This window comes from Callospermophilus lateralis, unplaced genomic scaffold, assembly GCF_048772815.1.
Source record: "Callospermophilus lateralis isolate mCalLat2 unplaced genomic scaffold, mCalLat2.hap1 Scaffold_79, whole genome shotgun sequence".
NCBI classification, from domain to species: Eukaryota; Metazoa; Chordata; class Mammalia; order Rodentia; family Sciuridae; genus Callospermophilus; species Callospermophilus lateralis.
The window spans coordinates 6,330,899-6,475,077 of record NW_027515935.1 but is presented as its reverse complement, the minus strand read 5'-3'; the positions used below and the strand labels follow the sequence as shown (position 1 = coordinate 6,475,077).

At 32.5% G+C, this 144,179-nt stretch overlaps 1 protein-coding gene across 1 annotated transcript; it reads left to right on the top strand.

Annotated features, from left to right (window-relative positions):
• Window positions 1-38,614: 38,614 nt before the first annotated feature.
• LOC143640953 (cadherin-12-like) lies at window positions 38,615-118,634 on the top strand. Its single transcript, XM_077108454.1, has 8 exons — window positions 38,615-38,756; window positions 57,194-57,381; window positions 68,857-69,110; window positions 89,938-90,074; window positions 106,952-107,073; window positions 110,541-110,658; window positions 115,108-115,359; window positions 118,252-118,634. The coding sequence occupies exons 1-8, from the start codon at window positions 38,615-38,617 to the stop codon at window positions 118,632-118,634; spliced, it is 1,596 nt and encodes a 531-aa protein (XP_076964569.1).
• Window positions 118,635-144,179: the final 25,545 nt, after the last annotated feature.

The following is a 144,179-nucleotide window of genomic DNA, read 5'->3' as shown; positions in this document are numbered from 1 at the left end:
CAAAATAACAGGTCCCATCCTGACTTGTTTATGTACCTTAACATTTCCCCCTTTTGTTTAATTTAAATAAGGACCATAGTGTTTTTTACAGAAACACCATAAATAACCTGTTAGAAACAGAAAGGGAAGATACAAAATGCTACAATACCAAGCCAATTGATGGCTCCATGCAAGAAGCCCTTGGAAAAATTATACCAGCAATGACACCATTAGCAAAGATATCGAGTTATAATTTGTTGTAGATTAACGTACACAAGTTATTCATCACCCCCCCCCCCCATTTATTTTGCTGCAGCCGGACTGCGGCAGATATTGCCATAATCTGACTATTTATTTCTCTTCAAAATTCATATGTTGAAACCAATCCTCTCCCCGAGGTGATGTAGGTCCTATTAGGAGATGATTAGGGAATTATGGTGAATACTTCATGAAAGGGATTACTACCATTATTTAAAAGCCTAAGGAAGGTCATCCTTATTTGTCCCTTTCACCATGGGGAAGCACAGCAATATTTAGGAATACAAGGAAGACAATATTTAGGAACCAGAAATTGTACCCTCAGTCGAACAAATCTTCCAGATCTCTTAGGAATAAATTTTGGTTGCTTACAAGCTACCTGGTTTGTGATGGGTTTTTATGGTAATGCAGAATAGGACAAACATTACAATCCATTTTGGTTGATTTGTGTAAGGTCATGCCTATTCCCATCCTCATTATCTGACAGACTCATTGACTTGATCTACCTCCTCCTGGTAAGAAGCATTCATATGTCTGCTCCATGTTCAAAAGACAAAGAGAACCAGTATTAGAACATAAGAATGTGTTACATTGAGACTTCTGGAAAATATCCAGTCAAGAAGATACCACAGGATCCATAGGAAAAAATATCTAACATATCGACCGTCGAGTGCTAATAATTAAATTTGATGTGTTTATGTTTTTCTTATGTAAAGAAAAAGAAAAGAAACAAAAGAACTTTCTGGTGAAAATTTTATTGCCAGATTGAACCTGTTGCCAATTTCAAGTGTTATGTGCCAAAAAATGGATAACTTACTGAAATGAAGAGTTGTTGAGTAATTGCTGAACTGTGTAGAACACATGCTTATGAAGCTGAGCTAGAAAAGAAGAGCAACATATATTAAAAAGACTTGTGAAGTTTTTCTAATTTTCATTGGCGGGTACATATTTTCTTCTTACCCTATTACTGTTTGTTGTCTCTAACAATATCTTAAGGAATCACAACACAAATACACACACACACATACATACACACATACACACTTTTTGCTCTTATTTTTTGGAAATTTACATTTGACTAACTTTTCTTTTCAGAAATTTGTAGCAATTTGTAAAATATTAAACAATTTAAGATATTTTAGGACAAACTTGGTTCTAGTGTTTATAGATATTTCTCATACAATTCATGTGTTTGACCCAATTAGATAAGTCATTTATTTACTAGGTAAAACTCAGATGAACTTTAGGTAGTTCTCAGCATTTACACATGTGAAATACAAACAAAAGGTAATAAAATAAAAATGATAATTAGTTACCAGCAATGATTATGTTAGACAGAAAGCTTCCAGACAAGAAATTTATCCAGGCCATGTAAATCATAAAAATGGATATAAATGAAAGTAGTATGGTTTCAGTTAATATGATTTAAGAAAAAATGTGGCAACATAAAAAAAAAAAGATTTCCAAGAAAATTATATATAAGCCTGATTTTCTAATTTAAATAACCAGGTTTTTTCAGCACAAATGCATGTATTCATAGGCATGTACTCATTATCTTAGAAGATTTGATTAGAGAAATCTAGTAATTTTCAACTTGAAGATATTTGAATGATAGGTGATTGTATTTAATGAAGTTGAAAGCAGTATTTTTTTTTAAAAAATATTACCTTCTGTAGATCCCACTGTCAACATATCCTGTCTTGTCCTCTCCTGTGTCTTTGCTGTTGAGTGGTGTGCATTAATAAATTCTCTTTTAACTGATCTGTTACTAGGTCTTTCTTCTTCCTCTTCTTTTTCCCCTCAAATAAACCCCTGCTCTAAAATCTGCTCCAGGAAAACTATAGGTCTTTTAGGGAACCGGTGAATCAATGCAAGCAATATAACTCTACACAAACTTTTAAATAATGAAGTTTCATTTAATATTTCAAACTTTAAAATCATACCAGTAAAGCTATTATTGTCTGAAAATTTCATAACTGAGAGGAGACCATTATAAATGTTTTATTATTTTATATTACAATAGGACTTTATATAATAAAAAGAGTGACAAGCCCTAGTTTGTCAGCATGTCGTAAATCAGGGAGTTGTGGTAAAACCCAGATGAGCTTTAGGGTTACTGAAGCTCAGAATATGTGTGACTGATTGTGCTAATGTGCAGGGTTTTTTTGAACATGCATGGTGACCATAAAGAAAATAAGTGCATTCTGTAACAATAATATTGAACTAAGGCATGCAAATGATAAAGTTGTAAGGCATGCCACTAAATACAGTGAACCAGACAGTAGAATTTCATTCTAAATAAAGTTTGAAAGAATACCCATTCAGCTATTTGTTTGCTCCTGTGGGTAATTAGTCTTCAGTATGCGATAGCAAGGTCTTCATGAATGGATCCTCCAATAAAATGCAGCTATGTTACTCCAACCACAGAATGGTTTTCTGGAGAGAAACAGAAAATGTTCATGTGTCACTTAATAAGACATCTGACTAATAATAAGTGCTCAATAAACATCATCTGTTTTTATTATATGCAAAAGCAATGAAGTAAGTATGAACATAAAAAGTGGTAGTGTCGTTTTTCCTTTCCAAATGGGGCCAATGTCTAGTCCCATTCCAGAATATTTTTGCAAGATTATATGATCTACTTCCATCAACCATAATTTAGGCAACCTTAAACACTGAGGGTTATTTGTACATGACTTTAGTTGTTCTAATTAGACATGATTATGTAGGAGCCAAAATAATGTTTTCTAAAGGATATCCATCCTACATTTTAAAGGGGAAAACTATAAAATGAATATACAAATACGATTTTAAACTTGAATTGTCCGTATGTTTTATATATCAGATCTCATACATGGTGTATAAATATGAGAGTGAACTGTAATAATACATTTCATTTATATCTAAACTGTAGTTTTTATGAATACTGGAAAATTTATATATCTGAATCTAGGCAAAACCTTATCCTGAAATGAAAATACTGATGTAAAGTGGATTTCAGACACCATCCCAGAATTTATTTTGAAAGATATCCACACTGAACTATCGGTTAAATTCAAGTAAGCATACTTAAGCCCTAACTATTTAGTCACTGCTATTGCACTTTATTTTTAATTCAAAATATTTCAGTTTTGCCTATGTGCTTTTTATTTATTATTAACTGTGCTTATTGCATTGCTATGAATTAATAGCATATCATGATATAAATATATATTTGATGTTTAGACTTGTCAAGTTTAAAGGACAGAATAAAATCAGGAGAATATATATATATATATATATATATATATATATATATATATATATATATATATATATATATTGTTTTGTTTTGTTTTGTTGTTTTATGAGAGATAAACCAAGTATCTTTCTCTTTTGTATATTCGTTGGCAAATAATTTGTGAATCCATCTTGGGATGATATTTCTCCAATGACCTTGATGGGACATTTCAATTTTAGTTGGTGAATGAAACTTCAAATGTGCATCAGTATATGACACTTCCATTTTCTAGTTTATGTGGAGATCTGAGGAGCTATGAGAAAATATTATCATTTTGTGACATTCTTGCACTTTAGGAACACCTACAAAATTACTCTTCGAAAGCTGAGACTTACATAATGAGCTCCTCTTTATGACCAGGTTCAATCTTCGTTCCTCCTGGAACAGGTAAAGGAAAAAGAGAAATTTCTCAAGATGCAAATTATGTGGACTCTCATGACCCAGGTGAACTAGATCTTACAAAGTGCCTGTCAGGGAGATGTAAATTTCTCAGAAACTGCAAGATCACTCGGACTCATAGGAAGCTATTGATTTTCCTGTAGCGTCTTCAATACAAAAATGAAAGACTTAGCAAGTTTCTTGATATAGCTGTTTTCTGATTTTTCTTTGGTAAAATCATGTCTTTTTTTTAACCTATTAATACTATAGTTTATGTAACAGAGACATATTGGAAAATGCATGCTTTCTTTCCTCTATTTAAAAAAGAAAGTGAGTGGAGATGATATAAAAAGCTATTCAGTAGTCACACTGGAGAAAATTCCAACATCCTAGCATCACCATCTATACTTTAATCAATACACATTAACACAGGCTGCATTCTGCATATGTAAAAACACGCTTGCCATCTCAGTGAAAAATGGCAAGCAATTAAAGTGTCAAGAAGTTTAAGGAGACAATATGAGAGTAAGTGCAGATAAAATTTGATTTTAAAACTTCTCTGTTCTCCCACACTCATTGCAGTATTCTATTTTAATGATTGAAAATTTTAAAACTTTTACAACCCCAGAAAGCTACTTGGTATCTTATATAAAAGCTATGTGCTTTACAATCACCTTCATTCATTAAATAAATTAAATGTTTCATGTGGTTTTTAAAAACTGTTTTTTTCAGTGATTGATAGATTTTATTAATTTTTCATCCTTAAGCATATGTTGATGGGATTCCATAATGTAAAGTATTAATGTGAGGGCTCTCTAAAATTTACCTTAGCATTTTTTCATTAAGTTAAGCCTCATAGGCAATTATAGTTTGTTATTAAAAATGATGCCTTCAAAATTGTATTTGAAAAGGTTTTTTAATTCTCTTGTCATTTTTTTTTCACTTAGGTGAAAATTAAGTGCACATTTTTGTCATTAGTTGGGCTTTGAAGCTAACTTGTATGACTGCATTCTCTGAGGAAGCTCAAGTTGTATTGTAACAAAGAGGTAGCACATTTGTCTACTGAACATGACTAGAAACTGACTTCTCATGAGACATGGAGGACAAAGAACGTGCTCATGCACAATTCTCAAACAATTCCACATAGTCTATGCTTTCATCATTCTTAGTGAATGCACAAATATAAACAGGGATAGAATATTTAATGTTACTGCTCGCACTTTCTCTCTCTCTCTCTCTCTCTCTCTCTCTCTCTCTCTCTCTCTCTCTTTATTGTCAGTAAGTAAACATGCAAACCTGCATGACTCTACCTCAGGAAGCCCCAAAGGGTACATTGTGCAGGGACTTAGCCATGCACATCAAGTGCTACGGAAGCAGAGTAATAAGACCCTGACATGCTACTGGCTGACACATAGGTTTTATTAGATTAAAAGCTCTGAATGCCCATGAGGCAGAATAAGACATTGCATATTCTCTGCTTCTAAAAGGTATGGAATTATTCGAGCACATAAAACACATGCACACATTTCATGTCTGTAAATCTTTTTAAAATGATCACTGCTTTGCTTCCTCCTATTGTTTAGGAGGATATTTCCTTAAGCATAATAATAATGTGATACAATATTTCCCACTAAATATTTTTGTCCTTGCTTCTATAAAATAATTCACTTTATTTTAAAGAGATTTTAAGTACTTGAAACCATATTATGCTCAATGAACTGTTCCAAAACCCAAAGCCTGTACAGAATAAACCATTAAAATAAAGTTATAATTTGCTTTGCTGAAATATAGAATATTCTTAATTATTATTCTTTTATCCAATGTTACAGTTAAATGACACCATGATTAGAAGATTCTTATATCAGCTCAAAACACTGAATTTCTAACTATATGCTTTCTTCAATCAAATGAAAATTCCACTTTTTGCTTATGCTATTGAGTGTCTCCAGTTATATACAGGCTTTACTTAAGTGTTCATATACATTAGCCCTCAAGCTTTCCCTCAGCTCTTGTAAATACTCTGGGTAATTATGCCATTGTGCCCCTGTCATAGCTTTCATACCATGATTTGGTCATGTGACATGGTACAGTTGATCTTAGAAAAGGTCATCATTTGATCATATGAGACTTTATAAAAGTGAAGTTTTCTCTCATTGGAAGCAGAAGGGCAGCCAGAGAGATTCGAGTTGTGATAGGAATTCAATCAAGGAAGGTATCTTATTGCTGTGATGGAGGCACAGCATGAGGCAGCCTCCTACATCTGTGATGAATCACAAATGACTATGGAAAGAAAACAGGGACTTCAGTCCAGCAACCAGAAAAGAAATGTGCACTGGCCATCTGAGAAGAGTCAGAAGTAGACCTTTCCTAAATCAGGACTCAATAGGAGAATACAATTGGATATTATTTTGATCTGAGTCACATGAGGTCTTAGTTAAAAAGTCAGACTCCTTCCTGACCAAGAGAAATGGTATAATAATAAATTTGCTTTAAGTACCTACATTCTTGAGAATGCTTTATAAAAAAAATGACAAAAAATGCAATGCCTTGTGAACTAAGGAAGTTCAGAAGGAGATCCTGCTGCTTTAGTTTTGTAAACCATTTTAAATTTATTTTTGTTTATTTATTTTCTAAATGTTGGCTCAGGCTGAGTTTCTCCAGCTTAATTCAGGCATAATTCACAAAAATAGAGTACATTTATGATGTAAAATGCAATCTTTTGATGTACGTATACATTGTGAAATAATTATCATACTCAAGCATTTCCATAACCTCATATCTATTTACTTATTTTGCTTATTAGAACATTTCAAATTTACTCTCTAAGCAAATTTGAAGTATAAAATACAGTATATTTACTAGAATCTCCATGTTGTACATTAATTCTCCAGAAATGTTCATTCTGTGTATTTGAAACTTTGCACCCTTTGTCTATCATCTCCCTATTTTCCTTGGAAATGACTACCCTACTCTTTGTTTCTATAAAATTTATTGCTTTTAGTTTCCTTATTTAAGAAAATAAATAATTTGTCTTCTATGCTTGAATTATTTCACTTTGCATATTTTTCTGAAGAGTTTCATAAATGAAGTTAATTTTCTTCCTTTTCCAAGGTTCTCTCTCTCTATTTCTCTCTCTTTCTCTCTTTCTGTGTGTATCACATTATATATATATATATATATATATATATATATATATATATATATATATATATATTTGATGGACACAAATAGATTCTATATCTTCATTAATGAATAATATTGCAGTACATTTTCCAATTAAAAATATTCATTAGCATAGGTTAAGTACTTATCATGTTTATTAAAGTAAGTTCTTATTTATATATATTTTCTCATTTGTTCTTTATACATATATTGTAATATTATATTACTCTTACTCCTACTGAACTTGGAGAAACTGAAGGCTAAAGACTTTTGAATAATCCCCTTTAGGTAAAAATGGTAACTAAATGTCAAATTCAGAATATAAAACCAAAAAGTCTCCCCTCAGGGTTTCATACAACCTCAGAGCTCAGGGAATCTGATTACATGCTCTAATAGGAAAACAAGTAATGTGGTGAAGATCCCAGCTTCTCCAAGAGAAATTTTTGAGAAATTCAACATTGCAAGTGCAACACCAGACCCAAATTAGCTGCTGCATTTTATCAATAACTTGAGGGGATTTGTCTGCATATTAGTTTTTTAAATTTGTGAAGGCATTTGGTACAGTAAGAGTAGCAAACACTGTTGAAAGAGCTACTATATCCAAGTGAATTAAATTACCACTTTTAAAGAAAAATCTACATTCATATGTTGATAGCAGTATTACCCTCAACAGCTAAGATGTAGAAACAACTAATGTGTTTGTCAATGGATGGATGGATGGTTAGATGGATAAGAAATTATGGTATAGATGTGCAATGGAATATCATTCAGCCTTAGAAAAGGAGATCCTGCCATTTGTAATAACATGGATGAATTTAGATGACATTATGCTAAATTAAATAAGACAGAAACAAAAGAAAAAATACTGCATGGTATCATTTATATACAGAATCTAGCAAAATTTGAGCCAGGTGCAAGTGGCACATGTCTGTTATCCCAGTGACTTGGAAGAATTGCAAGTTTGAGACCAACCTCATCAATTTATCCAGGCTGTAAGCAACTTACTGAGATCCTGTCTTTAAAAAAACAAAAAAATTACAAATGGGTCTGGATGTAGTCAGTGGAAAACACTCTTGGGTTCAATTCCAAGTACTAAAATAAATGAGAAAAAGTTTTAATACATAGTCATTGTCCTAAGAATTTTTTTTTAAAAGTTGAATAAAAATCTGTAATTTCTCAGTAGCCAAATAAGTGTACACCAGCATTTTGATGATTTCATAGGTTTATAAAACAGAGACATGATACTAATTTAAAACCTAATTATGCTATAATGTCTAACACATAATCTGCCATGTAATAATTCATAAATTATAGCTATCTTTTTTTAATGATGAAAGTAAACAAAATTGGGTGATACTAAGAACTTCTTAGGAATTTCATCTCTATGAAGTTTGCCTGGCTTTGTAGATCACATTTCTACCTTGGTGATCCAGCATCATAATAGTGTTGTGAGGCCAGATGAGACTTCTAGAATGGGATACAATAGGCTTGCCAGCTCCACAGCCCCATAAGCTAACCTCCAACTATTGAAAATACCAAGTTGTATTTAGCTCTGTGATTTCCTTTCTTCCAAGGATAGCAAAACACTGATAAGATGGAATCATTTTTCCAGATATGTGGGAGCAGTCTTTGCCACTCCCAAAACCTTCCTTGTGCCATCACTGTCTGTTCACAAAGTTGAGATTATCAGATCTGATTGTATGTGAAGAGGACATATGTCATATTTCAAATCTTTTTTTGTGAGTAAAATAAAAAATAAAATCCTAGTAATTAAATATACTGACAGAAATTGTTTTCAATCACATTTCTTTAAAAAATCATTTTCTGTTTCTTTAAATAAACTGAGTTATACCTTCTATGCATATTTAATTTTCACTCTTAGAATTGCTTCTGAGGGAAAAATTACTTCTAAAATAATTTTCTCTGCAATTAGGTAAATGAGGACCCTATAGGCCTAAAATGCTCTTAAATTGGGAATTACTTATTTTGCTACTTAGAGACCAAGATAATTGGCAGTGGAAAAATTTCTGGCAAAACAAAAGGATGACCTTTTTCTGATTTAATCTCTGAAGAAAGAATTTTAGTCTGGTACAAACACTGATAAGATCTTTATCTACAACTCACAAGATGTTTTCTGAACTATGTATGGTGCTTTCCTTTATAAAAATAAATCCTATCATAAGTCTGTGATGTGATAAGCTGCTATTTCTCAAAGTGAATTTATTGACTTATTAAGGCCTCTTACTTAATTCTTATTAAGCATTTTTTTGTAATTCCAGGATTCAACATTTATTTATTCTAATTTCTTCATCAGTTCAGAGGCAGTAACAATGAAATGCAAATAAACACAGTTTGAGAATCAGGTTATACATATTTGATTACTGAATCTACAACTTAAGAGTTTTGTGTGCTTGAGTATATTTGACTTCTCTGTGCCTTGTTTTCCATATGAGTAAATAGGTGTGTATGCACTTATATGTAGGTATAAATATTTATATAAGACATTGACACCAGTAAGGGCATAATACATATTAAGATTTTATGTAAGGGCCTAAAATCTTATTTCCTTACTTTAAAACTATTTTATCCTCTAAATAAAAACAGGGACCACCTTGTATAGTTGTGCTGTGTGTAGACTGCACAATGCTACCTTGCAGAATTTTTCTTAGAGGCTAAAACTCTATCTTCACTTCCATTGATCTGCTAATGCTCACAGGCTTGAGAATTCTCAGAGCCAGTTAGCCCTTCTGATGTGTCCAACTAAAGAAGTACATTTTTTTGCTAGTCAAGGTACTAGTAAAGTCTACCAATTAAAAGACCAATAACGTTCTGCTTTGTGTGTCCCAATGCTTATAATTAAATTTTGCTCTATATAATGAATAGGAAATACTGATATAATTTATCTTGGACATTCCAAATGTAGAAAAGATTTCATTTTTTTAAGTTCCTATAAAGCATAATTTTTTCTTACGACTAAATGCTGAATATAGGTATCACAGACATGCTTCTCTCTCTTCTCTGTCTCTGTCTCTCTCTCCATGTGTGTGTGTGTGTGTGTGTGTGTAAATTATTATTGGTATACATACTATAGTTACTTACAGTTATTGAGTATTGAATGCATACAAGAGTAGGATGGATATTCATAAAGTTATTGCATTATGTACTTGTCTTTAAAGGGCTTCTGTTTTATTTAGTAGGCAAGAAAAGTAAATAGAAACTAGTAGAACAAAGGAATATTAAATATGTGTAAATATTAACTAACTTTGTAGATAATTTGGTAATTATCAGATTAAAAGTGATAACAGATAAGGAGGCTATGCATATCACAAAAGAGTGGGAGAGCAGAAACAAAAATTACTCAAATAGAATATTCATACTTGAGTAGACAAAGACAGAGTTAGAGGTATTTCCAAGATTTAAAGACAAGTATCAGTAGTACCATGTGCTAATGTGGGCAAATTTGTGATTGAGTGAATCTAAATGTAATGTTTTTTGAGCAAATTACTTCATAAATTAAATATTCTAGGGCTGGGGATGTGGCTCAAGTGGTGGCGCGCTCGCCTGGCATGTGTGCGGCCCAGGTTCCATCCTCTGCACCACATACAAACAAAGATGTTGTGTCCACCAATAACTAAAAAATAAATATTAAAATTCTCTCTCTCTATCTCTCTCTCTCTCTCTCTCTCCCCTCTCTCTTAAAAAAATTAAATATTCTAAATACAAATCAAGGACTTTCTATTTATTAACAGTCTGAAGTCTATTGAGATTCTGGATTATCAAATCATACATGTAATAGTTACAAAGGCTCTAATAGGGCTCAGGAGGAGTAGCTTTCTTGTGGTTCCAGAGGCAGGAGGAACACAGTAGGACTAAGCAGGGAAGGCATTATTTATTTTGGATTGTCGGAGTCATTATGTAGTATTAAAGATTTTCTCCTTCAAATTCTTGCCAAGAATGGCTTCAAATTGGGTCTAAAAAACATACAGAACAATGCAATTGGAATGGATGTGGAGAAGGAGGGTGGTGGAATCCACACCATGCAGACCTGTAGCAGGGAGGTAGCACTAAGAAGGGCCATATGCTATGGACCTCAAGCTCTGCAGCTGAGCCCATGTTTTGGAGTTAGATGTTTCAGTAGGTCAAGTTCAAAAGAAGTGTTCACCTTCCAATCCCTATAACACTCAGAAAGTGGATTTATCTAGAAATAGGGTCTTTGATGGAGTCATCTTGATGAGTTCCCACTGGAAGAGATGGTTTCTAAAGTCAATGGTTCATGCTCTTATGAAAGAAAGGAAAGGCAGAATAGATTATAGAGTCCCAGAGGACACACAGGAGTAAGAAAGCCACACTACTGACAATTAATAAAGGGTGTGGCTAACCAAGGCACACCCATAGCTGGCGGTCACCCACAGCTAAGTTCATGCTATTACCCACAGCCAAGAAACATGCATGACTCAGACCTTCCCTATCTATGAGCCTCCAGAAAGACACTCCACTGACTCCTTGATCCTGGGCTTCTCGCTTCTGTACATGGAAAGTAAATTTATGTTCAAATGCCAGTTTGTGGTCTTTTTCCATGACAAACCTCAGAAACTGATAGAGGCACATTTAAAGGCATTCCTGTCTCTACTGCATGGTATTGGCCAATTTACTTCTCACTTCTCCAAATCTTCATTGGCAATGTAATAAACTGAAAAAATAAACTTAAATCCATGATAATTTCAGGGGGAAATATGGACAAGGACCACATTCAATCCACAACTGAAAAGACTATGAAAATAAAGTGAGACAACAGAAGTAAGGTACTTGGAGCAATTTCTGAAATGCAGCAGATGCTTAATAGATGGTAACTTCCAGCTATAGAGGTGGCAGCAGGAACAAGTATACAAGGCTCATACATAGACATTTGGCATAAGGAAGTATAAGCAAGCATCAGAATTCTGGTGACAAGAATGAGTTTTTAAGTACTTAATAGCATGTAAATGGCAATGAGGAAAGGAACATGGTATATAGAGATATTCCTGAAGTAACTTGTCACAACATCAGGTAGGAGCACACACACACACACATAGACACACACACAAAAAAAAAAACAGAGCAAAATAGCATGGTTTATGCACTTAAGTTCAGAAATGAAGGGTGTGTGTGAGTAAGCATGGAAGTCCAGAACCAGCTGCCTCTGATGTTGTACCTAGCTAACCTGCCATGGCCAGATGGGTCTGATGGATGGTATTTTCCAAAAACATCACTTGTGGTCTGAGGATGTAGCTTAGTGGTAGAGCCTTTGCCTTGTATGCACAAAGCCCTGGGTTCAATCTGCAGCACTTAAAAACAAAAATGACCTGCTATTAATAAACTATGTCAGTTACTGATAATTAATATTTTATTTTTTAATTTCAATTCTCTTGTGTTCCTGAGAAGACAGTTGTGGCTTAAAAGTTTAAGGTTTAATAGTTTAATTTTAATGTTGGGGAGCAAGTCAAGAAAAGAACGAACAGTACAACTAAAAGAGAATCTGAAAGTATTTATTACAAATTAAGTGAAAGCTTAGTGACAAATGCCTCACTGTCCCTTGGAATGAAACATCAAATAGTAATCATTCCTTAAGTGGCATTAGTTCCTTAAGAAAATGGCACTGGATAGGCTGAAAGGACTTTTAAGTAAGTAAAATAAGTGACAGACTAGGAATAAAAAGCAAAAAAAGAGTAGGATGCTAAGATTTCACTTAATGGTAACAATAAATAAATTTCAGAAAAGCTAAGAACAGATGTACAATTTAAGTTTCCATAAGAACACATTTAATTAATATCACAAAGATGTAACTTTAAATACATTTATGATAAATATCTATTTGCAATAAACATCTTTTCTGGAACTTTCTGAAGGTTATAGCTAAGCTGTCCTCTATTTCTTACAGTCTTGGCTAGTTTTTGTGGATGTGGAAATAGATAATTCACAGCTTTCTGGTAGACTATTTCTTTAATATGATACAAAGTAAAGTTGAGATAACCTTTCAAGGAGAAACTATCACAGCACTGTGATAAAAAAAAAACACCTGTTGTATCAAGATTGATATGTAACTATTTTTCTCCATATATCTTAAGAAATATAGAAGTAATGATTTTTTTTGCCTTTTCAATATATCAAATTTTAAATTAATGAAAACATATTTTATTACAAAGTCAAAACCAAATCAGAGTCCTACACATGATTAGTTCCTAGTTACAAGTATCTGGTACACTTAATATATTTGGTAGCCAAAGATCTATAATTATAGGGAAATAAATAACATAATGGAACGGGGCCATGGAACACAGACATAAGAACATTTAGATTACCAAATTATTGTTTGTATCTCTTCTGTCTTTAAATTATAGAAAATATTTCCTAATTTCTATTAAAAACCTTTTTTAAGCCTTTCATTGTACCTGTTGTAAAAGTATATGAAAAATTGAAAATATAATACTGATTGACATAAAGAATATCATAGTAATAACTACAGGAAAAAAATGCTTTTATGGTTCTCTCAGTAGATCAACATTTTAAGGACATGTTAGAGCAGCTTCTCTTTGACTGCTTCATGTAATGTTCTTCAGATTATTTTATCTAACTTAATGCATTGTTTAAAATTTAGATTTAACACAAGTGGGAGAATTCTTATCATTGTGGCCACAAAAAGTATTTAAAAGTTGTTATGAACTGTCACATATTTCATTAAGTACTGTTGATCAGAATTCTTGAGTTATAAATACAGCTTGGTTTGCAGGTTATTGCAATCAAGAGCTTATAATCACTATATTCATAGTTAGGTAATGTGTTTACTGCATAACCTAGGTACATTGCCATGCTTGAAAGTGTATAAATTCTATGAATTAGTTTTGTATGAGAGAAAGAATCAGCAATCACTGTGCATCTTTTGCAAGGCACTGAACTTGAATATATTCAGAATGAATTTCTGAGCTATGTTATGGTTAACAAATATCCATATTCTCAAATTTTAGATCTCTTTTTTCAGAACAATCATTCATTCCTTTATTAATGCATTGTCTCACTATGTTAGTATGTTAGTGTATATATATATATATATATATATATATATATACACACAGATATATGTGCACATATGTATATGTATATGTCTATTTTATTTTAATGAAAATTTTATTTAATTTGTCCCTAAGTGTGAATGCCTTCAAACTACATTGATTCAACAAGTGCTTTCTGCTAGTCTATACCATTTTCAAAGAAAATACTTTGTAGTCCCATGTATGTTTTGCCATTTCCCACAATTGGACTTCTTCCCTTCTATTTATTCCAATTTTTGTTTAAATGAAATAAGAGATGAATATGCAGGTATTCTTGTTCTTTGGAACATATATAGATGGAACAGTAACCCATAGCAAAATATCATGGACAAGAACATCACACTGGCAAAAACTGATTTGAAGTTTAAGTTGTTAGGAGTCAATGTGAATTTGTCTAGTACCAGAAAGGATCCACGTGGCAACTTCTCTTGCCATCACTTTCACAGTACTTCAGTAAATAGTTAATAACCTCTTACTTCAAGAACAAGCTGACAAATGCAATGGAAAGAACAGAGATCTCATAAGAAGGGGGTTGGTCCCATATCCCTACACAACTAGTTGTATAGCCATAAAAACCTTAAAAATTTAAGGTCATATAGTATATGTAAAAATACAAATGTACACAATTAATTTTACATAATTGTTTATGATTTTATTAATTAAAAACGGCAGTGGACATTTTCTCAAAAAATATAATTTTCTTGATATGGGTTTACAAAAACCCTGATTGATGTCACCTTTTTTCCAGAATCCTCTATCTTTTATGACAGGTAATTTAAATGCTGAGAGTTTTGACATCTTACTTTGTAAAATAGCAAAGGAAGCTGCTACATCAACTCTAGGATGCTTTCCCTCTTTTGATAATATAAACATAGTCTCTCAAGGTGGAAATACAGCTAAACTCTATAAAATTATAATAATCTGGTTTAATTTGAAAACTATATAATATATAATACATATAGTTCAATAAAATAATAATGAAACATTACCAAAAAATATATATATATTCATGGAACACAAAAATATTTTCTATTAACTATTGATCATGCCTGTGTAATACAAGATTTAAAATTGTTTCCATTTGAATTAGAATAAGAAATAATTGTCTGTTTTTAATTTTATGTTCCAGATAGAAAAATAAAAAAGTTCCAAAATTTCAGCTTCAAATGTGGAAAGATTGCCTTTCCTTGAATTGAAAGATAGAAGGATCATAATCACAAAACAGGACAATCAAGAGGGAAGGGTGAAAGAAAGTCAGAGAGGGATAGAAGAAAGAGAGAAGAGAGGGCTGGGGATGTGGCTCAAGCAGTAGTGCGCTTGCCTGGCATTCGCGCGGTGCTGGGTTAGATCCTCAGCACCACATACAAATAAAGATGTTATGTCCACCGAAAACTAAAAAAAAAAAAAAAAAAAAAAAAAAAAAAGGATTAAAAAAATTCTCTCTCTTTCTCTCTGTCTCTCTCTCTTTAAAAAAAAGAGAGAAGAGAAAGTGTGATAGTAAATATTGATGAAAAGCTATGTAAAGCTGGGTCTGTAGCTCAGTGGCAGAGAGCTTGCCTAATATGTGTGAAGCACTTGTTTGGTTGCTTAGCACCACATAAAAATAAACAAATAAAATAAAGGTATGCATTCCATCTACAACTACAATTTTATATATAAAAATAAAAAGCTATGTAGAAACAAAAAGCAAGAGAAATAAGTGGCAGAGTTTCACTTAAGAGTCCAAACAGACAGATTAAGTAGTTGAGAAAGGGTTTCCCTGGCTGAAGGAAGATATCCCAAAGTCTTGCTGTGAGAAGGGATGAGTTTGAACTGTTAAAGCAAAAGGGAGAGGGTCAGCAACTGGGGAGTGCCAGCCAAAGGAGAAAGTAACTCAGTTCAGACACAAGTATGAGCTGATCACAATGAAGTCACAATAAAGATCTGTATTTTTTTTCAGTGTGTGATAGGTTGTCAATGGATAATGGTAAGCAGGAGAGGATATAACCTGATTTACCTTTTAAAATAATTACTGGGTGCAGCAGGAAGAAATAATTATAAGGAGCAAAGCAGAAGATACTTTAAAAGACCACTGTAGAAATCCAGGTGGGAGAGATGGTGGCAGCTGGCCTTAAAGGTAGAATGTCAGGTGGGCTGAGTGGTCATATATGTCTTTGAGAAAAGTCAGCAGAGTTTGCAGATGGGTGCTTTATTGGATTAGGAATAATATTTTAATAATATTTTATTATTCCTAATAATAAAATTTTAATAAATTTTAAAAATATATAGAAAAAAATCTCATAATTCTTTAAAAGCTTTTGGGAATAAGTTAGAATAAAGAGGCAAAATGATAATGAAGGAGAAAGTGGATAATTGAAGAAGAAATGAAAACCTTGTATTCCTGTATCACTTTTGAAACTTAATGGATATTATATGAGAAAATAACCTTTATAAATTATTAATATATTAGTTTTTAAAACTTATTCTCCCAAGGATCTAGATAAAATGTTAAATTCTACATATAAAAAATATATGTTTAAGATTATCCTTCTGGAAATGATCCCCATTCTATCTGGAATGTGCATTTTTTACCAAGACGTTCTTTCCCTTAAGAGAGTCCACACTGCATTCCCCCTTGAATGTGTATCTGCTTTCCTAAGTAAATCTCCATCTCTGAAAAAAATCTGTTTACTTAAATTAATTTCAAAAATATTTCAAAAATGAAATAATTTATATTAAAAATCAATCATTCATTGATCAATGTGTTCAAATGGTTGAAAATAGCTCAGAATCAACTCTCACTTCACATAAGATTGAGGTACTGTTTTGGATGTCAATATGTTAAAAAGGGATATATTTTTAGAAAGGAATTTAAAATCTTGTGTGTTTGCACTGTCAAATGATTTCATATCCCTACTGTCAAGTAAATATAATTCAATTTAAATGACATTTAAGATATTTATCTACATTTGCCATAAAAAGTACCTGATACTTATTCCTAAATTTATATATCTAACTATGAATATTTGATTTTGGTTGTGTTGCAATCAAAACTTGGCATAAGACTATGCCAAAATTTTTATCTTATCACAAGGTGAAAAATTGGGAAGAAATGTTTATATAATTCTCATTAAACTAAATGTCATTACCAAGAAGATGTTTCTTTGCAAATAAAACACACTTCACTTTTCCAGCCCAATTTTCTACTTTACCTTTAGAGAAAAATATATTTGTGTTTATGTATTTGGTGGTGCCTGGGATTGAAGCCAGGACCTCACATACACCTGGCAGATGGCCTACTATTGAGTAATGCCTCCAGCCTATGTTATAAAATCTTAGTTGATTTTTTTATCATAGTACATTTACCATGATGGAAACAATAATCAAAAGAGTTTCTTCCTGTGCATCTTCATTGTGTCTATATGGAAAATTGAAGCTAATGCTGCTGTAACTAATAATATACTGATTCAAATTGTTATAATCTGGCAGTGATATAAAGCAATGTCCTTTTTCAAGTAGTAATTGGATGAAATTAAAATTAACTAACATCTACTTATTTTTAGAGATATATTAAATATATTAGATTAAACATAGATATGATTTTTCAAGATTTATTCTTTTTTTACAGAATAGAAATTAATTATATTTCTGAACTACACATTGGAAGGTTTTTGAAAAAAGAACATTTTATATTTCTAGAGAAAATAATTTATTATTTTCTAAAATTTATACTTAATAGAGTAGTAAAAGGACTGACTTTCATAGACCACATCTCAGATTTATACATGGGTAAAATTGTTCTGAAACACGGATAAAATATATCGATGTCAGCACACAGTCTAAGGAATAATCAGGAATTCAATACTCATTCTGAGAACCTACACTCTGCTGGTTGCATTCTCTTTGACAGAAATCTCTTGTAACAACATAATCCCACCATATTTCTCTTAGTACTCGGAAAACTCCTTTTTAGAGTCCTATGACAGTTCCCTTTTTCTAGTCAACGTGGGCTTTCTTTTCTCCTACTGGCTATTGAAGGATTGAAGACCTCATTTATTCCTTGGTTTTAGTTTTCACATACACTTCATTAAGTCCCCAAATGATGTTTTCTGCTCACATTCAACTGTAGAATACCAGACTCACCATTTTCACTAGCATGTCTAGAGGCACTTCAATTTCTAGATGTCCAAAATTCAAGTCATTCTTTAATGCTGGTTTGTACCCTTTCCAGTGAACTCTGCTTCCATTTATGGCAGCACTATCTTCTTGACTTCTCATTATATAAGACTAGGAGCAACTTCAAGTGAAAGTTTCTGGAGCCAAACCACAAAAAACTGAATGACAGCTGTCCTACCTAATGTTATTCCTATCTCTGCCCTTCACTTTCCTCATCCATGATGTGTGTAATATTAGTACCCGCTTCATGTGGTTATTGCAAAGTTAAAATGTGAAACACTTAAATAATGATTGGTACTGTACATGCACTATGTGGATGCTTTTCTTCTTATTTTTTTACCTTTATCTTCCTCAATGCAGACCCTCCAGACTCAGTCAGTCACTAAGTTCCTCCAGTTCTAAATCCAAAATATTTCTGAATCCTGTTCTCTTTGCTTTCCAGAAGTTGGGCAAATCTAACAAGGTAATTTGTTGCACATTTACTTATATAATTTCCTTTCTTAATACTGCTTTGTTGTTTCCCAGCTTTCTCAGGGGATGAGGAATGCAAATGACTAATATTATATGTAAGTGGCTCATGTGCCTGATCTTTGACTCCCTCTCCTTCCAGGCAGGTATGAATCCACTGAAGATCTCTAATCATTTTACTCCACATACTTCCCATTTCCCCAGGTAGCAAAGGACTCCCATCTCTACTTGATGAAGCACTGTTTACTAAGCCCCTCAATACAAAGATGGCTTCTCCTGGGGCATTTCTCTATCCACACACCTCTCAAACCAGACTAACCTACTCTGAGCACTCACTTGACTACCACACTCCCCGTCATAAACATGACCAGTACTATAGCTAAGCAACTCGGTAGGAACTTTATTGTTCACCTCTATCTCAGTGGCAAGGACAGTGAGAGAGAATGTCAGGGCATCTCAATACAGCACTCTTTCCTTAGCATCCAGCATATTAATTCACCTTTCCAGTGGAGAAATAAATATCCAGCACTGTATCCTGCTCTTATGGAGATCAGAGTTTAATAAGAAAATGAGAGTCGGCAAAAGCAAGTGGGAGAAGTATCATGAGGGAAATACACAGTGTCTTTTTACTTCATGGGGACAAGCCTTAGCTTGATTCAGGCTAAGATTGCAGGAGAGCTGGAGTAGCTAGGTGAAGGATATGGACTGGCTGAGGAAGAACTCCTTTGCACACTCTCTGAGGCCAAGAAGGATACATTCTGTGGAAAGGGGAGGCAAGTGGCTTGTTCAGTGGATAGTGTGAGTTTGCACAGAGGATCCCATGAGACCCATATCTTGTAAGCCCAAGGGGCTCTCTCAAAACAATCTTCTCTAATCAAGACTTCTGGGACTTTCTGATTCCTCTGAGATGGAGAGAATTTAGTTGATATGATGTCAGGTTGAGGACTCAAAATCTGTTTCAATTTTCTTAAGGACAATAACTATAATAAAAATATGCTGACTTTTGCTATGAATTTGTAGATCAAAATTCTTAGTTTATACATACACACAAATATATTAACCCCAATACACAGAGAGAAAGTTCTGAAAAATACATACAAAATTATAGGTTGGCTGCATGTGATGGAAAATCTTCATACAGTCTGTTTATACTTTATATATTTTTTACTTTATACATATCTCTTGTTTGCTTATCAATCTCACATACCTTTTGACATTAATTGTGTAATTATAACTTTAAAAAGATTAGTAAATATCAGGTAGAATATGTATTTCACTTAGAATATAGTTTGATAGGTATGCTTGACTTTAGTTTGAAAAATGTGTTGTAATCTAAGAAACCATCATACTTCTCTGTGCCTTGGAGAAGGCACATGTGGAAGGAGCACAGGATGCTAGAATGGTAATGAGCTAATATTTGTATAATCTTAATCACTAACATTTAAGACTTGATTTCTATTCTGATGCATATGCGGGATTTCTCTGCTTCAAGCCATCTCAATTAGCTATGCAAAGGGGTGAAAGTTCCAAGGATTTGTTTGGCAACACATTTCTGAAAGGCCTTTTGGTGCAGCTGCCTTACATTTGTTTCATCAAGAGACTAAGCAAAACTAAAGTAGTTCTTCATGATGAACTGGCAGGAAAGTGCCAAGATAGTTTTATTGCTTATCAACTTGGCAGTAGGAAATGTTAAAATATTACAATCTCTCATATCTATGAACGAAGACAGGCTTTCAGCGGATGGCTCTCCAGCTCAAGCATGATTAAGATGCAGCCACATGGCACTGGCTTATATTTTGAGCCGATAAAAACAAGATAGAAAAGTTGGATACTTTTAAATGTATTAATAGTCATTTATCAGGAAAACTCTATGGATTTGAGGCAAATCCTAATGTAAGGAATTAAACTGTCTCCATTTTGATGTTGAAAAGTGCTGGAACTTGCATCGATCAGTGGAATTGCTGCTGCATTTGGGAAAGAGGATTACATCTACTGAGAAATTATGTGCCAAGAAGCATCCTGAGATAAACAACTACATTGAAAAGAAACTGACAATTTACCATACATTTCCAGAATTTAAAGGGTTGATGTGGAATGTTTTCTTTTCATGCAAATTGTGGAATGGATGAAAGTGACAGCATGGTGACACCAGCTAAATAGAAACATGCTGTAGACAGTCATTGCAGATGTTTCCTCACAGGCCTGCCAACTCACAGGGCACTGCAAACCACCCTCGATTTAAACACTTGGGCTGGACCTAAAGAATGATGCTACTTTTGCCAATGAAGCAGTGGTTTTCTGCTGTGAAACCTCACTTACAAAGTTTTATATATTAAACAACATGAAGGGTTCTTTTTTCTTGCTTGGTTTAATATGAAGGCCACTTTGATCAATATATTGAATCATTGCAATTGAAATAGCAAATCACAGGGTTTTCAATCCTCCACAATTACTATAATTGATTTTAATTGTCAAAACATTTGATCATAACAGTTTTAGCAAATATTCAAATTATTGAAGAATCTAAAAGAATATCTTCTCTGTTGTGTCTACCAGATTTCAGTTTATGACTGATGTTAAAGGTGACTGATAATTGTCATTAGACAAGATTTTCATTTCCATATAACATATCTATATACATAAATTCATCCTACATATTTATAAATAATCAATAAGATTTGCCATGTAAAAATTTGGAGAAGAGTCAATTTGCTATGGGAGAAGAAGGGGTCTCTGCAGAAGAGTCCATGGACTAGCCAGAGAGAAGAGGGAGTTGTCATCTAGGGTTCTTGGCTTATATGATGGGAAAAAAATTTAGTACAGGCCAGTCAGAGGCATCGAGTCTGATTTAAGAAAACGTATACACGATGAAGAGAGAATGAGGGCAATATCAAGACAGAAATGCCTTTTGGTGTAAACTACAAGATATATACATTCAAGGGAGAATATGGGCGATCTTGAGAGTGGGATATGTAGTTTGGGGGGAGTCCCAGTTCATCTCTTAAAGAAAACATGGTGAGGGGTGTATATGGAAATGTATGCAGGGATGATATCAGTTTGGTGCTCTCAAGATGGGTTCTGGTGCTCTTGGCAAATCTCCAAATTCTTAGGCTGACATTGTCTTCATTATCTGATCAATAAAGAGCATTGAAAAGTCCCCAAAATTATAATTTCCTCAAGATATTACATCTCTCTTTTATCTATTTATTGGGAGTTATTTTATAGTGCACAGGGAGATTTACAGAATAACTAGGAATTTGTATGTAATAGGCAGGAAAGAGAGACTGAATTGGGGAGTGACAGCTCTGAAAAATTTAAGAAAATTCTGAATTAAAGTCTTTCCCCTCTTCTTCCTTTATGTCTCCTTTGTACCTATTCTTTTATCAATTCTATCCAACCTCAAATGACAATGAAACAAATGTTGTAAGATCTTATATGTCTGACTCAAAATATCCTAGATTTTATTCATATTCAGACATGCACTTGAGGTGTAAAAAGTAAACATAATTTTAAAAAGAATTCCATAAAATTCAAAGACAAATAATTTAGAGTCTTCTTTCTAACTATGAAAGGAAGACAAGTATATTCATTATGAATTTATTTTCTCATAATTAATATGTTTTAAAGCATAAATATTAATACACATTTTGTAAGTAATCTTTGAGAAAGAAAAGCAACTAAAATTTTCACTAACAGAAAAAACAAATGTACCTATTTATTTTTTCAGAGTTAGTTTCTATTATTTTAATTCCATTTTATATTATAAATTTAAATATAATTAGGATTTCAGACTTCCTAATTCTAAACCTTTCACATTATATATAAGGTAACTGGTCATTTTATAAATTAGCAACCTTTGGACCTACATCTTTATAATTCTTCAGTCAAGCTAAAATACTAGATTATATTGTTTGAATTGTTCATGAAAACAATAAAAGACCATGAGTGCCATTTTTAATTTTCAAAGACAGGATAGGTTATGTGAAGTATAAGTAGAAAATAAAAGTAAATGAATTATCCAATCAATAATTGGGCAAAGTAACTAAATAGATACTTCTCAAAGTAAGAAACACAGATGGTCAACAAGTATATAACAAAATGTCCAACAATTCTAGCAATTAGAGAAATGAAAATTAAAATTATGATGAGATTTTATCTCAATCTAGTCAGAATGGCAATTATCAAAAATACAAGTAAAAATAAATTGTGGCAATGATAACGAGAAAAGACTGCCCTCAAACATTGTAGCCGGAACTACAAATTAGTGCAACTACTCTGGAAAACAGTATGGAGATTCCTCCAAAAACTAGGAAGAGAACTACCATTTGACCCAGTTATCCCTCTCCTTGGTATATATCCAAAGAATTTTAAAAATCAACATATTACAGTGATGTAGACACATCAATGTTTCTAGCAGCACAATTCATAAAAGCTTAGCTATGGAGCAAACCTAGGTGCCCTTCAACAGAAAAATGAATAAAAAAATATGATATAATACACAATGGAATATTAATCATCCATAAAGAAGACTGACTTTATGATATTTGTCATTGAATGGGATGGATCTGAAGATTATCATGTTAAGTGAAATAAGGCAATCCATTAAAACCAGAGATTGAATGTTTTCTTTGATGTGTGGAAGCTAACACAGAATAAGTCAGGGTGAAGGATCAGGAGTTTAGTGGAGTAAACAAAGGTAAACGAAGGGAATCGAGGGGAGAAGGGAAAAGGAAAGACAATGGAATGAATCTGATATAACTTTCTTACCACATATATGAATATACAACAGTGAATCTCACCATTGTGTGTATCCACAAGAAATTAATTTAAAAAATAAATATTTAGCAAACTGACAAAATAACTGAATTAGAACAAGATATATTTCATGCTTGCATAATTATGTCAAAATAAATTCTATTATCATGTATAACAAAAAGAACAAATTAAAGAAAAATTGTCAAAATGGGAAATTTGGAAGCAAGTTTTTAAAATGTGAAATATCTCTATACTGGAAACCTCATTGATTCTATATTAATACTTTCTTTTTTTTAACACAGTCATTTATTTTCTCTTTTCAATTTAGAACAACAAATTATGCCTCTATGACCATGTTTCACTTATGCTTTGTTTAAGCAAATTGCTGGTGTCTTTCAGAACTCGTTTTATATAATGAACACTAGTTTGTACAGAGAGATGGTAGAACTTATCCAGAGAAATTTCAGACACTTCTCAATGCTTGTCTTTTTTTTTTTTTTGAGCTATAATGTGGTACATATACACAATGGAATATTACCCAGCCCTTAAGAAGAATGAAATTATGACTTTTGCAGGTTAATGGATGAAGCTGGAAAATATCATGCTAAGTGAAATAAGCCAAAACAAACAAAAAAAACCTCAGAGGCCAAAAGTTTTCTCTGATAAGCAGATGCTGGTCTATAACGTGGGGGATATGGAAAAATGAAGGCATATTGGATTGGGCAGAAGAGAGTGAGGGAAGAAGACGGGGTGTGTACATGGGAAGGATGGTAGAAAGAAACAGACATGATCACCCTATGTACATGCATGATTATATGACTGGTGTGACTCTGCACCATGTACAGCCAGAAGAATGAGAAATTGTGCTTCATTTGTATACAATGTGTCAAAATGCATTTTACTGTGATGTATGACTAATTAGAACAAATTTTTAAAAATAGATTTAAAATAAATAAATTATACTATTTGACTTTGGGAAATTGGTGGGATGGATTGAGAGGACTGCACATCCATGATGGCAAAGGTCGTTTTCCACAATTAAAATCAGACATGTTAAATGGGAACACAAAACAGTGTTTCGTGTTCTGTGAACACACAAAAAAGCTACTGAATGTTGTCAATAATAATCACTGAGAAACATACAGTACTGTATTTAGTAAATATTCTAAAACAACACCAAGACAGAGAATATCACTCCCAAAAGCCTCAAAAACTTGTGAAGAGATTCAGTAATGTCAATATTACATGTATATCATAATTACAGAACACTGGGAAAGCCTATTTCAAAATAATTTGCATGCACAGTCACATACTTAGGAATATGGAGAATGTATTACTCAAAATTGAATGTCAATTAACATACAAAAAAGCATAAAATTCAAAATAAGTCTTTACACTCAAGTGTGTTTCTTAGAAAAGTTACACAGTTTTGAGTTGTAACAGGATTTTACATGTGGAAACTGCCTTGCAGATCATACTGAGAAGTCAAGTTAAAGAGCTTTGCATCATGATATTCACATTTGAGACTAGCAAAAGCATAGTTTTTTAATGACTCATACATTACTCCCCTCCTTTTTTTTTTTAACAGTGCTAGGGATTGAGTCTAGGTGAGCTCTACCACTGAGTTACATTCCCAGATGTTTTTATTTTTATGCTGACACATGTTCTCATAAAATTTCTAAGACTGAATTTCGACTTGTGATCCTCCTGCCTCAGCCTCCCATAGCACTGGAATTACAGACATGAGCTACTCTGGTCATAATCTGTAATTTTTTTCCTTTTGTTATATTAGCTCACATTTGGTGATTTGCTATTGATCATTTCATGTCATCTTCGATACAATTTCAGAATTATTTCTTTTTGTGCAGGTAAGATTTTATGTACTAACCAACATATTCTATATTATAAAAGTAGATTTTCTTTTGTTTTAATCTACCACTGAGGAAACCCTCAGCCCTATTTTCCCTGATATATGACATGAGATCTCTGTTCTTCTAAGCAGTCTGTTTTTGAACACTAAATACATTGCTATGGAGAGTCATGCACTCTAACCAGTGAATGAAGAAGGTATTCCATGTCAAATCAGAGTTAAAGCAGGAACTCCAGGTGATAGCCATTCTATCCCCTCTTATATAGTGCAATTAAATAAAATTGCAAAATAAATTGGGCACTATTATTTATGTTAGCTTAAGATAATGGGAATTGTCAACATATACTAAAATAAACTATCTTTAAAATTTGCAGATCAATTACTCTTGATGAAAAATATTAAATTTATAAATTTTAAGACACATTATATCTATATATATATATATATATATATATATATATATATATATTTGTATACAATTTATTGATATAATCCAAATATATTTCCTAAAAGAGGTATGTGCTGAAATCTGGTATGCCAATCAGATATGTTATTAATAATTAGACATCTACTAATGTTGCCTAGAAACAAAGCATATTGTTTTTCTACTAAATTGGAAACAAATGCAGGACATACAGAACTTACCATCAATGCTCACTTCTTTCCCTTGTGATGAAGTCAATGGGGAAAACAGAAATTTTGAAGCTGAGAGTAAGATAGTGAATTTCTTCTTTGTCTAGACCCCAAAAAAGAGTTGAGAGTAAAGAGAACACATCTTTCCTTTAAGAATTCCTTTGAGAAGTGTTATAGTTTGGATATGAGGTATTGCTACAAAACTCCTCTGTTAATGAAGCAATGTCCAGAGGTACAGTAATTGGATTGGGAGATCTGAAACCTAAAGTTCATCTTAGTTTGAAAGAACTAGATAGTAACTGTAAGCTGGTTGGGCATGGCTGGAGGAGACATATGACTGGGAATGTGCCCTGCAAGGGTACATCTTCCTTTCCCCACCTTCTGCCTCCTTAGTGCAAGAAGAGCAGGATTCTTTTACCATACCCTTCCCCCCATGATATGCTGCCTCACCTTGGGCCCAGAGCAAGGAATTGGCCATCTATGGACTGAGACCTCTGAAACTGTGAACCTCAAATAAATTTTCCTTTTTTTAAGGTGTTCTTGTTGAGTATTTGTGGGACAGAGATAAAAGGCTAACTAAAACAAGAAGCAATTATAAGGGGAAGAGAATCCAGAAGGTGAAAACCTCCTCTGGTTTAGACAGAGTATTGTAGATTAAAACTCAGACCATGAAATGCTACCAGTGAGTGTGTAATGGGGAAGTAACCTTTAGAAGGTATTTTACAGTAAACATGGCAGTGAATGTAGGAAGATGTATGTCAATAACATTATTAAACAAGATTTTTGATTATTGTTAACTATGGGAAAATTATTTATTTTAGAAGAACGCGGAAAATTGAAGAAGAAAAAAGTTGAGGATGCTGTTCAATGAAGTTTATGTTGACACAAAGTTTCCAAGAAATTACAGAGTTTTGGAAAATGGGCAGAATATATAAAGGATTGATGAAGGGACATCATCTAAAATGTATCCTTTCATTAGATTGGGTCATTAGTTTCTCTTCATATATACATATAAATGTGATTTTCTTAGTTGTAGGTGGACAAAATACCTATATTTAATTATTTTTTTAATGTGGTGATAAGGCTCAAACCCAGCGCCTCACATGTACTATGTGAGTACTCTACCACTGAGCTGCAACCCCAGCCCCTGGACTATTTTTTTCTTAAAGAGTTTTAAATCATATCCAAATTTACTTTTATTGAAAATCTGATAAGAAATGAAAATATGAATTACTTCAGTCTCTGAGGAGCACTCCTGAGAGACAAAAGAAAGAAAAAAAAGTATATAGCAACTTGTGAAGAAAGAGGGTCAGTTTTAGAATACTTTCATGGGTTTGCAATTATGTACTTTATAGACTGTGTTTATATCCTAAGCAGAGTGGCCAATAAAAGATGAATGACTTCATGCTGTTAAGAAAAACTGTAGGTGATGTGGATATAATTAAAACCTAACTGAAAATAAGAAAAAAAATATACAGAGATAAACTAAATACTTGTGTTAAGAATATACTAGCTATAGTCAAATTAATGCCATACAGATATCAAGTATGTGAGTCAAGACAAATGCTCTCCTTTTGAGTCTACTTGGGCAGTGTTAACTTTAAATAAATTCTAATTCATTTCAAAAGTATTACACTACACCATAATATATGAATACACATTATGACTTCATAATTTCATGTTTATATTTTTGTATAATGCTTATTATATAGAACTAAATGTGAAACAATTCTGGCACAAAGTACATAATAGATTTTTGAAGCATTGATTTTCACTGGAGACAGAAGTCTTCATAGTAGCCATGTCTCAGACCACTAGACAGAAAAAGAGTGGATGATGAGCCACTTCATTAAGAGAATGAAAACTAGTTCTTCATGCACAAAAACCATTAAGAAGACTTTTTGTCAAATTTATCACCTTGTGATAGATAAGAATAAATCAAAAATCAAGGATAATTGCAATTTCTCAGAAATACTTTCTATTTGTTCCAGCCATATACCTTCTTTTTATGATTCCTCTTTCTGTTATTAAATAAAATGCATGAAAAGCCAATATTATCTAAAATTTTCCACATTTGAGTGTAGAGAACAGTTTAAAACAATTCTTAAAGGAAGAGTCTCATCAAAACTTCTGGTGCATAAATACTTAGGAAGAGATAAATATTTCTATATTTTATTTATTAGACATGAGAAAATAAAATTGATGTTTGTACTGATATTTCACTTTGATAAGCCTTCCTAACATTTCTGAGTAGATATGGCAAAATTTTTTTTCTAAATATAAACACATGACCTTAGTATAAATTAATTTATTGAATGAAATAAATCAAGAAATGGTACTTTTTAAAATTTATTTATTTGATAATTTTTTGTCTTAACCAAGAAATACTTTGCTATAGGCATGTTCATATATATGCCTTAAGTTATAAATCAATAATATTCTTAAAAATCCAAATGTAAGTGCATCTATAAAACATGCATTATTTTATTATATTTAATATTTATAAGACATTGAATTATTTATTATATCATATAATGATATATTATTATATCAAAAGCTTTTATCAGCTAATTATATAAATCATAATGCTTAATTACACTTAATGTTTAAAGAGCAATGAAAAGCCTTTATAAGTTATAAAATATTTTTTAAAAAGCAAAATAATGTAGTATTTTATCTAATGCATGGCATCAGAATACTGCTGAACATAGTAACCTTAATAATAGAGATATTCAAGTTAGAACAAAAAATATTACTCTTAATAACTGAATCTAATGCATTAAGTAATGTTTAAAATTTTTTAATGCATTTAGTTTTTTTCCAAATGATTCCAAGTAACTAGTCTGCATTAATTAACTAGTGATTTCCACATTGTATATCTACATTGAGTATCATATGGTGATGATATTTTGTACTTTTCTAAAATATCTGAGCCCTACTTGAGGAAGCTTACTGATATCAATTTCAATATATTTGTTATTCCATAAACTTTAATTTTGTCTGTATACAAGATATAAAAAAATCAACATTTTAACTTTTTAAATGCAAATTTTAGCAGTATTATGTATATTTACATTGTTATGCAACCAACAATGGACAGATATATTGTATAAATAACAAGGTATAGATATAAAACTAGTATTCTATATCCAGAAATTTTTGGCCAATTTGTTTACATTAAATTTGAAACATGTGTCCTTTCTAAATTCTTTTAGAATTTGTGTATGTATACATTATTTATATAATTTATACCAAAACAGTTAAGGGAAAATGCAGTTGCATGAGCTACTTTGTTTTTTTTTTTGTTGTTGTTGTTGTTGTTCTGATATTCCAGGCTGTGTGACCCTCCTTAGTTCAGTGACCTTACCAAGATTTTTGTTCTTGAGTCTATCATCGTTCATTCAGATATAATAATCTTCAAGTCTATATCCTATGTGTTCTTATGTTTTGACTTTTTTTTTTAGGTTTTAAAGTGTTTTGGTATTCTAAACTTCATACTAATATTGCAGCATGGACCATACCATATGTTTTGAACCAATACTTTATAAGACCATGCAAATGCCTGTGATATCTTGTGTCTTGAAAATTATTTTCATATTAATTCATAATATAATTTTGTCGAACTTAAATTTCTAATATCTCCATCCTTCAAGGATAAGAGTGCTCACACAAAGTAGCCATTCTTTCAATATGTGTTGGCCAGAGTGAATGAATTGCCAGGAAACATTAAAACAAGGACTCATTATGGACACACCAAGGGCAAGAAAATCAATAGATGCAGTACATATTAAGAAGAAAAATGTGTCAAGGAAACACACCTTATTAAGATAACAAAGCACACATGTTTAGCTATTCTGCAATGTTTTGCATATGTGTAGCAATATTAGCTGGCCATGAATGCATCATAGAAAAAGATCCCCTTGTATTGGGCATTGTCCCTCTTTAAGAGAAGTGTAATTGAGTTCCACTAGCCTTGATTTAGAATAAGCAGAAAGATATAAGAATGTTTGACCTTGAAAAGACAATACTCCAGAGGGATGTAAAATATGCCGGTAGGAATTAGTTTCATTCTGTGTTGCTTTCGAGGAGAAGCTCTCTCAATGGCTCTCTAATCTAAATACACTGTTTGTGTGTGTAAAAAGGGGATGTGTCATAATCTTATGAGCTTGACATCACTGGATTTGGTATCATAGATCAATACCATAATCGGTAATGTGTTTAATTAAATTTTTTTTAATGTACATTTATTTATAACCTATGGTCTGGCAGGTTCTTGGCCACAGTGATACTGAGATGAATCAAGTAGATTCCCATCTACTGGGTGGAGCCCATCAAGTCCTCAGAAGGTTATATTTGAATTTTGTAAGACACAATTTTCTATGATGAATAATGCTACTAATGGACACTACAGATATAGACTGATTAGAGGGGTGAAACTTCTTGAGGAACATCTCCTGGGGAAAATGACTCCTAAGTCCTATGGAACTGTTAAGGCCTATTATAGTGGGAGTTCCCTGTTAAAAATAACTTGTTAATTCTTCTTATTATCTAAATACATTGTTGACAACATTTACATCTGCATCCATCACTGCATACATGAAGTTCATATAAACTTCATCTATGCAGTGATGGATGCAGAATTTTTACTAATATCTATAATGGCATGGGTATGAGGTGTTTCCTGAAAATTCCTGTTTATGCAGGAATATTTAGAGGTAAACTTATTTGGCCACGAGACCTATAAACTTATCTGTCCATCTTAGTTTAAATCACTGGGTAATAACTACAGGCAGGTGGGATGTGGCTGGAGGAGATAGATCACTAAAGGATGTGGCCTGAAAGTGTATCTTCCCTGTGGCCTTTCCTCGCCACATGCTTTCTCTTTCTCTACTTCCTCACCCAGCCACAGGGGAGAAGCTTTCCTTCACCGAACATGTTCCCCCATAATGTGTTGCATCATCTTGGGCCCAGGGCAATGGAGTCAGTCTGCAATGGACTAGACCTCTGAAATTGTGAGACGCTAATAAACAGTTCTTCTTCTTATTTGTTCTTGTTGATAATTTCTGTCAGAGAGATAAAATCAAAACAATATGGTTAAAAAATGCATCATTTTTGGCCAATTAAGTCTAAAAGGAAATGAAACTCAGTAACTTTTCAAATCAACTGATAACAAAAAACAGATCTTTTATATAGTGTTTTTAATTACTTAGCTGTGAAATTGAAAATGGAAATATATATTATGCTGCTAAAGTTCTTAGTTCTTACACTATTATTATTGTTCCTATCCTGCCATCTATCTTTAACAGGCTTATATGTAAAATATATTTTATACTGCTTTCTCCACATTATTACTTGTGTAAAGGTTGATTATTACTTGGTCAATCCTGGAGCCTATGATTTACTTAAAGAGATCACTCTCTGGTCAAAAATAATGCTTATTCAAGATGTTTCTCATGATAGAGCAATTATAATACAGCTAAGTCCAAACTAAATCCTTCATCCCATTCAAAATTATATCAGAAATTCTTTTCTGCAAATAGTGACCAGATTTTTTAAAAACACATTAAATAATAATCTCTCTTGAAAAAAAAATGTATGTATGCTTTTTTTCCATATGGTAAATTAACTGTTACTTTATTAAAATCTACTTTTTAAAATATTATTTATTAAGTGGCTACTGTATCCTTGAAATTATTCTAAGTAAGTATTCTCCAAAAATACAGAGAAAAAAGCTTGCTTTCAGCAACAGATATTTTGTTGGGGACCACAAACCAAAGAGAATAATTAAGAAAAATAAACAGGGTTTTGAATAGCAATAAGAACTAAAGAGAAAATGACAAAGGTCATGAAATGCTGAGGAGTAGTATCTCTCATAGAATAATGACCCAACCCGAGTATTAAAAGTTGTTAATTGCTTGAACTTGCAGATGTGTTATACTATATGCAAAGAAGAGCTAAGTAGCAGGTATAATTTATCCATCAGATAATCTGCTATGGAGATGGGGATCATCCTGTTTCCTTTCAGTGGACCCAAGTAATCCCAAGGGTCTTTCTTAATGAATCAGAGGAGTCAATAAAGAATTAAAGAAGCTGCTTCTGTTGCTGCCTCAGAAGATGGTGAATGGTGATGAGGATACAGGCAGTTAGGCATCCTCCAGAAGATGAAAATGTTTAGAAATGAACACAGCACTGCTGACAGCTGGACTTGAGGCTAACAAGACCCTCTAGAATTGATATGGTATCAAGCCATTATATTTATGGTAATTGGTGACAGAAGCAATAGGAAACAAATTTAGCATGAGAGTTTGGATCAAATGACCAAGAATGTTTTAAAAGATAACTTTGAGAAAAAAAAATCTGAAGGAAGTTGAGAAAATTTTCATGAACCTACAATGGGATAACGTTTGCAGGAGGCAAGAAGAGAAGGTAGATTCCTCCAGTGAGTCAGGAAGGGTGTTAAGGGGAGACAATCAGAGAGCTCAGTGGGAAGGTGGGGATTTTGTGAAAACTTTGAGAGTCCTGCAGTTTCTGAAGACTTCAGAGAGAAGATCATTGGAAACTCACCATTATAGCTGCTCTAATGAGAACACATTGGTGGCCTTGGGGACTTCTTGGGGCTAGATTACTCAGTGAATGGAGAATGATGGGATTCATTTGTTGTTCATCTCCCAAACCCAAACTATAATGCTATTCTAAATTTCTAGGACTTGGAGGGAAAAAAATAACCTGATTCCCTTCTGTCTTTGAAAATATTTTCTTCTTCCATGACACGATAAAGATTGATTAAAATATAGCATAGACATTTCTGTCTCAGAATTAAGCTTTAAAGTGACATGAAGATGAATTGGGAAGAATGTAAAAGGCTTTTGCAATGAACCTTATTCTATGTATTTATTTGATATTTATTGCAAAATAAATAGATACACAGGGAAAAGACCATAGTGAATCGCTAAATCAGGGCATTGATATGGGGGATATTGTGTATCTTCCCTGAATAAAAGGAAAGAAAAAAACATGCTTGTATTTTCTGATTTGCAGGCAACAAAACATAAAGGAAAGTGGTTTCAAAATAATGAGTATCAAGTACACTAAAAATATTGCATATTATTTTACCTCTATTACGTGAAGGTAAATAATTTTACCTTTATTACATATAGGAAAAATATAGAGAGTTGTATTAATAAAGGTGAAACATTAAAATAGATATACAAACATAAAAATTATTAAGAATCTTTTCAGTCTTCTGGCAGCCTTCTGTCTATTGAGGGAAGATAAGAAAAAAAGAGCAAGTGTGTACCATGAATAACGGGCATCTGTGCCTGAATCCTGTTGGATATAGTCACATATGAGTCAGAGATGGAGCTGGTCATTGAGGCAGAAATGACTTCTTAGGAAAAACACACTAACATAGGAACAAGAAAGATGAGCAGCCTGCCATCTGTGGAACAGAGACAATAAGAGTGAGATGTCTGGAAAAGTACAGGGGCAAAGGTAGCCTGGCAAGGCTGGGATAGCAGAGGTGGAGTGCTCCAAGGTGTGAACCTCAAATGCCACCCTCTCGGAATCTATGACTGGTGGTGGTGTGTGACTGCAGTGAAGGCATTTCTCCTGAGAGTTTCTCTATCCCAGCTATGTTTATAGGGAATATAACAATTCTGGAATTTGCATTGCTCAAATGAATCCCAACCACCTTGTCCTTTCTTTAAATCACCATCATTTTGAATATATGTGTAATATCATGATTGGTCCAAGACTAAAAGTTAGGTTATCAATGCTACTATACCATGGTCACCCACAAATTAGAAATGTCAGTCTCCCCCTGATTGACACAGTCACTACACTGCTGAAAAAGAAAGACAGCAGGATGAATCTGTCAATCTGTCTCAGATAATAATAATAACAACTGTAATGGTAACAACAACAACAATAATAATAAATCTATATTAAATCCAGTAGGATCTGTAATAACTTGGGGATTGTGCATAATAGTCCCCCAAATTGTGTTTTTATTCTGGACTGTCACCAAATAGATGTCAGAAGACTTTTTGTGATACTGAAAAGTGATCACATAATTTTCAAGATGCTTTCTCAAAAGGCTTATTTGTCTTTGAATAACACTCTTGTCTGCCTGTTTTGCCCCTCTGGAGTCTTGTTTCATGTCATGTTCTCTCATCTGCTGCGCCTGAGGGCTCTTCCAGTGGGCTTTGAAGTAGGGACGCTCTGCTGTCTCCTCTCCTTAGAATGCGCCACCATGTTTTTTTCCAGACCTGCCTCCTCTTCTCTGAGATTTCATCTCCACAGTCTTTCCTCAGAGGAGATTATTCTGACACCCCCATGTCCAAGGCACTTGCTCTTATAGTCTTCACAACACTCATCACCATATGAAATTGCCTAAATCACTGTGTACTTCCTTATGATCTGCTTTTTACTCCCACAAACACAAAACCATTAAATATAAATTTTGAAAGGAACTGTACAGAGAGTGTATGAATTATCATCCCATATGTCTCATATGCCACTATGGGACAGTTTGAGATTAGTTTAATTAAACTACAATTGGCTAAAGCACATGCACACTTTAGAGAATAACTAAGGCATACATAGTACCTGGAGAAGGAATAACAAGAGGGTGCTGTTAGCTTACTAAGACTGAAGGAGAGAGAGGGTCTAGGGACACAGGCATTATCTAGTGAGGGCCCCTGGGATAGAAGAAATGGAATGTGGGCTACTATGGGAATAAAAGCCCAGGCCAATTTCTGTTTTACTTGACAATACACTGCCAATAGACCTAAGGCTTCCTGGAGCCAAGGAGCAAAGTCTAGAAAAGTATTAAAGTAGATCTGTGGGGCGGGGGAGGGGTGGGAAAGGAGAGGGGAGGCAGCAATTGATTGTGTCTATTATATCCTCAATTCTTTTTTAAATTATATTTATTTTTTTATTAGTTACACATGACAGTAAAATGATCTTGACAATTCATACATTTGAATCAAATGGGGTGTAATTTCTCATTTTTCTGATTGTACAGGTTGCAGAATCATATTGGTCATACAGTCACGTATATACAGATAGCAATAATAATGTAATAATAATAATATAATGTCTATTTTATTCTGCTGCCCTTCCTACCTCCCTTCCTCTCCCCACTCCCCTCCCATCACATCTCTCTACCCAATCTAATGTGACACACTTCTTCTTTTTTTTCTCCTCACAACATTATATGTGTATTCTGTATAATGATGAGGGTCTCCTTTCATCTTCCATGCAATTCCCCTTCTCCCTCCTTTTCCCACCCATCTCTCTTCCCTATTTAAAGACCTAAAAAGAGCATAGTAGAGGGACACAGCCACATCAATGTTTATAGCAGCACAATTCACAATAGCTACACTGTGGAACCAACCTAGATGCCCTTCAATAGATGAATTGTTAAAAAAAAAAGTGGCATTTATACACAATGGAGTATTACTCAGCACTAAAAAATAACAAGATCATGGCATTTGCAGGGAAATGGATGGCATTAGAGCAGATTATGCTAAGTGAAGTTAGCCAATCCCTAAAAAACAAATGCCAAATGTCTTCTCTGATATAAGGGGTGTGACTCAAAATGGGATAGGGAGGAAGAGCAGGAGAAGAAGATTATATCCTCAATTCTGATAACAAAAGGTGAATGAAATGTTTACTTTAGTACAAGGCCTGCCTGATCTGTGGTCCCATGTCTTAGTACTGAACTTTACCTCTTCATTCAAAAATTAGTTTTTGTAAAATTATATACTAGATGATCACAGATGCTTTTTATGATATTTTTTCCTATATAATATTGTGTTATTTTTTATCTCAAAATGGCATTCTTGGAACATTTACTGTATTTTATAAAATAATCAGGCATTCATCAAGATTGAGGGACTATTGCCAAAGAAAATAAACTCTCTGAAGACTATTTTTCTTTGTTATATTATTTTAAATGTGTAAAACTATCTCAATCATATATGTCCATTTATATTGGCAGAAACTATGTAACAATATTCTTCCCATTCTAGTTGTCTTGATTAATACATTAGAAATATCCTCAGTTGGAAGATATTAAAATCATCCCAGGATTAATTATCTCTGTCTCCTTTTATCCAATAAATATGATTTATTTTAGAATTCTATGGGATGAATTAAAGTAAGTGGCATCATTTTTGTGAAATATTTATACTGTTCTATAAAATTCATTGGTTTGTTTTCAACTGCTCTCCTATAAGTCAGCCACTGTATCTATATACAAATACCAAAAGGAAGGTAGATAGGATGGACACTAATACTAACATGAAAACTTAGTTGGCTTGAAGCATTTTCTTCTGCTTCCTGCTGTCTGGTATGGAAGTACTGCAGCTCAGTTCTTTGCAAAGTCCTCCTACATCAAAACCATGTAATCTATTCTTGCTTGTTTGATTGGTTTTTATATTTTAATTGATTGATACACAAGTGGCCATAAGAGGAATAATTTCCTGAAAGAGAAATTTTCAGCATTTTAAAAAGTGATGTAATGAAAAATTCTCTTTTCATGTTCAATATTATAGTCTTCCCGATTCCCCAGATTTGTACAAGTTACAAAAATGTGCAAATGTTGCATTTTATTTTTGTGGAACCATGGTTTCTTGAATGTAAGTGATGGCGGTAAGAGCATCATTCTCATCATCACATATATTCTTGCTCTTCCAAAATTTTAATGTACTACCTTATAGTTAGTTAGGCAGCATGGTACCAAAAGAGGGCAAGGAACAGAAGGCAGGTCACCTATCATACCCAGGGCAGATGAAGAGGGCAGGGTGGCAGATGCCATGGGGACAACTTGACAAAATTAAAAATCACAGGGGGAAAAAAGATCACAGGAAAAAACAGATATTCTGAAAGTGAGTTATATGTATCTACCCCCTTTGCAATTGTATCTTAATGTTTTGATCTAACTTCATTTAAGTACATAGCTTTTTTATACACTTCACTAAGCAGAAAGAAACAAGTCCAAAATTCTCTCTCCCTTTCTCTCTTTCCTGCCTTCTCTCTCTTTTCTTTCTCTCTAATTTGATATTGAGGATTTTCAAACACAAACAAATTAAACAAATAAAAATATTTTATATATATTTGTAATTATTATATTTAAAATAAATTGTGCAAAGCTAGGCCTTAGTGAATAAAAGAACAAGTCAGTAAGCATATGAACATATGAATCAAACTCAGGGATTTATCTAAAATTTGCAGAAAGCATAACTCAGAAAGAAGTCACACAGATTAAGGTAGGCAGGACAGAGACATTAAAAACTAGAGATGAAAAATCTTAGTTGTAAGATTTAGTTGGAAATAAGGCATCAGGAGCTTAAGTTGGAGACAAACAGATTGAATCAAAATGGTGTCAGTACCAATTCTTGAATAAAACATCAGTAGCAAAATGAAGGCTGTCATTTTATAATTATTTCTTCCAAGTGTCAAAAGAAATTTCAGATTGCAGTTAAATCTGAATTGGCTTCAAAATGGCATTTGGTAGTTGGATAGTAAGTAGAAAGTAAAGATAAAATGAGGATGTATATTTGGTTTGTGATTTCAATGCTATGTGCTCCTGTTGCCACTCTTTGTCATACATACTTGTTCCCTTACAAAACACCACTATTAGTGCCACACAGGTTGAAGGCAAAGGCTGTCCCATCTTACCTTAAAACCATTGACTGAAAATAGGAATTAGGTTAATGCCTTCAGTTTTTTTTTTTTTTTTAAAGAATGCTGGAAGCTTTTACTTACTTCCTTTTGAATAAGTGTAAATATAAATTAGTTCTAAATTTGGACACAAAAGTAGAAACTGAACATCATGTATAAATATGCATATGAATCATTAAATTTATGACTAAAAATGTAATTATGGATAAATTCACTCGAACAATCATTTATTTGGTCAACCAGCTGTTGAGTTCCTTCCAAATATTGGGCATTGTCCTAGGTGCTGGAGGACCTGGTGACAAAGGAGACAGAAGTCCCAGCAATTATAAAGCTTAATGATACCTAAATGAAAAATCTATTGCTAAAGTAACTGAGGGAGTTGGTGAAAGACAAAATATAATGTGCAAAGGAGATTATTCATGAATTTAAAAAAACTAAGTGGCATATTTATCCTAGAAAATGAAAGTGAAGAAGAAAATGGTAATCATTAGAAAGTGAACACTCAACACAAATTGACCATGTACATTTTTTCACATGATTATGTTTACCAATTTTTTAAAAAAATTCTTATTTGAAATAGACACATTTGTATAAATAAAATTTAACCTAATGTTCTTAGTTATATTTTAGAACTAATATGGTAGTTTTTAATAATTCCTCACTGCTGCTCTATATCTCATTGTAGGGTTGTTTCCAAAATTAAATTATATCTTAAGTATTGAGCATTTAAGGTGTTTTTAAATAACACATGTTTTCTCACGGCCATAACTTTGCTAGTGAATCTACATAGAATCATTTTATTGTGGTTGCAATCTATTTTATTATGGAAAGTACAGGATTTGTGATGTTTGTATTCTGTTACTATTTCCCCCTCAAGGTATTATTAGAACAGCTTTGCCAAACATGGGTAGAGAAGTCAAAGAACAATACCAAGTTCTCATTCAAGCCAAAGATATGGGAGGACAACTAGGAGGACTGGCTGGAACAACAGTAGTCAACATCACCCTCAGTGACGTCAACGACAATCCAATTCGCTTCCCCAAAAGTTTGTAATTTACCCTAACTCAAAATTTGCAGAGCCATATGAAATTATTGAATTACAATGTTATATAATGCATTAGCAATTAAAATCATTTCCCAGACATTTTTTTTGGTTTCAGGGAGCATAAGTCAACAGACAAAAATTGCATGACATCAGAATTTATAATTTCAATGTATTTCACATCCCATATTATTTTAATAGAAAATAGAGTTAATAATTGAACAATCAGACTTATTAAATCAATGTTAACTAAAACAAAATATTTATAGTTATTTGGGTGGGATCTTACCCTGATACATTATTAACTTAAGACGTAACACAAATATACATAATCTGATATAAGGCATCATATTTATAATACATGTACCATCAGATTTTTTATTATATATTTAACATAATAATTCTGTGACTCCATTTTTGTAAATATACACATGGAACTATATTCATATACTTTTGTGAATAAAATGATATTGATGATATTTTATTATTTTAGTTCTGACTAGTTATTTCATTTTAGTTTTGCAATAGGTGAAAATTGCTACAGTTTCTTTTGATAATAGAATGGTTCACACCTGTATCCTCTCTATAACTCTGTGTTTCCCTTTGAAAATGAGTATTTCTCACTTGTATTTCATCTAGTTTTCTGTTACAGTATTACATTTAACACCAATCAGAACCTATTCACTTCCCAGTGCATTTTGGGGAATTATTTCTCTGTTCCTCAGAGTTAGAATATTGATGCTGAATGGTTTTAGTCGTAGTTTTATAAGAAATTTGATTAAGTCACCAGGTAGTTTTTTTGTCTAGAGAGTTTAAAAACCAATATGATTTTTTCTTTTTCCACTTCAGAAGGACAATTAGGGAGTTCATCTACTAAAATCTGTAGCACTAAGAATATTTAAATAATTGTATGTTTTATTGCTTTGGCTACATGTTTTCATATTTGAATGCTTTGTCACTTTTTTCTATATAGTTTCAACCTGTATTTTCTTCATTGGTATATATTTTTATTTAGTAATCAGAAAGTCTAATTGCCAAATGTTTGGAATGGCATTTAGAAATCATTATACTTTAATGCATATGTTGATTAGTCAATTGAACCATTCTACCAGGACACATATTAAAAAATGCCATGTGATTCATGCTAAACATACATAGTTTCTGTCAATTTAAAAAATTTATGAATATGTTTCAAAGATAACACCAAACTTTAGAACATGGAAAGTATATAACAAAGTTTACTAGATAACGTTATGAGCAATAACACAAAATTCCTTAAAGCAATATTTTTTCTTACTTTTTTATTGAGGGAAACAGAAAAAACATTAAAAGGAGAAACAAATAATTAATTTGATTACCTATCATATGATCTCATTAAAGAATATGGTTCAAATTCTAAAAGCTATTCATGTTTTTCTTTTTTTTTCTGTAGTTCTTTCTTATTCCTTTCTTTCTGTTTTATTTATTTTTTTAATTTTTTTAATGTCTGCTTTAAATTCGGCAAGCTGTGATAGATTATTGAGCAGTATGGATTGAGAGATTATTCTGTTTGCATGTAAAATGTGGGATATTAAACATGGGTTCAGATTCAGGTTTTGTGTATATAAAGCCTGTGGAATCTATAGTGTAGCAAATATGTTCTGGGAAATGTGATATTCTTATTTATATGGGTGATAGTGGTGTTTCCAGGTCAGAAATTCAAAACCACTACCATTGGAAAGATGTCCTATTAGTGGGTATGTGTCAGGGTTTTAGCCCCTGGTTTCCTCCTGACCTGCGGGAGACATGGGGAAAGCATGCCCTGACCAGGATGAGCCAAGAAAAGCAAAGGTTGACTGGCCTTCGGCACCCAGGCGCCCACACCCTGCCCTCCCTCGCTGAAAGACAATCAGACACGCTAGGAAGACCTTCAAAGCAGGATCTTGTTTATTGAGGAAGTACACACAGCTAATATAATGCTCAGGAGCCAATCAGAATAAAGGTCAGAGGGGTGGGGTGAGTTCACTTGTACACCCTTCCCATGTTCTGTAAGGGAAGGCATGAGCTGTCCACGAGGGTGGAAGAGTACTGGACCTATCCTGGAGGTGGTCTGTTTTTTCTGTCACCACCACACTACCTACTGGCTGATTGCCAGGCGCCATCCCAGCCACATGTGCGGCCCCAAGACCGGGAAGCAGGCAGCAAGTCATGTCCTACAGGTATGGGTGAAGAGTATTTTGTAGAAGTTTGGGCAGGGATAATAGACCTGGAAAATACACAATGAAAGTCTTGATTCAAGAGAAGCTACATATAGTTAGGAGACACAAATTCCTGCTTAGATCCCACTGAAACAGAAAGATAACTTTAGATCGTATGTAGGGGGTAAAAGAATATGGATAGGTCCATAGGCTTGTTGGGTATTTATTCAAGTTTCAATTTGTGTTTTTAAGGGTGATTAAACAAGAAAGTATGTGAGAGAAGAGAGCATTGAAACTGTTAGAGCATTTATAAGCTATTCCATGAACTTTATGATTACTGTCTTATCTTCTTTTTTACAATAACATTATTAGATTAATATTTATCACTTTGCCTATAAAGAAGATGGACCCTTAGAGAGATAAATACTCAGTTATCAACAATGAATTGAAGTTACAAGTTTTTTAACTCTGAAGTTCACAATTCTTCTAATTTAACATGATATTAAAAATAAAAACTATGGTTTTCTTTATATGCCACTCTAAAACAATATTATTTTAAATGCACCTCTAAAACAATCATAACATATATTAAACTGCCTATACTCATAAAGAGAAAAATGAGAGGGCAATAGAAAATTACTTAGCAGATCACTGTGATCAAATTATTTTATGATTGTATTACATGCACATTTGAACCACTGTCTAGCATTATAATAAGTGGGAGATATTGTTGAATTATTTGAAGGAAGAAGGTTTTCATGTTTTGCATGAATAAAAAATTAGTCAAACTGCCTGAAGTTTTACATGTCTTTGTGTCAAAACTTTTTTAGTGTAACATCATTTTGAATTACATTCGTCAGAGGAAAAGACAGAATACATTTATACACAGTAAAACCATTTCTTTCGAGGCCAGTGCTCATTTAGCAGAAACATTTCTCATATGGAGCAATTAAACAGCAAATGTGACATAAAATTATGAACTGAAATGATATCTATTTGAATGTTAATGTCAAGAAAACATGTATTTCCTACATAAATAACTTAAAGGAGAATTCCCCAGACTAGCTATATTTGCTCATGACTCTTAAACAGTTATGATAAAAAATCTTGCTTCAGATGAATTTGAAATACTTTTTCCATTGCTTAAACATGCACAACATAATTTCTTAGAATTTACTTATCACAGTGCTTTATGGCAATGTGTATTCATATGCATGTATGACTTATTAAGCCCCCATTTGCATCCATTTTCTTCTATAAAAGGAGATGGGAAACCATAAATGGCAAATGTATTTGTATAAAACTTATGAAAATAGTTTATCATTTTACTGTTGATTTAAAATTTATTGCCCCATGATTTTATAACTTTTCTCAGTCTGATAATGATGATGATGACTATGGTATTGACTAATAAATTACTATGTTTTACACAACATAGAAATTGTTGTGTGACAATGATTTGGATGTTCCTTCTCACTTAACTCTTATAATGACTCAGTTTCAGAAATAAAATTGCAATGCTATTTTGTTTAAAAAGTAAAAGAGATTCATCCAGGAACTTCATTTTTAAATTAACTCTCTCTCTAGAGTGGAAATTTATTTTTGATGCCTATGTTTACCCAAAAAGTTCCTCCAAGTAACCCAGAAAAGTGTCCACAAATGAAACCAACAATACTGGATCAGAAGTGGAAATAACCTGATACCTACAAAAAGAACTCTATCTAAAATCATATGAAGAGAAAGTATTTTCTTTAAAAAATGTTTTGCGTGAGAGTTATATGGCTCCTATCTATTACAATCAGGGATATCTCTAGAGGATCTTTATTTGTAAGTAAGCTACAAAAATATTAATGATTTCTATTACATGAATTTGAAGTGGCTAAACCATCTAACAAGCTGATCTAAAGTATATATTATGAAATCAAATTACTTAAGTAATGGGGTCGATTCAAGAGTATAAACATATATGCACATAGATATTTATGTGGTTATATATACACAAACATACACACAGTCTCAGAATATGTGTTATATGTGTTAAAATAGAATATCTCCTGGCCTTTGAGTTCAGAGAAGGCCTTGTACTACTCATCTGGATATGGTGAGGATCACTCAGTTCCTTTCACAAGCTTCCTTGTTACTCCCAAGTGCATTTTTTACACCTCACTTCCTATCTTGCCTGGAAATTCTGGCTAAGGGCAGGCGACCTGTTTATTCTCCAAACACAAAAAAATAAACAAACAAAACCTAATAACACTCCCATAATATGGCTAATCAAAGCCTTTGAGCCTGGTGTAAGTTGGATACAAATGTTACAAAGTTGTAATATGTATACACTATGTATTTATGTTACATTATTGCAGAAGGGCAATAATGTAACATAAATTACATTAAGGGCAATAATGTAACATAAAACAAAATGCCATGTATTGCTTTTTAGATAAAAGAGCTTTGATATGTGATAAGGACTGAAGTATACAGTAGTGTAGAGAAAGCCCACAGAAACAGTAAGTGAAGCAGAGCCTGGAGATATCTCAATAACAGAGTGGAAAGGACACGGGGATCTTCTGGACTCAAAAAGGAAGTTAAGTAAGAGGAAGACCAATGAAGAAATGACTTCAGCAAGAAGATGGCTTTTGTGTTAATATGATGAGCTTGATGGAGGGGAGAAAGCAAAAGGCCATTGAAAAAGGCTTTAAAATCCTTAAAAAGTGTTTTCAAAATCGAAGCCACAAAGAAATATTTCTAAGATATATAAGCAAAGAAGTGATACATGAACTCTCACACAAAGAGAAAAAATAACTGAATTAAAGAAATCATGCTCTGTTTATCATTCGAGTATGAAAAATCTTGAAAAGAAAATGAAGTTATGAGAAGATCAAAAAAAGCAGATCAAGTCTTTAATACTTAAATTTCTGACATTAGTGACGGTCTTTAACCATAGTTGTGAAAGAATCCTAAAGCTACCTTTAACTCCATATGGTTCACATTTCTGTACTTTATTTTTGCTTTATTATTGGTCTTAGGAGCTATATAGAGAAAGAAACTGGATTTTGAAACTGTTTTGTTAATAAGAGCAACACAGAACCAAGTGTAATAGTAAAAACCTTGGAAACAAAATTCTGATATGTAAGAAATATATCTTATTAACAAATATTTGATGTAATAAAATATATCATTCAATAGAAAAATAATTAAAACTGCAGTTTTATTGAAGTAATGAATTGAAGTAATTGAATAATGTAAAAATAATATAATTTTTTATTTGAACCTGCATAAAGAGAATAAATTTTTAAATTTCTTCCCTCAAGCACCAAGTATAGATTTTTTAAGTAACTGACAATCACACAACTTGGAATAAAAACAGTGATAAACTTATGAACACAATATATATAAATGTACTGGATGGGAATCCATATCATTACAGAACAATGGAAATGTTGGAAGAAATGATATCTACATTGATTACTGAAATAATATTATTATAATAGTGTTAGTGAAAAACCAAAGCTATACTGAAATACTTACAGCACTGCAAAACATGACATCCTATTTAAAGGTTTGTATATATAGAACTATGAAAAAGTAGAAGTGAAAAGACAGAAAGGGAAGGAAGGAAAGAAGGAAGAAGAAAGAGAAGGGGGAGAGAGAAAAAAAATCAAAGAGAGCATTGAAACCATTCCTGAAAAAATAAATGATAGTCAGATATTTATACATGAAGAGATTTGTAGTGATAGCTAGTGAAACATTAAGGCACGGGCAACTAAACAGGGAAAGTCCAACAGTCAAATACAGGCAATAGAAAAAAAGAAAAGCCAGTGCATTTGCACATGATTCATGATGGTATGATGGCCATTAAGAAATCAAATTAAGAGACAGCTAGTTGGACTGTCAGTTAACGAATTGGTTTTGGCTAAAAGAAACTAAACTCTGACATGAGAGAGAATATTACAAAACTTCATCTCTTCCAGATTACCTTATTAAAGTCTCAAAAGGAAATTCATGAGTAACCAATCCTTTGAATAAATAGATGAGGTCAGCTGAATTTGAAAGTCTAAATATTTATTTGTTTTAAGTATATCTATATCTATCTATATCTATATTGATCTTTATTTTTATTTGTTTTTATGTGGTGCTGAGGATCAAACCCAATGCCTCACAGGTTCAAGGCAAGTGCTCTACTACTGAGCCACAATCCCAGTCTTGAAAGTCTAAATATTTATTAAAATTTTGTTAGTTTACTTATTTTTGGTACCAGGAATTGAACCCAATGGCAAATAACCACTGAGCTACATCCTTGGCCATTTTTATTTATTTATTTTTATATTGAGACAGAGTCTTGCTAAATTTCTTAGGGCCTCCTAAATTTGCTGAGCGTGACTTTGAACTTGTGATGCTCCTACCTCAGCTTCCTGAACTGCTGGGATTACAGGCATCTGCCACCATGCCCAGATAGGCTCTTAGTTTAAAGGTGCTCAATTTTTTTCTAAATCATAAGAAAATTTGTATTATTTTTGTGGAATATTTTGATAAGGTTATTTGACAATTTATGTTAGAATTCTTAATGTGCTATATCTTATTTGATTAATCAGAAATTATAGGGATAAAGTCAACTGAAAGAACTGTTTACATATTTAAAAAAGGATTTAAGGGAATATTAAATGCACTCTGTTAAGATGAATGAACAATGGAAAGTTATTGATGCACTTGAAAGGATGTGAACTCTTGCCAAGATCTACATCATGTTTATTACCATGTAACAGGAATAGTGAGTATATAATTCATATGTATTGAATAAATATATATATATATATATATATATATATATATATATATTATAGAATGTGAAAGAGATTTTTATTCTGATAATAATTAAGTAATATAAATGGGCTGTTGAAATTCCAATGCAATTTTTTGAAAAAAATATAAAGGACAATTAGATTTGTAGGGAAATATAGATATGTTTATTGAAACTGTAGTTACTATAACTGCAGTATTAGATGTAAAACTTATACTTGCATAGAGGTACTTTGTAAAAAGGAAAGGAGAATCAGAAGTCCAGAAAAAAATGTAGTCAGTTTTCCTTTTTTTTTTTTGCACTACAGGCATAGAAAGAGTGTAGAAATAAATTAATTTTATCTTTAAAGCCTCATCCCCTTTTGAATATTTTTAAATCTCCTGATAATCTTTTTCTCCATATTTTCACTGACTGTGCTCTTTAAACTTTGAAAATAGAAACCCTCCTGTTTATGCCTAACCCACTAAGTCACACATTATTGAAATGTACATGCTTCAATATGGCTGAAAGTATTAATTTTGAGTTATTTGTATTTTAAAAGCTTGCTTACTAACAAAATATTGCCTCAGTTTAATTGATTTCAGGTAGTAAAATGAGACCAAGTGGACAAACCAAATAAAGTAATCATTCTGTGGGTCAGAGATGCCACTTGACTGGTCCTTCTCATAACCTAGAACACCTGAAACAGGTGTTGAACAGATTATCTGAGCTTATAGGGCACATCTCCCAGGACTGTGTTCAATGATGACACATAGTTGACTTGAAATTGTCTGTGGTGGGAGTTCTTATGCCATAGAAGTTGACAAACACTAAAACTCAGGGCTTATACCTGCATTCCCTCCCTACTCAATATGTATGTTCACAGTCATACCCTACCAGGGTATGAATGGGAATTATGATAACAGTATAGACATCATAGTTCTAATGTGATGATAAAAATATTTATTGATGGGAAAGATTTTAGATACATGCTACAAAATGTAAAGCAGTTTAGAAATGATTCCTAAAAATATTTATTCTTCTTAAAGGGTAATATGTATTTTAAAATGTCTTTCTTTCCTTCATATTTATGTCCATTGACTTTCTAAAAGCTTTATACATTTATTCCATGTTATTTCTGTGTCAGAAAATAATGTACTCACTCCCTGTGAGTGATAGACATGACCCTGTCTCTTCTTGCAGAAGAGCATGAGGAAGACATTGCAGGTACCTCAGAGAGAAGTACTACGGGAGACTCAGTTAGCACACAATAACAGTAATACAGAGAAGAAATATGTGTGAGATCTCTGTTAGCAAAGACTATGGTAGTTGTGAAAATGATAATATGTGTATAGATTTCAACAATTTTATTGGATCAAAAAATGGTAGTATTTATTTTCTATCAATGGAGGATTTTAATTTATGGAACAGGAGAAATACTACTTGCTGAGACATTGCATATTAGATATCTTTTGGGGGACATGGCAATCCTATAAGCTCTATGTGGAATGCAACAAGATCGATGCCTTGAAGTTTTGGAACATCATAATGTTTTGCCAAGTATAAAACTCAGAAGTTGTATATAGAGAAATTTAAAATATAAAAAAAAGTTAGTGTGAATAGAGTAAATGAAGTCAAGAGGATAGATGAAATTAACTAGAAGAGAAAAATCAAAGGGGCGGCTGGAGACAATGGCTCTTGACCATGATTGTCAATAGAACCAGAAGGAATGTAAAAAATCCTGTTATTCAGGTCTAAACACAGAACCACTAAAGTAACCCCTCTTTGGGTTATTCTTGGGCTGCAGCATTGTATCCAAATCTTTCCATATGATGCTAACATGCAGCAGGAATTTTATCTGATCTTGAGGACATAACAAAGGGCATTGGGGAGGGGACAGCTGTGAAGTGGAAGAAACCAGAACTCTATATAGAGAATGTAAGAGATGTTAGAAGTGTGCTTCAAAAAAGAGGGAATGTTGAAGAGGGTTGAATGATGCCCAAAAATTGTTAAGAATTTAGTGACAAAGAAATAAAACTGGCAATATCAGAGGAAATCTTTAACAGAATAGTGGCTTCAAAAACCAGCCTAAGTCTACATGTGGCTTGCTTGTTAGGTAGAAATAGGTAACAGTGACAATAAAGGAGAAATTTTGTTAAAAAGGGGACAATAACTAAAAAAGTGCCTGGAGTCAGTTTGGAGCAAAAGAAAAACTTTGTGAAATAATCAAATATGAACACTGTCTATTCTTGGGAATATCTCAGTTAAGAAGAATATTGATTGTGAAAACAGACTGTGTGATAAATTGTACCAGTATTTGCATATTGCTGGAGTTCAATAGTAAGAAGGGAAGATGAAGGATATCTCAATTGAAATTGGCTAAAAAGCGGGAGGGGGATGCTTACAGATGTAATAAAAGTTTATTATTGAAATTTTTACCATGATGCTAAAATTCAGTGAATATCATCTAGACAAGTATTGTCCAAAGTCAAATGTAGAATTTAAAATGAAAATGTCAGGATGCATTTAAGACTGTTGAGTCATTAGTCAGAACAAGATATTTTGTGTGTTTTTTTTTTTTTAAAAAAAAAACACTTTTTATAGAGTATGGGGAATAATAGAAAAAGTTTATGCTGAGGTATTCTTTGAGAGAGTGATGAAGAGTTCCCATATAATCAAAGTAAGTAGTGTGGTTGCTCTTTTCCTAGCCTCAGGTATGTAGAGAAGAGCCTCCTCAGCAACCAGGGCAGATCACAATGGCTGCTGTTATTTTCCCAGACAGGGAGCAAATCCTTGGGATAGTGTTTTCCATATGTTTAAGAATGTTGAAGTACCCAAGGAAAGCTGTTTGTAAAAATAATTACATGATAACCAAAGGAAGGGTAAAGATGTAGCTGCAGAAGGGAAAAATACCCAAGAGTCATTTTAAGTCCTACAAAGGAGATTTTCCTCATATTGAGAATCTGTGTGTGGAGTGCATCACTGAGGGATCTGGAGGGTGAGGCAGTGTTCTATCAAAGTAGAGGCAATTCCTTGCTCTTGGGGGTTGCAGGATGAGATGCTTCCAAGATTCTTCACTCACTGCCACTCAGATAAATCAGACCTGGAGAAGCAAAACTATACCTTAAAACAAGGACACACCAAACCCCTAGCTTTGCTGTGTCCTACAGTTGGGGAGTAATATCTTGGAGAATTAATAGGGAACAAAAAACTGACCACTATATTGTAGTTACTGCTGCAGATGATGTTCTGGCTCAACATTGTTTTCATCCAAGGAAAGACATTCACTGAGGAAATGGAGAGGGGAAGAAGGAGAAAAATGAACATGCTGTACCTATTCCAATAACAGGAATATTAGTGAGGGATTGTTTGCAGGTTTGGGAAAGTGAAAAATCTACATAACACCATTCTAATTTTATTCTGTGAAATACAGTTCACAGTCATTACCTGGGAAAAGAATTAGTGAAGTTAGTAAAGCTGAGTTTGTGGAGAGTGGATTGGTTTAAAATAGAAATGAAAAGAGAATGGTAGTTACTTTAGCATCTGCATACTTTGCAAGCAATGAGGAAGGTGAATTCTAGGTTAATGATCATAATTTAAACCAATATCTAGCTGTCTTTCTTGTTTTTTCTTAGTCATACATCTCTCCTCTTTAGAAGATTAATTATGACTATTAAGGGTTGTCTTTTGTCAGATATAGTAATAAAAGAATGTCAGAAACCAGGCATGGTGGCTTATCCTGTAATGCCAGCAGCTTGGGAAGCTGAGGCAGGGGAATCACAAGTTCAAATCCAGCCTCAGCAATTTAGCAAGACCCTGAGCAACTCAGCAAGACCCTGTCTCTAAATGAAATATTATAAAGGGCTGGGGATGTGGCTTAATGTTTAAGCATCCCTGAATTCAATCCCTTGTACAAAAAAGGTGGGGGGCATTGGGAATATATATAGGCCACACATTAATAGTTTATTGAAATGATAAATCAAACTTTTCAAGTGCATATGGAAAGGACAGGAACAAGATGAGAATTTATACAGATTAATATACCAGTGGTCCTTCTGATATTGGAGTTGATAGATCACAGTGGGAGTAGCTGAACAAAGAAAATTATAAGTCAGGAAATTCTTAGCCTATTAGCTTTTTCATGTGGTTGTTTCTGTGGATTGATTCTATGGATTGATGGTTCTGTGGATTGTTTCCTATTAGATGACCTCACAGACCCAATATCAAGTTGGCTCAGTTCACACTCTCAGTCTAAATATCATACATGGAATAGAATTATAAACATTGCTTCAGACCTTCGAAGTTGCCATGCTAGATTAATATTTGTGATTTTTCAATTAAATTCTTCAATGACATTAAATTGTTAACACTCCTAGATATGTTTAAACTCATTTGAACATTACACAATATATACATATTTTTAAAAGTAAGATGGGGAACCTCATAAATATGTATAAATTTATGCTCTTATGTAATCATTCAAAAGAAAATTATTGAATTCTGAAATAGACAAAACTATAAAAAATCTGTTTATCCATTTTTATATTGTCTTCATCATCCTGTGGACAAAGCTACTAGAAGCTGCAGTTGGACCTAATCTTTTACCTGAATTACAGGCATGCTAAGTAATTAACTTACTATATAAATATGATTTACATCTGGCCCTATATTTTTGCATTGTTTTATTTGCATAGAACCAGAAGTTTTAGATGGATGAGTTCTTATTACTCTTAGAAAAGATTTATTGCTATCATTACATAGAATTTATAAAACTTAATCCATTAATTTTAGATATATACTTAACAATTCATGTACATGCTTGTACAATTTAGAAGGGACATTTATAACCTTTGTAAACGTTCTTTTCTCTTTTAGTTGTTGAGAACTGAGATTGTATTAGATATAAACATTTCTAAATTGCACTAGATTTTACAAACATTTTGTTTTCCTTTCCTCTTCTGAGTTCTTTGAATTTCCTTTGTTTTTTTTTCTACTATTGTATTTTAAAAGGGAAATAATTTAACTAAAATAGTAAAGTTGTTGGTGCCCAATCCTTGACATTTTAAAACGTGTTCAACCTGCACTTTTACTAAGTCAATCATTGCTAGAAAATGCTTCTCTTTCAATTGATACAAGTTTTTCAATGGCTTTAGGTAATGATAAATTTGTGAACAATTTAAGATGAAAAATTTCAAAACTTTTTTAGAAAACTTATATCAGTAGAGTAGAATAAACACTAGTTCTCTTCAAATTTATTGTCACTAGTCTCATAGACATTCTGAGAGTGAGTATGGATAGATTTGTCATTCCTGAGGTTCTATTTACAGATGTTTAATGTGTTTGGTTTAAGCCCAGATTGAAGTCAATTTTGTCATCAGAAAGGTCTTTTCTTGTGGACTTTTTTTTTTAATTAAAAAACTGCTTTAGCATTTTGAAGACAGAGGACCTAAAATATTACTAAACTATCAAAATATTTTGTTATTCCTGAATTCTCCAATTTTCAGAACAAGAAAATAAATATTTTAGTAAAATTTAAAATAATTTTTCAGCATTCTCTTTTTTTCATTCTCACACATTTGTACGCAGCTTTCTCTTTCTTATTGTTATTCATATAGAAAAAATATTATAATGCATATTCATGGGGACATTATCAATAAAAATATTATTTAAAATTTAATTAGTAGTAATGGATAATATAAATTATGTTATTATACACACACACACACACACACACACATATATATATATAAAACTAAATTTTATTTACTATTGTACCAGTGAATTTTTGAAAATAAATCTACAAGATGAATCAAAATTATTATTACACCAATCTTAAAAATAAAAGAATCACTAAATATTTTGCCCAAGGTCACAGAGATATAGGTAAAGTTTCTATAAAGTTATTATTATTTTTTTAACTTACAACGATGTTGGTTGCTTTCTCTTGGTATGTTCTTTACATACTACATTATTTGTCTATTATTACATTTGCTTAAGAAATCAAATCATATGCAATTAGGTGAAATTAGATGGCATTTCAAGGAAAAAGCATACAGGATCATTATTTAAACAATTCTATGTCTAAATCTAATTATGTAATCTACAGTTAGGTGATTGTGTATGTATATGCATATACACATTCTGAATATTAAATGTAAACTTTTTAAAAAAATTGTATAATTATTTAGGTGGGCTCAAGGATACAATTTTGAGTTCTTAAAATGTTTAATAATTCATATCAATTTATTCTTAAACATTTCATATTTCTAGCATTCTAGTGCCGCAGTCCGGCTGCACCAAACTAACGGGGGGGGGGGGGTGACGAGCAACTTGTGTACATTGATACAGCAGGAGTGGGAGCCGTTTATTGTAGGACAGGAGGGGTATATATAATATATACATTCCACACAGCTTATCTTAATTAACGTAAACTAGATACAAGAGTCAACCAATAAGGAATCTCCACACTTAATGGCTCTCTGACATTACTTCACAAACCACTCCCTCTGGCAAAATGCCAGGCGCCAACTTGACTTGTTTACAGACCCTAACATTCTAGTATTTAAATTTTTTAATTTGTTCTTTCTAGGTATACATGACAGTAAAATATATTTTGACATATTATACATACATGGAGTATAACTTCCCATTTTTTTGGTTTACAATGTGGAGTTATAGTGGTTGTATATTCATATAAAAACATAGGAAAATTATGTCCAAATTATTCTGTGGTCTTTCCTATTCCCATCTCTCCCTTCCCTTCATTCTCATTTATCTAATCCAATGAACTTCTAGTATTTTTAAGCTCCAATTATTACCTGTCATATACAAATGATCTTTATAAATAGTTGAATGTTGAGCTCTTACACAATTTTTTTGTCATCTGAAGACTTATTGCTTTAAATATAAAATGTATTTCAAAAGTAAATTTGTAAAAATTTATTTCATCGTTTTAAAAAAATTTTCACATTGCTGAAAGTTTTCAAGATATTTATAATTTGTTCATTCATTTAATATATTTGGTTATATCATATTTTCTCAGTAAATTAAAACATTATTTATATTCTTTTAAGTAAATATATCTCTCTTGATAGTTTCATTAATGCTTCTGAATTTTCTAAAAGGGAAAAATTGAAGGAAACTATATAAATTTGATCACTAAAATTCCACCTTAGATCATTACATGTAATATTTCTTCTTTCCCAAGGGATTTTGGGAAAGCATCATTTGTGCATTCTATGAATATGTAAATATATTTTTTACTGTGGGTACCATCTCTTGTCATCTGTTTTATTTCTTAATCTGTGTTGTATAGGTAGTGCCATTAAGATGTTTCATATGCATCAAAAGTAGGACACCCAGAAAATGATGGCAGTGTAATTTCATAGTACATCATAAACAATTCAACTTTTGCACAGCTGAAGATTACTTCAGAGTTCTGAATTAATCTGAATGACCCCAGCTTTAATGCTGTTGAGATTCTAGAAATGATAAAATGTCAAGTCATTGAAAATAAACCGACAGAACCTAAACAATCTGACGTGACTAATGCACAGTTTCTCTGGCTTTTTCCATACTCTGTAGCTTCTATTACCAGCTGCAGTATTTTACAGAGCAATGCTTGTCTTAATGAACATGCACATCTTTCACCTTATTGAAATATATGTCTGTTATGTAAAGAACAGAAAATCTACTGTTCTGTGTATTTGAGTTTTACATGCACTAAAACCTCGATGCACAGAAGAAATGTAAGTGATAAATAATTTCTTTATTACGTCTTAATTTTAAGGGATACAGATTAGTCAAATGCTGTTACATCAACCATATATGGACAATGCCACTCTGAATTTACCACAAGTTTTCCAAAGCCATTAAATATTAATGAAATTTGTGAGAATGCTCTGAGATGACAACTCTCAAAAAGAACTGCTTAGATAACTTATAACTTATATTGACAGAGTACTACAAAGTATAGCTATCTTCACATTTATTGTTAATGGACTCATAAAGTGTTCTTTTTTAAAGCATAAAATTCACATCTCAGCATAGTGTCTTCAAGGGGGGTTATTTCATCTCTAGTCTGCATTATTTGGTACCCTTCAAAGTTTAAAGTGCTTTTTCTCACAATAGAGGGTCTCAGTTTTGGCTAGACTTTCCATACTCACTAACCATTATCCAGTAGACATGACTCTAGTCTTTATTATTTTTCTCAATATACAATTTATTTATTTTTGCTTCTATACTTTTCAAATAAAAAGCTACCTTATGAAATCTAATATGCAACTTGAAGCTGCTCTAACTGAATATATTGGAAAGTGTCTGCAGAAATACCCTATGCTCTTTATATCCTCCTATTTCCCTAAAGATATCATCCAACACCTGCCCTGCACTCCTCAGGGAGGTATCCTCACCAATCCAACAGAAATCCCCTGTATAGAGCATCATGCTATTGCTCTCAAATCAATTTTTATCCTTTTACTTTGTAATGTTTAACAATAAATTTCCTAACTAAATATCCTATGAGAGGGAGATTTATAGTACTCACTCAACTTAAACCTCCATTTCTCTATTTTTTCAGCAAAAAATTTAAGACTCTAACACTGATGGACCATGAGATTGGACTGTGACTAATCATACTATCAATTTAAAGCTTTTATTGTTTCTACTGATTTTTATCCCAATCACACAGTGAGAATCAAATGTTGTAGACTCACTTCCTAATAAATCATATTTATATTTAATTGACAATAAAAATTTTAAAAGGGGGATTCCACTTCTTGGGTCCCTTTCTTCCTCCAGGAGAAGTCTTTTGTGCTGTTCTTTAATAAACTTCTAATTTCTACTCTGAAAAAAAAATTCAAAAGGAAGTGAAAAATATCTCATATATTCTGTGCTCTGTTACTTTTCTCTGAAATTTCTCTTTGAGAAGTTGAGTAAAACTTGAGTGACTATGCCCCATGCCTTACTGCCACACTAAAAATAAATTCAAGCATCTTCATGCTTGCTCAAAACTCAGGAGTCCCTCAAATCTGTACTTATTGAGAAATATTTGTGATCTGAAGAATGTAGGTGACAATGGTCACATTAATTTCTACTAGGTACTTGTCACTTTTTGATAAAAGACAGATTGCCCTTGAATGTCCCACTTCCCACTTTATCCTTCTTGGAGACAATTGGGCAACATTTAATCCTTTCATTTTTTATTTTTCTAGTTGATCTGGTGGCCTAGGTTTCAAACCCTGCTTAGAATTTTGTGAACATTGAACATCTGGCAGCAACTGTGTTGTTTGGCAAATAAAACCTAATGAAAACAATACTAGTTTATGAGAAATGGCTACTTGGATCAATTACTATGACTTTCATTAAATATGATTCCTTAATAAAGTCTATATCAATGCTCCAACATTGTCATTAGAAAGTTTTATTATCATTTGTTTGTATTGTATATTTACTTATTTAAACTGTATATGGTGTATTCTTTTAGAAAGTCATCTTACATGTATAATACTAAACAATTAATTACTTACTCACAATTATTTTAGGTCAGTATAAACTATACCTTCTAGTGGGACACAGTGGCTCATGCCTGGAATCCCAGCAGCTCAGGTGACTGAGACAGGATCATTGCAAATTCAAAGTCAGCCTCAGCAAAAGCAAGGCGCTGATCAACTTGGTGAGACCTTGTTTCTAAATAAAATACAAAATAGGGCTGAGGATGTGGCTAAGTGGTTGAGTGCCCCTGAATTCAATATCTGGTACCAACCCCAAATATATATATATACCTTCTTTCTTGTGCATCAAATAAACAAGATATAGGTGGATATTTAGCCCTCTTAAGACAGAATGTGTGTTCTATTGAGGTGATGTTCTTTCGATGTCAGTTAAAATAAGGCAGATTTCAAAATAATTTACAAGAAAAAATGGGAAATATTTGGGAGGTAGAGGGTAGCTGGCAAAATTTAACTGTTACCAGGGCTGATGAGATTACCAAGTTTTGCCAACTGATTGTGAAATAACTATATATTCTATAAAAATAATTGGTAATGAAAAATGAAATGACTTAATTTAATAATTTTTCATGCCATCTTGAAGCAAATAATTATAATTTTAAAAAGTAATTTGTTGAGTGAACTTCACCATGCAAGAAAAGTCTTGAGTGCCATCATTACTCAATATTCACATATGTACTAGAATTCTAAAAGAACTTAATCACTGCACTTTGTTTGTCCATGGGAAAGTGACATTCAAAATTTATTTATAGAATTTGAAACTGGAATTCCAGTATCAAAATTAAACATTGAACTTCTTCATTCATTTTAGCATCTGCACTTTTAATTTCCTCCTTTTCTTTTCCTTTTTTTAACTTTGATTTGAATATTATTGTTTACCCCATTAATATTCACTTTGATGAGATGTTCAAAAAATAGTATGTCCTATTTATTTTCTTTATCTTAAACTTTAAATTTTTGACAAAGGTTTTAAATTATGTCTACTATTTTCATAGTTCTGGAATATTTTCCACAGATAAGTATTCTTTTTTTTACATTTTTTTTCTGATCCAGTACATATTTCATGTAATGTAAGTATTCTATTTGGTGGTAAAAATGATCATTTTAATTTTTTCTCCTTTAATGAGAAAAAGAAAAAAATTGGGGAGTTCAAACTTTATGTACTCAGTTTAAATATTAGAAAGTGTGCCAAGTTAATATGTATTAAAAATGAGCTGACGCCTGGCATGCGCGCAGCTCTGGGTTTGATGCACCTCATACAAATAAAGATGTTGTGTCTGCCAAAAACTAAAAAATAAATATTAAAAAAAATCTCTCTCTCTCTCTCTCTCTCTCTCTCTCGCTCTCTCTCTCTCTCCCTCCCTATTAAAAAAATGAGCTGAATCTTTGTCTTCAATATGCCTTATTTAAATTCATCGAGGTAGAATTTTGTATTAGTGTACAGCTTATTATTTAAGTTCATTGTAAGATAAATTCATAGTCATTGTAATGGTTACTTTCTGGATACATAACCTTCAAATTCATAAATAACTATCCATCTATCTATTATCTATTTATTATCAATTTATTAATTATATATATATATATATATATATATATATATATATATATATATATCTTCTTATTGTGTTTTAGATTATATTTTATTGGTGTTGATTACTTTGGTGACAATTATGAAGACTTTTACCCTCACATAGAAGGTATACTTTGATATCCATCATATTAAAATATTTCCACACAGTAATTTTAATATAGCACACTCTATTATTTATAATACCCATTTAAAAATCAAAAGCAGGTCTACTGAAGTGAAAATGAAGTTATTACATATAATCATAATCCTTGACAGCAAATTGCCTTTGCATTTTGCTCTATAATGTTCCAAATTTGATTTACTTTTTGCAGTCTACATTTTTCAAACCTGATAATCTTCCTTTGCTAGTTCACTGTCAATGCAAATTACATATATTTTATCAGGCATCTTCCATCTGAAAGTTCCTGAATCTTCTCCTGTTGGCTCAGCTATTGGAAAAATAAGAGCTCTGGATCCTGATTTTGGACAAAATGCGGAAATTGAGTACACTATTGTTCCCAGAGATGGAGGGAATTTGTTTGACATCGTCACAGATGAGGATACACAAGAAGGAGTTATCAAACTGAAAAAGGTACATAAACAAAGGTTTTGACAGTTTACTATCTAAAAATAATTAAAGAAAATGAAAGAGTATTAGCAATTTTAATTTTCCTTTAATTAGTAATATTTTAAATAAAAAAGTTATAATTATGAAATATTCACTCCCACAGATAGTGTTATTCTATGATTTAACAAATATGGATTTATATTGAAAATTGAAGCCTAATAATTTGATTATTTACTTTTTTAACACTCTTATCAGAGTTTAATTTCTAATTAATTTTATAGCAATGTATGTACAAAAATGATCAATTTAAAAATGAAAAAACAATCAATAACTTTTATCTTACCAAAGTTGATCTTGACATTTCATGACTTTTTGGAGAACACAGAGTATAAATATCTAAGTTAGCACATTATTGGTGAGAGTTGATATCACAGTGGAGAAACACTATTGTTGGTAAGTTTTATTCAGTGCAGAAGTGGAAGAAATAAGAAAGGATAATAATGGACTTGAGAATTCTGTAAGAAAAAAGCCTACAGAGACTTTTACTTTTATCAGTTAGGAAGTAAGACTAGAAATATCCCCAGTGAAGAGATCATTGAAATAATACAAGAAAGAGATTTAGATGCTAATAGTAGTGAAGATTGAGAGAATTGTGATTCTGGCCAAACTTTAGAGCAAGAGAAAGAAAGGGAGAGTGGAAAGAGCAGCGGAGGAGGACAGCAAAGTTGTTCAGACCCTTGAAAGAAATCATTACTTGCCCAATATGTAGTTTTGTCTTTTATTGGGTAGTGGCACATGAAGGAGTGTGTAAATGTGAGAAAGAAACCTGATTCCATTGGAGGCATGTAGATTGCTTCCACTATAATGAAGAAAACAATGAATTTTGAGTAGTGAAGTATAGCAAAAAAGTGAATCTTATTAAATTTAGGTCTTCTTTCCCCCTCTCCTTGTACAATGTATACTCTCTTAACCCCAAACTGCAGTACATGTCGTTTCTGTTACTATTTATGATTATTTCAACCCAGAAGAAATATTTTTGAAATAAGTGCTATTAATCAGTCTTTTCTTCTCATATTTGTTAGGAGCTCTGAATTTTAATAAGAAACACTATGAATTATAATGAAAATCATCATAAAAGTAAATTAAGCTTCATATAGATAGTCATTTTGTTTTTATTCCCACAAATGTACATAAATTGTACTTAGTCCAGAAGTTAGTTAACACACATGATACCATCTAAAATTATGCATTAATGCTGAATTTGAGAAATACACAAAGAAAAAAGGCGTATGATTCTTGTGTATTTCTCTTTTGTTATTTAGTATTTCTCTTTTCTACTCAGTAACATATCAGTGAATATTCTTATTAATTTTATGTAAAAGTATAATATTTAAATATTTTTCAAAATCAATCCAAATGAAACAACTGTAACAAATATTAATAAGCTAATAATACTAAAAATGGTAGAAAATATTTTACTATTTATGATCATAAATAGTATCTTAAAATTTAAAATTTAACCATTAAATTAATTAGATTTACAAAGTTTATCTGAGTTGCAGAATTAATACTAAATTATGCATATATACATTTAAATATTCTTTCATCTTGCTATTATAAAAGTATTTTATATTCATCAATGTAGTTTTATATATTTTATATTTACTTTTATAGACACCTATTTTTCATCCATGCCTGTAAGTAACTGATGATTAGATGTCAATCAGAAAAATCTTTATTTTTAAATATATTTGGAAAGAAATAGTGTTATATTTCTTTATTATTTTATGAAGTCAAAAATATAATGTTTTAAGGAAGTGTTGCAGTTATAAATTATAAAAAACTTAACTATTATTAATCAGTAAAAATGCATTTTCAGTCCAAGGAAAGATTCATAGTGAGTAGGTGCTACATCATTTTTTGTTTGAATTTTTGAGAATTAAAAAAAAAAATTTTATTGGATTGACTTTGAGATTTATAAAACTATGGAAATGCCTTATTAAAATTGAATTACATAATGCAGATAATCAATCTGAAAAATGTGTCTCTAAAAAAGACAAAACAGTGTATCCTCCTGAGGTAAATTAATCATTCATCTTACTGGCATAAAACTCCTTGTCCAAATAAATCTGTGATTATACCTTTCCGTTCATCATTCAAGGGATATTTATGGTGTAGCCACCATGTCCCAGATCCATTTTGGACTCAAAGATAGACATTCCCTGTTCTCCAGCTCCATCCATTCAATTGGGAAAATCGGAAAATTAACACATGAAATATCTCTATCAGCAATGATAGATTCAAGCTGATAGACATAAATCAAGGTAAAGAGATTACAGGAATGTGAAAGGCAGTCTTATAGTAAAGGTCAAGAAGACTTTGGGGCTATGGTGAAATGTAAGCATATTTCTGAAGAAAGACAGATGAACAACAACTGTGTACATTACATGTGTTCAGAAAAACTAAGAAACAATTGCAAAATCTCTCTCTAAGGAGGGACTGATGGACAAAGAGACTGGAAAGGTCAGTGAATAAAAGGAATGTTGATTGAAGACAAGGTATTCAATGTCCCATGATGGAGGTCTTGTAGGTCAGGTCAAGGACTCTGAGCTTGGTAATAATGAGGGGAGTTATATGTAAATCACCTCTGTTCTAATAGAGTCAGTTTACTCTGTATGCTTTGAGGAAAATCAGACTTAAGCAAGTAAGACTTACTTAAGTAAGGCTGAGAAAAGCCCAGTGAAAAGATCACTGAAATTAATCCAAGAAACAGATTGAGATGCTCATAGAAGTAAAGACTGTGAGAATTGGTGATTCTGGCTAAATTTAAAGAAACAGTCAAAACATATTGTTATAACTATTTTTATCATGTAGAAAATTACACCAAACAATTCAGTACTTACAAAGCCTGACAGAATACTTGGAGTCACTTTCAATGTTGTAACTTGCTGTGATCTCTAAATAAGGATCCACCAGGGGCAATCTCTACCTAGTAACCTATTCTGTTGAAAAAAATGCAATCTATAGACTACATCTATTAAATCTAAGAAGTAAGTATTGCAACACAATTTTTGAATTATCTAACATCTACGTGTTGGATTGCATGAAATGTGCTTATGTACATATACATACACACACACACACACACACACACACACACACACACACATATATATATATATATATATATATATATATATATATATATATATATCTTTATCAAACATGGTGGTATGATTTTATGAAAAAGGAATAATGGAAAAATATTCAGCTGAATAAAGTGCATGGAAAACTCAAAATAAATTAAAATGACAGCTGTATTTAAAATACAGAATCCTTTTGGTTAAAGCTCATGTAATAAGACTCTTCAAGCATTACATGCAGTAGGTTCTCAGAAAACTTTATCTTGCACTTATTATTGGTCTTTGAAGAATTAAATTAGAAAAAATAAATGTGAATGTAAACATCAACAGTAGTATTTTAGTTTTCCATATGATCTTAAAATTATTTTTTGACAGTTTCTCATTTTGTATCACAGCATAGAATTGCAATGCAAGAATGATGAATTCCTACATAAATCATATTTTTAAGTATACTAAATACATTTAGGAAATCCATAAATATATATCCTACATATGAATACATAGCTGCATTTTAAAGATGAGTTTTTTTAAATTTTTGGCTGACAAACTTTTAAGCAGCAGTAGAGGAATGAAATAATATATTCTTCAATTTAACAGAGCTTCTCTTTTTTTTAACCCACTTAAAATACATTCAAATGCTCAATGTTCTGAAGCACATATTTTCAATGTTGTTTTATCTTCAAAATCTTTTATTTAGTTTTATTTTACTGTATACTTCTCTCTTTTTCCTCTGTAGGGTGAGGATATATAAAAATGAAACTCAGGTTTATATAAGCTGAGGAGAATGAAGAAAGGTGTCATTTCACTGTATTACGTTGAATTCAGAGTAAAATTAGGAAAATTTGTAAATCTCTCCAAAGCACACAATACTGGTAAAAACCCAAACCAACTCTTACTCTACTCTTGCATGTTACACTGGACAAAGTATACACAAATTAAAATTCTCTTATGTGTTTTTGAATAATATACAATACCAACACTAGAAAAACTAGAATAATGCTTCTGAAAGTTTCAATCACATCTTAAAATCTAGGAGCTGGGATATATTTGCAATGAGAAAATCAGCTGTTTTAAATTCAACAAATTTCTTATATTTAAAAGACAAATAAACTATATCTTAGTAATTACTCCCTATGAGAAAAATAAAAATAAAATATACACTCCTTGAATATAAAAATGAATAGGAATTTACATTAGTTAAAAAACTCTAAATGGATAAATATATTGAGAAACACTTTGGTTTGCTTGTTGCTGAATGAAAACTTAGGTAATTAAAACAGTAGAGTGAATACTTCAGTTATACAAAGAACAGTTTAATATCCTGCAGAATTTCAGAAAGAGTCCTGTACCATCTCTATAAAAATGTCTGTTAAGAACTACAAAGTAGTGGTGGCATCTGTTTAAAATGAAGAATGATGAAGTAGTGGCCTATTTACTATAAAATAAGTAAAACATTTTTTGAAATTAAAATGTTTAACCAGTTTGATGTTATCTTAGCAGATTTTTTATTTTGAATTTACATAACTAAAGATCACATTAAATGTAAAGTAGAAGGATTTTTAAATAGGAGATGAAATATTTGACTTTTCAACACAACGCTTTTATAAATAGACTGTGGCCTCAATTGGTTCCATTGGGCATCTATATTTTATATTTACTCATGAATCAGTAAAACTCATTAATTTTATCATTTTATATGACTGAGAATTATTTCCACACTATATGACTTGGAAACAGCACCATCATGTGGTAAATTTTAGAATATCTCTTAGGAATAAAATGAAAATAAATTGTAGACTAATTTATATGCTCAAAAAAATTAATAAAATTTAAAAATTCTATTTTTAGTAACTCTGACATTCCTAATTTCAGAGAAAGGGGTACTCCTTATGTTGTTTCTACAAATATTATGTTCCTGTTTTTTTCCAAATATTTGTCTTTCTCTTGTTTTTTTTTTAAATTTCTAAACCTTGTTTATATTCTTTAAATACCTTGCCCAACTTTTCTTAATAGATTCAACTCTAAATTAACCCCGAATTAACAAAACCAAGGCCAATTTTTCTACTGCTTTGCAGATTTTTCTATTTGAATATTTTTTAATGCTTTTTTCAAACTCAAAATGTATAAAGCCATATTCCTTCTTTTTTCCCAATAAACATGTGACCTATCTTATTTTTGTCCTTTCTAGTTTTTTTAACAAAAAGTCCAGAATGCTTCTTAGGTTTCTACCATTCCCTTAGACCTTTGTTTGCCAAAAACAGGGCATGAGCTTAGCCAGTGATTTCTTCTGAGCAGAAATTAATGTTGTGGCTTATATCCTTCTTTAATACTCCCTTCCAACACTGCTAAGTATTTGCCAGCTTCACCCCTTATCTTCCTTCAGGAACTCCTTCATCCTGTGAATGAAGGGTGGGAACTACATCTGATTATCTTACTTAGACTTTTATCTGGTCCCCATTGCTGGAAAGGTCAAAAGCAGGCTGCATATTTTATTTTACCAGCCTCTGTACACACTGTCACACACATGTACAAGCTCCTTTTCACCCACACCAAATTCACTGCAGGTGTCTACCTGAGTTGTTGAGCTGTTCCACATTCTCATGGAAGTCTCTTGCTCACAGGAATTTCAATACTTTCCTGTTACTTAGTATTATCTCCCTTGCTTATCATCAACGGTTTTTTTGAGCCCTTCTTCCCAAACTGGTTGTCTCTTACTTTATTTAACAAAATTTCAGCATTTCTGCAACAGCACTTATTGTACTTATGACACTCATTTATGACATATCTGATTTTTCTTATTTGAAGTCCTTTATCGTGTTTATGTTTTGTCCTGTTTGTTAAAGAAAATCTCTAAAATATATAGGGTATTAATGTTTTGTTGGATAAGACAAAAAACATTTCATGTTCACTTACGTACTATATAAAGTTCAAAATATTTTGCAAAGTATATAAGAAAAGCAGTGTTTTATTGATTTCATTAATGGGAAATTTGAAGTGCATGGAAGAAGGATACATTTTTCAAAATCACATGGCTTATTTTCAACTATGGTATATTTTGAAAAGCATATACTTTCATTGCAATGAATAATGATATGCGACAAAAAAAAATAACTGGCCTCTCCAGATAGGAATGATTTATACTGTACATGTATGTGACACATATATTTCACTTAAGCATTTATAATACCTGATGAAACCTTTTGTCATTTTATGAAAATTATTATTGACAATGTGTAGCAAGAAGCCCTGACATTATTGCCTTTGTTTTGATTTATTTTGTCTTTGTTACTAGATTTGTTCCAGAAATTATTGTCACTAAAAAACAGACGTTGAACTAATGTCCATGGTCTTTCAGGTACTTGCTAAATGACCGTCAAAATATTTTCAGTATTACAAAAGACTGGAATGCAATAACTTTGCAAAGAAAAACTAAATGCATTTTAAATAAGTAGTTCTGTTGTAATATTTTTAGAGATAAGTTGGATGTAGTGTTTATTTTATTCTTTAAATAAAAATGGCAATTTTTTAATTTATAGTTATATAATTTTTAATTGTATAAGAAATACTGTGAACACTGTCAAAAGTAAAGCCTATATTTAAAATATCCACATTTTATTTTGTTGCATGCTTCTTCACTATAGGGACTTTCTCATGTGGTACAAGAACATCAATTATTCATCAAATCTTTGATTATTTTTAGTGAAATATTGAATTTAATTCCTTCTTCACTGGAGATTATATATATATATATATATATATATATATATATATATATATATATATATATATATATATATATATATAAGCTTTCCCATCTCTTCTCTCAGAGAGGAATTGACTTTATTGATCATAAAATTAACTCATGGAAAACTTGACTTTCTTTCAAAATAATATGTGTTCTGAACATCTTATCTTTATTGTTCAGCTGGTATATAAACTTGCTTTGGAAGAGTGTTTTTCTAATGTATTTTCATCACGGTTCAGTCTGATTTAAATCTGTTTTCTAACTCCTTATCTTGAAAGGGACTAGTACATTTTGTAAAACATTACACTCCTCGCTCATTTGTGTCCCTTCACAGTTTTCTATTCTCTTGACTGTGAAGACCTACAAAGTGATTGAGTACAGCCTTAATGCCAAGGATACATTGTTTTTTGTTCATTTTTGGAGAGTTCCCTTCACTGTGTTGGTAAAACTGATAGATGCTCATCATGAAAACTGCTGCAATAACATTATAGATGGGAAGACGGCTAAGCCACATCCCTGGTCCTTCACTGTCGGCTTTTCAGGCTGATTTGAAGGTGTGGGTTGAGGTTGCAATCTGATACAAGGTTGGAACTCTTTACCAAGCTAACTGGTTGCCTGCAGAATTAACTTTGCTGAGGTTTTATGATTGTTTTGTTAATTCCTGGCTGAGATCAAGTCTCAGTCCTCATAGGTATCCTTTAGGCACTTGCCACACTGGCTCCTGTGCTCACATGTTCACTTGCTCAAGACCAGCCAGAGAAGCTAGGGATATAGCTCAGTTGGTAGAGTGCTTGCCTTGCATGTACATGGCCCTGGGTTCAATCCCCAGCACAACCGAGAAAAAAAAAAAAAGTCCAGCCAGAATCATTTGCACCATTTGCTAGGTCAGACATCTCCAAAATGTGTCTTCAGTCAATGTCAAATGATTAAGGGCCTTAGTTCTATATTCATATTAATTTTTCCACAGAAATGAACAAGTTGACAAGAGTAATATGCCATTTAATTCACAAGTCCCTCACACTAAGGAGCAGAATTATTACATAAAATGGTTGGGGGCAATGGGGACAAAAATAGGGAGCATCTCAGAATTCTGTCTGCCACAGCTTTTCTTTTCCAGTTCTCATGTATCTGTAATTATAGGTACCTGTTTTCACTCAACATTATCTGGAAACAAGAGGAGGCCTAAAAGAGCCCAGGGGGTTATTCTGATATTTAATATTAAAAATAGCTTATCCTCCTTTTACGTGAAAAAAAAATTATTTGTCACTGAACATTTTATGTATATTTAATTATCTGGACTTCAGCAAAGAGTAAAGAAAGCAATGTAACAAAAAGAAGTAAAAGGTGATAATTTGACCCTTCTCTCACTTTGTATACCAGAGAGAAACTAAATATGCCATTCTCCAATTCACCATAGTCAAGGTCTTATGTAGCACAATTTCCTATATTGTGAATTGTTTTCCAAAAGTTCTGATCTTACTAATCTTTTGTTACAGAAAAATCCAAAGAAGTTGCTCAGTTAAACTCTCTTTAGTCAGTCTTTTTCTTATTTTTCTAGAAAGGCTCACTGAATTAAATATGCCCAGAGCAATGTCATAAAATTCTCAAAGTACTGTGTAAAAAATAAATATTTCAAATTTATTTAATCCCATCAAAAATAGAACCAATTTTCTAGCAATTACCAAAAAAAAAATCTTTTCTGTTCTATAATTATATCAAATGTTAGAATTTTTGTCGATTACAAAATCTCCCTCCAAATATGGCTTTGGTCTGTCAGATGGGTGAGTACAGTCAAGTAGAGATGATTGGTGATTCTTTGCTCTTTCAGAGTTACACCAGTTTGTGAATTTGCCTAAGGGTCAGAGTCGTGAAGAAGTCCACATAGAATATAATTGTGGCATTTCTCTTACAATTTTCTCCTGTTCTTTGATCTTTGTAGGAAATAACTTTTTGGTTGCAAAAAAAAAAATCTAAATGTACAAAAAGGTTCTTTCATCTCACTCTCTATTTCCCTCACTGCCAAATTCTTACCTGTTGTGATAGGCCAGGACTTCTTTAAAAACATACATCATGTCTTATCTCCTAACAATAAAAGTAAAATTAAAAAAGCGAAAAATGTTTCAGAAGTCTCTTTCTGTCTCTGGCTTGAAATTGGTTTACCAGTAAAGAGTCAAGTTCATCCAGACAGATGTAATGTATTATTAAGAGGGAAAATAAAACTATATATACAATATATAAGCTATATATACAAATATACACATTAGTACAGATAGTCAGAGGCATTTCAACATCTAGAGGAAAATTAGAGATGGGAAACAGTTGGTAAGAATGCCTACATTTTAGGATAGCCGTGGATTTGGAGCCCAAAGAGAGTAAGTCTGAGCTGGAGCAACTCAGTTTGCTTTGAAATCAAGGACTCCAAAGTTGTTAAAATTAGATTGCTCTAAGATAGATGTTAGGGTTCACTGTCAGGAAAATACATTGTTTAACATTTATGGAGCACTTACTTTTTTACATGCAAGAAGAACTTTGTATTTTCTTTAATTTGAATTAGGCAGTGTACTCTTTCAACTTACTTTTTTTTCTCTTTTTTTCAGACAACTACTATGGTGTTTTAAATGAAATTTACTGCTTCTTCAAACTTCTCCATTAGACAACATGCCTTTATTCTATAATTAATTGAATGCTGAGAGAAAAAAAAAATCTTATTTACCTTTGTACCTTTCTGTTTTTCCAAGGGGATATCTCTTGCCTTGCCAGAACCTTTTATATTTAACTAATTCAGTGCTGAAAGTTTTAATTTGTTATTTGTTTCTTCCTTTTTCCAAATGAAAGTTATTGTTGTAAAGAATTTAAATTATTACTAATTCACTACTCAGAAACTTACATAATAATCCTAACTTATATTCACCATTATAGTCCTTAATATATAAAATATGTGTCCTGTCTTGTTTTGGTCTTATTTATTCGAAACTGTTCATTCTCACTATTTGTACTGATTTCTTCTTATTGCTTTAAATAACATTTTGACATATTTTTCTGGAAATTTGCTGTATTTTCTTGAGTCTGATTCCTTTCTCAAAGCATGAGAGTCAAGCTTTAGATGGGTCAAAATATCATCATGGGATTATCCTCTATCTATGCTTTCTTAGATATTTCATTTCTGATCATGGGACCAGTGGCCATATTGTCAATTTTATTTCTATTTGTTTTAAGAGAAATAAACATTTCTAACAGGAAAGTAATAAAAACTGAAAGAAATCAATGTTATATGTTAACAGGTATGACTAAATTATCAGAAAGTCAAATCAATTATTTGCATAGAACAAAGATAAAAATAGGAATAAGAATATAATGAACTTGATAAAATGAAGGGAATAATTAAAGGGGAATAAATGTATGTTCTCATGCATTAAAAATATTGTGAGGAGACTTACTTGATGCATATACAAGACTTATAACTGATTTTACCATAGCAGATTCCATTGAATTGTGAGAGTTTTTAAATACATAAGTGATTTTTTTCTCTTTTTCTCAGAAAAAATACATAAAATAATACTCATGTCTTTAAAAGTGAAAATAAACCTCCTTTAGTTTCCTCTGGTGTGCTAGATAAAGGAACAGATGCTGTCAAGGCAATTAGCAAATCATTGTGGTCACACTATAGGGAACTGCTTTAGCAAACAGAAACTTAAGGGTCCCCGTATTCACTGTTAATGTTAAATTTGTGTTGTCTTAGTTTTTCCTTGGAGATTAGAAGTCTGAGTCATTACACTTAAGCTTATCACTTAACAAAGCAACATAGTAGCACCATATTTCTGGAATATAGCATTTTCAGTTACTTTCATAGTAAAACTAACATTTACAATGAGGGTGAATGTAAATAGTAGCAAGTTAAAATTGAGCATTACTGAAAATCTGGAAAATGACTTGTATGTTTGTTCCAATGCCTTCTTTAATTTGTTCATATATGTCAGAAGCCTGAATTCTTGGTGATACTTACTGACAATGCATGGGAGAACCAGTATTTATATGCAGTTCTGAGAACACAAAAGACCAACACTCTTCATAATTACCATTGTGTGTGATTTTGAATCTTGATACAAATGTTTTCTAATAAAATGACTTATTAATTCATAATTATTTAAAAGGAAATGATACTAATGTCACAATAGGAAAAATGAGCTTAAAAATGTGCTGTTATGCCAAATTTACAAATGGAATCTAGAAATTTTCAATTATACAATTCCATTTTTGTTCCATTTCTTTATCACTGCTTGCTTCCACTAGATGTCAGTATTGGATAAGATGTGAGAAGTGCTTTCCTTAAACTATTAACTGATTTCAAATTGCTTTTATAAAATGTGTAACCCCTATCTAGTATGTATGCTCATAAGTACCTTATGTAAGTTTAATATGTGCAAAAGATTATGTTTATGAGTTACCCAGAAAGTTTGACCTTGTGCTTTACTTACACACTAATTATAAAAGTGAGACATTTCAAAACCAGTATAATAAATACCAACTTGCATTGCTCTGAAATGATGCTCATGGTTTATGCCACATTCTATACAAATGTAACACTTCAATTTGGATTTGTCCTCACTACAGCCTTTAGATTTTGAAACGAAGAAGGCATATACTTTTAAAGTAGAGGCCTCCAACCTTCACCTTGACCACCGGTTTCACTCTGCTGGCCCTTTAAAAGACACTGCTACAGTGAAGATCAGTGTTCTGGATGTAGATGAGCCTCCTGTATTTAGCAAGCCACTTTACACCATGGAAGTTTATGAAGACACCCCTGTCAGGACCATCATTGGCGCTGTAACTGCACAAGACCTGGATGTGGGCAGTAGTGCTGTTAGGTAAGAATAAGAAATATTTTCTTTTTATGTGTCTTGAAAACAAAACAAAAACAAACAAATAACAATTTTATGATCAAAAGTGCATCATGATTCACATATAGAATACGATGCTAGAAATTATATATAAGAATAGAGGAAATGCCGTAGGATTTGGACAAAACATCTGTATCAATCCTCCTTGCAACATTTACTGCAGATAAGCTATTGGATATGTCACACAAACTAACAAATCTCAATTTTTAATCTATGAAAGATTTAATAAATGAAGTTCAAAGAATGATTTTCCAAATTAGTTAATTTAAGACACTTTCACAGTGCCTAGAATGTAGCAGCTATGTTATAATTATTTTAAAATTTCTGTCCCCAAAGTTAGTGTTTAAAAATGGATGGTTTTGTCATTTGCGATTTGAAAGCGATTTTTTTTCTTATTGTAATGACTTTTCATTCTGAATGTGAGATTGAGACAATGGAAACACATTTAGTCAGTCCAAGAGTAAGATGAATTAAGGAATTGCCCAGAACTCAGACTTTGCACGGAGCTCTTTCCTATGGATACCTCCTCACTAATCTCTCTCTCTCTTTCTTTCTCTCTCTCTTTCTCTCTCTCTCTCCCTCCCTTCCTCTTTCCCTCCCTCCCATAAAGCTATAACTTACAATAGCACTGTGGAAGGATGATAAAATCCCCTTTCCTTACATTGATCCTGCAATAGGATTGAGACTTTCTCCCATATTCTGTTGTTTGCTAACTGACCTTACACATCTTCAACTCTTGAGAACCAATAAAGAACAGCAATAAAAGCTATTTTGGACCAAATTAAAAAAACATTATGTATTCTTTTAGAACAAAAATACTCTATTGATATAGAGAGGAATAAACATATCTCTTAAGATTTTATGACATGTGGTAAGTAAATACCAAAAAATTGTGTCATGTATTCAGTGGTAGAAAGCACATCACTGTAGATAGCACAATCTGAAGAAGTGGTTTAAAAGCATGTATTTTTTTATTGTATTCATCTGAATCTATCCCATGGGGTGCTCAGTCAGTCTAGGCTGTAGTCTTAGATTACCACAGACTGAGTGAATTAAACAATAAACATTTATTTCCCAGATTTCTGGAGGCCGTAACTTTCAAAATCCAGGTGCCAGCAAGTCTGGTATCTGGTGAATATTTAGAAGATGTGGTCATCTTCTTCAGTGGTCATGAGGCAGAAAGAGACAGAAAGTTCTCTGTGGTCCACTGTTTATGAGCATGTGGGCCCCACTCACACAGCTTAATCACCACCATCTCTTAATACCATCATATTGGAGATTCAGATTTTGTATCATGACTTAAGGGGGTGAGATGTTCACAAGCACTATGTCCTTAACATTCCATTCTGACATATCAAGATTCTTGTCCTCACCTTCAAAATGTGTTCATTCCTTCCCCAGAGCTCCCAAAGTCTCAAATTATTCCAACATAATCATTTGAGTCTAAAGTACAAAGTCTAGCTAAATAATATCTTAACCAAATATGGTTGAGATTCAAGGTAAGATTCATGCTGAGGCAAAAATGCCCTCCAGCTATGAACCAATGAAACCAAACAAGTTATGTATTCCCAAAATACAATTCTGTGACCTAGGTCAGACATCACCATTCAAAAAGGGAAAAGCAGGCAATGCAAAAGTGATGACAAGTCCTATGTGAATGTGTACTGCAGCAGGCCAAACTCCCTTCAGCCCTAAGATTTAAGAATAAACCTTCTCTCGGTCAGTCCTCTGCCCTCCTGGACCACTGGGACAGAGCTCCAGGCTTTTGCACTCACCAGGGTGCTAACATCACCCCTACTCCTGAGCAGGACTCTACACATGCTGTTGCTCTCTATGTTGGCCCTACCCATGTAGGAAGGTGGCCTCCCAGCCCTCTATTTGGCATCCTCACCCTTTGGCTCTACAGGCATTGATATTGCACTGTGAAATCACTGGGAAGGCAGCCATGACTCTAGCCTTAGGAAGGTTAGATTATGTTGGAGTCCTTTTTTTGAACTAAGGAAAGCACATGTTCTCAGTTGAAGGTACTGTAGGGCTTTGGAAGTCTGCGAGCCTTCTTTCATTTTTCTCACTGGTTTCTTCAGTCCTTTTTGGCAGAGCTGCTCCTGCTGTGATGACATCTTTACTCCTGGCTTTTGTTGTTATGGTGGTTAGAGTCTGTTGCTCACACCCACAGGAATCCCTTTATCAAATTAGTAGTCTGCCAACCCCTACTGTGCTCTTCTCAACACACTTTCTCATGTTTTACTGTATGGATGAGCTATTTCCACATTTTAAGATTATGATTTCCACTGGCTTAACCATTCCATCTTTAATTAATCTCCCTCCATGTTTTGCTGTAAGTAATTGGAATGAACCAAGTTTCTTCTCCAACACTTTGTGTAGAAAACTCAGCTAAATAGTAAGTTTCACACCTTGAAAGTTCTATGTTCCACAAAATGCTAGAATATGAAGACACTTCCCCAAGTTCTTTGATCTTTGATAATAAATATTGCCTTTCCTCCAGTTCCTAGTATGTTCTTTTTTTCTCTCTGAACTTCAACAGAATGGTTTTACCATCTACCTTCTACAACACTTGTTGGTGATTTTATACCTGTTCTCTAAGTAGACAGAAACTTTCTTTATACTTCTTTTCTTCTTTCTGTGTCTTATGCAGGATGACTCTGAATGCCCATAATTTATAGAAATGCAAAGGTCCCTAATCCCATCCATAAGGGTTTCACCTCTGAACCTAAACACTCCACAAAATGCTGACCTGTAATACCATTAAATTGCAGGTTAAAACATCAATATATATACAAGGGGAGCATGGCCACTCAGATCACAACAGATTCTTTATTTTCTATAGCACATCTGTGATAAGGACAGAACTCTAAAAGAAGCACATCTGTCTCACAAAAAGGGAGAAAAATTATAGTAATGAGCATACCTTACTTTTCAGGTCAAGTACTGGCCAGTTTACTCATGGGGCTCAGGCTGTTTTTCTGCATGTCAACATTGCAACATGTTTCAGTTCCAGTTAATCTAAAGAGAATGAGTAGAAAATGCCTTGCAAACAAAATTATAGTTTATTTTAATAAATGTGTAAAGCTATTAAAGAAATACTGAAGATTGTAACAAAAAATAATGAAAACATTAAAAAAAAACCACTGATTAAAACTCCATACAGTTTAATAAAAGAGAATTGGGGTAATAGTCCAATTGCATATGTCGAAATCACATTCAATTTTTTAATTGTTGAATTACATGATGATACAAAAAACATTAACAAAAGTTGTCCTTCTAATGCAGTACTTCAAAACCCTTTCACACAGAAAAATTTAAAGATTATATAAGTAGAACACATCCTTAGGTAAAGGGACAGTTTCAAACCCAGGAAAATTGTCAAATTCATGATCCTGGTATGAGAAGGAAAAGAAGGATACATTTCAGAGAAATTTTCCTGCACAAGAGGGCTTTCAAGTTTCATTGTTTATGTCATAGGAGTCAGGGCAATGCCACTTTATTTTAAAGTCACACCCTAGTCTTTCTTCTAATGAGTAGTGCCTGCTTCCAAGATGAAGATGGATCTAATTGATTCTGTGAGAGTTGTCAGAAGACAGAATTGTTTTGAAAACATGAAACTGGTCCATGTTCATGGAGTAAACAACAAACTTGAATCATGCCAGTTGTGGAAATATCCTGTTGAGTCATCTTCGTTTGGTATAAAAACAGGTTTGCTCACTTAACAATGATAGTGAAAATATGTTCTGAAAACTAAATATCAAATATATAATTATTTGACACATTAGGGTACAATCTATTTGTTTTTTTTCTTTGTTTAATATCTTTTAACAGTGTTACTATGAAAGGTAAAATTTAGTAGTGTTAATCTTTTATTCTGGATATTTTATTACTGCTATTATTATTATCATTACACTCAGCACAGTAAAGCCAGAAGTAATACCATCACCAAGAACTAAACCAGCTTCAAAGAAAGATTGGCTTTGATTTTCTGCCTGGCAAAATTACCACACAGTTCCCTAGTAGTCTTAGTTTAATTTGTAAATATTTTCCCCTTTGTTCTTCCAGCCTTTGCCTTTTAATGCTCTCTTCTTCTGCCCCTAGTATTGTCTACCCTTTGTGGTAGAACATGTTACAATAAAGGTCATAAAAATGATTTCTAGTGAGTCAAGTCTGACTGCAACATGTGTACCTATTACTAGCTACTTTTTTAATACACCAGAAATTAATCAGATGGGCAAAAATACACATTTATCAACAAAGCACATGTGGGAAGAGACACAAAAGTGAAGCCAAGCTTCCCATATGGCATGCTAAGGCAACAGATAAAATTTATTTTAATTATTGATAAAATTGGATGGGAGATACTACATGTTCAAAAAATGTCCATTCTATTTTTTTATCTTCCTTAGCAGGAATTTTGTGATGATTAAAATAAGTGGTGGTATAAAATATTTCTAGATTAATCTGCCACATTCTATGAGCTGCATATGTGATTTGTTACTTTTCCTTCAGCATATAAACTTCAGAAGGTCAGATACTGCTCTTCACTGGATTTTTATCTATATATCTATCTATCTATTTATTTATATTTGGAGTCAGGGTTCTACTATGTTGCCCAAGCTTAACCTAAAATCACAATTCTTCTGTATCAGTCTTAATAGTAGCTGAGATATGATCACAATCCACCAATCCCCTCTCTTCTGCATTGGTCTTGATGAATCCCACATACCTCAAACATTAATGTTATAATTTGTTCTAGAAACTTCACCCCATGAAGCAGTGGTTCAGAGGTAGGGATTTTTGACAGTGATTAGAGCTAGAAGATAATTGGTGGATTAATATATTTAATGGAATAATAATTTGAGTGGATTATTGGGTGGTAACTGTAGGCAGATGGGGCATAGCTAAAGGAAGTCTGGTTTCTGTATTGTATTATATATAATATGATACATATATTATATTATATATGTAATTATAACATATATATTTATTTAAAGAATATATGCACTATAAGAATTTGTTTTATATAAAGATATATGGTCATGATCCATAAAAAATGTATTGTATTATATTATATATATTGTATTGTATATAATATTATATACAATACAATACAGAATGTCACTGGAAGCCTGGTTCTTGAATTGTATTATATCATATATAACATCATATTACATATATATAATTATAATAATATATTTGTCTCTATGCCCTTCCTCCCTCCCTTTCTCTTCCCGCCCCTCATTTCTGACTGCCATAGGTTTTGTGACTTTCTTCTGCTACATCATAAGTTTAGAGCAATGGAGTTGGCCAACTAAAAACTGAAGTTTTGAAACTTTGATCCCAAAATAATTTTTTCTACTCTAAATTATTCTTGAGAGTTATTTTGCTCACAGCAATACACAGCTGACTAATACAATTACCTAGAACATAGGGGTAGATAAATAAATATTGGTTAAATTAATGACTTGATTTCTATATTATAAACTACAACCAAATAGCAAACTATTCATTTATAAATATTTTCTGTATGATGCAAAAATCAAAATGATTAAATATTTTGTTTACAAATATAGAACAATACATGGGAAACTCAGTAATTAATTAATAGAACTTGCTTCTAAGAAACACTGCATATATATTTTTTATGGATCATGACCATATATCTTTATATATAACATTCTTGTAGTGCATACACTCTTTAAATGATTCTAAGAATATATATATATATATATATATATATATATATATATATATATATATATATATATAATTAAAATTCACATTGCAAATACAAAGTAAAGAGATAAGGCTGGAGTTCTAAAAAGTATTAAATATTTTATCTTAATAAATATTTTATAAAGTTTTATAGGTACTACTTTTCCTTAAGATCACAGTATCTGAATACTGTGATCTGAATCACATTATTTTAAAATAAAAAGTGGTCATGAAAACAGAAATAATTCTCCTCTACTAACTGATAAAATATAATACAGGAAAAACTTACTAGAGTCATAAAACCAACTGGACTCTAGAAAAGGAAGTATGTTTCAAGTTTACAATAAGAAACAAATAGTGTGTTGGTTTCTATGCCATAAACTATTCTTCATGGATTATTTTATTAAGTTAGGAAGAGCTAACTATTTACAATAGTTGAAACTAATTTGCAGTAAAAGATATATTATGAATTCTTACATCACTTGAAAACCTGCAGAATCAAATGAGAAGAAACAACTCCAAAAATGTTAAATGAAAAGCATAAAGATATTGTTTACAAATATTGGTGGACCAAAGAGAAAAAGCAGACAGGACTTGATTTGAAATACTTCAAAGAAACTCAAGGCAAACAAAGCATTAAAGGGGACACTAATTTAGAAACTGCAGTAACAGCTGAATGTGTTAATCTCTGGGGAGTTTGCCTTATTTGAATTTGTCACAACTATGCTACCCTTAAGATTTAGGACCCTCAAGAGAATTATTTTTCTGAAATTGGTTTTTGTATGAAGTCTACTTGCAAATATGCTGATGGCATATAGCTTTTATTAACTGCATTTATAGAAGCTAAGAACAGATAATCATTTTACACAAAGGGAAAAAAAGAGTGGGGGAGGAAATTAATTTTTCTGAGAAGAGATTGATCAAACTTCCTTTTGCTATGACATTAGAGCATAAGTTCTATAAATATAATATCAAAATCCTCATGTATGTAAGCCCTTAAGAAAAAAAGGCCAACACACACACACACACACACACACACACACACACACACACACACACCTCTGCTTATGATAGATTTGGAAAAATGCCCTTTCATATATTCATAAGCATATGCATTCTACATTTTATTAATAACATTGCATTACATATTAGGATACATGTTTTACTTCAAAAATATTAACTTTGTATATTGCATTTAAAGCTTGTTCAATAAAAGTATTGAATCAAGTAGGTTTTCACTTGCACATTTTGGGGGTTATTGTTAAATAGTACCATGTTAGTCAGCTCTTCATCAAAGTCACAGAATACATGAGAAAAATAAACTTAAATGAAAGATGACTTATTTGGGCTTACGATTTCAGTTCACAGATTCTTGGCCAAGATGCTTTTGACTTGTGGCATCTCAGTATCTTATGCAGGGGAAAATTGGGGCATAGAATGTCTGTCCACCTCTGGGTGACCAGAAAACCAAAGAAAAAAAGTCCTGCTCTCACTATCCTTGTCATAGCCTTGCTCCCAATGATGGAGGTAACTTCCTTCCGCTATGCTAAGCCTCTTAAATGTTCTTCCAGTAATTTGGAATTGGCAATGAAATATGCATATCATTTTGGTACCTGTGAAAGCAGAAGTCTAGGATGAAGGAAAAGAAGTGGAGTATAAGAAATTATTTTAGTGATAGGGAATGTGATTTTTTGAACAATAAAAAAGTGGTGCTAAATCATGTCTTCATAATTGTTCAAATGCATTTTAAAACTTATCAGTGATTTGATTTTCATAACTGTGATCTCACCTAATCACCTTGGGTAACCATTGCTTGTAAACTCAGCAGGAACCCGCCCCTGGGAGACAATAAGGTATACTTGTTGTAGACATGCTCTTATCATGTTATTGGTCCTTCTGAATCTTGCTCATATACCATATTTCTAGTTGACAATACAAAATGACAACAACACTCTTACAAGAATGCATTGCTTATTTTGTTTTCACTAGGAAAAAAAAAATTCTGTTCCCTCAAACCTTATATTCAAATAAGGATTTATTTATATTGGTAGCAAGTGACTATCAACATATAATGATATCATCATATTTAATTTCTACTAGTTCTGGGATGTGCACATGTCTCACATCACACACAATAGAATAGCTGATATTATTTTACAGAGAGAGAAATCAAGATACCAGAAGATCAAATCATGTCTTCAGGAACGATGGCAAAAGATTTGAAGAAATACAGCTAGATCCCCAAGTTCTCATTATTATAAGCCTTGGAACAAATAGCCAAAGAATTAGCTTTAATTTACAAAGAAATTTTATTTTAGTTTAGTAATGCATTCAATTACGCAGTGTCACTGTAATGGAAAGGATGGTGATTTATTTCAGAGGCCAACCTGTTTTGCCTTAGGTAACTCCTCAGGAGTTCTGACCACCCAGGTGAACATGGGATGTATCATGGACCTGAATTGCTATGCTTTCCTTTTGCTAGTGGTTCAGGTTACTTGCTTTATCTCCAAGTGCTGAGGGAGCAAACATTTAAAAAACCCTTTCCATTCTCTTTCTTTTCTTTTCTATCTTGTGTGTGTGTGTGTGTGTGTGTGTGTGTGTGTGTGTGTGTGTGCAGGGTGATGGTAACAGGGATTGAACTCAGAGGTACTCAACCACTGAGACACATCCCCTGCCCTATTTTGTATTTTATTTAGAGACAGGAGTTGCTTAGTGCCTCACCTTTGCTGAGACTGGCTTTAACTTTGTGCTCCTCTTGCCTCAGCCTCCTGAGCTGCTGGGATTATGGGCGTGTACCAGAACACTTGGCTCCATTCATTCTCTCTATAATTTCTTCAGTTGCTTTTGGAGAATAATTCTTTTGTCACACTAATTTGAAATTATGTATGTATGTGTTTGACCTATAATAATTAGTTATTTTAAATGCATAGTAAATAATCATCATATATTTTCCTGAAAAAATACTGTAACAGTCAATAATCATTAGAAAATTAAAGAAATTAGTCCATGAAATAATCTGTCATAAACCATTCAATGAATTATTAGAATGTGAATAATTTTAGTGTAAATTAACTAAAGAGTACACATGTCTAGTTTTGTAGGAAATCAAGCTTACTTAGAAGAAATAAAAGAAATAAAAGATTCTTTAAAACATAATATAAGCTTTTAAGACACAAATGGTAAATTGCTTTAGATAAAATAGCAAACAGATTCAGACCATTTTGCTGTGGCTCCTAGAGACAGTAAATAAAATTAATGATGACCTGAACAAACATATACTACTTCAAGGCACTAATATGAAGTAGTTATGATGAAGCTATCTGGAAAGTACTTCAGGATAAGTATGTTTAACACTCATTGATATAAATTAAGAAATTCCGTGTCTACCCTCTAGCCTGGATATTGTTAATAAGAGCAGTCAGATGTTCTTATAAAATAATACAGTGCACCCATGTAAGTACAAGGCCCTATGACTGAACAGGGAACTCACTGATGAACTCTAATGAAAGGAACTTCTTATGTACTCAACAAAACAAAATACAAAACTCTTGTTTTGCTATTTTCATTTTTGAGAAACCACCATTAACATCAATTCAAACATGTAGGTTAGACAAAAGAAATAACACAGGAGGATTTTGTAGGAAAGAAGTGATGGATGTCACTCATAAGGACTTGAGGACCCTTCATAGGAACAACACGAGCAAAGGCAAAATGTGCATTTAGTGCTGCAGGGAATTCAGAAAATAGCTGGATTGAATTGAGAACCACGGCCCAATGAAGGACGCATAAGATCCAGAGTCAGAAATATTTCTAGGGATGAAATGCCTACATTTATTAAGCACATTCTTTATTTGTATTATCAAACCCTGCTATCTGTATGTTTCAATACATAACAAAACTGAGAATCTGTGTTTTATATTCAAGACATCAAGTTCAGAACCCAAGCTCAGTATTGGTGTAAACCACATTTTCCACCATTACAGCAAGCTGCTTCAAGGTCTCAACAAATTGAACAAAAGGTCACATATAAAGCTCTGGGAACAGATGATGTTTTCTTTAAAGAAAAAAAAAATCTTTCTCTGAGAGTATCTAAAGACAAAATACATGGTCCACATAGAACAAGAGAATGGCAGAGTACAGGGGAGTCTGAACACTGACATGTACATGTATCAAAAGTTTCACAGTTAGAATACAATGTGTGACTGTTTAAGAGAAAAACAAACAACAAACAACCACAACAACAACAACAAAAACAGACCTGTCACTTTGGTGCACAACTGTAATCCCAGGTACTCAGGAGGCAGAGGCAGAAGAATGGCAATTTTAAAGCCATTCTGGACAACTTAGTGAGACTCTGTCTTAACTTAAAAGGAATGAAAATATAGTTCATATAGTTCAATGGTAAAGCAACTCTGGGTTCAATCCTCAATACCAAACAAAAAAAAAAAAAGGAAAGTATGAGAAAAATTAAAGGAAAATGAATACATAACAAATATGATTTTAGGGTCTGGGGATGTGGCTCAAGCGGTAGCGCGCTCGCCTGGCATGTGTGCGGCCCGGGTTCGATCCTCAGCACCACATACAAAGATATTGTGTCCACGGAAAACTAAAAAATAAATATTAAAATTCTCTCTCGATTTCTAATATATATATATATATATATATATATATATATATATATATATATATATATAATTTTATTAACACATTTTATATTTATACCTCTTTAGACACCTATTCTAAGCATAATACTTATATCCAAATGAGATATTTAAACAAAGAAGTGAAACATTTCTGTGTGTGTGTGTGTGTGTGTGTGTGTGTGTGTGTGTGTGTGTGTTACTCTCTAATACTCTCTTGAACCCAGGGTGTTTTTACAAGGTTTCAATGAACTTTCTGGGCTGGCCTGAAACTTACAATCCTTCTTCCTTAGCCTCCCCTTTCACTTTGTCCCACGTCCCAGCAAGAGTGCTAACTATTTAACCATTCTAACTTTATAATGTGTTTAGTTTTTCATTGAACATCTAAAACAAACAATCAACTATCCAAACTGAGATACAACTTTAAATTTATTAAGAAAAAATTAAAAATAAGGAGAAATATAAGATAAAGAAAAAAATAAATGAAAGAAATAAATATCTTAGTGTTTATATGAACCTTTTTAAACTTATGTTTGCCTAAGAAGGTTCATATAAACACTGAGATCTCTAAGAAAAAAGTTTAAAGCTTAATTGTTATTGTTAAGGAAGCAATTACACTCTGAGTGTTGATGTATATGGCTGAAGTTTTCATTAAAATGTTTCTGCAAATAGATTCAATTGACTTTCATTTCATTAGCTGCCCAAAGACAAAAGCAGCAACAACAACAACAACAACAAAATATTAGCAACTTAGAGGAGATAAGAATGAAGAGATTTTGATATATAATTATTACCTAAACAAAAGACTGTTTTCTACATTGACCTGAATTATTATTTTTACATTTTATTACCTAAGTATAAGATGTAATAGTTTTAGTATAGTTCAATACCATCAAGTACTTTTTACAAAATGTTTTGAGAATTAGGACAGGGTCAAAGTTAGCATTTCCATTAACTCAGAGGAAGTTATTTAGGTAAATTAAAAGAAACAATTTTAAGGGGAATGCTTACCTAATGAAGAGAATAAAAGTTTTTGAGGCATTTCTAAAAACTCATTTACAGAGAAGTAATAAAAAACTGTAGTCTATCAGGTAGCCTTCACAGGTCAGGTTACTGTTTTAGTTTTTTTTTTTTAAATTTATTTCTATTCAATTGTTAAACCAGTTTTCTTTGCAATAGTCATTGAATAATTGTATGAATTGTTTTATATATCATAAGTATTTAGTTTTTCATTTAAATCTCAACTATTATTGAGTAAGTAGAAGATGGTACAAACATACTTTATTGTTATGTCTCTTGTTTATTGAAAAGGGTATGTTTAAACAAATTATAAGTTCAGGTTACACTGCTGGGATTAGTTGCAAGTAAATATCAATCTATCCTTAGATTTTAATGAAGACTCTTGGAAACTCAAAGTGTGTGATTGTTGTCTCTAGGAAGGTGTATCTCCTTAAAAGCCCTTCTATATTTAGAAACTATGCGGTGTCTTCTTGGAAATGTTCAAAAATTATAGTTGTGGTTTCATTGTCAGTTAGATCATGGCATTTTTTTTCTGCTACTGGTCTCCCAATTGTTATATTGGGTAAAATATCACAATAAAAAATGATAGCTCTTGTTCAACATTTACTCTTTCATTGGGCACTGGATTCAGTCAGTCATGTGAAGGCAGGGCATCAGAAAAATACTAGTCTGTATAAGTTTCAGCCATATTCCAGAAGTCAGGGGGCTTCCTCATAGGAGAACATCCAGAGAAAAGGGTACCAAATCTCACCAGGGGACAATCTAAAAACTGGGTGACATAAAATGGTGAATGAGAGCCAAACACAGAAACCATTTATAATACAGAGCCTGAGAATCTGTGCTCATGGTTTGTGTTTGAGAGATTTGTGCGGAGCTTCGTAGTTCAGGTATTTTAAAGTTGAAGATAATGTATAGCATAACTTGATGCTAGAACTAAGCATAAGTTTGTGGGTATGGAAGTATATTTTATCTGGAAATTAAATGAAATAATGTTGACAGACAGAGGAAAGGGAAAACACACACACACAAACAGACAGTGCAAGTTGACACGTGTGATTCTGGGTCTAAGCAACACATTTTATCTTTTTAACAAGACAGTTACACAGTCAGGTACATATTATTTTCCAAATTTTGTAGAAATGAAGAATAGTGTGCATTAGAAAGAAAGATTCCACACCTAACTGTAAAAAGTATGAGTGATATTTTACATCACTCATTCTGTCCAGAAAACAAGTGTTCTTCAAACTATTTCATTGCATTTCAGTAATAGTCAATTTATGCAGTGACTTATATGTCAGTGTCAGACTGAGCAAAGTAAATGAAATTTGCTTACTATGGTAACAAGATACAGGATGCTGTAGACACATTATTATTTATTTAGAGGTTTTATTTGTTTTGTAGACTGAATTTAAGGCCTTGTGCATTCTAGGGAAGTACTATATTACTGAGTTAAGTCCTCAGCCTGACATATTATTTTATGCATACATTATACAAATCATTGAATATTTAATATGTTGTCAAAAAAGTTAAAATGTATGTAATTAACTACACAAAGTTGTATTTCTGTTTGAATCAAATTTGTAAATTATGACATGTCTCCAAGTATTAAGTATAAGTAAAATGGTAAATTTTTATTTTGTCTGGGAATGTGAAGTTTTTTCTGGGATTTAGAAATTTGAGTATTAATGCTAATAAATTCTTCTGCAAATCAGAAAAATAAATTGGTTTTCCTGAATAAAACATGTTAAAATGTCTTATTGCCTTCTAGTGGAAATATTTAGCTGTCATATAAACTGGAGTAATTGTTTCTGTGCATCAAATTAAGTGCAAAATATAAGTTGCAAGTTGTCTGTGGAGATTACTATCCCAGGCAGTTGGTAACAGAAAGATGAACAAAACTAGTCTCTACTTTTAAATAATTTAAAAGGCAGTGGGAAAGAAAAGAGATTGAATCACCTACAGGAAATATATACAAGCTATGTTATCTTATTTGGAATCTACCGTATTAATTGAATATTATTGCCGGGGTTCGGCTGCAGCAAAATAACCTGAGGGTGACAAGGAACTTGTGTAGACTGATACAGCAGGAGTGGGAGCCGTTATTTATTGTAGGATAGGAGCGGTATATGCACATTCCACACAGCTTATCTTAATTAACATAAATTAGATACAGCAGTCAACCAATAAGGAATCTCCACACTTAATGGCTCGCTGGAGTTACTTCACAAACCACTCCCTCTGGCAAAATGCCAGGCACCATCTTGACTTGTTTACAGACCCTAACATTTCCCCCTTTTGTTTAATTTAAATAATGACCATAGTGGTTTTTACACAAACACCATAAATAATCTGCTACAAGCAGAAGGGGAGGATACAAAATGCCACAATACCAAGCCAATTGATGGCTCCATGCAAGGAGCCCTTGGAAAAATAATACCAGCAATGACACTGTTAGCAAAGATATTGAGTTACAATTTGTTGTAGATTACAGTTTGTTGTCTCAGTCCAGGTAAAGCAGTGTCTCAATAGATTAACTCACAGTTCAGGTAAATCACAGTCCAGGTTAGTTCTGCAGGCAGCGAGCTTAAATCACAGTCCAGGTAAGTTCTGCAGGCAGCTAGCTTGATCCGAAGTCTTGTTTGGTTCTCAGCAACACTGGAAATTCTTCCACCCTTGTCCTCACCGGCACTGGGACAAAGGCAGGAACTCCAGCAATGATGCTAAAGAAAATCCTGTAGTATTCCAGCAGGCGCTAAGAAAACAACCTTCTGAACAATTTAGTACATTATCTCAAGGTTTTTTTTAACATTTGAAATAAGCCTTAATATTGCTCATTACTCATTAGCTTCCAGGTGTGGGGGAACCATTGTAGTTACCGGCCTTGGAAATGATCAAACTTCAGGGATGCGGGCCATCTTCCACCTGCAGCATCCCAGGCAGCCCCAGATGGACCCAGGGAGAGTCCGGGGAAGGTTCTGGACTCAAACTGCCACTGGGCACAGGGAGCAAGAGCCTGTGAGACTGTGCCTCTGGGTCAGGTTTGGATTTGGGTTCTCGCAGTGGCGTCCTGCTCCCCGGGCCGGGGGTCGGGGAAGAGCCTGCTGCCACCGGTTGGAAAGTCCTTGCTGTGCCATGACCGGCTCACGCACATGGCAGCCACCATGCCACGCCAATTCACGCACCCTCCAGTAACAAAAAGTATTCAGTAATAGCCTTTTGCTGCAACATTTTTCCTGATAATCCTTGCTCCTCTGAACTTTCTTCTTTCTGACTAGAGTTCCTGGACTTCCATCAACACATGCCCTAACTGCTCCTGGTTCCACTGGGGTGCCTTCTTCTCTTAGTAATTTACTTCTCACCCCTTCCATATTTTCGTCACAAAGACAATACAACATTTCAAGACAAAACAAGACACAAACATACTGTATCAATCTTCTCCATTTTCTCGAAATGGTCATTTGTCCTCTCACCCTATCTGTCTAGGGACGAGCAGATTTGCTCCCTTCCTATCTATGGACGGGCAGCTTTTTTTTTTTCGTCACTTACCCCCGAGTGTCCTGGGGCTCCCCATATGGGCCACCATCTGCTGGAGTCCGGCTGCAGCAAAATAACCAGGGGGTGACAAGGGACTTGTGTAGATTGATACAGCAGGAGTGGGAGACGTTTATTGTAGAATAGGAGGGGTATATATACATTCCACACAGCGTATCTTAATTGACATAAACTAGATACAGCAGTCAACCAATAAGGAATCTCCACACTTAATGGCTCTCTGGCGTTACTTCACAAACCACTCCCTCTGGCAAAATGCCAGGTGCCATCTTGACTTGTTTACAGACCCTAACATATTACATTGCATGGAAGAAAGATGTTCACATTTCCAGGATGGGTAGAGTCTCAAATAATGAAATATTTTAAAAATAAAATGCAGGTTAAGTGCAAAATAAAGGAAGAAAAGAATTGTAAGAATTGATGGAGATTCCACTTAATGAATGGCCAATGAGGAACTCTGCAGAGGCCTTTCTTGGTAAAACAAATAAACAAATAAAAATTAAAAAATTTATGATCAAAATAAAAAACCATTATTTACTGTCTCTCATAACTTTCCTAAAGGCTAACAGCACAAGAAGAACTATTTACTCAAGTAAGTCAACAAAAATTTGTGAAAAGCAACAGACTTTGGCAGTGGACCCAAAGCCACTACCTCCCTCCTTATTATGTCCCAGCTACCTTGGTAGAAATGCCTTCCCTGGGTATTTGTGGTTGAAGAGACATGTCTTCCCTCTCTTCAGTAGCCAATCAAGAGATAATGGTTTGCTAGGAGGGTCAGGCTGCCAATATTTCTCATCCCCTCTACCTCCAGGTTTCAGAAGCCAAATTTCTAGTGAGTGTGACTAAGGGTCCAGTAGCATCTCTCCTCCAGTCAGTATCACACACAGCTGGAGGTTCTACCCCAGTGAGACTAATAATGTGGGGCCCAAACACCCTGAACAATGAGAGGCAGAACAGGAAGTCCACAGGCTGCTGTCTACACCCAATGCCTAGAGCACTGGCTCAGAGAATTTGCCCAGGCTGAAACAGAGTCCTTGAGAACCCAGAGATCTGAAGCTCTTCTCCAATTACTTGCTTTTATTAAGCCTTAATAGACATATTTCATAATTATTACCATGTTTTATTAGACTTGTGACATAGATACATAAAGGTTGGTGTAAATATTTTTATGCCATATTTAATAAAAGCACATAGATATATAGGAGCAATATTTCTAGATAGTACTGGAATTCAGTTAGGGAATTTGAATATGATAAGGTGTATATGGTCAAACCTCAGAATAGGTATAAGAAAAAATAAATCAATGAAAAAAAGTATAAGGATTTATATTACAATGCAAAATGTTCACTTAATGAAAAAGAAAACAGTAGAGAAGGAATAGAGGAAAAAAGAAACAAAACTTATGGAAAAAAAATAAACTGGCAAATGCAGATTCAATATTAATTCAAAGACCTTATATGTAAAAGGAATAAACAATCTAATCAAAAGGCAGAAAATATAAAACTACATAAAATCTGATGAAACATGATTTGTATGATTATAAATTTCTGGTAGCAAAGTTATCCAATTTGAGTCCTTGGTTCTGTGCAAATGGCCACGCATTTTTTTTCAACATTTTGTAGCAAGTAACTACACTAGGCAACCTTACTTCTTTGGGCCTCACAAATGTCTCAACCCTTTTTTGTATAGATAACACACTTATATCATTTTGCAGTATATCTCATCTTTCCCTTAGTGCATCTGATACTGTGGGACTTCAAAGATCATAGATAGGGGAAGGGCTCAGGGATATTGATCTTGGAGAGCTGAGAAAGTTTCTGCCTATCAGACTGGGCCTGCCACGGAGTGTGGGGCAATATGAAAGTGGGTGAAGTGAAGTCAGTCTGTAAACACAGATTAATTGACCCTGAGAAAACATTTAGTCAGTGACCTTTCTTGGTAAGGGGGTCTCCTTCTGCCGCTTAGCATAGGATTTCAATAAAGGTTAGCTTTTTCATTTGTGACTTAAATATCTGATAAAAAACAATTTTATAGGAGGAAAAGATTATTTGAGGACTCACAGTTGCAGGAGTCCTGTCCATAGACAGCCTGTTCTATTCCTTAGGCCTCGAGGTCAGGTAGAACATTATATGAAAGAGTGTGACAGTGGGAAGCAGCTCACATGATGATGAAAAAGAAAAGAGAGAGACTCCGTTTACCAAATACAAAATACATACCCCAAAGACATCCTGTGTCCTCCGTACACACCCTACCTGCCTTTAGTTACCACTTAGCCAATTCCACCAGGGGACTAACTCACTGATTAGGTTCAGACTCTCATAACCTCATCATTTCTTCTCTAAACCTTCTTGCATTGCTTCACACATAACATTTTGGGCGATACCTAATATCTAAACCATAAAAACGTTAAAGCCACTAATTTTGACTTGTAGTTTCCCATAGGCTGGGCATCAGAATTGCCTAAAATTACAGGGAACACACCTCTGTTTATTTTTACTTTATTCTGAGATTAAGTGTGTGAGTAAGTATTTATTTCTGGACTAACCAAATTGTTAACATTAACCCTCAACAATATTGGGACAAATTAGTTGTCTTTGATTTTGGAGAAACATGTTAATATTTAGGATCCAGGGGATATAAAACCTGTAAGGTACTCTCAAATATGTCTGTTAAAACATTAATACATGTGTGTACATGAAGTTAAAAATGAATGTGGAAAGTATTATCAAGTAATATATTGGAGAGGTATTCTAAAATGTTCTTAGAAATGTATGATGAATTTAAATTTAAAAATAACATAAAGTAGAAGTTCTTGTCTGTCATGTTGGAGAGTACCTAATATAAATCATGCACCAAGGTCTACATACACAAGAACAAATGACTTTTAAACAGGAGGCAAGAGAATGTCTTTTATCATTAAAAACTCCTCAGGGACAAAATTATTTTATTCCTTGACCCCATCACAATTTTTATCCATAAAAATGAAATTTCCAGAAAATTAAACACATAACAACATACACACATAGAGTTAATAAATTTAAAATATTTTCTAAAAACTACCACATTCTTGCACAACATTCATGATACCTAAAATGAATGAATTTTACGGATGAAAAGGGTGAAATTTTTAGCATATAAATTATATCTCAATAAAGTTTATGGAAGGTGAAGTACATTTTAGCAAAGTGGGAACTTACTGGAGCAGTTCCAAAATCGCCCACAGTGTGTACTATTTCCTGAGGAAACCCCTTATAAATGTTTACAGTTCTAATATAAACATATTTGCTTTAAGTATCTGAAATCTGTGTTTATATATGTTCTCTTCTTCAGTCCTACCTATTTCCTCAAAACATAACAAGGAATTCTGTCACCCCTGCACGTGTCCATTTCTACCAATTTAAAGTCAGCTAATGTATCTTGTGTCTTCTTTGGGCTGCAAGTGTCCCTAGTTTTCCTCATCACTCCTCAAAGCCTGTTGAATCAAGTCTCTTTACAACCCTGCTTACTCTCCGTCTTTTGTCAAGATTTTGGAGATCCAGAAATGCTCACAGTCTCATCCTCTTCAAATACATCCACCAAGTTACTTTTCTAGGGGTTAAATGTAAGCCCCTGTGACCCTGCTCAGCAGTGTTGTTCTCCCTTAGCATGTGGCCTACCTCCTTAATAGTATGTCTAAGGTCTTCTTTGACCTAAATCACTCATCTTCTCATTATTGTTCCTCTCAAGTATTTTCTGTAGCAATTACTAACAATGTATAATTCTCTATACTACTTTCACAGGTCTGATAGTGTGGTTGCATTGCTCTCTAAAATACCATCTTTTCCCTTTCACTTTGGGTTTTTCAGTCTCTTTTTCAAGATCATTTCTCCATATCCTTTTATTGCCACCAAACATCAGGCACAGGATGTCTTGCCTGAACCATTTGATTTTACACTTGTTGCCTTTTCTTGGCTCTCCTATGGTCCTCCCTATCCCTCTATCAGTAATTAAGATCATGTGTTGATATGTGTAACCCCAATTCTTGTTTATTTTACTTATTTTTCATGTTTTAGCTCTAGCAAGGTGTCTACTGCATGATGTACACTCAGCAAATATAATGAGTTGCATGATTGAACATAGTATGCATTGAAAATTCTTTTCAAAATGCTAGCTGATAAACACATTCAGTCACAATTTTCTTCTTCAATTAGGCATATATTTAGTTGAATAGAAGTGCTTACAAGGACTATTGTGAGACAATTCTTTCTTGTTCAAAAATGAACATGCTACAGAGAGAAATAGACTTATTATATCCTCATGCTTCCTGACTTTTAAATGTAACTTAACTTCATTTATATTTTTGAGAGCATTCCTAAAAGATAAGCTATTATATTGAAATCACATGGTTTCAATGCATTCTCACACCTCAAATCAACAGCCATGATATAAAAAGATTAATTGCACGGTTTATACCCTGTTCCATTACATTCAGTAACTTCAGGTGCGAAAATCAATTACTAACAAATATTGACAAGTAATTTTTTTAAAATTACTCATTTGTAAAGGCAAACAAGTTTTGATCTCTGACTGCAGTGACATGAGAACTACAAACTTATCAGAATAATAACAAGCTTGCCAGAATAATAACCTGCTCTTTGGAGATACACTTCCCTTAACTGAATTTTCATGATGAACACAGGATCACTTTTTGTGGCATGGGTATTTCAATGGGCCAGCTGCAATAATGTCACCTGCTCTCAGCCACTGTTATGAACCTATCTTTTGTTCCCCTGCCAGAAACATAATGTTTGTAAATGTTCTGTGCATCACACCATATGATTAGCAGAGCTCTTCCTTATAATATCCCTTGTCAATTTGGTAATAATACAGAGTGATGATCATATGGGGATCATTACTGACTTGTTCAAATATCAGCATAAAACATTGAATCTATGGAAACTTGGACAAATTCTTTCTTGTTTCTATGGTTTCATTTCTATAATTTCATAAGTGGGGAGATTGATAATATATTTTTAGAGCTACTGTATGAATTAATGATAATATTTATCAACATCGAGAGAAATGTGGCAAGCTTTAAAAATGCTAACTCTTGTTATTATAATTGATAACATACAGTTCATGTGTTCACCATTTCCTAATGACTTAAGTGAATGAAATTTCTGTTTTGTTATTCATTTTCTTGGATGTTCTACTCCTATTGCTTCACATAAGTCAGCAACATTTATTACCAAATATGTCAGACAATAAAAACGATAAAAAAGATATCATTAGCAAAGGTCACCACTTCTTTTTGAAAGTTGTCCTGACATATAGTATAATAAAACAGCAATGGCTCTTTTATGTTTGTATAAAGACAAATATTTTTGTACAATCACCAAATTGTCAAAGTTTTTCCTTCATTTTCCATAATGTGATTTTTTCCCCTGTCTGTGTTAAAATCAAGATTCTACCTCAGTTCTGGCATAGATTTTTGTTATTATTTGCAGAAGTCTCCCTCATCCAAAGCCCTTTCACAGCCACTGTTAAGGATTTTTTTTTTTACTGCTCAAAAAAGTTTAGTATTCAGCAGGTTAAGGAAACCCATGGTCAGCTTTAGAATTTCAGTCTCTGCTGAGCTTTCAAGGTGTCAAGACCCTAAAATAATATGAACAGCAGGAGTACTAAATCTTTCATTATTTCCAGTTTCCCCTTGAGCATACTGACTTTGCAATAAAGAAGCTGTCATTTACATTCTTCTTTATTGCAAGGTGGGTAATAGCTACAGGGAGAAAAATAAGGAACTGTGTCAAGTTAGCCTAACTGCCATTATGATTAATGTGTAATCATTGCACATTTGCATTTACTCTTTTCACATGCAGGTACTTCATAAATTGGAAGAGTGATGGGGACAGCTACTTTACAATAGATGGAACAGAAGGAACCATCGTCACTAATGAATTACTAGACAGAGAAAGCACTGCACAGTATAATTTCTCCATAATTGCGAGTAAAGTTAGTAAGTATGGCATGGACAGAATCAATGTTATACCACAGTTCTTTGGATTTAACACTTTTAAATGAGTCCCTGCTGAGATGTTTTTCATTTTTGCAATAACAGCTGAGTGGTCTCCCGGGGAAACTCAGAAACCTGTTCCTTTTCCTCCTAGCATAAGTCCAGAGGTATTGTGACAGCTGCCAATGAGCCCTGTTTGCAGTATCGCATGAATACCTAGAAAAGCATTTCATTGTGAGGTCTCATCGTTTTCACTCTGTACTCTCAAAAAGTCACCAGAGTGACAACTTTTCTGCCATGCATGATCCTAAGAGTTTCATAGGCTGGTCAAGAAGAAATAATAATCAAATAAAATTACTCACTCTAAAATATTTTTTGAAATCAAGAAAAGCATTTAAAAAATCATCTCCCTGTCTCTTTCCTGTAACTAGAATATATTTTTAATAAATGTAACTGTGGAATACACTTTTAAGTGAGATTCTGCAAAGAGCTGCAGAGAATCCCTAGAATTGTTTTTAATTGTTCCTTGTGTTCATTTCTGCTTGGTCCAAAATAGAATCCTGTCAACTGAGCTTAATTGTAGTTCTTATGGTTTAACAGTATAATAGAGAATGTGATAAAAATTTCTTTAAGTAATCAATTAGAGTGGAAATGTGACATTTGACTCTTTTTACTTGGTTGTTTTCAACAGAAATGCATTCCCCTAGTTCTTCTGCTTATGATTTCCTAAAACTTTTGGAAAATCCCTAAGTATCTTTCATTTCGTTTTCTCATTTGTTTTGTGCATCTGGTGCAAATTTATAACACTTCTGCAGCTAATTTCACCTTTCAGATCAGAGAGAAGCTATGAATAGTTCTGTGGAGGGGTTTTGATCAGTCTCAACTCGGTGGGGGCATAAATGTGGAACAATTTTTTTATCTGTAACAACTGTGGCTCAACATAAACAGTCAGATACCTTACCCCATGTTTTTAGAATATCGTTAGCCAATTTCACGACTTTCAGGTAACTCTTGATTGCTAAATAACTACTGCCTTGTTTGTTTCAATACTTAACTCTTAAAATTTTAACCTGTCATGTGGAAAGTCTAGCTATTCTGAGGCTGCCATAAAAGAGAGATCGCCTGTTGATGCTCAGATTACAACTGGGGCTCAGTTCAGCCTTCCAACACTACATGTCAGTTGATGGTTATGTCAGTCTTGAAACCCCTCATCCAATCTACTTTCTAGATGAATTCTACTTGCTAGATGAGTACCACAGTGTACTCCCCATTGCCTTGTGAAACTAATATTAACTCATGGAATTGTGAGAAACATGAAAATGTTATTTTTTACTTTCCATGTCAAGGTTGTTTTTTGGTAAAATGGAAATAAATCACTGAAGATTCCAAAGAAACCATAATTTGTATATTTGAGAATGTGGGGATAAGGATATAGACATTCAGGTCTCTTGGGTTGGGAGTGAAGGAAATAAAAATGCATGAATTCCTCTTATCTGTCCCACCACTTTTAGCATTGAGTTGCACTGATAGTAAAGGTAAATGTTTGAAGGCCAATTATCTTCTTGTGTGATTTGATCCTTTAATGTTGGGAGCTTTTGGAGACATTTGCATAGGAATCAGATACCACCACACAATGGTAAACCTTAAACTTTCTTAATTTCCTCTTGATTGTCAAGCAGCCTTCTTGATAACAGTATAATTCTTGATAACAGTATAATTTCTCCATGCCAGTTCCTATCTGCTATGTCCACTGTACCCTACGAAAACTCAAAAACTCTTGCCAAGGTAAATTACAGGCTGTGCTACCACAATGTCTTTTTCTTGTCATTTTTGTTCAGATTGGACCTTCTTGCTCAGCTAGACTCAGACACAAGAGTATGAAGTGAACTACTTGAGCGAATGTGCTATTGTAGAGTTGAATACCAGTCAGCTAGTCTTGGTGGACCCTCCACCTGCATTCTCTGTACACTGTTTGCTGTAGTCTCGCTTGTGGTGGACATCTTTCTTCCTTTCTGTTCTGTATCTGCTGTACTTGCATAGGTTAATTCTTTCCTCTTGATAACGTTCAATGATTAATTTCTATAGAATTTTGAGGACAATTAATTTATGAAAATTATTTTCCTAAACTATTTAGTACAAAACCATTGTGAGTCTTGCTAAAATCACTTTGAAGTAGGAGTGATAGACCCCTGCCTTACTTCAAGCTAAATGTTTGTGGATAATCCATTGGTAATCTTTACCATACTATAAAAGTTTTCTTTCTCCCAGTAGCTACAAAACCATGGTAATGGTGTGAGAATAGACATAAAAATAATGTCCAGGGCCTCCTTTTAGAGCCTTTAGCTTCAACTGCTTGAAACAGGGAAGAAAGTATAAACCCTTGTGTGAAAATAAAAGTCTTCAGTCACTGAAAAATTAGATTTCCTAAATTTATAGAACCATATTTGGTTACTTATCTCTATAATTAGTGCACATGCTCTCCCAAATTGTAAGCTGTGGATTTTAGCAAAATGCGAGTAAGGAAATCCTAGTTTATGAATAACAAGTAGTTTCTTAGCCCTAATAGTCAGTACTTGAACTTAGGTATATAAGATACATCTGTACATATGTATTTCATGTGTCCAAGAAATCAATTTCCTCAATAAACCTGCAAGGTATTACTATCTACAGTATAGGAGTAAAGGAATTCAAATTGTTTATAGCACTGTGTCACACAGCTAATGATGACAAACCTAAGATTAGAGCCCTGGACTCTTTACCAAAGTAGATTTTGTGGACTGGGTACCAACAGTTGTATAGCCATGCTTATTCATGAGAGTTACGTGGGTTATATATACTCCTCTCTCTCTCTCTCTCTCCCTCTCTCTCTCTCTCTCTCTCTCTCTCTCTCTCTCTCTCTCACACACACACACACACACACACACACACACAATATGAGAGTGATGCCAAATTAATATTCCTAAAACAGACTGACCATCAATTCCATTTTGAGGAATTCAGTATCTGTTCAAAGACGATTGAATGGATATTAGACCCATCAAAGAAGTCTTCTAGGACAAAATAAACATGCCAAAATATCATCACATGATAATTAGAGATTCCATAAAAATAGGTAATTTTGAGTCTTTATTTTTTGCAAATGAACTTTTAAAGTAAACATGATTCATATTCCAATTCCTTAAGCTGACTTCATTGATCAAGCTATCCCACTGATCAGATATTAGTATCATAGTGAATGGATGAGAAATAAATACCCATTACTTGCTCTTGCATGAAGAATGAAATTGTTTAAGTAGACCAAACTTCAGGTTGAACTAGTATATGTTTTGACCTGACTCTTCTATTAAAACCTCTCAGGTTAAGTGAAATGGTACAATGACAGAACAACTTTAAATTAATTAAAAATCAATCATTTATCAGTGTTGCTATAGTCAGAGGTCCAAATAATTCTCAAGAATTTTAAAAGAGAGGGAAGCTTCAAAATTTCACCTCATTCAAATTATCAGAAAATTTCAAAAGGCCAATGTATCTAAATATTTTGGTGTTAATGTAACAAATGCCCTTAGTTAAAGAGGGTAAGTGACCATGACACTGAAGTCCTATAATTTATTTCATATTTATAATATATGCAAATTACATAAGAGACAATTTTCTTCTTATTGATATTCAAATAATAACATGGATTGGTTTCATTTATTATGAAATAAGTAAAAAAAAAATCAATGAACTCTTTTCCTAAAAGCTATTTTTGTGAAATTTCATATATTTGTGTAAGTTCATGAGTTGAAATTTAATTGTTTGGTAATCAATTTTTAAGGTGTCTGCATGAAGATATTTTTATGTTACAACTTATTTTACTTAATATAGAACATGTGATATGATTTTCATATGTACAGAAAAATCAAGTTATAAGATTTTTTACTATAATTCAAGCTCAACATGAATTATGCATTTATTTTATTTACTATATTAAGAACCATTTGTGCAAACATCATTTGTTGTAGGTTATGAGAAAACTATAAATAATGTTAATTCTTAAGTGCTGGGAGCCATCAGCCAAGTAGGTATGACAAATTCCTTGCCAGCTTACTCCCATGCTGTCTAGTGGAAGGACTTCTGAAAGGTGACCTTGCTCAAGGACCAGGGCAGGATCCGTGTTTAGGGTGTTCCCCCTTTAGAATAGGGCGGTTTAGCATAATAGGAGATTAGGGTGTTCCCCCTTTAGAATAGGGCAGTTTAGCATAATAGGAGATTAGGGTGTTCCCCCTTTAGAATAGGACGTATCCTGCTGCTGAGTTCCTCTTGAGTGCTTAGGGTCAGACAGTATATTTTGGGAGACAGAAGCCCATGCGGAGTGGATTTGGGCAGAGAGAGGATTTGGGAGAAGTGGATTTGGACAGGAGAGTGGATTTGGGCAGAGAACATGGATTCCCCCAGAACGTGTTTGTAGACGGCCGGTGTGAGTTCAGGAATAAAGAATTGCTGTTTGAATCTACAAGCTGTGTGGAGACTCGTGATTTGTGCCCAGCCAGAGACTGCGGCACTTAAGAACATTGCAGTGAAAGTATAGATAGAAATTAACCAAATTAATGAATTAAAATAAGTTATAATTGTTAAAATTGTGTTTAATTCCATAAAATTCATATTTAAGTAAACACTAGAAAGAAGTTGCAAAGGGTTGACTGACCACTATGTGGTTTTAAAGTGATGAAGGATTTAAGTAAAAATAAATGACCTTTTGACAGAATATTCTTTTTTAAAACATTTTTTAGATGTAGATGGACACAATACCTTTATTTTATTTATTTATTATTATGTGGTGCTGAGGATTGAACCCAGTGCCTCACATGTCCTCTACCACTGAGCCCCAGCCCCTGGCAGAATATTCTGAAATGATTCTCTGTATGCCAAAAAACTAGCTATGAAATTATATTCTCAGACAAGGTGAAGTAATAATAAAATAGTTAAACTATTCTAATACTTGTGTACCCATTAACTCATATGATCCCCTTTGATAATACTTCAAGGTTAGTATTACTATCCATGATGTAGGAGTGAAGAAATCAATGCTTTGAGACATTTCTTCATAGCCCAGCACCACACAGCTAAAGAGGACAAACCTGGGTTTGGACCCTTTGACTCTCCAAAATACATTTTGGGATGCGTATCCACTAACTTCTGCTTCCTTCCTTTATTTTAAATGAGTAATAACAATAGTCATGGTAATTTTCAAATGCATTTTGAATAAAAAATATAGTACAGATGTTCTGTAAATGAGCTGGCTATGCTACAAAAACAAACCAGTAACACTTTTTCCAAAAATAGATGGACATGAGACTGGGAATCATATTTACACATTAAGAGAGGAAGATTTGAAATGCGTTCTCAAGCACATCACTGCTGTTTGTCAGCAGGTTCTCAGTCTTTGCAGAGGAAGCCTATGAGAAAGTAGAAAAGAGACCTCTCCTTAAAGGTGTGGTGTTAGTTAACTTTGGGATATTAGATAATTATGCTATGTTACCAAATGCATCAGAATTCAGTCACATAGAACACCAACATTTATTATCTCATTTATTCATTCATGGGTGAAATGAGTCCTCTAAATGTTCTCTCATTAGACCTTAATTAAGTTCACTCCATAAGTGATATTATGATTCAGTTTCTTGTAGGATGATGGACTTGAGACTTAGAATCTCAGAGGCTGTTGTTCCCAGGATGTTCTCAGTTTCCTGTAAATGAGAGCTTCTAGGGCAGTTTACAACTCTCAGTCAGTGCGATCAAAACAAACACAGGAGACAGAGAATGTGTGAAAGATCAAAATTAATCCTTTTTGTAATTTTTTTAGACATTGATGGGTCTTTATTTTGTTATTTATTTATATGCGGTGCTGAGAATCGAACTCAGTGCCTCACATATACTGGGTAAGCGCTCTACCACTGAGCCTCAACCTGAACTCCATGAAATTGAACTTTCTATAACCTACTCTGAGAAATTGCATCACATCGCTTTTGCCACATTTTGGTTCAGTAGAGGCAAACTACTAAATCTAAACAACATGTAAAAACAGAGAGTAAAGCAAGTGTGTAAAAAGAAGGCAGTGATAATTATAGACCATTTTAAAAAGGTTGACTATTTTATGTGACTCTTGGCAACTAAATAAGTTATTTTAAAAAGAAGAAAATTTAGGAACTATATTATCTGGCCTCTAAGTCCTGAAAATTTTGTGAGAGAAGCAAATATCTGGTGAAATGATTTAAATGCCAAATCAAAATAAAAAGTGTTCTCACTATATCCCATATAACTTTTAATTTAAACTGAGTGTTTAAAACATTAAAACACACACACATACATTGTGTGCATGTAAGAACAAGGAACAATAAGTCCTACCACCACATAAAACTTTAAAGCTTAAAGAAACTTACGGAAAAATGTACCTTGTCATAGGGAGAAGAGGGGATTACAGGTGGGGAAACTGCTTAAGCAAAGTCGTAGAGGTATCAAAGTTCATGTTGAGATCAGATCCTGCAACCTTTGTGGGACAGTTGGATGTACAGAGGGAATAGAGGGGAAAGATTGTCTGTAGTCTCATTCAGCCATCCAAAGCTTCACTGAGAATTTAGTTTTTCCAATATGTTTGAGTCTACCCTCATTTTGTTGTTTCTACCTGTATGTCCTTTGCTTAACACCTTTCTAAAAGGCATGTATTTCTCCAACTTTTTTTTGTTGGTGGATTTGGAATGCATTTCTTTAATCCAGCACTGACTGCCTCACAGTGTATTATCTGGTTCACTGTGATTGACCAGGGAGCTGGTGACAAGGGTGAGTTGGAATTCTTTGTGGTGTCTGACCAGCAGTACTCTCCTACTCTCCTTCCCCCATTGATTGGATCACTTTTCAAAAAAGTTATAATATTTCTATGCATGCTGTTGAAAAGTAATATCCTTGGGTTGCCTTTTTTTTCCTACTATTTTTCCTCTACTCCCCAACTATGATCACAAGTATCACAGTCATCTGGGATAATTTTTTTTATAAGACAGATGTTTGGGTACATTCAAGTCACATTGGATCAGAATTTCTGGGATTATTGTCAAGAAACCTGTACTGGAAACAAGCACCCTATGTCATTAAACAAACATCAGGTGGGGAAACTGCTTAAGCAAAGTCATAGAGGCATCAAAGTTCATGTTGAGATCAGATACTGCAACCATTGTGGGACAGTTGGATGTACAGAGGGAATGTTGCCAAATTCTCCAGTGTCCTAAAGATGAGCACAAATTGAGGGAAATAAAAATTTGAAACCTGTCACTACTCAGCAGAGATGAGGTTTGATGATGGCATGGAGCAATTGCTTATGATTCTAAGCCCATGTCATTTTTTCTTCCATCAGTTGCCCAGATAATTAACCTTCTCTTACTTTTCATAGAAGCCTTTTCATAGATTCCTGGTAGAATCTAGGTAGTTTGTCTACCATTTTCTAATTTTCTTTTTTTCTTCCCCCAAGTAACTATTTGAAACTAATTTGTATTCTCAAATGAAAATAAATTTTATTTATACTAGAATTGGCAACATTTCAATAGTAGTTCTAAGAGTGATACTGTGAAGAATGAATCACTAGTAAAGTTTTCAAACTATTTCATAAAGCTCTGCAGTGTATCATATAACATGGAAAAAATAATCATTAATGTTATCTCGATCATCAACTTAATTTAGAAATGTTTACATTTTGCTCACTATTATATGCTATGCAAATATAATAAAATCCAAATTTATGTTGTGAGAGCTTATATTTTATTTTAAACCTTCAACTGCTTATGATTATACTAACATAATCAAACTGCTAAAGAGTACTTTAAATCAATATAATTGCTTCAACAAAATCACATGTACAACATTAATGTCAGCCTTATTTTTTACTTAATTAGTATCAGTTTTCTCAAGAAGTAAAAACTACATGATGAACTTTTCACCTAATTGCTGAAATCCATAAACAAATATATATTTATACAAATATGATAAAGTTCCATTAACACAGAAATATTCCTTTAACCTGACAGAGTTCAAGAATAGAAAAAAAATATCAAAACTATTACATTGACATGATATATCATATCTAATATATTTGTAGAGTGATATTATCAATTTAGCATGAACTTTTAGAAGAAATGTCTTTATCTTATACATCTTTGATTCCAAGGTATATTACTCATTATGAACTACATGGATATGTTTGTAATTAATATATTGTGAATGTTCAACCTTTCTTGAAATATATTACATATTAACAATTTAAGTCACCAACACTACATTATACCTTCTATTCATTAGAGTCTCAAAACTATTCATCATGAGTATAAATAAGACAGCAATATTTTAATATTTTTTCATTTATTTATTCCTTAGTATATCTTAACATGCCATTTTAAATGTTTGTAAAACAAAAAAAAAAACTTCATTAGATGGGCTTATGGAATAATGACCATAAAGCACAGTATACTGTAAAAAAATAGCATGTTAAAATGTCAATCAAAAGAAAGCAAAGAAGGAGGGTGCTGTAGGAGCAGAGAAAGAGGTATCAGGAAGTACCTCCACAATACTGCTGCATGTTAACTATAATGTCAGGGAAAAGATATTAAAATTTTAGTATATTGGATACTAGAAATATCATCTATTTCATTCTTGATTGGAAAAAGCACTGATACTAAGAATAAAGTAATTGAATATAAAAGAAATAAGTATATGGAAAATATTTAGGGTGAGTAAAAGGTGACACTCTTTTGTATTTGTCTTTGTCTCTTTCCCTATACTTTTCTCATCCCTATAATAAAGATAATCAAGGTGAGAAAAAATTAAGGTTTGTGTTCTGTTCCAGCCTATGTGATATTTCAATATTATTATGAAGAGGTAAAAGCTGAAAAAATGAAATAGATGTATGAATTGTATTTTTGAAAATGTATGCTGATTGAAGAATAATTAAAAGGATTTAAGAAAAGCAGGTTTGGAGAACAGTAGAAAAAGCTAATAAATAATTTTGTTATAATTTAAGACAAAAACTTGAGTGTTCTATGAAGCGTTGACAGTGGATGAAAATGGAAAGATTAAAATGATGAAAATTGAAACTCATTTAATGTTAAAATACAGGGTGGGGAGTGAGACATCAGTATTAGGGGTCAGGTTTCAGGTAGGAGATAGGAGTAAGGGGTGCAGTAAACTGATGTAGAACAGAGAAACAGAAATAATGGTGTTTTGCAAACTCTGAGCTTAGTTTTGAACATAAAGGGTAGAATATGCTTGCTCCTCATACAAATCATTGCCATCATTTGTGTATACTTGTCATAATTCAGTAACAATTTAGCTTTGAAAAATATATTTGGTGGGGCTGGGGTTGAGGCTCAGTGGTGAACACTCACCTAGCATGTATGAGGTGCTGTGTTCGATTTCAGTAGATATATGTGTTTATCAACAAAATAGATTATAAGTGAGTATGAAAAAGAAAAGTTAAGTAAACTGAAAATGTGCCCTTAGAAGAAAAAGATGATGAGGAGGTAGAAGGACAAACAAGACATGAATGCATAGAAATGAACAAATATTTTTAGGAGCTATAAACCACATTTTGAATAATCAAGAAATTATAGAAGAGGCTAAAACACAACTGATTATTTTGTGCATTATATTCTTATTGCTTTTGCATCTTAGTTGATTATAATGAAAGAAAACTACATAGAAATATAAACTATTAATGATTTATTAAATCTCTGTAACTGGGTGTTTCAGAAATTTAATTACTTACCAAAGGACATTTGTTCATTAATTTTGGTATAAAATCATCTTTATTATAAAATTAATATTAGTGAATTTTATGTGTTTTCAAAATTCAAATATTTCAAATTACTTATTGTTCATTTATTAATTTTATTTACATTTATCTTTAACTAATACATTAAGGTCTAAAAAGTATACATATTTGTGGAATAACAAGTAATATCTCAAAATCTTTGAACTTATGTAATATTTATATCAGGATCACTATATCTATTGCCTGGACATTAATCATTTCTTTATGGTGAAAACAGAATCCTTTCTCTAGCTTTCTGAAGTATACAGTATAATTATCTCTATTTCTATTTTTATTGTCATAAGTAATAGAATTTCATTTTGTTTTCATGGCTGAATAATATTCCATTGTAAATATCTACCAAATTTTCTTTATTTATTTATCAAGTGTTGCACTTCTGTTGTTTCTTTTGCTTGGCTACAGTAAACGTGGCAGTGTATTTTTTTCTTTTTGACATACTTATTCCATTTCCTTTGTGTATATACCCAGGAGTGGAAATATTATATCATATGGTAGCCCAATTTTGAAGTTTCTGAGGGATTATTATTCTGTTTTCCTAAATGGCTGTACTAGTTTACATTCCCACCAACAATGTACATGGGGTCCTTTTTTTCTATTTTCTCCCAGCACTTGTTATCTTTAGTCTTTTGATGACAGCATTCTTGCTGGGATGATGAAATGCCTCATTGTGGTTTTGATTTTTTTCCCTGATGATTAGTGATGCTTAGCATTTTTTCTTATTCTTTGTTGACCATAAAATATTAATCTAATGTTGTTGTAATTATTATAGAGGCAGTAATTTGAGAATAACCTTTTATATTACAAATGGTTTTACAAAAAGTAAAATAGAATTGATAGGTGTATAGATTTTATTAAGCATGGATTAATTCAGGGAACATACACTGAGAACCTGTCAACTCCATAGAAACTGTTTTAGTTTTTCAGCCTAGTCTGTTTTTAATACTATATTTATTTGTTTGTATATTTAATTGAGTATCATGTAGTAGCACTGTGTTATATTCTAAATGTCAAGATAAATATGGCACAGTTCTTGTCCTCAAGGAATTCAAAGTATCTAATACTTCATATTATTTTAAATTTATATATATATATTACTCTTCATACAGTTTTCATTATGAAAAATAAAAAGATTAGTGGTATTGTTAGGGATTTTTTTTTCCTTTGGAGATCACATTTTGTAACCAGAAGCACAAAAGGTAATATTTGACTTTACCATAGGCATCTATGAATAATTTAAATCCTTTTTATGGATTGCTCAGTCTAGTTGCAGATCACACCACTAAACAGAGCTATTATTAAACATAGTTTAACTTGACTTGCAATTTAGAAGTGAACTGGTTTAAAGAGGAAAGCCAAAGAAAGCCTTTACTATTCACTCATTTACATGTATCATACTCAGTTTGTACAATTATAATTCAGTTTTTGGTATAAAAGGCTACAATTCCAATTTTGAAGTGATTGTAGTTATAATTTAGTACACAATCACAAAATGGAATTTTCACTGATATAGCTATTCCAAGCTCTTGTCATTTTTAAATAAGGAAGCAAAGTAGCTCCCATGTTTATTAATATAACCAGAACCTGGTATTTGTTAGAACTTTACAATTTTCAAAACATTTTGTATTAGACTTCTCACTTGGTTCTAAGAAATGTTGCATTATTTGACTATATTTATTGAGTATCTACAGAGCTGAATACTGCAAAACTCTCTCTTCGCTCTGAAAGGGGTTTCCCCATAGCATGGTGGCTGGAGTGCATTATGAGGTGACTTGTGGAAGAGAGGTGATAATTGCCTGGGCAATCTCAGGCAGCATGCCTTCTTGCTCTTCAGTTCCTTCATAGACATCTCAGATCTCAGGATTTGATAAAAACACTGAGGAGACTCAGAATTCTGCTTTGGCTTCTGCAGAAATCTTAGGGAAGATTCTGCCCATTTTCTCACCTATTCATAGATATAAAATTTTAAAATTTTGTAGATCACTAGGACACTATGGCAAATTTAAATCTGGTACAGAGTCTCAAGGTACTATGTAAAAGAGAGCTCTCCATAAATGTATCGCCTTAGGTTTTCTCTCTATGAAACCACTTGGCACTGAGAAGACCTGGGAGAGAATAGTACAGTTACATGAATTTTACATTCTCTTTAGGTAACAGTCTTATTTATCTAGGATTATCAATGTTATATATAAAGAATAGTCACTAGTGACCTGTTTCTAAAAAAGATTTCTGATTTAATTTCCAATTGATAACAGGCAGACTAGAGTTATGGGAACATGAAGGGAATAGTTTTATTAAATGTACTAATTGTGTTAATTCCCACATGCTTTCTTTTTTAAAAGCCAATTTACCTGCAGTCCTGCCTGGCTTAAGTTGACAGAATATGTTAACAGTCCTCAGCACACTATCTATTATATAAAGGAAAAATGCAGACCCAAATGCCAATTAGAATACAAATTATTCTCTCTGAAAAGGGGGGCTTTTTACACATACCAGATCCTATAACTCAGGATGAAAAGTATGATCCACCCAAATCAGAGAATCTATAAGAACAGCTTCCTGTGAGTACAGGCAGCTTGGTCCAAAGTGACCTACAGTTGTGATGACAGTGAGGACTTGAAAGTCCAATGTCATCCTGCTATCAGTCAAGACAAGAGGTGGACCTAGGTAGGATTCTCTGGAAACTTCCCTGGGATCCCCAATAAAATTAAAGACAGGAAAGGAAATATTCTTATTCTCTGAGAGGACCAACTCAGCTTTTGCCTTGAGAATGTTCCCCTTTCCTATCACCACCTAGATGGACTGGCGATGAACAGGGATCAAAGGAGCTGACTCTATCAATAACTAAGAAAATGGTTAATTAACCACACATCACAGAAACATAAGACAGGATGTCTCAGCTCCGTGAACCCAAGGGTCAGCTCCAGCCCTGGAAAGACAAAAGAGTGAGCACACGGGAAACTTTCTGTTTATTGGGGAAAAGATATTCAAGAATATTCCACCCAAATAAGGCAAGGATTGGGTTTCAGGGGGTTGCCCATTCCCACTAGGTAACGCCCAGGTAGGGCTTGAAGTGGGTTCTGTTGCTGAGCTAGGGGGTAAAGGCCTTTGTTTATAAAATATACTGGTCTGTACTTTTGCTTTCTTGTGAAGTTTCTGTTTGGCTTTGTTATCAAGTGATAAATGTTTCCTCTATTTTGAAGAATTTACACTATTTGGTTTTTAAACGTTTGATAGAATTTCTAGTAAAGACATCCGGAAAAAGGCTTTTAATTGTGAAGAGATTTTTCATTATACCTAAATTTTCATACCTGTTTTAGGAACACAAATGTCTCCTATTTCTTCTGTCAGTTTTGATCATTTGAATCTTTATAAGAATTTGACCATATTTTTTTTACTATTTTTGCAATAAAATAACTTATCATATTTCTTTACAATATTTTGTTTTGTTTATGATTAAAATATATTTCTTATTTTATTCTGATTTTGGTAATTTTTTTTTCTTTTTCCTTATTTTAAAGTTGTACTTTAAATATGAATAAGCAATTCTAATTCTCATTCACTGAGTGAGCATGAGAACGGACTGCAATATCGTTTAGGATTTGGACAAACATCTGACAAAATATTTTGAAGGCATGAGAGACAAATACAGAATACTTTCTTTTATTTCTCTTCTTTCTTTCTTTTTCTTTCTTTTTTTTTTTTGGTACCAGGGATTAAACTCAGGGGCACTCAACCACTGAGCCACATCCCCAGCCCTATTTTGTATTTTATTTAGAGAGAGGGTCTCATTGAGTTGCTTAGTGCCTTGCTATTGCTGAGGCTTGTTTGACCCTCCTGTCTCAGCCTTCAAAGCAGCCATATGTGCACCCTGCACCTGACCAGAATTATATCTTGGTTATCATAAATGGACCACAAATTATTAATTAGCAGATAATTAAAATATAAACAAAGTAGACTAATGATAATGGAAATTTAAACAGTCTATTAGGAACATCACAATTATGTGTGACAACAGTTGTTTAATGTTTACTAAGCCAACAATTGAATTTGTTTTTTAAGTATTAAATAATAACTAAACCCTGTATAATTTTGTTGTCAAATATTTGGTCATTATACTCTTGCTGAATCAAAGTTAAATGAAATTTCATTATTGCTCTGTGTAATATAGATTAGATGGGTCAGAAAGAAAATATGTCATTACTTTGTCAACATACTTTAGTAAATTATATACCTAAATGAAAGAATGCTGCATTACTTTTATAAATTATATACTATGGCAAAATTTCAAGGCTTATTAGACTTCAGTAGTTCTCAAACAGAGATGTTTTTCCTACCTAGCTTGGCACTAAGGAATTCAGTATATTGTTTTTAAGCCCTTAATTATGAAAAATTAAAAATGTATTTAATAGAGAAAAAATAACAGAATTAAATCCATAAACCCATTACTCATTTTCAGCAATATGAACATGCTGTTTTTATAGTTTTTCCTCTATCTTTGACTGAACATTTATTTTATGGCTTTTGCAATGCTGGCTTCTGACATTTAATTTCAGGAAATCTAGGTGTCCTGCAGTGCACAGAATTGTTTCACACAACAAAGATTTGTCTTAGTTAAAACGCTTAAAGCATCCCCTGGGGAAACATTATTAATAATAAGTTATTACAGTATTGATGTTTTTTTGTGAAAATTTACTCATAGAAAACATCAACTAAAATGACATTTTAGGGCAATAATTCAATAATTCAAAGAATACCCAGAACTTTTGATGAATGAATGTAGGCCTGAATTCATTTTGATAATCTTTTTATATATTATAAAAGTAGATTGTTAAGATAAATACAATTGAGGGATAAGACTTGTCTCCTCTTGAAGAAATTCCCTCTCATTCTAACCTAATGAAATAAAACTCCTACCCTAGAAAAAAGTGGAAAAGAAATTCTCCTCTTCATGTGGGCTCTGGACTTGAACCCACTTTACCGTGTAAAATAGGAAGTAGACTGTTTCCCATTGTCCAGATGTTGAACAGGTTGTCATTCTTCTTAACAGCAAAATCTAAGACATAATATAAATTATTTATCTATTTTAAGTGGCTGTATAATTATCAGTGTGCTTTTTAAAAATAATAATAAATAATAGAATTGAGAAGCACTAAGGAGCCAGAACATCTGATTCCAAGTCAGCATTTTTACCTTCAATTGTGGTTTTTGGAAAAGTCACAACTCGCCAATTTTTTTAAGAGTTCCATATGCATAATAGGGTTGATGATAGTGTCTATATAATAGTTACCATGAACCATAAATGAGTTAATCTGTATAATGTGTTTTAGAATGTTGTTGATTCATTGTTTACTTTTTAAAGTATTAAGCATTTGTTTTATTTTTATTGTTGATATACAGTTTCTTTAGAAATTTAAACCAAGTTTAGCAAATTTACTGACTTTTATCCCTATTCTGCACTACATAAATGTAAGTACTAATAAAATAACTGTCTCTAGCTAATCTCCACAGAATATAACTGGTCATAAGAATAATAAGAATTTCACCAAAACATTGAAAGTTATGTAAAACATCATCTTATTTAATACAACAAATCTATGAGGTAGGAATTATTGATATCCTGTGTTTTGTATGGGGAAACTCAGTGAAATAACTGAATAAGAAAGGTTCAATAACTTTTGAAAACTAAGCCAAAGTTTTTCTTATCAAATAAGTTAGTATGCTTTCACCAATATCAATGTCTACATCATATGTATTTTCACAATCATTCTTCAAGATTAACAACATATTTTTCATAATTACACCAAGTATCCTCATTTCATATATTTTCTGTCCATACTGGTATACATGAGTAGATTTCACAGTGACATATGGCAACGTGTAGATATTTTTTGTGTTAACATTCAACATTTTAAAATTTCTTTCTACTGAATTTTATAGACTTATGACAATCAGTCATTCAAAATATTTGTGTACTCATTTCTTTAAAGCTTTCCAGATAGAGGTGTATAAGAATATTTTGAATTTTCAATAACACTATAGAAGAATTTAACTTCTTCTACAGAAGAATCAAGACAGAATGTATGGTAGAATATATACGTCTTTCAATTTTCATACTCCTGGACTTACATTTTTAACTCCCCATTCTTCTAGCTGTGTGATCTGGGTAGGCCTTTGAAAATTTGAGACAACTGATTCATCTTTAAATTCTTAAAGGTAAATTTTGTATGTTGTAAGCTAAAACTTACAAAATATTAAAGTATTATGTTATAATTTATTAAACTAATTATTTATAACATAATACTTTTATGTTTTGTAAGTAATACTTTTATGTTTTGTAATAAATTATTTAGAGCATACTTCAGCAAATGACAGGTAGCAAAGGGTAAGTTATTAGGTTGAACCCAAACCCTGTGATGGGATTTTAACTGATACCTTTTCAGTTGAGATTTATTTTGATACTGTAGAAAGAACCTGTTCTCTAACAAAAGTTTGCTTATTCTTTTCTTTCATATAATCAACAATTAATTTCAGGATATCCTAGCTTTCTATGATATTCCTTGATTTTACTCCCTTAAAGCTATTTTTCTAATTATAACTTATGTAAATCAATTTCTCTTTCTTCTTGATACTCATCATTGTTTTATTCAGGAAGAAACTTCTGAGATGATTAATTTCAAAAGGGTCATTTATGATGTAAAACATGGCAGAGAGTAAAATTTTCACTACATTTATAAAACTTAGAAAACTATATTTTTTAATCTAATAAAAATATTGCTAATGGCAAAGATTACTCTTGTGAACTAATCCTGGTAAGATAGGTAAGTCATTCCACCAGAAATGCCCTAAACCTATAAAATGCCAACTAAGTGGTTGGTCTTACCTAATGGTGAGTTTCAGGGATGAACCCTGGTAATATGCATTGTTTGTGTTCTGACACCTAAGCATCAGTGTTGCACTGATGTTCTTTATTGAAGAAAGAATAACTAAAACAATTTAAATCATAATTTATGTTTTTATGTTTCAACAGTTAATCCATTATTAACCAGCAAAGTCAACATACTAATTAATGTCTTAGATGTCAATGAATTTCCTCCAGAAATATCTGTGCCATATGAGACAGCCGTCTGTGAAAATGCAAAACCAGGACAGGTATCTTAGAAATAGTGTGAATCAAGAGTATATAAAACTATTGGTGGTACACACTTGTAATTTCATTGACTTGTGAGGCTGAGAAATGAAGATAACAAGTTTGAGGTCAGCCTCAGAAATTTAGTGAAACCTTATTTCAAAAAGAGAAAAGTGAAATGTAACTCATTGGTAAAAAAACCCTGGGTTCAATCCCAGAACCCACTGCCCCATGCCAAAAAAAATGTTTAAAGACACATCATATGTGTATATTTTCAACTCTAAGTCCAGACATATATACATGTGCATATGCTCATATTTCAGAACAAGTCCTCATAAAATAAATCATAAGAGATATTAAACTTGAGTGGATTATGGTGAATATGGATGTGAAAATAATCCCATGGGAAATAAAGTTTTGATTTCCTAGTAAGTTCTTTGGATTATGCATTCTTCCATTTTTGTACTCTCTTACTGTGGCTTTTCTAAAGAACTTAACTGTGAGCAAACACTCTATGCTGATATATTGATGTAAACTTCAATCACTTTTAAATAACATAACCACTTACTTAGGTAAATTGAATGAGTTTTAATTCTTGAAATAAATTTTACATTTGAAACAATATTTTTAAAGGGCACGCTTTAAAATTTACTGTCTTTCAATTTGTGCATGTAATACTACTTAGTAGATTATTTGTCCAAAAGCTGTGCACCAGTGATATGTACTATCAATATAACTATTATATGAAGTTTAAATAAAATGTAGAGCCCATGTTCACTCTAGTAACATTTCAAGTGCTCAGAAATTGTATGTGTCAAGCAGACACCATTTTGGTGAGTAAAGTTACATTTTCATAAGCATGGAGACTTCTAGATTGACTGTGTTGTCCCAATCATTCATAGATGATGTGAGGAAATCACTAAATGAATTACATTACTACATATTTTCATCATGTTACCTCAAATAAGAAATCTGCATCATTAATTTATAATAGTCACAGAATGGATTAAACCTTATCACCTTGAAAGCATCCAAAATATGGATGTCTGTTTCGCTTGTTCTGCTCCAATGTTTTTAATAGTAGATGCTACATAAGTATTTGAGCATAAATTAATTTTTTTGATAGTTGGAAAATTAAAAGAAGTTTACAAAACTTCTACAAATTAACTATTTTTTTCACTTTTGAGGAGCTCCACTGTGCCAAAGTATATAAAAAAGCCATTTTTTGTCTTCTGGATACATAGGAATATCAATAATATCAGACTAATCAAAATCTTATAATGCTCCAAATGAAATTAGCCTCTGGGAACAGAGCTCTATTTAGCTCTATTTGTCTAATAAAGTAAAAGATTTGAAATACTGATACAAGTCCATGTTACTAGAGATCAACCAGATTTTCTTATTTGTGGACAAAGTAGTGAAAAATCTGTTGTGTTCTTGCGAACTCTATATCAAAAAATATCTTTTGGGTTTTTGTGTCCTACTCCTCAATACTTATGTTCAAATCACAGTGCTGAAATGTCCCTTGAGTTTGCAGGGTGTGTGATATATTGCCATTTTCTGCTTTGGGTACCCAACTATAGTGCCCCTGGCCTACAAACCATGCATAGCAAATAGCTCTCTCTTCTGGATTATTCTTGAATATATATAAAATACATATATGTATATATATATATATATATATATATATATATATATATATGTGTGTGTGTGTGTGTGTGTGTGTGTGTGTGTGTGTGTACTTTTCTAAAAAGGAGAGAAATAGTAGGGAATAAGTTGGTCTTATGTAAGCCTGTGAAAATTTATGTGAGAGTTATTTTCTTCAGGGCAGTGCTATCCAAATAACGTTTCCAGATAAATGAATGTCTTTAATAGTTTCTATATGCTGTCCTAAGATGATTTTCTTTCTTCAAAAATATGTTCTTGATATTTTGTTGTTAAATATTTTTTTAATTTAATAGTGGCACTAGCTAACAACATTAAGAAAACAAAATAAAAATTGACAATCAAATATTGGTCCCTAAGTAATGTACAGAACTTTTAGGGGTGAAATTCTATGATTGGAGTCCATTGGTCTGAGTCAAAAAAGTTAATTTTTCAGGATATGTATCAAGATTCTTTCTAAATTATTATATTCCATTGTCTAATGATGAATTATAAAAGTCTCATTTATGACAATTATACAAGGAAAATAAATTCTGTGCAAAGAGTTTGCACTATGGTAAGAAATTAAAATTTCAAATCCAGAATCCAAAATCCCTAATTTTGTTACTAATGCTGCACTGATACATAAATGCCAATAACAACTGTGATTCATCTATCTATTATTTAGGTATCTCTCTGTGTGCCCAAATATATGGGAAGGTAAATTGTAGTCCAGAGACTGGATTTAACCAGGAATAAAAACCAGAAATAAAACAAAAATCAAAAGCATCAGTTTAATAGCATCAGCCATATGATGAATATTTTACACAATTATGGCAGGTTACCATAATTGAATATAACGTCTTCCTCTGCCAGATTGAAATTTAGTTCAAAAGCATGATCCTCTGATCAGCACATATCCTTTGTCTTTTCCCACACATGCTTCCTGAAATTAGTCTTTCTGGCACACAGCTATTGGATATGTTGATTCAAAAGTGCCTGGAAGCCATTCTGATTTTGTTTTGTTTTGTTTTGTTTTTGGTGAAATGGAATCCATATTCTTGTGCATGCTAAGTAAGCACTCTACCACTGAGCTGACTGTCTAATCACTTAAAGCCATTGTAACTTGCTTATCTATGTAGTGAATTATGAATGTTATAGTTTGGCTCTGAGAAATTACTTTTTGATTATTTTCAAATTTAAGAGCATCTTACTGAAATATCAGGAATTTAACTAGACTATGTGCTACTTTTGATGACAGTGAAGAACATTTTTTGAAATAGAGATTGTAATGCTTATTATGGAAATCTATAAAAACATATTTTTGTTCCTAACCAATGAAGGAAAATTAGCGTAACAACAGAAACAATATACACATTCTTTCTTTGTTTCCCATTGTTTTATACATGAAAATAAAACTCATTCTAACAAACAACAGTTCTAAAATTTTGCTATTTCTAGCACTTTTAGATAATCAAATATTTTGTTTCCAGTAAGCAGCTTCAGGTTTAGGCTGGAAAGAATTTAATTCATCTAATTTAAAATGCAAACAAGTACATTTTAATTTCATTTTGCTTATTAGTGAGAATTTTCAATGCTGTTAAGCTTTTCAGTTTCACATATATTGATTTAGAATTAACCTGTGTCCTATAATTGAGCCAGCTATTAAAACCTGTAAACATTTAGAAAATTGTTAAAAAAATTATGTGTGAGTAATTGGCCTGTTGAAATAAATTCAAAAAGTATAATTTCTGAAGCATACTTCATTAAATGGATTTATAAACCTGTTATGTAAAGTTCCTTTCAAAACTGATTGACTTCAAGTTTAATCTTTACTTTGTTTCAGATAATTCAGATAGTCAGTGCTGAAGATCGTGATCTTTCACCTGCTGGGCAGCAGTTCTCCTTTAGATTATCCCCTGAGGCTGCCATCAAACCAAATTTTACAGTCCGTGACTTCAGAAGTAAGTATAAACACTTAAAGATTTACCTTTTTCAAGTAGCTTTTTCACAGGGCACACATAGAGGAATCAATACTTTTCCTAAAAGCATTCAATTTTGTAAAATAAAGAAATCCACATATGAGAAATCCAACATTGCCTAAATAGTAATAAGTTAAATATTTAATCTATATGGATCTATCTAGAAGGCCAATGTATTTCCACCATACAAAGGAATGTCTCTTAATGAGCCATGCATGTAAAAAGCTACCAGACAAATTGAAAGTCGTCCCTATCAAATATATCCTTTGGCTCCCATGCATATTTCTTGTATATACAAATAGGTAACTCTATAGTATCTGTTTTATTTTAATAACACTCAGTATAGCACTGGTTACTAATGTAGATATTGTAATCAGAATGATTCCCAGGCCATACCAAAATGGTTGACGCTCAGAAAATTGTACTAAACGATGAGAACTTCACCCTACTTGTATTAAATTCATGTATATGAAGTATAAAACATAATGGTTATAATATATTTCTGCCACTATAATTTTAGTTATCCCCTCATATACCATGTTTACACTTACTTTCTACTACTATTCTGGCCAACATTGCTACTACTTCTGCTATTACTATTGCATGTGACACGATTATATCCACTACAAAAAACATAAAGAATACTGGATTTCAGATGCTTCTCAATGTATGATAGGATTATGTCTCCATAAACTCATCATAAAGTTGAAAATATACTAAATTGACAATGCATATCATATACCTACCCTACTAAACATCAGGGATTAGCATATCCTATCTTAAATGTGTTTAGAACAGTTTGTTAATCTGCAGTTGGTCAAAATCATCTAACAGATTGTCTATATTAGAATAAAGTTTGGAATATATCATGCAATTTTTAAATATCATACTAAAAATGAAAAGGGTAACAATTTCATACTATGGGTATGCTTTCATACAACATATGGACTAAAAATATTTAACCATGAAGTTGGGAACTGTCTATATTAAGGTTTATGTGTTCTCTATTAAGTAATTGCAAATTATAGTTTTGCTTTTTGCCTTTTTGTTTGTTTTTGTTTTTTGCTTTGACATTTTTATCTCTTAATTTTTTTTTGATTTTATAAATAAAGTGACCACTGGAGTTTAAACTTCAGGGGCACTCGACCACTAAGCCACATCCCCAGCCTTATTTTATATTTTATTTAGATACAGGTTCTTACTGTGTTGTTTTGAGCCTTGCCTTTGCTGCGGCTGGCTTTGAACTTGTTATCCCCCTGTCTCAGCCTCCTGAGCCACTGGGATTACAGGCATGTGCCACACTGCTCCTGGCTTCAAAATTTCTATATGCTAAAAAATAAGAATTAAAATGCCAATTTTTATAATATTGGGTAGTGAGAAGCTAAAGTTTTAATAAATTCTGTTTCTAGAACTAAGTACTTAAATTATAATGGGATGATAATGATGGTGATTATTGGTAGACGCCCAAGGATGTTTTGAGAAAACTGGGTTTGCTTTAAATAATTAGAGAAAGAAATTGGAGTACCCATGTATTGTCACCAAAGAAAGTTGAGTGAGAATGACTGAAGAACAGCTGTACATGAAACAGCATCCCAAAGTTGAAGGATTTTATGAATAAAACAAGCACATGTTTTATCATGAAAATTGTAACACTTCTGAGAACAGAAGTAGACAATATTTATAGTTTTCAGTTAGAGCAACCCATCTAAAATAGAGCTGTCCAAAACAAATCAGGTCATTATGTTCACACTATTTATAAATAAGCTAAAGGTATAGTAATTCAAATAGAGTAATTTCATAAGTCATTGAAAAGTTTATGCAACATTATAACATGTTCAGATTTTCATTTTGGGAAGATCAGTCTTATGTAATATGGAAAAGACATGAGAGGGAGAAAAGATTAGTCCTGGCACCTTTGCATTATCGTGTGAGACTGGCTGTGAAGATGAAGACAAGAGGATGGAGAAAGAATTCATAGAGCCCAATGCAGGATGCCCTTGGTTTAATTCATGAATATAATGCAGACAAATCAGATTTCCAGATCATAAGATTGACGCTCATATCACTTACTCACTCTGAGTATTTGCTATGCCCCCCTAATCCATCTTTGTTGGAAGACCAAGATAATCATGATAATATGGACCAGACCCACTGGTCTCAGGAGCAGTGTTTGCTTATAGACTGCACATATACCTGCTACAGAATTTAATGTCAATTATTGCTCTTCTTTACTGCAAGCTATATTTGTACACTTTTTAGGGTACAGAAAATGTTTTAAGTGGGGAAATGAGGTTTACTATATCTTTTTTTTCCTCACTATTGACAATGTACAATTTTCATGCAATCTATTTTCAAAAAATAATAAACTGAAAATAAATATTTTAAATATCCCAAAAGATTCTAGACACTGTGGTGCATTTCTGTAATTCCAATTATTCGAGAGGATGAGACAGAAAGATCACAAGTTTGAGGTTCTGCAAACTAGCGAGACCCGTATCAAAATAAAAACATAAAAGGCTGGGGAAGTAGGTGGGAGGTAGAACATTCCTGAGTTCAATCCTCAGTACTGCTACACAAATAAAACTATTAATTATTTTCACTCAGGTTACAACACTTAATCTTTGTTCCTTTTCCTCAGATTCATGTAGAAAAACATCAAGTGCTGAAGATTTTAGCATTGCTTCGACTAGTCTCCACTTTTCTATCCTTATTGTCCCCACAATCATTTGACACATAAATTTAATTGGGAGTATCCTAGTAGACACCTGGCATTTTTAAGTTTTGTTTCTTAATTTTAAAGTGTTATGTCTGCAATAATAACAAAGTAATCTTACCAAAACAAACCCTGATCTTATCACATGTATACTTTGTTCATCAAGGTACTCCATTTTTCAGTAACTTCTGTTGGCTCCATTGAGTATCTACAAACAGTACAATGTAACATAATGGAAATGATAACATTTTTAACAGACTTATATTTTATTGAGTAATATATTTTTCTAATTTTTAAATCTATTTTCAAGTGGGAATTATGAATGTTAATATATTGATAAATAATAAACTACATGTCAATTTATTTGTAAAAATAAAACATTTGGGGGGAGTTTATTGGAAATAATAATGAAGAGTTTTCAAATAAACTAAAATTTATGCTTTCATGTATAGAAACATATAAGAAAAGAGCAAATGAATGCAAAATAATATTTTCAATTGAAACATTAATTAAATTTATATGAAATGGAATTTTGGTGTCTTTTATTTCTACAAATATCACTACTATTAATTTTATTCAAGTTAAAATGATTTTCCTTTGTAATTACATTAAAGTGGTAATAGTTCATGATTTTCACAAATTGTTATGTATTTTTACATTTATAATTGGAATGTATTTTTCCATCTCTCTTTTTTTATCTGATGTGCAAGAGTGAAAGCATTTAAATACCTACACATGCATACACACACACACACACACACACACTCATACCTGCAGTTGTCTGTTGGTATGTTACGGATTAATTCCAGGACCCTAACACCCATAGAGTCCAAAGTTTTCAGAAATACAAATTTCTTATAAAGCATTTCATAGTATTTACACATAATCTGTGCACAGCCTTCTGAAAAATTCAAATCATCTCTATGTTACTTATTATACCTAACACAATGTAAACGATACAAAAATAAACAGTCAATTTTACTCTTTATGTATAGCAATGGAAATTTTTTTCCATTGCTTGTTTTCTCAAATTTTCAATCCATGGCTATGGAATGTGTGAATATGGGGGGTCCGTATATAAACATGTTTATTTGTTTATGTATAAATGATCCATGTAAAACACAGGACAAATCACAAATTTAATCTGAAAGAGTCAATAGATTTTTTAAAAAATAATCTTTTTAGCTGCAGATGGACACAATACCTTTAATTAATTAATTAATTATTTTTTTATGTGGTTCTGAAATAGAACCCAATGCCTCACATGCTAGGCAAGGAAGAACTCCACCACTGAGCTACAACCATAGCCTCCATCAATAGATTTTTAATGAATTTTAAAGAATAGATTCTTATATAAGATATTCAACAGATTAATGCTTTAATTTTTTGTTATGCTAATATGTGTGGAAATATTCTTTTCCTCAATGACATTTTCATATAAGAAAAGAAAAAAGAGTAACCCAACGACTTCTTTTCTCATAAAACATTCTGTATTTTTTTCCAAATACGAAAGCTAATTCTTGCAGCAGACAAGATTAGTGTTTCCTCCTTCTTTAAGGATTATTTTTCTGGCAGTTTTCATGATGATATATGACATAACTAATATAAGGTTGCATTTTACCAGTTCAAGAAGGTCTTCTTATACTTAGTGGATACCAACTTAAAGAATTGAAGTGAAACTCACAGTAACCATGTTATCTGAATGTCCTGTTTTGTAGACAACACAGCTGGAATTGAAACCAGAAGAAATGGATACAGCCACAGACAGCAAGAGTTGTATTTCCTCCCTGTTGTAATAGAAGACAGCAGCTACCCTATCCAGAGCAGTACAAACACAATGACTATTCGTGTTTGTAGGTGTGACTCTGATGGTACCATCCTGTCTTGTAATGTGGAAGCAATTTTTCTGCCTGTTGGATTGAGCACTGGCACTTTAATTGCAATCCTACTATGTTTCATTATACTTTTAGGTTAGTTTCAACATTGATCAAGTTCTCTCTCACACACTCCTATGTCTCTATCTCTGTCTCTCTCTCTCTCTCTTTCTAGAGCGGGCATGCTCTCCCTCTCAGTTTACCATGTAAATAGATTTTTGTTCAGTGAGCTGTCACTTCTTGTTATAATTTATCTATATTACAATATTTTGTGAGATATATTTTTTATTTAATCCCTCATAAATCACATAATTTAAAATATAAAATTGGATTTTCAAGTTTGTGGCCTTTGCAAAATGAGATTCTCTCTAAAAATAACTATTTTTTGGCAACAATTTCTCTATCTCTGTCTCTCTCTCTCTCTTTCTAGAGCGGGCATGCTCTCCCTCTCAGTTTACCATGTAAATAGATTTTTGTTCAGTGAGCTGTCACTTCTTGTTATAATTTATCTATATTACAATATTTTGTGAGATATATTTTTTATTTAATCCCTCATAAATCACATAATTTAAAATATAAAACTGGATTTTCAAGTTTGTGGCCTTTGCAAAATGAGATTCTCTCTAAAAATATCTATTTTTTGGCAACAACTTCTCAATTCATTTTATATTCTAGTATTACTACAATTGAATAAAAGATCCTATAGTCTTCTAAGAAATGTACTAGGTGAACAAAAGCTCTCAAATTCTGAAAAGAGAAGAAAGAAAAGGGCAGTAAAGAAATAGAATATAAAGGAATCCCCAAATTTTATTTTCTTCAGTTAAAACTGCCTTTCAGAAGCAATTCTTCTTCCAATTTTCCCACATCCCCTCACATCAAAATTTTAACTATTCCTACTCTGAAGAAAACTGACTAAAATATCTAGGCACACAACAAAGGAAAAGGACTGAAGTAAAATGTGTTCACCATCTCTGTGATAGTGACTGTCAACCAATTTCAGGGCTTTGCCTCTCCCATCAACTGTTCAGCTTTTCTATTTCACTTTCTAATTTATTGCCATATTCACACTAGTACAGAGAGATTTCAATTTTGCATCACTTCTTTAAAATCAAATTACAACAGATACACTGGTGGGCACTGTGGGATAAGTTTGTATATGCATATTTTCCATTCAGGAAAAAATATTCTGAAAAAGATGAACACTTTCTAGTAACTATAGGATAGAAAGCAAAACTGTTAAACCACTTGTAGGAGGTAGAACATGGAGTAAGGAATTCGATGATACCTTGTGGGAACATGCCTTGAGACAAATGTTCATGCTGTCTTGAATGATAAAGTTGTAGTCCAATTTACATGTGTATTATTAATTACATCTAAATAACTTTCATAAGCATAATGAAATATTATGTCCTTATAATTTATAATAAATAATTATTAGTATCTATTTGTGCTGTTGATATAAAACTTAAAAGAGCACATTCAAAAAAATTCTAACATCTGGAATTGAACATAATCAATTAGGTTTAAGTTCAAATCAAGTGTTCCTTTCTCATTCTGCTCATTTGTCTTGTGACTACTAGAATGCCAGAGTAATTCCATAGCAATTTAGCAGCTCTGCACTTTCCCTATGACTTAGGGAATCCCAAAACCTAGGAGACTTGTTTAATTGCCTGGGGAGAAATAACCGAGTTTTATCATGATGAAAGAACTCTATAGTTCTATGACAAGAGTCTTCCAAACTCTTCCAATATAAGTAAAAAGGATTTTGCTCCCCTAATTATTTCTAATTGATTAAAATGAGAAGGCACATTGGGAGTGTATTGGTCAATTTTATTGCTACCTTGAAACAGGGTAGCAAGTAACATGTCTGCTCATCATTACAAAGCCCTGAAATCTACCATGCACTCCTTCATTCTATGCTTCCTAATGCCTGCAAAATACCTGTGCTATTCTAGAGGCTGTGAATTCACTCGAACAGAGTAGTGAATATTGGCACTCTTCATCTTTCCATGGTGTCTGCTTAAATATCCACTATTCTTTGACTTCTGTAACCAATCACAGACTTCACTAGGTCTGCCATTTTCATTTCCTTTGTGAGTTGATGGGAAGCCCAAGAATTCAGTGTTACTTGATTTTCTTTTAGGTGGACTTCAGGGAAGTCTATAATAGTCTGCTTTATTGCCATGATGACTCCTAAACCAGTTTGCATTCAGGAATTCTCTATGAGGCTTTCAGTCTCTCACATACTCCCCAGGAAATCAAACAACAGTCTCTTAGGTTTGGGGATTCTCTAAGTCATAGAGAAAGTGCAGAGCTGCTAAACTTCTCTCAAAGTCCCAGTGTACAGAAGTCCTCCCTAGGTTCCCTCCCTTCTTCCAATCCCCTGACTCTAATTTTGGAGAAAGTGAAATAACCTAGTTTCATCATGATGTATTCTTCTCTACTCTCTAGTTTTATGACAAGAGTCTTCCAGACTCTTCCATTGTAAATCAAAAGGATTTTGCTCCCCTAATTATTTTTAATTGATTACCTCAAAAAATTATTTATTTAATTAAAAACACAAATTTCCAATTTCCAAATGAGAATACTACAATTTGGAAACTAACCATGATAATTACATCTTGCAGATGATGATGATATTTAAGTTTTTTTTTTTTTTTTTGGTATCAATTCTTACAACTCTGTATGGTTAGAACATCCCCACCCCCACCCACCCCGGCATTTTTGTCAAACTGAAATCTAAAATATGGAAATATAAGGGCAAAAATGATATTTTGAATAACTGTTCTGTGGTTTCTTGTTATCATTTCCAAATAAAGTTGTTGACTTCAGACAATGAGAAAAACATAAACACATACGTGCTCCTATTGATTGTAGTGTTTTTAATCTAAGTTTGGAAACAACATGCCTTGATCAATTTTAACTTTCTTGGAATGATAAATGACTCATCTGCCTTCTTTTCCCCAATTGCAATTTGTCTCCTCTCAGCCATAGTTGTGCTGTACATCGCATTGCGCAGGCAGAGGAAGAAGGATACCTTGATGACCTCCAAGGAAGACATAAGAGACAACGTTATTCACTATGACGACGAAGGAGGTGGAGAGGAGGACACGCAGGCCTTCGACATCCGGGTGCTGAGAAACCCGACAGCATTCGAACAGAACAAAATCCGCAGGGATATCAAGCCAGACTCACTTTGCCTGCCCCGCCAGAGGCCCCCGGTAGAAGACAGCACGGACATCAGGGACTTCATCCATCAGAGGCTGCAGGAGCACGACCTGGACCCTGCTGCCCCCCCCCATGACTCGCTGGCCACCTTCGCCTACGAGGGCGCAGGGTCGCTAGCCAGGTCGCTCAGCTCCATTGACTAGCTGGCCACTGATGCTGACCAGGACTACGACTACCTGGCGGACTGGGGACCGCGCTTCAAGGTCCTTGCTGACATGTTCCGTGAAGAAGAGAGCTACAACCCCGACAAAGTCACTTAGGGAGAGTCGGAGGCTAGGTGCAGAGGAGGAGAGATTTTTTAACAGGAGCAACACAAGTAGACATCAACACGCGCGCACACACACAGGCTTTATAATGCAGGATTCTTTTGACGATCTGGTTTCTAGCAAGTGGCTGTATTTATCACACTGTCAGTTTTGGTTTATTGTGTTGACACAAGATAAATCCTATAATATGTACTTGCTTTGTTTTGTTATTTCAGAAACACGCTGAGACATGCTCAGTCCTATTAAATACGATTTACTGATATGACAACCTACAACGAAGAGAGCTATGTGGCATCACGGTGGAAGAGTGTTAGATTTTTCTTAATTCCACTAAAGTGCCTATTGAAACTCTTATCATTTAAAGTGGTGTACCCTACACTCTGCTGTGATGTGGTTGCAGGATTCAGTGATAAAGAGGAATAAACAAAGACATCTTCTAGGAGCAATAGCACCCTGCTGATTTTTCTCATTCCTTTTGAGACAAAAAGGAAACTCTGATCTCCATCTTCTTATAATTCAAAGGTGTTTCTTTTTAAAAATGTATGCCAAGACATATTTGCTTTTCCTACCCTTTCAGAAAATTGAAATAAATATAATAATATCAAATTAAATATGTAACCCATGAATTTGAAAAGCAATGTTTGATCGTAACATCAGTTCATATTAAAGAATGTTAATTAATATATTAGTTTTTTTCCAAAAAAATAAAATTTTAAAAAAGAAATGGAAAAAAAAATCCCTCTTTATAAAGGGAGGCCTCAAGGCTAAAATTCCACATTAAAATAAATATTGGTTTTGTTTTATACTGTAGTGGTGTGTGGAAATTGGTTTTAAAAAGTCACCAAATCATTTAAACTCTCAGTTGTAGATAAAATACCAGCTTCTATTTCTATGAATATTTTCAAAGGGAACAACAACTATTAATTTAAATAGAGAAAGAGCAATTCATTACAGTTTCTTAGATTTTTATTACATTCTAGTGATTCTTTCTTGGCCAATGAAAAAAATACATATCAAATAACATAGACTAGATGTACAATACATCTCTAAATATTTTTTATGTTATTGAACAAATAAGTCAGGGACTTCAGAATGTTGAATCCAATGACTAAATCTTAAAAGGGACACAAATGCAAAATCAGTCAGCTGATGCACTTACTAACATGTACTTTGTGAATGCCATTCTATACTACATCTCAGAGTTAACTCTTTGCTATCTCACAAACAACAATCCTCAGATTCATCATCCTTTACAACTTCCCTGTAAATAGATTTTTAATTTGATACAAGTTCCTAAGAAATATTCAATTTAATGAGCATATTAGTAGACTTCACTCATGTTAATTTCAACTGGATTGTATACTATTTAGAAATACACATAACAGATATTAACTAATTAAAGTTGTATATTTCTCAATATTAAACCTATAAATGTGTCTTCTGAAAGATAAACACTATGTATAATTAGAAAATTAAAGTTGTTGTAGTTCCATCTGAAATCTAAGATCAATATCTAACTATAGTTTTAAAATATCTATGAATATATTTAACATTTACAAGATCATAAAACCAAGAATTCACATATGGGAAAATCACGTGGAAATATGAATAACTGGTAAATTATACTCAGCCATATGCACACACAAATGCTTAATTTAAAATTATCTATTATTGATGCTATGGCAATGGGATCCTTCAAATCTGCATTTCCCATCTTTTTCCTCTTTCTACCAGTTGCATAGTTTCCTTTTCTCCTTCTGAGGAATGACTGATGAACTTGCTTTCCTCTACTGATCACCCAGTTTTTACTTCAGTCTCATTCCTGAGAACTACAATATTCATGTAGTATAATACTTTCTAATATAGTACACTTTGGGAAATATTTACATACTTTTTTAGGAAGCTTATAATATCATCATCTTTCCCAAGAGAAAAATTAAGATAATTTCTAGATTTGCCCACACAACATGATTCACTATGTAATGAAGAAAAACCTCCTGAAGGTTAATGTGCAATATCATTCCCTTTTGAAATGATTATTATTGGCAGAAATTATTGCATTTGACATTTTGTAAAGGAATATCATTGTATCTACATTCAACAGAAGCCATGTGACGTGAAGAAAATTAGGAGGGGCAGATTATGTGAAACCATGTGACTAAAATACTAAGCAAAAGTATGAAACTTGTGGATCTTATTTTAATCATATTAATAAATTTTATTTTTAGGACATCTATCTCTTTTACATTTTCAACACTATTTGTGTGGTAGGGCTACTTTAACAAAATATCAAAGATTGAAATGCTTAACAAGAGGTGCTTTTCCTTACAGTTCTGGAGGGTTGGTTTCTTCTGAGGCCTTTCTCTTTGCTTTAGGATAAATTCTTTGTTCTGTGTTTTTACATTGTCTTCACTCTGTGTTTATGTTTTTATTTACTTTTTTAAAAGAACCTGCTGAATATTAGATTTGGTCTTAGTCATGTAACCTCTTTTTTACCTTACTTATCTCTTCTAGGTCCCTAGCATTGAATGCAGTCGCAAAGACAAATTAGGAGATAGATTTCAGCATAGGGATTTGGCATATAACAACAATACAGATCATCACAGCAAACTTTTTTTTAACCAAAAAAGCATTTGATTTCTAATAGTCAACCACCCAATTATGTCAAAAGAAAGTGATGAGAATAATCTTCATTACAATGGGAAACTAGAAAAATCGATATGGGGAAAGAGATCTGTTAGTATTAACTAACTAGAAGTGTTACAGAATACTTTTTATGCTATTACAAAAAATAGATTTAGTATATCAATATTTTTATTTTTAAATATTTTTTAGTTGTAGATGGACACAATACCTTTATTTTTAAATTATTTTTATGTGCTGCTGAATATAGAACCCAGTACCTCAATGTAGCAGGCAAGCACTCTCTCACTGAACCAGAAACCCAGTCAATTTTTTAAAAAATTTATATTAACAATCACAAAACTTCATTCAAGCTTTAAGCAATATAAAACTATCAATAATTTATATTTATATGGGTAAATATTGACTATTAACTATAATTAAACTATAATTTTATTGTCTTGCATATGTATCTTTATAGAAATATATATGTACATATTATATATAAGTAAGTATGTTACTTATAAATTTTTAAATATACTACCTTTGATTTTATTCAAAGAATATTTATCAACATCTAGCAGTGAAACTTTGTGATTGATACACTAGAAATAATATAAAATTGCTTTTGTACCAAATTCTGTCTCTGGCTAGTAATGTCCAAGGAGGCAAGTTCCTTCTTCATCTCTCAATGTTCTAGTGGTCACTGTGGTAAACTTAATTTGTTGCACCCTAATGTTTTGTAAGCTTCCTCTGAAATTTATTGGCTATTAAATTCTAGCTATAATCACAAGTCCATTAAATCATTTGTGGATTACAAAAAAATCTTGAGACTCATAGAGATCTTTAAGTCATAAATCACAGAAATCTTTGAAGTATGTCGTTGATTGATCATACATTAAAATTTTCCACTTCTATCACAGAAAGGAGCCATTTTTAAAATACAGATGCAGAAGTTCTTTAGGTGTGCATAGGAAGAGAGAGAAAATAGTACGAAAATAGCTACAGCCCAGATCTTGAGGCAAAGAGGAAAAATAAATCATCGAAAGGAAAGATTAAAAGATATTCACTATTCCCTATAGAAATCTTTGCAAAATTTTCAATAGCTATTGTATAAAACTGAGAATTACTAATAACAGATGTAACTGCGTCTGTATTATATGTGAGGTGGTCAAACTGTGACTAGAAATAAAAACGAGGTGATAAAAAAAATCAGTAAACAGTCTCAGTATCCTTCCAAAGAGTATGCCTGTACAATGGATCATTGTATAAATCACCCCCTGCTTGAAAATATCTATTTTTGCCTCCTCAACTACAGCAGCTTGTCCGGATATTCAGTTCTTGTTGTAATCGTTCCTTCCTCATTATTTTAAGTATTCTATCATATTCTGGCATACAACTCAGCTGAAGAGACAAATATGATTGCACTACTCTTTCATGTGTATGTGAAATGGTTTGTGTTGGATGATATTAAAATTTTTTTCTTACCCTCGGAGTTACAAAATTTCATACTAATGAGCCAAGGATGAGAATTTCCTAATTCTTAGGACTAGATATTTGAGGGCTTCTGTAAATATGCAGCCTCAGAACCTTCACTTCTGGCAGATTTTCTGGTATTCATTATTTTGTTGCTGTTTTGTTTGTTTGTTTGTTTGGTGGTCTGAATGTAATGGCTCATTGTCTTATATTTAATTTTGTATCTTTTAATATTTTATCCTATTTTCGTGATAATAATTTTCTTGGTAGTTCTCTTTTTTTCCTGCTTGCTCTGCTCTTATATTTAGATGAGTCATATTTAAATGACTCTTCATTTTCTGTGATGATGTTAATTGTAGCTTCTTTTTAAAAATAGTTACACTTTTTTATTCTTTCATACATTATGAGCTTCAAATGAGTACAGGAAAAAGAACTATAGATTTAATTGTAATGTATTCCATTTCAAATTCAGATCTCATTTCAGTTTTCTGCCAAACATGATATGAACAAATTCTGAAACTTTTAAGTGTTCTGTTGAGAAGATAGAATCTCAAACAGCAGCAATATGAGTTCTGGAGTTTATAATTTCACACATCCCTGTTCCACCAAACTTCCAGTCATTTACCCAAAACTCTTGACTGCTATTAGACAATATGCCACATTCTTTATTGTGTAAAAATACAAATACACTGATGTGCATATATGAATAATATAAAAATAGCATATCTAGATGATTCATAAATATTTGTTTCCTTAACATTATGTTATTTATCTTCATCACTCTGTCTAATTATGGCAGAGACATATAAACATTCACAATTATATAAAGTCTTGGATAACCTTAATAATTTGTCTCTGACATTTGTTATAAAACAGTGAGACTAAATCCTCATGGATGGTTAATATATGTTACACTATATAAATAATACACTTATATATTAGCCATTGCATGTTAATAAGTCTAAATTTTATTATGAACCACCACGTTGTTCAAGTTTCTTGAAATTCTTAGTGCACATATTTTTATAACAGTCAGTCTGAATCTCTATTTTTTACAAAGTTCTTAAATTCCTTAGGTATTTATGTTTAATCACATTTTTTATTGTCTCACTTTAAAATTAATGTTATAGAATGTACTGATACCCAAACAACTTGTGCAAAGTTGAGAAATAAAAAATGAATAGGAAGTAAAGTTCTTTATTCATGGAGAGTTAAATAAATCTAATGTTAACTTCCATTCTTGGTATTTTCTCACTGGTTTTCCAACCACAACACTGTTATTTACTACTCTACAATGAAAAATAAAAACAACAGGAACTTCTTGGAATTATGGTTCATAATACAACATATTATTATACTTAAACAAGAAAATAACATCATTGTTTCTGATATCCAATATCTTACCCAAGAGTCAAGACTGAATGACACAAGATTTTTCCCCAGTACAAATAGAACTCTATTACAAAATTGAAGATATCCATGTGTGTATTACAAGTAATCCAAATATATGAAACCACCTTGCATTATACCTTTTACTGCATTCACATAAGTCATCTAAATACAACCTCGGCCTTTATTTTTCAATGCAGTTATGTTCAACGTCTTTTCTTTTTAGCTGCCTTGAGTGCACTTCTACCTTAACCTTTAGCAACACTAAAGATACAAATTCCAAAAGTAATTTACTTACCTTATATTTCTCCCAATACATCATTCACTGAATATGGTGCTTGACCTGATTGAAAATTACTATATATATATGGTCACTGAATGATTTAAGATGGTCAGTAACAATTATCAAATTTTTCTTTCCAAATTTCTGCTCTGTAACCATTTTTAAAGAATGCAACAACTAAAATAGAGTTTCTACTGAGCACACACTATGCTAACAATTATACTATAAACATTTAATTCTTAGAATACATTGATGAGACACTAATTATCATTATTATTTTGTAAATTAGTATATCAGGTTTAAAAATGTAATGAAAGGCCTCTATTTAGACAAAAGCAAGTGGCAGAGCCAGGACCCTAACAGAATTCTGAAATGCACACTTCAGTCAGTAATGAGGTACAGTGTACTGTACTCTCCTACCTCACTCAATCATGACTAACAGCCTGAAGTCTGTCTCTTTTGAAGCTCACTAGTAACTTCAAAATTGAAACCCTCCAATGACCTTTCCTTTCATCTTCCTGTGATTTCCATGGTTTTAAGCACATTGTCATCTCTCATCTTCAAATTCTGCTTCCACCCCTCGGTTCATTCTTTTTTTTTAAGTATTTTATACCCTCACATGTTCTACAGAGGTAATTCCACTGAGTGCTCACTCTGTTTTCATTTCTTTCTTTGTTTTGGTATCATCAACATTTGGAGTTCTTACATGAAGCAATTTTTATCTCTATACAAAATAGCATTCAAAGAATTCTTAAAATTTATGTGTGTATATCTATATACACAATATACATACATATAATTCCTATAGCATATATATATATATGTATTTATATATAAAACATATTCATAAGTAAGTATTATTTGCTACTTTCTAAATATATACTCCTGGCAATTCATTGGCTTTGAATTCATTAGATCCAAATCTATATATTCCACTTTCTGAATGTAATATTTCTGTTGTTAAATGGACTGTAATGTACTCTAAACTCTTTGTTCCATATATCTCTCTCTCTCTCGTTCTCTCTCTCTCTCTCTCTCTCTCTCTCTCTCTCTCTCTTTCTCACACACACACACACACACACACACACACACACAAAACCTTCCTATCACTTGCCCTATTATGTCAATATACTTCCACCGAGATATGAATAATCTTTATTTCCAATACTATTGACACTCTCTCATTGTATTGCTGTTATAGTAATAAAACAACTGTTAAAAATAAACTTTTAAAATTACTAAGTGCAGAAAACTTATATATGTATAAATATGAACATATATGTATATATACATATAAATACCCTATATTTAGTTTCCCCTACTCTTACATAATTTTTTGTTAGGGTACCAGAGATTGAACTCAGGGGCACTCGACCACTGAGCCACTTCTACAGCCCTATTTGTTTTTTATTTAGAGACAGGGTCTCATTGAGTTGCTTAAGTCCTCACTATGTTGAGGCTGGATTTGAACTCAAAATCCTCCTGTCTCAGCTCCCTGGGCTGCTGGGATTACAGACATGAACCAGTACTGATAATTTTCAGTCAATTAAAATCTGTATTTTTCCCTATTTTTACCTAATGTGTTTTCACCGTTCAGGATCCCATGCAGGGTTGTCATTGCATATGGTCACTCTAAGATTCTCATGGCTGTGACAGTTTCTCCGATTTCTACTTCACAGGTTCTTGGAAGTCTGAAGGATTACTGATCAGGTGCTTTGTGGACTGTCCCTCACTGGGTATTGGTAAGATATTTTCACTTCATGGTTTGACTGAGGATGTGTTCTGGGGAAGAACAGAGAGATAAAGTGCCACTCTCTTCACATAGATCAGAATGATATGCTATTCAAATGACATCACTGTTGATATTAACTTTTATCCTCTGACTGAGTTAGTTTTTCAGGTTTTCTTATTGTACATTGCTTATTTTCCCCAAATCCTTATGCAGTTCTTGCAAGAGAGTTTCTTCATGTTGCCCATATGTAAGAGGCATGGAGCTATGTTCTGTGACTTAAGAGCAGAGTTTTATCATAAAACATTTTAATTTTGCATGAGATATGTGTCTATTCTCAATTTATATATTTAGTCATCTATTTATATGACAATGGACTCATAGATATTTGATATTTTGGCCTATAATTCAATGTTACTTTATTCATAAACCTATTTCCACTCATTCGTATAGCCCTTTGCATGTCCTCAATAGTTTTTTTTTTTTTGTGTGTGTGTGTGTGTGTGTGTGTATGTGTTTGGTTGTTAGTATATTCTGAACACTGTTTTACAGCCTGCCACTGCAATCTCCAGTCTTGTCTTATAAACTATTTTGACAGAGTTCTGGAATTAGCCATTTCTTCAAAAAGGCTTATTTCTTTTTGTTGGAAATTATCTTACAAATTTGTGGGAAGGTAAAAGTGCTTCTCATTACCAGGTGTGTGTTTCAGGTCTTCAGATAATAGAACAAGAAAATACATGTGTGAGGATCAGAATCTGTCTGTAAGTGTTGCAGTGTGTAACCATCTGCGGTGGCTTCATTAGGCTCAGAATGAGTCAGGGTAACATCACATCTATAATTCTTTACCACGTACATCATTGTTTGTAGTCTTTCTTGTTTATGAAAAACGTTCACTCCATTACTGAGAAAACTACCTCTTAACATCGGTCCTCCATTTAGGAATTCTTCAATCCCAGTATAGTGTTTAAGAACTATTAAGCCATAAGATGACTTTATCAGAATTCTTTAGCCTTCAGTCTTAGATTTTTCAATGTCACTCATCATAACTTTACCAGTGATGCAGTTTTGACCATTTGTCAAACAGTGAGATTATTTTGTCACATTCTCTTTCAATTTTTAGATCATTTTATCTCCTAAATAAAAATTCTAGTTTGCATATTAAAAGTTACTGTTTGTAATATAATGGTCTATAGATTTTGACACATTTATAGTGTTGTTAGTTTACCATTTTAGTCTCAACAAAATAGTTTTACTGCTTTAAAAAAGAAAATCTGCTGCACTTCTCGTAATCTCCAGAGACTTCTCTAGACTATTAAGAAACATGAATTATGAACTATCTTTGTGTTTTTGACTTCCATGCTGTTATATAAATAGAATAATACATTGTGTAACCCTTGTGCACTGGATGTTTTTCTTGGCAATATGAATTTAAGAGTCATCTTTGACTTTGTGTGATGTGATAATGCATTTGTTTTATGGAATTCATTCCACTGTATGGATGTACCAGTTTATCAATTTGGCTACTGAAGGACACCTTGGTTGCTTCTAGCTTTCAGAGATGGTAAATAAAGATTTATACAGATTCACATACAGGTCTTTGTGTAAACACAGATTTTCAAATTACTTGGGAAAATATTTAGAAGTCCAGTGGCTTTTAGGAGTATATTTCTGGACTTTCTGTTCAGTGCTATTGATCTTTGTGTCTACTCCTTCACAAAACCACAGTCTTTTGATCACCATCACTTTCTTTAAGTCTTGAGATAGAGAATGTGAGTACTCCTGTTTTTCTTTTCAATGTTGTGTTGGTCATTGAAGGTTTTTGCTTTTTAATACTCATTTTGAACAAATTTGTTGATAGTCAGGAGGTAATTTTCTTAGAATTTCATTGTAATGACTCAAATCTTTAAATTGATTTGGAAGGGATTCACTTCATCAAAAATGAATATCCTAATCCTTAAACATTGACTACTTCTAAATTTATTTATATGTCTCTTACTTTATTTAATAGTTTTTGTAGTCTGTGTAAAGACCTTGTATATAATTTATTAGATTTATACACAAATGGTTCTTTTTTGGTGTGTATTGTAAATGGCATATAAAACTTTTAAAATTTTAATTGTTCACTGGTATATAGGAAAGCAATTGACTCATTCTAAATAAACTTGCATCCTGTAATATTGCTATATTTGCTAATCATTTGAGATTTTTGTACATTGCAAATTTTATACATAGACATTTATGTCATACTCAAATAAACAAATATTTATTTCTTCCTTTAAAATCAATATATCCTTTTATTTATTTCATTGTTCTAGGTAAGAATTTCACTGCAATGTTGAAGAAATAGTTATGGCAGATATTCTTGTCATGTTCCTGTATTGTGATTGATGTTAGATAATTTTTTTTTAGGTAAAATCAAGTTAGGAATATTCCTTTCTATTTTAATTTGTTGAGACTTTTTAAAAAATAGAGAATGATTGTTGGACTTTGTCAATATTTTTTCTATTCATTGTATGATTATAATGATTTTTCTTGGTAAATCAATTGGCATTGTAGATAACATTTACAAATATTGAATATCGAAGCAGACTTGAAATGAATCACCTGTGTTTGTTATATACATATAACCTGGATTTCCTTTCTTTGAATATCACTTCTAGTTTTGATATTAGGGTAATGTTAGCTTCATAAAATACATTAGCTAGTATTATATATCCTTGTATATTTTGGAAACATATTATTTAGAATTGGTATTATTCTTTCTTGAAGTTTGGAAGAAATCCCAAGTGATATAATCAGGACCTGTTACATTTTTAGTATAAACTTATTGTGTGTTTAATTGATTTAATAGGTGCAGGGATATCTATTTCTCCTTGTGTGAGGTGGGGTTTTGTTTGTTTTTGTTTTTAGTTTGTGTCTTACAATAGGACTCTGATATCCAGGATATAAAATTTGTGACCCTAGGATTGGTCACAGTATTCACTAGTTATAATTTCTATGCCTCTCAAATTCACAACAATGGTGATCAATTTTTTTTTTAATATTTTATTTTTTTTTTTAGTTATCGGCGGACACAACATCTTTGTTTGTATGTGGTGCTGAGAATCGAACCCGGGCCGCACGCATGCCAGGCGAGCGTGCTACCACTTGAGCCACATCCCCAGCCCAATGGTGATCAATTTTAATTTGTTTCTGGTGTTGCTAATCTTTGTCTTATTACTTTTATTCATGGTTAGTTTGATTGCTAAATAAAAATAAATTGGTCATTTATATTTTTCAATGAAACAGATTTTTTATTATACTGTTCCCTATTTTCATTTATTTCTGCTCTATTTTATTTTATTTTATTTATAGTTGTTGTTTTTGTTTTGCAGGGCTGGGAATGACTTCAGCAGCACTTTATCACTGAGATATCCCTGGGAACCTTTTTTCAAAATTTTAAGACAGGGTCTCACTGTGTTGCCCAGGCTGACTTTGAATTCCTGCACCTCCTGCCTCATCACGCCTAGTAGCTACATTACAGTTTTGAGCAACCACTCCCACCTTCTGTTCTAATTGTTACTATATCTTTTACCTTATGTGGTTTATATTAATCTTTTTTCTATGATGTTTTAGGTAGAACATCAGTTTAACTAGTTTTTAAATGTATGCATTTTTGAGGTGGGGTTTTTATATGTTTTCCAGGCTTTTCTTGCATTTCTGATGCTCCTTCTCTGTTTATGTGGAGATGGGATTGCAGGTACACTCCACAGTGGTCCAACTTCATACATGCTTTTCTCTGAAGAGAGAATTTACACCATGTCCCTGAAATTTTAACAGGATACATTTTAATTTCCATTGGGTCCTACATATTTTTAACTTCTCTGAAAACTTCCTTAGTTTATCTATTATTTAGAGAAGAATCTTTAATGTAGAAACAGTTAAGTTTTTTTTCCAAGTTTCTGTTATTGATTTATACTTTTATTTATTTTTATTTTTATTAATTTTTATTGTTGGTTGTTCAAAACATTACATAGTTCTTGATATATCATATTTCACACTTTGTTTCGAGTGATTTATACTTTTAATTCCACTGAAAATCTAGAAAATATTTTGTTTGACTTCTGCATTTTATTTTGTATTATTTTTAATTTTATAAGTTTGCTCAGGCAAGTTTTTAGCCAAGAATATGGTTTATTTTGGTTAATGTTCCCTACCTGTTTGAAAAGAATGTGCATGGTACTGTCTTTGGATGGAATATTCAATGTCAATTACATAAAATGGACAGGTAGGTACATCTCATTCATATCTTCACTGACTTTTTTACCAATTTGATTTGTAAATATCTATCCAACAAATAGATGTGGAAGTTCCTATTAAAATTTTGGATTTTTCTATCTCTCCCATAATGTCTGTTTCTTTTGCCTCATTCACTTATCTATAATTGTGGTTCTTCTTGGAGGGTTGATACCTTCCTAACACCTGATAAATGTCCTTCTTTATGCCTGAAAATTTGTGTTTTGAAATTAGCTTTTTCTAAATTTTGTATAGCTAATACAGCTTTCTTTTGATTAATGCTAGCATTGCATACATTTACCTCTTTATTTTTACCTCTTAATAATTTTAAACCTATTTTCAAGTGCAGGTTATCTGAAAAGCCAAATTCAATATGCTTCAAAATCTAAAATCTTATGATTACCATCATGACACCACAAGTTGAAATGTCATAATAGGCTTCATGGAAGAAGTCACAGTCAAATTATATGCACTCTAAAAATATGGTACAAAAATACCAAGAGATTATGAATATAAATTGCAAATGAAACATTTTATGATTAGGTTTGGGTTCTATCCCCAAGATATCTCATTATGCACGTGCAAATATTCAAATATACAAAAAATAAACCAAAATCTGAAACACATCTTGTTGCATCCATTTCTTATTTATGTATACTCAGTATTTATATAGAAAATATCAATACTTCTTTTTTCTTTACTCTGATCATCTATGACTTTTAATTGGCATATATGAAATATTATACTACAGTTCATTTGCATTTGGGGAGTGTGAGGGACTAGGAGATTTCTCTACTCTTCTGATTAAATATCAATGTTTTACTAAAAATATATCTCAAGTCTATGACTTTTCAAAGTACTTTTCTGTGACAAAGAATTTTATTTTATTATCTGGTGTTTACTCTCTTTAGTGTTTCCAAACTATTTTTCTTTCTATTTGTAGTTCAGAAATGTTTTTTTCATTCATTGTCAACATATACTCTTATATGTTGCTGCTTAAATTTTCTCTATACAAAAATGCAAAGTTAAAATAAAAAGTGAAAATTAGACTTGCCTAAATATATACTAGAATAAAAGTGAGTTGCTGATGATACATGAGAAAAAAACAAGTAAAATTTGCTGAACATTCAATTATAATAGCCTGTTCAGATGATTTTTGAAATATTATTGTTTATGTGTGTGTGTATACATATACACATTCCTCTAAATATTAAACATGGTGGATGTACTGTTCTTAAACCCCGCAACATTATGAAATGGAAGTAGGGTTTGGTATATTATGGCTGGCTATTTTATACACACTTGTTCAATTATGGCAATATCACATACCAAGTTGTTATTTAGGAATAAAACATGGAAGATGCCATTTCTCAACAAATTATTAAACTATGGACACAAAGAATGAGCAGAGAAAAACCTTAGGCTTTGCTCATTAGTGGTTAATAATGAGCATTTATTATAAACTCCTTTAAATTCTTGAAAAATGAAAAGGTCATATGCAAACTAAAATAATAAAAATACATCATGCACACAGCATATGAATGTTCCAGCTGTAGATAGAAAATGAGGAAAATCTGAAATTATTACCCTTAAAAATCCAGCCTCATTATGGCATCTCAGAATGGCTAGAAAAGATTAAGTCAAATTCACAAAGCAAATTAGAGATATGCTTAAAGCTTTGTTCTCATAAGTACGCTGTATTTTGTTTCAGAGAATTTATCTCTCAAGGAATGCTACCTTGTAGATATTCAAATAATATGATTAATTTATAGAGTTCTAAGAAAACTTCATAAAGAAACAATAGCACAATTCATAATTTAAAAATATTTAGGACTTAGTGAAATGCATTTTAAAATATAGACATGTAATTTTCGACTGGAATAATTATTTGAATGAATATTAAGCAATAACATTCATGTTTCAGTTACTGCCATCTTTTCATTTAATCTACACAAAAACCTTATGGAAATTATCAGCTTGAGTTTAAAATGCGCCTACAGTTACATAACTCTTAAGTGACAAGTTTTCTGAGGAGAAAAGTATTTCCAATAAAAATGATAACAGTGGCTGGGGATGTGGCTCAAGTGGTAGTGTGCTCGCCTGGCATGCGTGCGGGTGCGACCCGGGTTCAATCCTCAGCACCACATACAAACAAAATGTTGTGTCCGCCAAAAAACTAAAAAATAAATATTAAAAAATTCTTTCTCTCTCTCTCTCTCTCTCTCTCTCTCTCTCTCTCTCTCTCTCAAAAAAAGGTAAAATAAAAATAATAACAGTAAAAACAAAGGTCAGAAAAAAAGCCCAGATTTACAAAAACAGAAATGATAAAAAAAAGATCAGAAAAAAAAAAATGCTCAGTTTTAAACCCCACAAAGAATTGTTTCTGCATAAAGATGTAGAAGTTCATCTGCTCTGATGTCTGTTTCTTTCCTTCTCAGGCACTTCACTTCTGAAGTGGACCCTTCTATCAAAAGAAGCCACTCTCATTAACAATCAGTACAATTAGACAGGCAAACCTCTTCCCTAACAAAAGTCTTGTTTTAAGATTCAGTTTTCACTCTGAAGGAAAAGCAAAATATGCTGTTTTGTCAATTTGTTTGTGGTCAGATTTGAACGTCTAATTTTTTTTTCAGGTGTGAAAACTGAGACACTAGAAGTTATACAATTTTCCAGGCCTCAAAGTTAATAATTCTGAAAACTCTAATAGGAGCTTTTGTTGAATTTCCTTCAGGAGTTAAGCTCTTCCAGTTTCATTTCTCTGTCCATTCTTGACATACCTAAGCTTGATAATCACTTACTTATCCTTGGCCGGTTTCTCTTGTTGTTTGTTATAGGAGTTGTTTAAAAATTATCTGGTGGTTTCATTTACGTTCACTGGCACACACCCACCCTTCTAGCTAATCTCTGCAGAAAATCATACTTGCAGCTTTATAGAGTAACTAGTAATTCTCTTTGTTCCACAGTTTCCCACTTCATCCTTCTTCCCTTGTCTCTTATAGATAGCATTTGCACAATTTTCAGTAGTGTCAATTTGATAGTATCTGAGCCAAAGCATACTATACTGCTTGTACTCTTGAAAATTATTTTAACGGATAAAGCTATAAGGAAGATATTTTTCAAGTCACTATACATTTTTTTTATCTTTTTTCTTCTAAGAATTTATCTATCTTTTATTTTGCTGATTATCAAGTTGTCAGGGTTTTCAGATCACTATCAGAATTATGTTAATATTCTCTTGAGTGCTGTCATTGTCATTTATTCATTCTTTCAAGGAATACCATTCATTGTGTATCTATTTTGTGCCAGTCAGTAAAGAAGCTACATTGGAAAAATCAAAACGATGGCATTTTTATATGTCTTTACATGAATTAGGCCAGATAAACAATAAATAATTTGGACACAAAACTGTACATGTCTTAATACATCCATATAACATAAGTAACAAATATTCAATTGTTTTTTCTTTAGATAACACACACAAAAAAGTACATGGTATAAAGCTTCTTTAATAGAGCCATCTTTTTTTTGCAAATTTTCAGGCTCAGGTTACTAAGATTATCACTAAAAGTTACTGAAGTATTTAAGAATGATTTTTTTCTTGGGCTTATATGAAATGTTTTGCTTCAGATAAACAAATAACTTTTTTCATAATAGCTGTACCAAAACTCATTTATCCAATCAGATAACAGGTTCATTTTAAAAATAGCCTACAACAATATAAAACTATTTCAAGTCATAATTTTTATAAATTTTAGCATTTTATTAAATAGGCAGGTAGCTTTATATTCAATAATTCAACATTTTGTTTATTTTTGCAACAAATATTTATTGATAATTTAGTAGGCTGAGATGTTATATTATACAAGGAAATGTAAAAATTATAAAGTCATTCTTCTTCCCTTTTTTTTTTGATACTGATGATTGAACTCAGGACCACTCTACCACTTAACCACATCTCCAGTCCTATTTTACATTTTATTTAGAGACAAGGTTTCACTGAGTTACTTAGTACCTCACATTCTTGCTGGCTGGCTTTGAACTCAGGATCCTCCTGTCTCAGCCTTCCAAGCCACTGGCATTCCAGCCACCGCATGTGGCTCATTCTTATTTTTTCCATTCTATTAAAATAAAAGAATTCCATCAGATTGTATGTATATATACTAGATATCTGAAGGAAATTGTGTTTCTATTCTTTAATCTTATGGTGGATCAATCAATTGCACATTTTCCCAGTGCTTAGTGTACCTTCTTGAAATCCATGCAAAGTAGTCAATAAATTTCATGAAACATAATTATTATTCATGAATTTTATCTTTGTAAAATTAATGAGGTGACACTTTCACTTTATTATGTAGCCTAATTCTCTTTAACTAATCACATGTGGATTTGTTTTACTTTTCCGTTCAGAGTATGGCATGTATAGACTTATCTTAGTATTCTGTCCATAAAGCAGGAAACAAATTCTTACAAGAATAAATGAAGTAATAAACTATTCAATTGTTTTCTTTATGCTTAACACAAAATTTAGCATGTTAGAAAATAATGAACAGGTAGTTAATTTTAACAAGAACATTCAGATATGAGAGAAATTTGAGGAGGATTTAATAAGAAACTATTTGGTTAGATATTATGAAAGTACATTATTTGAAAGCATCTCATTCTACAGTCTCATCCAAGTATGTTTTCTATCCACATTTTCTGGTTTCTTTTGGCTTACATGTCTAAGAAATTTAGTAACTCTTGTACAGTGGTAATATCATTGTTCCAAAATATTTTGTTCAGTGATATTTTGAATTTCCAAAGGGTAAACAGAAGACCCTTTTTAATTTAAAACAATGTAATAATATTTCATGTATGAAGCTGTCAACACTAATAAATTGAGCATTTTCAAGGGCATAAAATCTTTCCTGTAAATAATTAAAGATTCCCTTAGGTCCCGGGTATGGAATAATCAAGCATTTTTAATGACACTGCATAAATTGCTTAAAAAAAAACAAGAAATGTGGGAGAATATTATAACACCAATAATCAATGATACATGCTTCTTTATATCCATGCTCTGAACATTGCCTGAGGACCTCATCATGTGACATGATTTGGGTAAATAGGGAGCCAAAACTTGCAGTGTAAAAAGTTAAAAGTGACTGCACCTGGGGCATGCTCTGTTTCATTTTTGCTTTGGATTTATTCACCTTATGAGAATGCCTATGTTGATCCTACGGAAACACATGGCCAGAAGAAAAATCATGAGTATCTTAAACGTGGCCCTCATGATCATACAGCTCAAGCCAAGTTTATTGATCACAGCCTTTTGAGTAATCATAGAAGACCAGCAAACAACCACAAAAGTTGGCCCAAGGCACACTGTTGACTGACAGAAGAAATGCTTTTTTAAACCCCTACATTTTAGAGAATTTTCTTCTATAACAGCATGATACAAAGATATATGTTGAGATTGTTTTAGCTATAGGGACTATGTGATTAGTGTGGGGTTTATTAAATAATATATAATATCTGCATAGCAATTTAGAGGCAATTTAAACCCCTACATTTTAGAGAATTTTCTTCTATAACAGCATGATACAAAGATATATGTTGAGATTGTTCTAGCTATAGGGACTATGTGATTAGTGTGGGGTTTATTAAATAATATATAGTATCTACATAGCAATTTAGAGGCAATATGCCTTCACAGTTACTCTTTTGCTTGTTCCTACAGACTTCTAAGTTTTTATGGCTTTAAAATTTCTTTCTTATTGTTTTTATTCATTTGTTTTCTGCTATACCACATACCTATGGAACTAAGGGTAGCATATGGCAAAGGTCCAGAAAGTGTTTAATGAGCAGTGGACCATCAGCAGAATCAAAGACAAAAGATAATCTTGAAAAAAAAAAAAAACAAATAGTACAATTATATGCAATTAAATTATATATTTTATTTCATATAGTTGATCAAGTAATTATATATTCAAATAACTCAAAATCATAGTGCTTGAGTGTATTTAGTAGAAAAAAGAAATTCTGAATGTTTAAATCTACAGACAATAATAGTATATTTACAAAGGTTTACATTCAGATATTTGATAAATCAGATTTTATTGTGGTATGCTAGAAAATGTCTCCCTGCAAAATGATGTGATAAGGAAAAGAACTTTGAGAGAAATTATCTCAGCTTGTGCTTGGTTTCTAAATACAATTACATGTGACCTTATAAAAGAGGGAAAAAGGGTGTCTGATAAACAGAGGAGAGAAGGTGATGTCAATACAAAGTAAGGTAAAATCTGAAGATGTTCTCCTTGAATGCTGCATGGAGCCAACAGACCAAAAACGTTGCCAATCATCAGAAGGCAAACAGGAATGGAGCAACTTTTCCTCTGGGGGGCATGTGCCCCTGCCAATACTTCACTTTTGATCTACTGGAACTAATATCAAACTTCTTCCTCCAGACCTGTGCAAACATAAATTACTGTTGTTCAAATCCAACAAATGTAATTTTTCATAGCATGTATGGAAAATTATTAAAACAACATTTTGCCAAGAAATAAAATTTAAAATATCTTTTAAATTAACATTTTAAATGACCTCCAAAATAAAGAAAAATCTAAGTCACTATGAGAAGCAGCAGCAGGTAGGGACATATTTACAGTGGTAAGCCCACCACCCACTGATAACAGCTGTAGCATGACTATAGACTTTCAATGACATTTTGAACATGCTTGAAGGTGAAAAGAAGATGGTGAATTTTCATTGGAGGACTGACATATTTTACTTGTATTTGGATTTAAATTATTCAGAAACTTAAATAATTCACTGATTTTTATTTATTCAGTTTCCATTTCCCTATCAAATTATTCAAATATGCAATTCATAAGATATTTTCAATATAGAAGGGTTTATCACCCAGTCAGCATTCATTCTTCCTAAGAAATTGTGAATTACATACAGTTCACATTGTTGGCCCTTTGATTCTGGTGTCACCGAACACACCCACTAGACCAGTGACAACCTTGCTTTGTTTGTTTGGTGAGTCAGATCCCCACAGAGAGCACTTAAAATATGAAAACAAGACTAAATACATGAAAAAAAAACTGAGATTCTTGGTAGATGAAAAAAAATCCCTTTACTTTGATGAACTTGGAAGCAACAAATAGCTACTTGATCACAATAGAGTCTAAGAATTTATTCACAGAACTAAGGGAGAGGAAAGTCAGAAGTAAAACGGGCAAAGCTAAATCTCAGTGCCATGCTTTTGAATTTTTTAATTTGTTAAAGTCTAATCCCTTATTTTCTTAAAAAAGTTGAAATTGAGTTTTTAGGAATTTATAGTGGTTGAAAAATATTTAGTTGTTCTTCTGAGTTATACATGACAGTAGAATGTTATTTTGACATCTCATACATACATGGAGTATAACTTCCCATTCTTGTGGTTGCACATGATGTGGAGTTACAATGGTGGTATATACATATAAGAACATAGAAAAGTTATGTATGATTTATTCTATTGTTTTTCCTATTCCTATCCATCTTCCATTCCTCCTATCCCCCCTCCCCCATGTAATCTGATGAACTTCACTCCTCTCTCCCTGCCCACCCCCAAATCTATTGTAAGTCAGTATCCACCTACCAGAGAAAACACTCATTTGTTTTCCAGGGATTGGCTTATTTCACTTTGCATGATAGTCTCCAGTTCCATCCATTTACTATATGTCATAATTTCATTTGTCTTTCTGGCTGAGTAATATTAAATTATATATATGTACCACATTATCCATTCATCTGTTGAATGGCACCTCGGTTGGTTCCATAGCATAGCTATTATGAATTGAGCTGCTATGAACATTGATGTGGCTGAGTCACTATAGTATGCTGATTTTAATTCCTTTGGGTATATGCTGAGGAGTGGGATAACTGAGTCAAATGTGGATTCATTCCAAGTTTTCTGAAGAATCTCCATACTGCTTTCTAGAGTGTTTGCACAAATTTGTAGTTCCACTAGTAATGTATGCATGTATCTTTTTTTCCCACATCCTTGCCAACATTTATTGTTACTTATATTCTTGATAATTGCCTTTCTGACTGGATTATGATAAAAATCTCAGTGTAGTTTTTTTTTGTTGTTGTTGTTTGTTTTTTAATACTATTAGTTGTAGATGGATATAATACATCTTATTATCTTATTTATTTTATGAATGATGCTGAGGATCAAACCAGTGCCTCATACTTGCAAGGCAAGCATTCCATCGCGAAGCTACAATACCAGTCCTCAATGTAGTTTAAATTTGCATTTCAATAAGAAATTCATTCAATTAACCACATTAAATTATTTGTGCTTTAACAGCGAAGGATAGAGATTTTAGACAAATTTTCTGTTTCTCTTTAGGTCTTTCTAAGTTCATAATTATAAATATCAATGTTAGTTGCATGAATATATAAATGTATTATATATGAATGGTGAAAGGAATTCTATCAATTTTGTAACAAATACTGATTTGATTAAAAGATGTTTATAAAATTTATTATTGCTTTATTTTGTCTTACTCTTTTCCTAAAATATTGATTCATTTAAAAATTTATGTGACATAAAATGAAATAAAATAAACTGTTTTAATACTTTAATTTTATTTATTTATTTGTATGTGCTTCTGAGGATCAAACCCAGTGCCTTACATGTGTAGGTCCAGGCAAGCAAACACTCTACCACAGAGCCACAACCCCAGACTCAATTTTATTTTTGATGCATTACATTCACCCATTTTCATTAAAACAAAGAAAGTTTTTCGTTATTTTAATTCATTCACATTTTAATGAAATCAGAGAGAGAGATAGAGAGAAAGAAAGAGAGAGACATGTCCCTTGCTGGTGTGCATAATTTGATATACTCTTTTGACTTCAAGGCAAATAACCTACAAGATTAGATCCATACTATATGTAAAATAAGAGAAACTCACAAGGTTACTTCTAATATTATTTAAAGTTTTTTTTTAAATTTTGTTATTTAAAATATATTTTTAAATTTTTCTATTTTATTTTATTTTATTTTATTTTTTTATTTTTTATTGGTTGTTCAAAACATTACAAAGCTCTTGACATATCATATTTCATACATTAGATTCAAGTGGGTTATGAACTCCCATTTTTACCCCAAATACAGATTTCAGAATCACATCGGTTACACATCCACGTTTTTACATATTGCCATTCTAGTGACTGTGGTATTCTGCTACCTTTCCTATTCTCTACTATCCCCCCTCCTCTCCCCTCCCATCTTCTCTCTCTACCCCATCTACTGTAATTCATTTCTCTCCTTGTTTTTTTCCCATTCCCCTCACAACCTCTTATATGTAATTTTGTATAACACTGAGGGTATCCTTCCATTTCCATGCAATTTCCCTTTATGCATGGCAGTAGAATGTATTTTGACACATTATACATACATGGAGTATAAAATTAGGATCCCATTCTTATGGTTGTACATGATGTGGAGTTTCACTGGTGTGTATTCATATATGAACATAGGAAAGTTATGTCTGATTCATTTATTGTCTTTCCTAATCCCATCCCTCTTCTCTTCCCTTTATCCTTCTTTATATAATCCAATGAGTTTCCATTCATCTCACCACACCTTGCCTTATTGTGGGTTAGCATTCATGTATCAGAGAGAACATTTGCCCTATGAATTTTTTATGAGTGGCTTATTCACTTAGCATGATAGTATCTGTTTCCATCCATTTATTGGGAGATGCTATAATTTCACTCTTCTTTATGACAGAGTAATATTCCATTATATATATATATATATATATATATATATATATATATATATTCCACATTTCTTAAACATTCATCTGTTGAAGGGCACCTAGTTTGGCTCCATAATTTAGCTATTGTGAATTGAGCTGTTCTAAACATCAATGTGGCTGCATCACTGTAGTATGCTGATTTTAAGTTATTTGGCTATATACTAAGGAGTGGGATAACTGGGCCAGTGGTGGTTCCATTCCAAGTTTCTTGGGAAATCTCCATCCCACTTTCCATACTGGTTGTACCACCAGTGCTCAATTAAGGACATGTTTTGTATTAAAGAGAGCTCACAAGAGTAGTTATATAGTGTTTAGTCTTTTGTGAGAACTGTCAGTATTTTTGCTAACATTTAACTATTGGAGAAGTCAGAAAAGAATTTAAATTTTCTGACTCCTAAAAATACATAGAGATGAAAAAATGATGCTGCTGTAGATTACCAGCACCATATGTGAAAAATTAACTAGAGCTAAATAGCATAAGTTCCTTTTCATTAGGGCTCACATTTTGAGTAACACCTCCAAGAAACTCATATTATTTTTAACATTATTAGTAAAGATAGCCTTTTTTCCCAGTCTTAACTACTATACTTCCCATCTGGGAATATTTGGAATTCTGACCCCTCAGATAGACATTGATAAATAAGGATAGTGTTTCTTTATCAGTGCAAGTCAGGCACTTAGTTCCAAAATTATATCCTGAGTCAAAGTACTGAAATTTGATCAACATCAGCCTTATGTGCTTTATAGTGCTGCTTCACAGGCTAATTGTTGACAGCATGGATAACACTGATACAAAGCTGTTTACACTTTAGAAAATTAGATGTATTTGGTAATAAAATGCTCTCCGCGGGGATGAGTGTGGCTTTTTATTGATGTAAATGGCAGGAAAATACCAGAAACAAGAGTGACTTGATGTGGAATAGAAAATAGAGTATATAGATAAAGCAAATTTATGCATCCAATTTGATTTCAAGCATGATTAAAGTACTTCAGTGAGGATTAGAGAAACACACAAAGGTTGAAGTCTCTGTTTTAAATAATCATGTCTTGTTTTTAAAATTGTTTTTAATATTTATATTTCATTGTAATTGTCAATGCATTTCCAGAGAGAATATCTTATTAGCTGAAAATAGTTTATACATGTTCGTAATCTCTGAATAGGAGCAATGAGGAGAAACAGTGGGATTTACTGCAATGCATGAGAACCAGCGGCTGACTTTATTTGTATGTGTTCCAGTACAACCTGTGCTAAATAAACCATTTCTCAATGTGTTTTTGTTGCCTTTTAAAGCTCTGAATAAAGATTATTTGGTATTTAAGTAATAGCCCAGGGACAGAAGTTTATTTGAAAGAAAATTATTAATAAACTGTACTATTTTGATAGTAAAAGTATTCTGCATTTGATTTCAGCAGTGGTAAATAGGTTTTCAGGTGATAGGATCTAAGAATAACAGCACCTGGGCCTTTAAATTTTAGCAAAGCAATGAGAATATTAAGTCTAATTGCAGTTAGAACTTTTTTATTTATGGTTTATAACTGAACATTATGCTGAAAAATGGAGCTTTAGTAAGTTGTATTGCAAAACACATTCAGGAAATTATTCTTCAACACAATTTTAGTTCTGAAATTTAGAGAAAATAAGAAGTTTGCCAAGACATCCAAGATAATACACAGCCTTAGAAAAGTTTAGTTTAAAAAAGTAATCAAATGAAAGATTCTCCAAAGAGACCATTTTTGACCTCCTTTTCCCTGGAGGTTCAACAAGAAGTTTAAATAAATACAAGTAAATAAATAAAGAAAGAAAATAGAAGAAAGAAAAAAGAAATAGTCTCAGTTCCCAGTATTTGTACCAGATACTATTTTGAGAACATAGACTAACTTCTGGAGTATGATGTATTTAACTCTTTGACATGTTCAGCCTGTTTATAAGTATCATGGTGCTATCTAGAAGTTCTGAGCCCACTTAATGCTCATGTGGATTCCAGCCAGAGTAGAAGTGAGGAGAAATGCCTCACGGGTGTTTTTGTCAGAAATAACAGTAAGAATCTTTCTACCAAAATAAGGATATCAAAGGGTACTTCATATTTAATATTCTAAAAATAAAATCATTTAAGATTGTTCAATTTTTGAAAAAAGCACCATAATTAAAAAAATAAATTCACATGTAAGAATATTGACTTCTTATTTCACTTGTGACAGCAATATCTGAGTTAATTTTTAGTATTTGGAATTTTGAAAATATATTTCAATAAATGTTTGTGTTAGAATCTGGATTCCATCAGAAAAAAATATATAAACTATTTTTTTTAACTTTATGAAGTGTGTAATAAAATATATTGGGGGATTCTCTCATCATTGATTATCTTAAATTGTTTCAACGTCTGAACTTCCTTAGGCCTTATCACATAATTCAATCTCACTTTACAAAATATTATCAAATTATTTATTAAGCACCTTTGATGGACAAAGCATGGTTTTACCAATGGTACATATAGGAAAATAAATATTACAGATCTTTCCCCAATCAAATTAGCAGAAGATTTAATAAACCATATTTTTGTAGGAAAAGAGACGTATTGCAAAATTAATGTGATTTGTGAGAGAGAAAATTCTGGTTGTCCATGCCATTTTCCACCTGTTGACCCAGCATGGTAGAGTATACTAAAAGGATGCATGTTCAGAATATGCAATTCTCTGAGCTCTTTTTAGGTTTCAAAACTGAAACAATTTTACTTACCTAAGTTTTAGAGATTTTGCTTTTGTTATGATAGATATTTTGGCAAAGAGAGACTCAGATGTGCAAAAAAATTATTGATATTCCTAAAGTTTCTTACAACTTATATCTGGTTAAATGAAAACACAGATAGCACAATTTAGAACCTTTCATTGCCTATAACTTACACAATTATAAAACATTTTAAATGAATGTACTTAACTTGCAAAGACATCCAAGATACCACACAGCCTTAGAAAAGTTCAGTTTACTTAACATTAGGAGAAACAGAATCCTATAATAAAATATTTTCATAGAAAAGCCTTTGTAGTATCTTCATATTAAAGGAAAGAAAAGCAATATGACATATCACAGCACACACCCACATTTTGCAGAAGTCTGATTATATGGTTAGCCATAATCTGTGTTCAGTTCAAAAGTGTTTACATTGAGTTTTACCATCATGTAGGAGGAATTTACAAAATAAGACCACAGTAAACAAAATTTAAATAAGCATAGTATTGTTTTATCTTTTATTTCATAATAACATATACTATAATCTTTATATTGTAAGTCAATTAATGCATGAAAAATATTTTGTAATATACTAATGTTAATATCAATTAATACTAATAAAATAAGTCCTAATCAAGAGCTTTGCCTTAATCAGAGCTTCCTTCAAAGGGATATTTACACTTCTGATTTAAATGTTCCTTCTCAATGAGGAAATTTGTGTGTTTGATGCTAACTGACTCAGACTTTATAGGTGAAAAACGTAATACAACAGAGTGCAAGCAGCTGAACTGGAAGCCAGTAATGTTTTCAGGGTAGATGCAGCACCATTTAGTCATTTGGAGAAAGACTGTGATGCCAAGGATTATTGCAAGAAGGAGGAATGGATGAGAATTATAAATATTACATGGACCTTTATCATGAGAAGAAATCAGTTTCCTTTTGGATTTAACACAAGGTCTACTCTCAGTGTGTGATTTATTCAAACATATTTTTGTCTTTCTTATTCTCCAAGAAATAAAACTCAATTTTTTTAAAGTAATGTGTATTCTCAACACTTTTATATTGAGGTTAGTATATATTTAATGTTTTAAGAAATAAGTTATTTTGTATTTTTCTGAGG

Excerpts from the sequence above, each read along its gene's own strand:
- LOC143640953 (XM_077108454.1), top strand. The coding sequence starts at position 38,615 with ATGGGTAGAGAAGTCAAAGAACAATACCAAGTTCTCATTCAAGCCAAA. Across the intron at positions 90,075-106,951 it reads CATAATTGCGAGTAAAGTTA|TTAATCCATTATTAACCAGC; the intron begins GTAAGTATGGCA and ends ATGTTTCAACAG. Across the intron at positions 110,659-115,107 it reads TACAGTCCGTGACTTCAGAA|ACAACACAGCTGGAATTGAA; the intron begins GTAAGTATAAAC and ends CCTGTTTTGTAG.